The 121,896-nt window shown below is 45.7% G+C and overlaps 2 protein-coding genes across 2 annotated transcripts; both read left to right on the forward strand.

Annotated features, from left to right (window-relative positions):
- The first annotated feature begins 58,807 nt into the window (after positions 1-58,807).
- LOC146198662 (endothelin-converting enzyme 1-like) lies at positions 58,808-82,469 on the forward strand. The gene is made up of 3 exons (XM_084591948.1): positions 58,808-59,054; positions 75,409-77,206; positions 82,217-82,469. Exons 1-3 carry the CDS (start codon positions 58,808-58,810, stop codon positions 82,467-82,469), a joined length of 2,298 nt encoding a protein of 765 aa, XP_084448074.1.
- Positions 82,470-93,603: 11,134 nt separating this feature from the next.
- LOC146198663 (endothelin-converting enzyme 1-like) lies at positions 93,604-103,934 on the forward strand. Its single transcript, XM_084591949.1, has 3 exons — positions 93,604-93,619; positions 99,666-101,463; positions 103,682-103,934. Exons 1-3 carry the CDS (start codon positions 93,604-93,606, stop codon positions 103,932-103,934), a joined length of 2,067 nt encoding a protein of 688 aa, XP_084448075.1.
- Positions 103,935-121,896: the final 17,962 nt, after the last annotated feature.

Here is a 121,896-nt window from a genome sequence, read left to right on the forward strand (position 1 = left end):
TAGGAACACTGCCCATAACCCCATTGCCCGAAAACATTCGCGAAATGGTGTCCTCAATTTCAAATAAAAATCGACAACGTTCACTGCTTGCTCCGCAATGTGGCCCACTCAGAAATAGCAGAATCGCCTGTCCGGGCTGGTGACGCTTCGTGTCTTCACACTACCGTGCTTCACACTTTGTTGGAGAGTGTTAACTTTAAACACCAGCGTCGTTTTTTTCAAAGATGCGGTAGCAGACTTGTGGGCAGTGGCCATCTGAACCGTTTCTTGATTAAAGAAATAAAGGAAGAGGAAACGTTACTACATTTATGCTAGATCCATCTGAATTTTGCCATTCAGACAAGAAGCTTCAAAATTGTAGTCCTCTCTCTCTCTCTCTCTCTCTCTCTCTCTCTCTCTCTCTCTCTCTCTCTCTATTTTCGTGCCACTCCTGCTTCGTGTCAGGTTTTAACGCCACATGCATAGGAGTGTGAGGGTGAGATGGAATAGAACATTTCGGGATCTTGGCTCCCGAGTCAGACTGGCTGCTCTTAGGCCATTCAGGCATGTTCGTAAGGCTGGCTACAGCGGAACTTTATATCTGCGCCGGCGAATCGCGCACATAATGGGGTAGCTTGGTAGCTTATGACTGTATTCTAATAAGCTTGTATGAGATAACAGAAACAACAATTAAACGGATATGATTAAGCGAGAGACAAAATAACTGCACACGAACGAGGGTCCCAAAGGGGAGCCGCAGATATTTTATAAGATATTTTTTCCTAGCTGCAATGTGCAATAGTTTTCTGAACCAATATAGTTATCCATGAATGTTTTTTATAACACGCTGCTTATAAGTAACAATTGCATTGTACTCTCTTGAACTGCACCCAGGGATTTGAAGTTTTGGGGCCCAAGTCGGCCAGAAGAGATAGATGCATTGGAGTGATGACGCTATCAAAGTGGCCCGCCATCGATAATAAGACTTCGGTTGTCGTCCGCTCACCGGCCACGGAAGAGCGGTCCAGCGAACTGTTTCTGGCTTGCTCGGAGTTGATGGTCGACGGCAAGAAGAAAGTGAGTTTTATGCTGTGCAATTTGTTCTCGTCGCTGACTTCAACAGTGCCTTCTTGTTGAGCGAAAGAGGGTTCTAGAACATTTTCCCTCCTGTGAAGAGAATGAACGTTATAGCTCATACCGGTGACAGTTGTGCTTGCAATAGTTGAGCTTGCGATTACTGTGGCTAGCCAAAATCACGTGTAAGGAAATGGGCGAAGGAGCGTTGCAAGTAAAATGTGTCCAGTAGTGTGGTGTTTTTGTGAAATGCAATAAAACTTTCAGAGACTGTCTCTGAGGTGCCCACCGAGAAGTGAGGTAGCTTTACGCCCTTTCAGTCTCGCGAATTTTAGTTTAGGTTCGCCTTCATGTCACACCTTAGTCGCACATGGGGTCCACATATTTAAAGTACAATCAGTAGGGGTTACGCTGTTACACTAAGTATGGCGAGCGATAGCATTGTTGGTATTGGTATTGCTAATACCACGTGTTCAGCTGATGTCATCACGAGCCTACCACGTGAGCTTTGACGTGGTAGGCTCGTGATGACATCATTTTTCTAGGCGGAGTTCATAAGTCATGTTGAACTGGTCGGTTAGCCATGCGTCATGCACAAACTTCCCAAGCATAAAACTCTATCTAGGCGAGACTGGTCGCTACAGGCTAAGTCCCAGTTTTAACTTTGCTCAGCAAGAACAGCCGGACATAACCAAGCGGCCCCTGAGTATAGTGCCCTGTACCCTGAGTTTGTACCTGCAGAAGCAGAGCGATCGTTACAATGTGCTCCGTTAAGGGCGCTGCACTGTAGGAACCGTCTCCATACCCATTGACCTTTTTTGTGATTGCGTGCTCATTACTTGGGCATTGTTAATCGCAACTTCATGTATTACTAATGTGCATAAGAGTGTGCAGGTGCTCAGCGATTTCTTGGGAAATTGTGCAGTTCAATCAAGCGTCTTTTAAAATAATGCTTGCTATTCTACATTTCGATCAAAAGACATCGGCAGGCTTAACTCGTCCAGCTTTGATTGCGATATACGCTACCATATTCGGAAGAAATTTAAGCTGTACCTGAAGGGTATGAAGCAATAGTGCTAATGAGCCCTATCAGCGTTCTTAGGTCCTCTCTACACATCGCTACGCTGCCGCATGGGCTGTTTGTTTCTTTTTCTTTTTAAGATAGCTTTATTTCCTCAGTTGAAAAGCAAAAACAGACCATACATCGGCGTAGTCAGTGTCACGTCACACTTGGAAAGGAGAAAACCAGAATGTCTCTGAGGTGCCCATCGAGCAGTGACATAGGTTTGCGCCTTTTCAGTCTCGCGAATGCTCTTTTGGGTTCGCCTTCGAGTTGACGGCGTGCTTGAGGTGTCCGTCGAGAAAAGAGGTAATTTTTAGCCTTATACGTTTTCCCCACTAAACCAGCATCGAGTAAAGGAAGGCGGTTGCTTGTTGAAGCGCGCGTTGCTCAATCAGCAGGAACCATGCGGTGACACACGACACTTTGTTTAGGGTAGTTAGGTTCGCCTTCGGTTCACCGTCGTGTTTCTCAACAGTTCGGCTCCTTAGCTAGGCGACGCGCCGGCAACAGGTGCTAAAAGCATTTCATGCTTTCCATGCTCAATATGCTTTTTCCAACGCTGCCATTCTTGTAGATTGCATCCATCAAACTGACCTCGCTTACTAAGAAGGAGATCGAAGATAAGACCGCAATTGGAACAAGGCCGAATGTGCAGGTTAGCATAGACATCAAAGACTAGCCTGCCACTTCATAGCTCTTGGCTAGCTTCCTTGTTTTCGCTTGTTATTGCCCTAAGACGGGAGGCGTAGCTGTACTAATTTCGTTATTTTTGGTTTACTAAACATAAGACAAACAAGATTTCCCTTTAACCGAGTTTAAGGAACTTGTCTCGATGGTCTGTGGGTAATGTGTCTCTATGGTCCAAGTGACGATGCCCGTCACATCTTAATTTCCTTTGCTGTTCAAATCATTTTTCTGTTATTATATGTCATAGTGCCATTTGAGTCATGCTGCAACCTTAAATTATAATTTATTTGAAGCTTCAAACACTTTCACTACTATGTGACGTCACGACCCTCTCGTCCAATGGAAATACTCGTAGCTTTAACAGCCTTCTTCTGCACAAAATCCGGCTTTCTCATCGTTGGCGTCGGTGTTTTCTTTGCGAGCGTTGGTAGCGAAAATCCCGGCATGCCTCAGGCAGCTGATATTTGGCAGAGGGCATGGCCAAGCAATGATTGGTCGGCAGACTGTGTGACGTCACGAGACCGCATGCCATGGCCGAATTTTCAATTGGCAATTTGGGCCACACGTTTGGCTTGTGGATTGAATACACCTGGACCTTTGGACATGGAGTCACACACTGCCACTAGGCCACGTAGGCACGTTCGTGCGGGTTGGTTTAAGCAGATGTTTGTCGATGTGACATAGTCTTTTACATTATATTGTAGCTTACATCTGTATGCTAATATGTACTAGACCGTAAACCCACAAATTCGAAGAGTACTGATTAAGCTAATAGCAAATTGCACCTAGGCGAGCGAGGATCTGCAAACGGAAGCCATTACCGCTTCCGCGTCGTACCCATAAAGGAGGAGTTTAAGTGCCGCCAAAAATTTCTCTAGTTTAACTCCTAAGTGCCACCGACTAGAAATCTAGTCTGGCAGTTCCAACGACATTTATAAACGCGAATAGCACCTGTTCTTAGCGGTAAGTTTAGGGATGGAGGCTGCGGTGTCCTCTTTGTTACGTGTGACCTAGCTGTGGTCCGCAAGAATAGCTGCGTGGCACATTGTAGCATTATGTTACTGCGGAAACGGAGTTTAAATGGCTGACCCCTTGTAAAAACTTTTTGTTGTTTGTTTTTTAATCATTCCTACAAACCATGCTTGTGGGCACGATACGGTCACCACCAATGTAACTGCATCGAAAGCAGCTGCGGACATTCAGGGAAAGACATGAATATAGGTATCACAATTACGGTTCGCGATGCCAAAATTAAATAGTTCGCAGCCTTCTGAAAGAGATATATCCTTTAACGAAACATTTATGTCTAGCATCGCGAGTGATAGTAGCAATACGAACATATACTACTTGATGGCCATTTGCAATGAGAGCGGTGCTTGAGCAGTCACAATACCAAAGTGACGGGGCTGAAGGTTGTTGATCCTACATTTTCGCTTATCCTGGGCATTTGCTTTTTCTCCCTATAACTTCAGCTTAAGCTGATTCGGCCAGGCGAATTAGACGGACTTCGGCTGATTCTTCGCTACTTGAACATCACGTAAGTATTTATCGCGCGCGCGCGCGTGTGTGCGTGTGTGCGTGCGTGTGTGCGTGTGTGTGTGTGTGTGTGCGTCTGTGTGTGCGTGTGTGCGTGCGTCTGTGTGTGCGTGTGTGCGTGCGTGCGTGTTTGTATGTGTGTGCGTGTGTGTGTGCGTGTATGTGTGTGCGTGCGTGCGTGTGTGTGTCTGTGTGTGTGTGCGTGCATGTGTGTGCTTGCGCGCGCGCGCGCGCTTGAGCAAATAATGTATAAATATGGCTAAAACTGAACATTAGGTAGAATTTACAGATCATTAGTCACGAAAACCATCGCTCACAGTTGACAGGGACGGAAGAAGGGATCCTTTTTCCAGCGGTTTATTTTCCATAAAATACACAGTTTCTCCAGCACTGACTCTTCCATGTTGTTTTGTAATATATATGGTGCCGACGTTAACCGACACTTAACTGCATTTTGATACTTCCATTTTCTCGTTGCAAATGGGGCCTTGATATATTAATAGAAATAAATCGTAAGGGCTACCTTAAGTAAAATACCAAAAAGCTCTTTAACATGCTTGAACCTTGCAGTTGAGACGGACGTTTTTACGTTTCTTTTTTTTCTTTTTCAGCGAGCGCCTACAGCTACTTAAAGAGGCTTTGTTATTTGCAGGAATTTGAGAGCTGCCATCGCACCATTTCCATTCACGTCTGACAAGAAATTTCCCAATGAAGGCACGCTGACAGGGCTCCTGGTATACGGGGTAAGTGCCAAGGTATTTACTCCAGTATGCTCAGAGAATGAAATTTCTCTCCCCTCAGAAAGCAGACATGAACTTCATACACACGGTGATCACCGAGCCCCGAGCTTTTGCCGCCGACTTTGTGTTTCCAATACGGTATGAAAAGTTCGCTTATATGTTCCCGTCGCCGAGGGTCTACACAAGCAGATTCGCTGCCCTGAGGATATTTTCTGTACCGGTGAGTCTATATCTTCGTCTATATCTTGCACTCTGAGATTCATTCACGCGGCAAACATGCACAAAAGAAGCGTATCTCACAGACACGTCCTGCATTTTATTCCTGAGAGACACGAAGCTCATTTCAACTTTGACCCGTCGTTCATCGCTGCAGTGATGATGACCACGTTCATAATTGCCCTACCGCGATTCTACTGCTGAGCCCAAGGACGCGGGATCGCATCTCGGCCACGGCGGCCGCTTTTCGATGGAGGCGAAAAACAAGGAATTCGTGGGCCCTCCACTACGGCATCTCTGATTGCCTTAATCGCTTTGGGACTTTAAGCTCTCTAAACCCCAAACCAAACCATGTTTATAACTGTAATTTGTGACGTACACCACGCTGCTTGTAGGGGCGCATGTGTATGCTCTCGCAGCAGATGGCGTAAATTTAACGGCTCTGATATTACTGCAAGAAAGAATAGGAATACTTGGTGCTTCGCAAGAAAGAAAAATAGCGTAAATGATAATTACCGTTGTCGTAGCAATAGTAATCGGTCCCACTAAATATCGGTCACTTAACATCTGCTCCCATTGCAGCCAGCACGTCCCGCTCGCCCACCTCATACTTCTGTCACGCGAAAACTTCTGATCCTCATAGAACTCGATCTGCGTTGAGGGTTTCTAGATGGATTGAAGCATCCGAAGCTGCATGGCCGTTTTCAATGACCATTCAGAAGTTTCATTCGTGTTGCGTTAGGTGACTTCGAAGGTGTCGATGCTCGCCCTCAAATGTGCTAATTAGGAAAGAACAAAATTTCTCCTCGCAGTTTGGCTGCATCTTATTCGGCACTTCGTTGGGGAACCGAGAAATTTCGGAGACCATCATGAACTGCGAACCATCACATACTAACTGCGCTTAGTATAAAGCAAAACGAAGCATAACAGGGTGTAAAATGCAAGAACGGTATAGCGGAGATAAGCGGTGCTACGCACCTACTTCGTACCTAATTAACTACTCAAATCGGACATATTTTTTTTTTTTAATCTGGGACTCTGCTCGGGCTGCACTTCCGGAGGCAGAAGCATTTGATTGGTTGGCCAATGTAGCTACGTGCAGCTGCATGCGACAGACTTGAACGGGCCAAGTTATACGTCCTATTCGAAGTTTGGCAATAAGCTTCACTTCTCAGCTCCTTTTGCTAAGCTCTCTCGAAAATAACAAGTGAAAGCTTTTTATGTTTAGCGTTATTAGTCATCAACATCTTTTCGCAAGCAAGACCTAGAAGAGAAAAATACGACGATTGACAAGTGCTTATAAATTTTCGTATGTCACTTCTATATCCTTGTCCAAGCATTAGCGCTAACTTCTTCTATACTATGGAGAATCAACTAGTCCAAACACACGCCCTTTTGAACTGTGCCCAGGTGTAACAGCTTAAGGTAGCCATGTTTTTTAAGAGGCAGAATATATTGCTCATAGAAAACGAGTGAGGACTATTTATATCGGTGTAGCCTGCTATATTATTTGATTCTCCAAAGTTAATTTATCAGAAAAGGCAAATTAGCCAACTTTCTGGATGTTTTCTTCGGGAATAGAGTCATTTCAAAAGTTTTGGCTGGAAGGATTGCTCATTCATCCAAGAGCGGCAGCTTTTATTCTTTTAGTCAAAATGTTTTCATTATATTTGATTAAGCGCACTAAATACCACGAAGAATCAAATCGTATTGATTATCTAATAAGTTGAAAAAATTTTCTGTGATTTGGTTGGTTGGTTTGTGGGGTTTAACGTCCCAAAGCAACTCAGGCTATGAGAGACGCCGTAGTGGAGGACTCCGGAAATTTCGACCACCTGGGGTTCTTTAACGTGCACTGACATCGCACAGCACACGGACGCCTTGGTCAAACCTGGAGTTACGCGAGAGTAATCTGCATGGCTACGCTTAGGTTCGGCTTGTAAGTAAAGATATGGCTTTTGCACATAGTAGCTTGCTGTATGATTTCAGTTTTATTTATGCCATAGGGGAATCACTTCGCGTATGAACATGCCTTGCCTCTCGTCGTTGATCATTCTCATTCGGGTGTAGAAAACTTCTAGTGGTATGGCATCGTCTCTACGTCGAACTCCGGGGCACACCGCTGTCACAAAGTTCGAGCGAACCTTCTGTCCTAGCAACTCGCTGTTGTCGGTCGCCTCTACCAACTACCGGGATACCTGTCGTCTTCTTCTCTCTCCTTTTCTTTTCCTTATCATTTTTCTTCTTCTTTTTCATAGTCTTCTTTTCTTCTCCGTTCTTCTTCTTCTTCTTCTTCTTCACTGTATGGACAGGCATGGACAGGCACAGCGAAATGGCGAGACTGTGGCTAATGTAGCTCTCGTTACAAAAATGAACGTTATCGTGTTAGCGCCGAGCATGGGCAGAGGATGCGCCAGATTCATAATTGTGAGCTGCATTTTTTTTTTTTTTTTTTTTGCAGGTCTGGGCTCTTCTTGGTGCATCTCTTCTACTTCTCAGGGCTCTTCTCTGCATGTTGACTTACGTACACAAATGGAAGTCGTATTCAAGCTTCGTCGTACTGGCGTTGTTCTTGGGACAGGACATAGGTGCGTTGCCCGGAACTTCTGGCATTTTGTTGTGGTTGTTGACCAAATAATTTATGGCACATACCCACAGAGGGGGATCGGCCAAGAATTGGGGACATATCTATCTTTTTGAGCTAGGAGACTACGTACGTGATGGCGAATTCACTGCGAACGAAACTTTTTTTGTCAAGTCACGTCTATTTACCTGTCTGACGCAGATGAGATTTGTGCTCGGCATTACTTTGACGAGTACTCTGGACCGAAAATGGCGATGGGCTCCGAGCACACCCTGCAGGCATGCACAGATGTTATATGGTTCATCTCGTCTCGGACTTCCGGTGTTACGGGGTTAGAATTTGAGGTGTTTCAGCTTGGAATCGTACATAAATTTACTTTATGTAATTTCAAACAGCACGATTTATAGCACCCATTGGCGTAGAGGTTAAACATAGGCTGCGTCTGTGCACTGTTCGTTTTAAAATCGGGCGGCTCAGAAGTGAAGAAATATTCTCATTACACAGATTTCAAAATCAACCAGGGCAGTGAGCATTATGATGTGCCTTTGTTTTATGCATACATGAACTCAAAAAAAAAAAAAAAATTGCGTCAATTTAATCGCCAAAGGCAACCATGAAGATACTACACCGGAGCCTCCGACTCTTGGCACAACACTTCGCAATCGAAAAAATTAATAAAGACAACAGAACTGTGTCAAAATACGACAAAGTATACAGCAGTTCTGTTGCAACGTCAAAATTATCTGTTGTTGTAGCAGCCTATTGTAGTTCTCAACTATTGTTTTGTTTTGTTTTCGGTAGGAATATATGTTGTCACTACAACTTTGTGGTCCAAATCCGCACAGAAATTCTATTGTTTGTGACTGCAGAAACATTTCTGTAATTTTTCTCTACTTGGTTCCCTGTAATGCACTACATGGTTCGATGCCTCCTCACGGCGCTTTACTCCCGTGCCTCACCGTGGTGCCAACCTGAAATGCCTTCTCTGTGACTACATGTTTTCAAGGCAGCCGCGAATGCCTGATGCTCGCGCAGAAAGTGGCGTTAACCAGTCGAGGCTAGTAGAGAGCTATGTCCAAAAATGCACGAAAAGCTCTAGAGCAGGAGCGTTTTCGAAAGAGCAAGGGATCATAGCAGCGCCATGACCAACATTGAGAGCAATGCAGTATGGGCCCCAGAAAATTCGCCGCTCTTGAAGGGGCACTCAGATGCCATAGTGATAACGACGGCGCCTTGCAGATCCGTCGCTAAGCCGGCAACAGAATACAAGCATCCGCTTATTTCTGGCGACTACCTACTTTCTGTGCTTCATGGTGAGCTATTCGTTCACGGGCGGGTACATCTCCTACCTGAACCTGCGAGGCCACGGACCAGTCCCAGACACCACGGACAAGCTTTTCGACATGTTGAGGAGTGGCCGCATCGAACCTTGCCTGGGGAAGAACACCTTCATTAATGTCTCACTCGCGGTAAGTGCGGGGTGCCTCCATAAGTTTCCTTACATACCACGGTAAATAAATCTAAACGGCTTAAATCCAAGAGCAATAGTGAAGAGATAGATGTAGATCATTGGATAAAATTCCTGGGGAGAGAGAGAGAAACAATTTTGTTCGCCACTTGATGGTTGGGGGTAAAGGCGGGTCAGCCGAGAGTGACCCCCATGTGGGTCTTCTTGCCTTGTTTTGTTAGAAACTGGTTCCAACCCACGACAGAAGGAGTTGGCAGTAATCTTTTTTGGGGCAGGTTATCCTCGCATCATGGACATGACGAATACTCTGTGGTTGCAGTTAGGACAGACGGGGTTGTATTCCCCACCACTGATTAGAAAGAGTCGAGAATGACTGAGAACCGAGTTGGTTTGCAGTCCGCGATGCATGGTGGTTTGCGCTCGGTCGAGGTAGGTGAGAGGAGGCGAGTACGTCTTGTCTCCTTGTATAGGTTGGTGATTTCTGCATAGGATTGGGGTGCCTCGGCGAGAGCATCCTGGTTCGAAGGGCCCGCCCCTCGATTGGTTGGGCCTCGGGCTAAACGGTCAACTCCTTCGTTCCCAGGGTTCCCCGCGTGGACAGGTACCCACACTAAGCTTACAGTGTAGTCTAGAGTGCCGCCGCGAAGGATGTGTGCGATGGGGATGCAGATTAAATTTTTCGAGAAATTTTGGAAGGCTAGTTTAGAGCCACTGAGAACGGTGTGTGTACAAGCTAGTTTTGCGGGAATCTGGGGGAAACACGACTAAAACTTTACGTCCTAACGTCATCGCAGGAACTTGGAGCGCTGGGTACATCGTACTGATTTTTTGAGTCCTTCGAAATAGTTGGTCTAAGTGCAGGAAGCCCTTTATCAGTCAGATTACGCAGCGAAGTGAAAACATTAGTTTGGTTTATGGGTTTTAACGTTCCAAATCGACTCAGGCTATGAGTGACACCGTAGTGGAAGGCTCCGGAAATTCCGGCCACCTGGGGTTATTAACGTGCACTGGCATCGCATGGCGCACGGGTGCCTTACTTTTCACCTCCATCGAAAAGCGGCCTCACTGCAGAGATTCAATCCTGAATTCATAATTTAAGCAATCGAGCGCGATGGGGTCGAAGCGAAACAGTTGACCATGCTAACTTCCATGTTCGTTCAACATTTCTCGTGATTCATTAGGTGTCTGAGAGTGTCGTGGTGTAGCTATCGTCAGCGCTTCAGGGACTACCAAGAAGGTGCAAAGTCTGGGTGTATTTTTATGCGTTCTCCAGAACCCTTCTTCACATATGGTCAAGCGCCTTCATGATACGGTGGCGGACTGGAGTCCATTTATCCTAACATCGATGCATGAGTGCGCGCGGCGCACCGTGGAACGCCGGGCTGTCCTGTTCAGCAGCTTCCAGAACCTGGAGCGATACGTCTACTCGCACAAGGGTCATGTCCAGATCTCGTCCGAGTACATCCAAGACTACACGCCCATGGGCTACGTGCTTCCGAGGGCCTCGCCATACAAGGAAGTCATGCACAGCGTGTAAGTATTTTCAAAATACTTTAAATATCATCATCTCGTGTTTTCTTAGATATAGCGGACTTCATCCTCGACCAAGCGAAATCGTTTCGGCACAATGTATTCTGCCATGCAGTAGCCCAGGCACTGTATACATTGGCCGAACAAACTAATCAAAAAGAAAATAAAGGGGTGCGTTTGAAGCCGTACTTAATCGGTATCACCTTAGTATTTTGGTATTTTTTCTCTATTTTAAGCTCTCTTCGACAGTGGCGATAGCTCGGGATGAAAATTATTTGAAGGAGGCCTAAAATATTGAGCCTAACACAAATATTCCACGCTCATAAATAATTCGAAACATATTTGCAATATGTTTCGCAATGCAAATTTTGCATTGCGAAATTCAAAATATGCAAAATTTTAGTGACTATAACTGGTGTAACGGAATTGTCCGTCTGCAGTGTCGGTTTGTAGTTCATTCTGTACTGAAAAAATGTTAGTTACTCCCTTCGCACTAGATAAAGAAAGCACAAACCTCTCATCTGAAAGCCCTTGAAGGAAAACAGGTTTTGGGTTGTTAGGCTTGGATTAAAAACGCACTTTGAACGCCTTATGTGGTTGCAGTCTTCTTTTTTTTTTTTTTTCGGTGCAATGAAATCGCCAGGGTCAGTACGCTTAAGGTAATGCTCAAAATATTAGGTGGTTTATTCATATGCAGTTATGAAAAAATGGCCGACAATAATTCGCGTAGCAAGCATTTGTACACTATACAGCCTTGGTCGAGAGCGTCTCCGCCTAGAAAGCACTATGTTGTTTGTTGTGGTGGACATGTACGACCCCCATGAGTGTTAAGTGCAACGCTGGGGTGCAGGCCGAGAGATCTGATTACCTTTGAGGGATACGCAAATTCAAGTGTGCCTTGCTGCTTGCAAGTCTGCATGAGAGCGAACGCTATGACCTAAACATTTTGTGAAATAGTGTTCAGCTCCTGAGCTTTGAATGGGCGCAAAATAATTGTGAAATGTGTGACTAAGGTTCGTACTCTTTCAGTCTGTTGCGGATGTTCGAGGCCGGACTGTTCGACCAGTTCGAACGTTTAGAACGTTACCGGAGCCTCCCAGGGCCCCAGAGCTCTCCGGACGACACCCACGAGACGACACTGCGCCTCAGCAAGAGCTTGCTGCCTTTCTTCTGCCTGGCAGCCGGTCTGGTCGCCGGATTTGCCGCATTTTCTTTAGAGCTGCTCACTCACAAGCTGAAGAGCACCACGCGCAAGAAGAAGCCGAGACGCTTCCCCAGGCGCCATGATGTGCCGTCATGGGCCTCTCCACGCAAGCGGGCTTTAAAGCGAAATCTCATGTTCAAACAACAGCTGTGAAGGAATGGATGCAAGACGTTGTTTCTTAATTACAGCGCTGTACAACTCAAGAACGAAGCTGCAGGTACCCCTCATAAAAGACCCTCCAATGGTTACACAGAGTTTCCTCTTGTAAAGGTTACTCCGGTACAAGACGGGGTTATTCTCCCTGCATCTGCTAGCCCCCTGTATTTTCAGGCTTGCAGGTCCAGTGATGTTAAGCTCTAAAGCCTTGTTGCGTATTCCCTGCGGCAGAATCAGAAGGCGTGCCCAATTGCCCTGCGCTGAATATTGTTTCTACCATCAGCACGTGGTACTTAAAGGCTCATTGCGTGTTGCCAATTACCGTGAGTACACGAGAACGCGTTCGTGCACTGTATCGGCCCACCGTAATGACGAGTGGTTTCTCTGATTGGTAGATGCCATATTCTTATTCACCTGCTCTCACAGCTTGCACCAAAAAATTGACGGCTTTCAATACGCCCTGAAATACCTTTTAAACAGGTATTGCATGGACACGATGTGAAAAAAAGAAAAATAATAAATAAACCCCGTTACATGACTGCTGGGCAGCAACACTTTTATAATGCAAAGCCTTTATAAGGAGACAAGTCAGAGCAAGGCTTCAGCGACCAATGAGCGTAAGCCGTAGAAAATCCGGAGTTAAAAACAGCATGGGCCCTCCTTATACCCATGAATGCTTCGTTGCTGTTGTTGTTGTTGGTTTCTAAACTGATGGAACATGGCCACACAGGGGGATCAGCGATGAATTAATGTAGAGAGATTTTCAGAGATGTATATTTACACCAGCAAAAATAAAATTATTCCTAGGGAAGAGAGACGGAAACTAAAAGATGAAACACATATAAAAAAGAGAAATCATAACGTACACAGGAGGTTCCCCGTGGCATGCAGCTGCTTCGCCGATGCACGCGCTTAGCTTTGAAAACTTCGCGATAACGCGGCTTCCGGGTGTACCGCGAAAAAAAAATGGAAAAGCCTAAGGTCTTTGCCATGTACTTCTTTCTTGGACGTATACCACAAGCTTAAGAGGGAGCATAAGGTCGATATATTGTGCCTCCCTGAAGCGCGAGACTAAATTTTTGCTCAACTAAGTGTTTGCTGAAGATTGAACAGTGTGCTCGCATGGTCAAATAGTTGCAAGAACGTCAAATAGTTGCAAGCACGCACGATGCAGCTTTCAGCTGCATCGTGCGTGCTAAGCAGCACCTTACCGTTGCAGTTTTAAACGGGTTGTGTACGACAGTCGAAATGTATACTCGCCGTCCTTATTCGCACATTTATTTCTCTCCTGGTTATTTCCAATGCTCCCATCAATAGAATGTCATATCGTTTCACTATGTGACGATATGACATTTCATATCAGAGCACCGTATCGTGCTTCTGAGCGTACTTGCTTCACATGTATTTACGTGCCGCCATAATAAACGCCCTCACCTCTAGTCAGTGCCCGCGTGTCCTCTCCTGTCCTGTTTATTTGACCTGAGTTCCTTCGCAATATTGTCCTCTGTAAGCCAGCAGCCTGCCACCGAAGACGAAGTCACTGGATCTCGCTCGAGCTTCGCTCTCTGTTCAAATATCATCCACTCAGAAATCCTACAAAATACCGCCAACTGATAAACAGCTAGACAAAGAACAAGAAATAACACTGATAATAATTCAGAGAGACATGTAGTCAAGCCAAAAAGACTTCACGCAATCTACCAATACCAGTATGGGCCACAATGCGCACACAGTGACATGGAGGTGGACCTATACTGCATGGTATGGGCCTGTCACTTTAACACCACTGCAGTAGAAAGGATAAAAGGCCCAACGATTGAGCGGTGGGAGGAAATGCCCAGCTGCGACCCGGATGGTCAGCACCAGCTGACTTTAAGGGCAAGAGCGGCTGTAAAATCCAGCGGACACCCTATTGGGCGGCCGACCGCCAAGTTTTATTTCATTGATGTTTTCATCATCATCATCATCAACGCCGATTGAGTTTCCGCCCTTCTCCGGGTTTCAATAGACCTGTGTCGACGCCCTGTACCGCCAAGGCTTTCCTGAGGTCGCGATAGCTGGTGGAGGTGCTGGGTGCGTACGACCCATGCACCGACCGCCCCCGAACAACCGTGAGCGTAGGTCTCGCTTTGCCGGCTCAGCGGACATCACGCCAGTTTACTGCGTCAATCGCCGACTCCTCGGCCTCGATCCTGAGTTAAGTCGTCTACCGGACAACGCTTGTAGCCTACCAGACACGCCAGTCATGCAGGCAGTCCCAGTAGCTACTCCTGTAGTACTGTGCTGTAGACTTTCCTCAGGTCTCGATAATTGTTGACTTAGTCACGCAGTCTTTTGTCCTTTAAGTTTTATATTTGCCTCACGAGACAGTTACTCCTGGTCATGGTACGCAGTGCTGGTAGCGCGCCCAGTGGTGCGCAGTAGCACTGTGGTCGCCCTTTGTTTCAGATGCTGTTTCATGACGTTTGCTGTGTTTCTTTCATGGGATGCCTGAAGGTATACGACAATTAGCCGCTCCGAAAGTTGCACATGCCGGAGTTTTCCACGAAGAGGCGACTCGTGCGTTTTCCGATTGAAAAATCAAGCCAATTTGCCAGCGTGATTCTGCGGTTGTCGCTTCGTATCAACGTGCAGTATTTCACTGAAATGCTCTGCAAAACATTATTTCAAAAATTAGCTGTTCTTTTTTTTTTTAAAGACCACCCGAAAAGGGTTTCAAGAACCCTTCACGGTGAGTCAGAGCATAAAATTTACGGCGGCGCATAGGAGCCCTCAGGACATTACATTTTCTTTTTTGCCACGACCTCCCACATAACCTCGATGGCTGCACATGAGGAAATAGAAGAGGTACACATATTATGTAGCGTCCTTTGTTTGCTCAAAATTAGCCTGAAACATCTAGTAAATGTAAAGCTCGGATAAAATTTATGTTTCCAGCGTTTCTTCGTCAATGCCTACATTGTAAAAAGCTGAACTGCGGTAGATATATTAAGAAAATGATTTCTCCATTATTAAAATTGGAACGTATCTTAACTTCTGAATGTTCATTAAATGCAAAACTAAGCGAACACCTTCCAGCAAAATGCATTGTTCAAAACGGTTTCCCCGCCTGTCTTCGCAGCAATACAGGCCCGAAAGAATTTTACGTCCCTAAGTATGTTTGGGTTGTAGTTACATCATCTCTGAGAGAGAACTGTAAATTTAAAATACGATTAGTGAAATCTTGTGTGGAAACGATTTCCTCTAACAAGCTAAAAAAAAAAAAAAATTAGCCATGCCGTATTTAGAACGTCGGTCATTAAAGGGACAAAAATAAAAGGTAAGCACAGCATGTGTAAAACCACTACAATAGGCATAATCCTCACCAATGTTGTCCAAGGGATCGGGAAATTCGCAGAATTCAGGGAATTCGCTTTTAGTTCATGAAAGTGGATATTGGTGGCAGATACCAAAAATAAATAATCCTGTGTGCGGATTCATAGCTGTCAACCCTCCTGCTAGAGTAATAACGCTTTCCTCGGAGTGTTTTGCAGCGACGTCCCCCAACCTCAGGTGACGTAAAATTATCCAATGACCCTGGATTATTGTAGATGTGCCGAAGTGATACAAAGGGACGCTACAAAGGATGATATCGAGAAATGCTATGTGAGAAAGTCCGAAACCAATAAATATCAGAAACAGGAAAAGAAGTTAGCACTTGCTAGCCCCACGCATCTGCTGGTCACCATTGGCTTACATATTAACACGACATAATTTGAGTCCCCGTCGTGCGGAAAATTCGAAATCTGTGTTGTTGCTGTGAGGTTTATGAGCGAAAGATCACGGCCGTGCCTCCGGAAGATGGTAGATGGCGTGTGAGATTGATGGGCACTGATGTCGTGTCGTGTGGCATCACAGGGACATAAAATATGGCCGATTTTGCAGGTGCTGCCAACTCCGGTAGCTCCTTTGAGGTGGAAGGATGCGATGGGAGTCGAAACCTCAGGGATACCTACAATCCCTAGTCAAACACGCTACATCTCGGCCGCGCGGACACATCCGTAGCTAATTTATCTGTTGGATGAACTCTCACACGATGTGGTAGCTTACGTACGCCTGTACACTACGAGTATGTGTGAGAAAATAGAGGCACAAATTAAGGGATTAATGACTATGCGAGTATTAAAGTACATGTGTGCGAACGAGGATCCGCAATGGGAGCCGGCAAACGGGATCCATTAAGGCTGTCACGTCATACCTTTAAAAGTGGAGCTTAAGTATCCCCCCAATTTTTAACGTTGATGCTCCTTACTAATGTACGTATGTTTGTACGTAATCGAGACGGCGCGTGGATCCAGCCCCACTCGATCGCAGGAAACACATTGTCCTCTGAAACTGATCAGCAAGTAACGCACAATGCACGATGAATCCGCTTCGACAACGTATCGATGTGAGCACGTGTAAGACATGCTCGCATTCCCATCACGCTGTGCACTGAAAAACGGGTCTATTATTTGCGCACCGTACACAAGCCAGCCAGCCCACCATATTCAGTCCACTCCAGCCATCGCATATATGTTTCGGCACCGTGGCACAGTCGCAGGATACTATCGTCGTCTATTGATCACACGAAAAAAAAAACAAAAAAAAAACGCCACTCATGGTTCCACTCGTTCTACTTTCACCGCAACCGTCGGCGCGTCCTATATGCATCTGTGAGCGAATGTGCTATAGATTGCACGTTTTTGCAGTTGTAGCCCTTTGAGTGGCGCATACATTGCTTGCTGACGCAGATTTACTGCCTGAGAGTCAGTCAGTCACTAGGTGCTCTTGGAAACTTATGTTGGGCGATCTGTGCATGACTCTCACATCTTGCAAGCCACCAATAAGACCCAAGGTCACGTGATCAAGGCGGAGCCTGCAGTCGGCCCGGCTGATGAACTCGGCCTTGAGTGGAACACTCTTGAAGCCTGCCCCCTCTGTAGAAGCTCCTCCTCCACGCTTCTGACGTTACTGCCCAGACACTCATTTTTTTTTTTTAAATATGTGATAGAATTTTATGATGGGATGCCTAAGAAATCGCTTGTTCTTGCGATAGGCACTGAGTGAATACGCTCTTGCCGGCAAGGGATGGTTCGGCGGCTCGAAAGAATACCAATGCTGGCAATACCGACACTGACGGTTTCGCAAATTCTGGTACTGATTTCTGCCAAAGAGCAAGCGATGACTTTGGCTGGTACGTCTTGCGTGCATTTTGCCTTTCTTAAATTGCGTCGGCCTCTCATACGCTCTCTAGTTGTCGGCGGGCTTTGAGCAAATAGTTCTTTAATAACGCAATGCTCTAAATGTGTTCGAGGTCAGCAGCTGATGTGTACCTTCACCTTCAATAATATTCTTCATGATTAACTTAACGACAACCACATATTATGCCTCATGGCAACTCTCAGATTACAAAGAAAGTTTCTTTGCAGTTAATGTGAAGGTTGGAACCAGCTGCAGTGTCAGTGTAACAGTTACTAAAGGAAAAAATGTAACGCCTTGCATTTATGGCGTGAATATAGCGCTTTGAAGCACTATCAAGACCCAAGGGGCAGGAGAAAAAGTACATGTGACGAGCACGACACTGAAGGATCCTTGTCCTTGATCGCGTAGAGCTACGAAGCCTAAGTCATTGTAGTATTTTTCAGTTGACCTTTTGGACGAAAAATAAATACGTTAAGTATCACATCTAAATAAGACTAGGTGTCGTTATATATAGGGTTAGAGCACATCGAAATCTCATTGAGCAACCGTATGCAAATATATGTAATCAGAGAGAAGGAAATATTTGATTGCACGACCCAGGTCATAGTCGCTGTCTGATGAGGGTGAGCAGATGCATAAGCTCGGGGTGCTATGCTTGTTAGCTTTTACCAAAAACGTGGCTTAAATAAGAGGGCAGTTGCGCGGGCAGGAGCGTGCGCGCTAGGCACGCGCCACTGCCCTCTTCTTCCTCCTTCGTCCGTAACAATATGTTGAATGATGAGTGACCACAGTGATGGGCGTAGTTCAGTAGTAGTAACGGGTACAGCTCCCAGGAACATCCAGGTATTTGGGTCGAAGGCAGAGTGGCACGTGGACAGGTCCAGTATAAAGGTGCATTGTGCGCGCACACGCTAAATACAGGACAGCAGCGCCGGCCAGGGCGCGCGACTATGCCACGTTGTAGAGCCCGTAATGAGTTGGTTTGCTCTTGCCTAAGGCGAGTAGATTCGTTGCGAGTCAGGCGTACGGATAGGGTAGAAAGGAGAAGGGAGTTGCTTTAGTCAAGTATCTACGGTGTTTTCGGCAGAGCTCACTCATCCATCACGTTGTAATATTTAAGAGTCCAACTGCAATGGTGCTTGTCCTTCGAGGGAGCCTGCTATACTTAATAGCATTAAGAACATGGCAGGTGCTATGTAGTTCCTGGAGGCGGCCGTTTGAAGTGGGGAGGCAGGCTTCCAGTGTTGGCTCAGGAAGTGTACAAAACAGGTCTTTATTAGAGTGCGATTAAACAGTGCAGTCATCTCCAAAAGACTGTATTATGCCCTTTCTGTTGTAAATGCTTAACTGATAATGTTCGCTGTTAGCTCTGCGGGCACCTAATCTTTGACGAATAAATAAATACAATATCTGAATGTTATCAAACATGACGTAAACATATAGGTGGGTATGCTATCTGTTCACAGGATTTGTCGCAGCGTCGACAGTAGAGTTATTCAGCCCATCATGCGTGGACCTTCTTGTGGAAGACACAAAGGGTAATACAAATTAATATTTACAGCTCCAGCCCTGGAGTGTATCTCTAAATCTTAAAAATGTAGATTGTATTTTGCATTGAAGGGCGCAGTTTTCTCCGAATAACATTCGCCCACTTGTACTCAAAAATAACCTTCCGTGCTATCGCTTTGTGCCGGCGTATATGAGAAGTGTTACATCAAAAGAAGCATATTTAGTTTTCTGGTTCGATAACATAAACTACGGTGCACAACTTTATTTTTTTTTTATTTTTAATGTTTTGTTTATATTGTGATGCTAAACATGTCGGGCGCTTTAAATATTTTTTTATGTGCTCACTTTTGTCATCGCTAGGCGTCAAGGCATACTGTAGTATTGTCGAAATATTCTACGCTTTTGACCCTACACATCTTCCGTTTTTGAAACAATTGATTAACCAATACAGAGATCCATGATACTCAGCATCCATGACACTTAGGAGATAATGACACTCAGAATTTCTGCGCAGTAAAACATTTTGCCTTTTTCAGAAACATTGCTACTTAGTTTTCTTCCCCACTTGTACCATTCGTGTTCGTTATACTGCAGCCAGCATCGCTTATGAAACTGCAACAAAACTGCAAGAATTGAACGTCACTGTGAGAAACATCAACGCTGGTTCCGGCATATCAGTCAAGCGTCTCTTTGGTCGCATCGTACGAGGCATGCCAACCAACTCGATGGTCCACGTCATCAGCCTGCTCTCTGAAAGAACATTTAAAAGCAGCATAATGAAGCAGGTGAGCTACCTTTCAAACCTGTCTAATAAATCTAAAGCTTGTCTAGTTGCTTAATTTGCGTCTGTTTGCAATCGTGGTGCACTTTCATGCAAGGTCAAGTCCAATCAAATGTTGTTAAAATACTTTAAACGAGCTTAGCTCAACCGGCCAAAGATTCCCCACTCCCCTTCTAAGCCTTATCCAGCTCTTGCGACATGTTCATGCACGCAAAACTTGCGGTGCAGAATATATTTGAGTAATGAACGCCAGCTAAGCTTTCTTCTGGTCTCCCCGCCATTCGTCCCATGTGACGGAGGGCCGCAGGTCCTTCATCCGCTGGCTGAGATAACAAGTTCTATTGTCTTTCTCTTCTGGGAGCGCATATTTGCAAGGAAGTTAGCATCGGCACTTGTGGTTTACCTCATCATCGTGTTTCTTCCATTTCGACAGGTGAGAGCGGTTTGGACTCATCTGGTGCACAGTCGCTGGGTGGTTCTCGACGACGGTAAATGGAGAGCTAACTATACGCTGAAACAAAGGCCGTGCATTTTCTACCTTGCAAGAAGACAAAAGCAGGTAAATGAGGCTCGACGTTAGGAAGAAAAAAAGATCCTTTGTTGGGCGTTTTCAGTGCTTAAAATACCACTAAACTTTACAGATACTGTTCCATATTTAAACGTACAGTCTTTCTGGATCGAAAGAATTTTCTTCTCAGCCTCAAAATGAAGCCGCCAGGACATCCAAAAGTCCATAGGCATTTAATATGCTGCAGGAAACAGTTTCTCGTCACAGCAAGAAACTATCTCATGGCATTTCATGGCCTTTTAATCTTTAACGGTGCCATGACGGCTTCATTTTGCGACTGAGACGAAACGTCTTTGGCTTTAGGACTTTTTACCAAAACTGTAATTCTGTTGAGATGGCAAAGCAGGATTAAAGTACAAACAACTGGCGTAGCATGATACCAGGCAGGGTAACATAAAAAAATTAGCGGCTTGTTTAACTTTAGTTCACACAGGAGGGAAGCGAAAGCTTCATGTATACATGGCTATGCTCATTGCCAAGCTTGGATTAAACACAGTGTGCGTTTCTTCCCTTCATGGATCACTGCCTTGTCGTGGCGGAGGGGCTTGCGAAACTCGATGAAGTCATGAGCTCTGCTGTGTAGGGCCACCCAAGATAGGTCACGGCAGAGAGTTCTGACAAAATGTGATTCACTGGAGAAGGTAATGGCAACCCACTCCAGTATTTCCTGCCAAGAAAACCCTATGGCCAGTCACGATACCATTAATGATATGGCGCCGGAAGATGAGCCCCCCAGGTTGGAAGGCGTCCCACATGTTACTGGGGATGAACAAAGGGCGATTCCTAGTAGCTCCAGGACGAATGAAGCGGCTGGGCTAAAGCCAAAAGGACGCTCAGTTGTGGATGTGTCGGGAAGCGACCGGAAAGTCCGATGTTGCAAGATGTATCACATAGCAACATGGAATGTAAGATCTATGACGCAAGGTAAACTGGATATCGTCAAGCGAGAAATGGACAGATTGAACATTGATATCTTGGGTATCAGCGAGCTCAAGTGGACCGGAATGGGAGAATTTAACTCCGGCGACCATTATGTCTTTTATTGTGGGCACGAATCCAAGAGAAGGAATGGGGTCGCTCTCGTAGTAAACAGAAGAATGGGCAAAGCAGTGCTAGGGTACAACCCCAAAAACGACCGAATGATTTCACTTCGAATCCAAGGTCACCCTTTCAACATAACAGTTATCCAAGTCTATGCACCGACCACTACTGCTGAAGAAACTGACGTTGATAGATTTTATGCGAACCTACAATGCCTTTTAGACCGCACCCCATCATCAGACGTCGTTTTTCTCATAGGAGACTGGAATGCTAAGGTCGGGAGTGAAGAAATATCCGGAATTATAGGCAAGTTCGGTCTTGGCGAGCCAAATGAAGCTGGGCAGAGGCTAGTGCAGTTTTGTCAAGAAAACAACCTGACCATAGCGAATACTCGTTTTCAACAGCACAAGAGGCGCCTGTACACATGGACTTTACCGGACGGTCTGTACAGGTATCAGACCGATTATATTCTTTGCCGGCAGAGATGAAGAAGCGCTATACAAGCAGTAAAAACAAGGCCTGGGGCCGATTGTGGCACCGATCATCTGCTCCTTGTTGCCAAAATTAAGCTTCGATTGAGGAAAACGCAGAAAACTAGAAGGCCTTTCAGGTATGATCTGGATCAAATTCCATTAGAATATGCTGTGGAAGTGAGGAATCGATTTCAAGAATTAGATCTAGAAGACAGAGAGCCTGGGGAGATGTGGACTGATGTTCGTGATATCATACAAGAAGTTGCTATTAAGGTAGTTCCAAAGCAAAAGAAATGCAAGGAAGCAAACTGGTTATCTGAAGAGGCTTTGAAAAAAGGTGGGGAAAGGAGGATGGCAAAAGTTATGGGGGAAAGAGAAAGATACAAGGTTCTCAATGCGGATTTTCAGAAGATAGCAAGGAAAGATAAGAATGCCTTCCTGAACATACAGTGCCAAGCAGTTAAGGACAACAGCCAGTTAAGGAACACAAGAGCTCTGTATAAGACACTCAACGGTATCAAAGGAAGCTTCTGTGCTAAGCTGGGCATGATAAAGGACAAACGAGGCAAGGACCTAACTGAAGCCACAGAGATAAAGAAGAGGTGGCAGGAATACACAGAAGAACTTTACAAGAAGGACCCGAATGTGCAAGCCCAACATAAGGCGGTTGTGATTACTGATCTCGAGCCGGGCATCCTGAAGAGTGAAGTTGAATGGGCCTTAGCCAGCCTTGCTAAGAACAAAGCTAGCGAAATTGATGGCATTCCAGCTCAGTTGCTTCAAAACCTTAACCATGACGCTGTTAACATTCTGCATACATTATGTCAGAAGATTTGGACAACCCTGCAGTGGCCACAGTATTGGAGGGGGTCAGTTTACATCCCCATTCCAAAGAAAAGCAGTGCAAAAGATTGTTCCAACTACCGCACGATCGCGGTTATTTCGCATGCTAGCAAGGTGATGTTGAAAATCCTCCAAGGAAGGCTGCAGCAACATGTGGAACGAGAGCTTACGGACGTGCAAGCTGGGTTTCGCAAGGGCAGAGGAACTAGAGACCAAATTGCCAACCTTCGCTGGATCATGGAAAAAGCAAGAGAGTTCCAGAAACCCATCTACTTCTGCTTTATTGATTATGCGAAAGCGTTTGACTGCGTAGATCACAGCAGATTGTGGCAAGCTCTCCAAGAGATGGGAGTTCCAATACACCTCATCTGTCTCCTCAGGAACCTGTATGAAGGACAAGAGGCCACAGTCAGAACTGGGCATGGTCTTACTGATTGGTTTCCGATTGAGAAAGGAGTGAGGCAAGGCAGCATACTGTCGCCCTGCCTATTTAACCTATATGCAGAGTGCATCATGAGGAAGGCCGGTCTGGACGAGTCTTCAACTGGAGTGAAGATTGTTGGAAAACGTATCAACAACCTTTGATATGCGGATGATACCACTTTAATGGTAGAAAGTGAAGTGGAACTCAAGAGACTTCTGATGCGCGTACAAGGAGAGAGTGAGAAGTTTGGGCTTAAACTGAACATTAAAAAAAACAAAGATCATGGCGTCTTGCCCTATCAAGTCCTGGAGCATCAATGGACATGAAGTGGAAGCTGTGACAAATTTTCTCTTCTTGGGCTCCAAGATTACCTCGGAAGGAGACTGCAGCTATGAAATTAGGAGACGCCTGCTTCTGGGAAAGAGAGCAATGGCTAGCCTTGACCGCCTAGTAAAGAGCAGAGACATTAGTCTGCCAACCAAGATCCGTATAACTCGTGCTATGGTCTTTCCGGTTGTGATGTATGGATGCGAGAGTTGGACTGTGAAAAAGGCTGACCGCCGAAGAATTGACGCGTTTGAATTGTGGTGCTGGCGAAGACTCTTGAGAGTTCCTTGGACTGCCAGAAGATCAAATCAGTCGATATTGTCGACCATAAACCCTGACTGCCCATTGGAGGGTCAAATTCTAAAGTTAAAGCTCAGCTACTTTGGTCATCTGATGAGAAGAGAGGAGTCGCTGGAGAAAGATTTGATGTTGGGAAAGGTTGAGGGTCGCCGGAGAAGGGGCAGGCAGCGAACGCGATGGTTAGATGGCATCCTTGAGGCACTGCAGATGAAGTTATGTGATGTTAGGAAGATAGTGAGAGACCGGAAAGCGTGGCGTGACATGGTCCATAGGGTCACGAAGAGTCGGACACGACTGAACGACTGAACTGAACTGCGTTTCTTAAAACGCAAATCCCGATTTTCACGCCGCTTTTTCAGGGCCCCATTCCGACGTGCCTGCTTCGCGTTCTGACGCGCTACTGTAGCAGGGCGTTCGTCCTCCTCTATCTCTCGCAGTGTTGTAACCTAGGCAGGAGCCCGGAGGCCCCTATTTATACACGTATCGCCCCACTAGCGCCCTCGACATCCACGTCACACTGACGTCACAGTACATGACCTTGACCTCGATAATGGTCATGGACCACTGGTGGCCTACGTAACTATGCATCAAATGTCACACTAACGTCACCTCACGTGACCTTAGTCTTGACCTTGACTGTATCGCCCCCTCTAACGCCCTCTACTTCCCCGTCACTTCACGTAACCCTGACCTTGACAGTAGTCACGGGCCACTTGGTGGCCTACGTGACTATGCCACAAAGTCACATGGCGACCACCAGACTTAACACAGATTTTTGACCTCTAAATCTCCCTCAAGGTGAAAACCATGCATACCCGAGGGCACAAACTACCTGGTGTAGTGAAGTTCTCGCTTCAAAAGGAACTTAGCTATAAATCAGTGGTAGCATCTATATTACAATTGTGTTTTTCATCCCAGACTCTCACACTAGGATTGCATAGTAGTGTAGTTCCGACAAATTATTCTTTTTGGCTTTATTCCTTTCTCGAAGCTGCTGGGATAGTTGAAGGAACCCAGTGGCAAAAAACTCGAAACCAGAATAGGGAAATCAAAGATAATACACAGGGATTTCAAATAACTGGCTCGGTATACACCTAAATGATGGTACGTTTGTGTGTTCGCCTGCGCTCTACAGAGGGTTACGGCGAGAAGCTCTACAGAAGGTTATGCATGGTGAGCGCGGGAGAATGCGCAACTGAAAGCGGGTTACTGTGGAAGAAAAACGTTATGGCGAGGGTGGAATTATAAGCAACCGCAGCGAGGTTGCACTAGAACTTGGAGAGTAGCTAAGGCAGGAGGCGTCATGTATATGCACTATACAGCAAACAGCAGTATACGTTAAAGCCAGATTATATCAACGCAGATGTCACGCACACGAGCGCGCCTAAACACATGTCCAGTTATCTGTCACTTGAAAGCAAGTTCAATTCAGACATCACCGCAGTAGTGGGCAAGTTTGGATTAATTCACGGGGTCTGACGTTTCGAGAAAAAGGGCAGAACATGTATGAGCAAGATTCGTTGCTGGCACACCTTAACACTAAATAATTGCGTTACACACTCCTAATCGTCTTGTGACCTTTTTTTTTTTTTTTTTTTTTTTTTTGCCATATCCGTGAGCCTATCTCCGGTAGGAGCTTTAGGGAAGCACTAAGATGTAAAACACCCACATGCAGTCTTACCTATATATAGTTAACCCGGCCCCTCTTTAACATGGTCGACTCAAATAATTACGGGCAATTTCTAGACCAAACGTATTGGAGCGGGGGAGAAGTGGGGCGCACAGGGTCTATTGGGACCCATGTATTTTTTTCCGCGTTAATATGGAAATCGATGGCAGCTACGTTACAAATGCCCCGCCAACATCTTTCATTTTTTGCACTTCAAGCGCAGTTCAGTAGAGTTACATAATTAAATATATTAAGTGGCTTAAGTGCTGACACTCCTCTTTTGCAGTTTCATGTTTTATATTGCAAAGTTTCTGGGATAAAAAGCACCTTACCAATTTCCGCACCGCATGAACGGCTGTGGACAAACTTCGTTTGGAGTTAGTACAAACTGTAAAGTTAAATTTAATTGCTTTCAGCCGGCTGAAAGTTCATGTCATGTGCTACGCGAACAGCTATTATAAAAGTTAACTCATTTATCTGTCATAGGCAATTAAGTTATCATAACTTTGTTTCAAATATCAGAGGCATCGGTGTGAAGGGCACGCAAGCAGTTCGCAGAAAAAAAAATAGAGAGAGATGCATCACTCCGAGCTGGTTTCAATTAAGGCGCAAGACTGAAAAGGCGCAATTTTATGATTGTCTACTTTCGACTAGATCGACTGCATCGAACTAAAACGGCAAATGCAAAATGCAAATTCAGAGATTTTGATCGCTTTGCTCGCAAGTCAAGATTTCTTTTTTTTTTTCTTTTTCTTTTTTTACCAAGATGAAAAATAGATTCTTGTTAAGCCTGCAGACAAAGGTGTCCGAGACTATGGGCTTGTAAATCCAAAACGCGCCTAATTTCGACTACACTGATCGCCCCTATATGCAGAAATGCAGGTCTTAATCATTGCGAGTTCTAATTCTTGAAATATACTTTCCGTCACAATTCGGTATTACGGACGCGTAACTAGATCTACGGACATTTAACTTTTCTCGCCCTTTTCTTTACACAGTATATGAACACACCTTATACACATTGTATATTTATCGCAAGCATTGCGAACTTTTCCTTCGTGATTCAGATCGCAAAACATTCCAGCAAAAGTTATAATATCGTAGTGTGGCTGATAGGAAAATGAGTTTACAGCTTTAGGTGATAGTTATCTGACAATATTATGCAGCATTGCTGAGTCAGTATAGTACCTTTGAATGTTTCTGAGGTGTGCTGCTGACGAACAATCAATTATGCACTGTGCCCAGGAGTTTGTTATTTTGGGACCGAAGTCGGCCACAAGAGCAAGGTGCACTGGAGTGATGACCTTAGCAAAGTGGCCCGTCACGAATAATGCGACTTCCGTCGTCGTCCGTCAACCGGCCAAGGAAGAGCGGTCGGATGAACTTTCTCTGGTGTGCGAGGAGAAGAAGGTCGCCGGCAAGCAGAAAGTGCGTTTTAAGATCGGCTGTTTGTCCATTTTGCCGCTTTCCGAGACAGTCTTCTTGTTTTATTAAAAAGGGCCCAGTGATTATTTCTCTCCTGTGGGACGGAGGAGGAAATTCGTTAGTTGCCCCGTGACAGCGGTCACAACAATGCATTTAATATGATAGGAGAAGCTGAGGGTGCGGTCGGAAAGTACACCGAGGTCATCACTTTCTTCAGCCCTGGCTAAAAGCATAGAATTCGCAGAATAAGGTTAGGGAAGGCTGCGCGTTTTACGAGTAAAATGAGACAACATTAGTTCTGGAAGAATTGAAAGTAAGCCCACTCTTCGAGCACCAATTAGAGAAAGCATATGTTCGATTGTAACAACAAAAAGTTTTGAATATATTACCTTCAAGATTTTTATGTTTTCAGCATGAGGGAAAAAAAAAAGGAGTTCTTGACCACAGAGAAAACCTCGTTAATGAAAAACACAGAAGAGAAGCGGGCCTAATACACTACACGACGCTCACTGCAACACGAAAGTATTTCCAATATTCCTCCAAATGGCCCAGCCTTATGGCAACGCTACCACCTTAAACCTGGAAACCCTAAAGGTCGTGTACGTGCCCACCTGACTCGCTGGGACCGCTTGCTTTACTCGCCCTTTGAGATGCATTACAGCATTTCGGTGATTAATGCTTGAATACCTATCGGAATCGCGGCATCGCTACATGCCCAGAAATGTTTGACAAGTACTTGAGAAGTGTTTTTATGAGTAATTTTGGCACGTGTTATATATTTCTGCTATAATTCATATATCTGCAGATTCTCCCTCTGCAGACCTGTAGTGTCCTTGTACTTATTTTCTAAAACGCACCTTATTAGCTTTTTAATGCACTCTTAATTATTTGTAACGAATGTATACAGGACCAACATCAGAAAGAAATTTTGGTATACGTCGCAACCTTCGACAATTTCTATCAATATGTCCATAAAAGAATTTTACATTCTACAGTTGCCTCACCGATATTAAAAAAAAAAAGAAAAAGCCGTTGGCACGAGAAGGATAAGCTTTAAAGACTAGTATTTTCTACCCGCCGTAAGCTACGACCACTTCCACTCACACGTACACAACATCCACCATAACACGACGTTATAATAACCCGCAACTGCCTGATAATACACGATGTGCGAAACTGCGTGGTGGTCTGGCAACACCGCGGCCGTAACTTCCGGTCACCATGTTGGTTCGGTCGAGCGGTCGCGTCGTCAGCATGCTGTCAGCTGTTCGTGGTTTTTTTTAAACCGGGGCAACTGTCATGAACATTTCAAAAAGGATTTTAAGAGCCACGTTTCAAACGCAACACTCTTTGTATTGGTCATCTTTCGCCGATTGCATGTCCTTTCTGGTCCTTTGATGAACGCCAGCATGAGTTTCAATGGCGTTGATGACGGCAGAAATCACCCCAGTGTGGGCGTAAAAAAAGTATGATTATGTCCCATTGTCGCTTTAATGCGCGCGCTTAGACAATGATTCAATTTCCGCGCATTATCATCCACTGTTTATTCTCAAGTGGACCACCGACATTCTCGTAGGGTAGTGAGCGGTTATTTTATAAGTGCACGCATGTGCTGGCCAGAGCAACTTTTGTGGCACTTAATGATTTCGTGTGCAGAAATCTTACAGTAGCCCCGTGCCCTGCACTACGATCGATCACGAGCCTCAGTCAGCTACGTAATGCTAATATCCATTGAAGTAGAATGTTCGATACACATCGGCTTTTCAGATTCACAGTTACAGAGACCTGCGAGTTTGTTGTGTTGGTTTGGCCTGTTAGCCTAATTCTATGGCCAGGGGGGATATTATTTACAATATTGTAAGCAACTTCGCAGTTGTTTTTTTTTCTCATTAATTCTTAGCAGCAACTTACCCTACTACTATGAAAAACACGCTTGACAAGTCAGCATACGGCCCTTGCTGGTTGGGGTAAGCCGAATGTACGGTGTTTCTCGTAGCCTGCAGTCGCTTTGGGACGTTAAGCCCTACAAACCAAACCAAACCAAACCAAACCAAACGGGCAGGTTTTAAGTCCGTGCGATTTGCTAGATTCCTACATTTGATTTGTTGACTACCATAATTGTTACAAAGCGGGAACGGCTTTGTTACGGAGCAAGCCGTCGCCGCTTGTCGCAGCAATAATGAAATTTCACAGCTTGAAGCCCTCTCTACATAACGGTTTAAAACGCATTTATTGAGTCCGTCACGATAAAACAACTATTTTTAATGAACTCAATCTAAGTGAATATCAATTGCAGAAGCCTTGAAAAAATGAAACGTCGCGCATCAGTTTCTTTGCAGTGAACATCTAGCGAACTAAGACTGAATCGGTAAGTAGTTATGACTGAGTGCACTTAATAGCTCACGGCATGACCGGTCGTGGTTTGTGGTTGGAGTGCATTGAGAGCGTATGAGCCCAATTTGCCAGAAACTTAAAACTTTTCTTTGCGGCCGGACTGCAAGCTTGAGCAGCTCCAGCGTACGCAGTCTAAAGAAAAAAAAAATACTAAAACGTTTCAGTGCATTGACATGCGATCGGGCAAATTTATCTGCCTTAAAGTTGATTTAAAAAACAACCAATTTGGCTCCCCTTTTGTTTACAGATAAGAAATAAGATAGTCTGTATCGCATTTTTAACGCGAACAATCTGTAGAGGTTTGTGGAAAATCAGCGCAGGATGTAAACGCTGTGTATTAAAACGTGTTTACACGTGATAGCTCGCAATGAATTTGATGAATATTTGCGCTGAGGAAACAATAATAAACGCATAGTTTATACGTCTCTGATTCTCACACGCATCGTATAGAATTCTCCCCAGAGTGCATAGCGCAGCGCAACGTTGCATCCGGACTTCAAAAAGCCTGCCTGAGCAGGACAGCAATTTCGTTTTGATGACCGAACCATAGAGGGGGGGGGGGGGGGGGGGGGGAGGGGGGGGTCGTTCAAAGCGCGATAAAAGATAGCGGTCTGCATTTCGAATATCTTCTATTAGAATGTCTCCCGGAAACATGGACTTGTAGCCGTGCTAGAAGCTGAAAACAATCGCAATTCACGGCAGCTAATCGATGTTGCTGCTTAATTTTCATTCATTCTGACTATTTTCTTTTGTGATTCTTTCTTCAGCTTGATTTCATACGACCAGACGAATTAGAGGGACTCTTGATGGTTCGACGGTACTTGAACATCACGTAAGTTTGTTGCGTCAAGTTAGAATGTGTTTATATTTAAATTCGAGTGCTAGGAATGGATAGTACCATCTCCTGCCCAAAACAGTTGCCAATATAGCATTTCACAGGAGCACAAACGGTGTCTTCATGCGGCTTCCAATTTTTCTTGCAGAGATGTTTCACAGTTAATTCGATATCATATACCTGCAGTGCTCGTATAAATTACGCATGCAATAGAAATTAAATTGTACATAACGTACCTTTCGCTTTCACTTTTTAAAATATTTTTTCATCTCACATAAGATTATCATGCAGTCAATGGATATATAGTAAGAAGCGCTTTTGTCAATATGTTGAAAGTTTCTATTATTATGCTTTCTTTTACCAAGCAGCCCCTAGGCCCCTCTTCGCGTTATTTTGACTGGCTGTGCCCGACTCTTCCGTTCCCTTTTTTTTTTTTTTTTCTAGTCGTTTGAAAACGGTCATAGCCCGTTTCCATTCACACCCAACACGAAATTTCCCGAAGATGGCACGTACACCGGGTTGCTCATACGTGGGGTAAGTGCCTCCGCTCTTTATCAATAATCGCACTGAGCTGAAATGCACGCTTAATTTAATCTTTAGCTCGTAATACTTCACTACATTTATAGCATTCCTTAAGGGGGCAAGCTTTCTACCAGAAAACTCTTTGCAGGCTCTCAGTCTCCCGAACCTTTGGGCCAAATCTTACAGGAGTATAGCGTAGCGCTTCGCCTTTCGCCATTTCTCCCCATTATGGCAAAATTTACAGGAAACCATGCAGGTGTGGCGCCACACAGAAACAGCCACTTTTTGACACTTGATCGCGATTGTTCTGCTGTTTTGTGACGTCACTCACTGCTCATGTGAAGTACCTTTCATGAGTCTACTTAGTTTCGGCTTGACTTCCCATGTCTTGCTGTTTTCACGTTGCACTGCTCACTCGTTAAAAAAAAAAAAAACAGCAATAATACACTGCTGCGAATCATATTTTATTATTATAGCACTGTTCTTAATAAATCGCTGTAACCGGACAAATAAGCTAAATAAATAACTGGCGATAAGCTTACAGTCTCCAACAGCCACCAAGAGTTCCTTTTCTACCTCCATTAGTGTTTGGTAAGTACGCGAATTCGGGTATGGTTTTTTTTTTTCTTTATTACTGCTTTTTCCTTACGGCGCGACGTGATGTATCTTGTTTGATGTGAAATGAACTACACTCGTGGTGGACTTAGTTTACTCCAATGCAGCCGTTGTGGCGGTAGTATGCTTGGATGGCGGAACGTGGATGCGAGCTTAACCCGCATAAAGGTATATGGTCTTCCCTTGACATTTTCAACGAGTCATTTTCTTTCTTCAGAAAGCGGACGTTAACTTCATTCAAACGGTGATCAACGAGCCCCGAGCTTTTGCCGCTGACTTTGTGCTTCCAACACGGTACGAAAATTCGCCTACATGTTCCCGTCTCCAAGAGTCTACACGAGCAGATTCGCCGCCCTCAGGATATTTTCTCTACCGGTGAGTCTTCTTTAGTTCGCCACTTCAGCGCCCCCGGAGACTACTGAATGTGATGTGGAGCAAGCTCCCAGCATCGCCCGCTTGCCGCTTGAAAGAAAAGGACGTGCGTCATTCTAATGCGTTTCAAGTCCTTTAGTGTTTTTAGTTAATCGCTTTATGGTAGAGCGTACAGGGCAATTCAGGTGCTAAATCAACTTTTTAGGCAACAAAGCATATCATCAAATGAATTACATGTAGTAGATTGACACGTTCAGAATGACCGGCCGCCCCATAAAAAGTACAGTGACGAAAATTCCCAAGCCGTCATTCAGAGCATGTGTAGCCGCAGTTATGGAAGCCAATAGACAAAGGTAAGATGTCATCATATCACTGGCCATCCCCGCCAAAAATGTAACAACTATGCTGCAGACTAAGCGGTGTTTTCTTGGACGCCAAGATGCATTACAAATCAAATACGCGCCAATCGATTCAGGTTTAGGCCACCAGTTACTGCGCTGTTCAACTGCATGCTCCTTTGAACTTTTATGTAGTAGGGTAATGTCACGACACCGGATCTCGGACGACACAGATCAGTTTAAAAATGGTTAACCTGCGAAGGTGACTTTCGGTCAACAGTGCGACTAATTACACAATTTAACGATGACTTAATGAAAGAAAACCTCGCCCTTAAAAATCTTTGCAGCGCATTTTGCAGTGTAGGACTGTTTCGGTTTCACCATTCTACGCTAAACAACCATAAGTTATGAAACTTCGCTACTTAACCGTGCGGCGCTTAGGCGAACGGTCATGTGGGCGCTACCTGAAGATGCACTCCTAGTGTTGAGACTGGTGCACTGTGCTACAAAGTCTTGAGCAGGGTGGTGGCAGTTTGCGAGTGGCATTGCCGGGAACTGTTTGGTCGGTGGGCTGCATGACGTCACGAGACCACATGACATGACCGAGTTTGAAAGAGCTGCCAACTCGCACGGCTATTTTGAGACGGTAGGATGAAATGGGAATCGAACTCTCCACGACCCTTGGACACGCTATTCCATAGCGACGTAGAGCCGGCTGTTTCAACGGCCTCATTTAATCGGGTCTTTATACTCGGTGGTGCCCCACATGAGTGACATAGTATGTTAGCGTGCATGTCGGATTCTCACGCAATATGTTGCTTTCGGACTGTGTCATTTTCATCAATAAGTATGTGAGAGAAAAAAGAGGCACAAATTCTCAAATTAAAGTGTTAGTGAAAAACGTCTAGAACGCACTTTGGACCACTAAAGTGCGATGAAGCGAAAACTATTATAGCGCGGTGGATCGTAGCCCTCCACTACGGCACCTCCATGTCCCTCTCTTCTTTCACTCCCACCTTTCTCCCTTCATTTGCGGCGTGGTACATGTGTACCCGGGTTCGAACCCGACCTCGACGGCTGCGTTTCGATGGAGGCGAAACGAGGAGGCGTCGTGTGCTGTGCGATGTCAGCGCACGTTAAAGATCCCCAGGTGGTCGAAATTACTCCGTAGCCCTCCACTACGGCTCCTCTTTCTCTCTATCCAGTTTCACTCCCACCTTCCTCCCTTCCCTTACGGCGCGGTTGCGGTGTCCACAGAAATCAAGTGAGACAGTTACCGCGCCTTTCCCTTCCTATAAATAAATCAGTTCGCGGAGAATTGTGACAGATACTGCGCCTTTTCTATCCCGTAAATCAATTTGAAATGCCGCAGATACCTGCTGTACTAACGCCTCCTAAACATCTGGGTCTGATTCTGTTTGCTATGTGGTGCGGCGTTCGAGGAAGCGCCAAAGGAAAGGCGCCGCACGGACGCCTAGATCGGACGCCCGGCGAGGTCAGCTTCGTCTATGCATGAATAGCCTGGTGACGTCATGACCAATCGTGACGGTACATGGCGCGCCCCTTGTCGAACACAACCAGCATTCCATTGAACGCATCAAAGTTCACCGGTGTTCTATAATACGTTTACAGGAAATTAAAGGCGCAGTATCTGTCACTCGCGGAATCCCGCTATACTCACGGTAGACAAGGGGAATTAATTTCACGATCCGGCGCGTGGTGCAGCTGGTAAAGCACTCGGCTCGGAAACCAAGAGATGTAGGCTCGATCCCCGGTGGAGACAAGGTTTATTTATTCATTTTAAACTGTCTCTCTCGACAGCCTCTGCCGACAGCTCCTGCGGACAATGATGAGGCATTAAAGGCTTTCGCCCTAATGAGTGAGTCGCAAAGTATGTTCGTAAACGTGGATCCGCAAGGGGAGCCACTGACTGAGCTATTAGCGCTATGACGTCCTACCCTTAAAGCGCCCATGAAAAGCTATTTAATATAATTATAAAACGAGAACTAGCAATAGGTATCCCATCAATCCTCTCTGCAACACGAGAATGTTTAGGCTAGCAAGTTCATTAGCACCGAACATATGGGCGATCGAAAATGATTCTATACCTCCCCCCCCCCCCCCTCCCCCCCCCCCCCCTCAACTCAACCCTCACCGGCGCACAAGAAAAAAAAAGGGAAAACAAGCGAGACGGCGCCCCACCACGCCCCGTCCCTCTCGCCTCCCTTACAAGCGTCCAATCAATGGGCGCACCAAGCAGCCTGACATCAGTGGGGAGGGTCACGCGCTGCGATGTGTCACCAAATCGGCTTCGAGCAGTAGCCAGGACCCCATTTCAAAGGTTATTTGCAAATTATAAGGCCTCAGAGAACACTGCCTAATAAAACTGCTTCGTGCCTTTGTAATCAGCAGGATAGCTTATCCACCCCCTTTCTCAATCTCAATCCTGGTGAAGTGGAGAAGTTAGAGAAAATGACCATAACGTCATTCAAAAGGACTTTAGGCATCCCCGCCAACTCATCGACAAAGAAGTTTCTAGCTATGGGAAGAGATTGCTAAAGCAGTAAGGGAGGCCTAGATTTGGCGGCTCAGCTCCACTGTAGTGGGCCGAAAAATACTGCAAGAACTACAGCTTCAGTCAGGTGAGCCACCCTATGTCGCTGAACTCCTGGAGCTTGAGACGCGGAAACTATTCAAAATTGCACCGATCCCTAAGAATATGCACCCGATTCATGACAAGGAACGAAGACAGCATAGAGCAAAATTTATTCAAAGCAAACTAATAACAACTCTCCTGAGGAATCAGCCTATTGCGATGCTGCCTGCGGGCTAGAAGGGGCTGCGGTCATAGCAGTGGTAGATGGGAACGATTCCCAGAAAGTAATTGAATCCATTAATAGGCGTAACGCTTCAATAGCTGAAGAGGCTGCGATAGCGCTAGCATGTACAGGCACTTAAGTCAGAACTATCCTTTCAGATAATATGGCGGCTTTTAGGAACTTCGGCAAAGGCCTAATTTCCAAGCAGGTGGCCAGTCTATTGAAAAAGCACCCGCTAAACCGGGAGGTTTCAGTCATCTGGGTTCCAGCTCACGAGGGTCTACTAGGCAATGAGACTGCCCATCGCCTCGCTCGAGATATATACATCCGAGTGGCCCTAGAGACCCCGCTACCCGGATACAAAGACCCCCTCATCACCTACAAGGAGCTCTCTGAGACTCCCAGACTAAACAGAAGGATCTATCTACCACCAGGTAGGTCCCTAATACCCTCAGAATGCAAGGCCTGGCAAAAAAAAATTCAGGCCAATCGTTTCTTTCCTCATGTTACTCTAAATAATGAGTTGACAGGGGACCCAGAGGCTTGCATTCTCTGCAACGTACCTCTGAGTCAAAATCACCTAATCTGGCAATTTCCCGATTCTCCGGGAGCTAAAGAAACTGATCCCCTTGATCAAATTACCTGGAAGTCCTACATCCGCAACCCAAATGTGGATGAACAAAAGACCGTCCTATACGCCTGGCGGAGGAGGCTTACACCAAGACCTTCTCTGCGGCCACGGCGCAGGAGAGCCGGCAAGGAGAGGAGACCCTCCCCCTGGCTGAGCCCTTGCGCCGAGGTCCATGTCGGTGTAAATAAAGTCTTCTCACTCACTCACTCCGCGTAAAGATTTTTAATAATACTCGAATACTCACTAAGACCACCTCCATGAATGGCTTGCATTAGAATTTTACTCCAAGTAGCGTTTCAGCGGCCCTTTATGGGCAGAACTTAAGTGTATGGCCGTGACGGTGATTTTATGGCCGTTACGGTACGCTCGTCGAAGAAAACGGTGCCGATGGAAACATTGAGAAACTCTATGTAAGAAGCGCGGCCGAATGCGCGCTTTCACTTGCGGCCCAAGCGGCTCTACCCCGTCGACCCGTGTGCCAGCGTATAATATCTTTATAGAAATATTTACAGTGGGTGACTCTGAGAGGGTTCAGTCCTGCTTAAGATATTCATTTCGTTCCGCCTACCCCAGTTCGTTTACACCGCTCTCCTTTAAATCCGCCATAGTTTGTTAGCAATATGACTTATGATACCATTAGTAGAGTAGTACTCGTGTTTTGTATTTACTATGGTTTGGTGAAGTACGTGCAGGTGCTGCTATGTTTCTTTCAAATCATTTACTTATCAGAAAAAGCACCGCTTACAAAATTAGTTAATTTCTTGAAGAGCCTAATTCGCGTGACGTCTTCTTAAAGCTCCTGTGCATACTAGACGTTGGAAATGTTTGAGCAGCGCGAATTACTCACTGAGCCAATAAAAATTTGTTTGTTGCATCAGTTCACAGAATGGCAAAAGAGGGACATACCCTCTATGATTTCAACCTGCGTTCTTGCTGCAGGTCTGGATTCTTCTTGGGTCATCTTTAATACTTCTGACGGCTGTTCTCTTCATGATGAATTGCGTCCACAAGTGGAAGTCCAATCCGGGCTTTGTCGTCTTTGCATTGTTCCTGCGACAGGATATAGGTTCGTTGCACGGTAGTACTTGTACTCTGCGCACAGAACCATTTTTAGAAAAAAAAAAAAAACTAGCCACCGTCACGGTGAATTCACTAATAATGGTCCCTCGGAGCATTGCTACCTTCCGCAAGTGATACGAGACAAGAAACTATCTCTGACCTATATACTCTAAACGAAAAGTAGCGTTCGTACTACTAAGTACGAATTCTCGAAATGTTTACTGATTTACTGATCCTGATGGCCTATGGTAACCTCCCGCTCCGGGAGAATCAAGTGCACTGTGTGATAACTGGTATTAACATAATTTTTTTTTGTTTGCATTAACATGCTGCAACCGGCAGAATGGTGCCATCATTGCGGCGAAAGTGTAGCTCGAAGTCAGTTACACAGCAATCATTTTTTCAGGGTTCTTGAGAAAGGTGCTGAAAAGGAAAGAAATAGTCACTGCAACCAGATTTTAACGCTAATTGAAGTAGCAAATTTTATGAGGATGATGATAATTTTTTATGGCGCTACGGCTTTCTTCAAAAAGAGTCATGGCGCGAGGCATTTCTTTGTACTCATGAAAGGGTGAAAGCGTTATTTTGCCAAGTACTTCTTTCAGATCTCCAAAAAAAAGCAATGCTAGCGAAAGTATGACACACTTCTATAACCGATGGGCACCGGGTGACATTGGGAATCGAACCCCAAATAATCGCTGTGCAGGGATGATGCTCAAACAGCTAGGCCACCGTTGTTGTATTGAAAGCAAGGAATCGGGTTTTATGTGTATTTTTGTTCAAACATGCAAATTAACTAATAGCTACTGGCTAACCACATGCGGAAAACTGTGGCTGTATTATAATGGTGCCGCGAGAGCTTAACACAGCTTACTCTACACGCTTTAACTGCTTTACTCACCGTAGCCAGTTTTCGCTACAGTCGCAAGTATAACCATACGGGGAAGCCCAGGCGAAGCCGAGGATATAATCTTCTCTGTCAATTGAGACCACAAGAACTCCGCGCCCGGCATCGCGCACCGTGCAGGCCTGGTTCCCAGCTTGTCGCACTTGACGCGACATCGGGTCATCACACAACGAATGACGACGTTTTGCAGATCGGTCGCTTACTCGAACACGACAGGCAAGTACCCGCTCCTTTCTGGCGACCATCTACTTCCTATGCTTCATGGTGAGCTACTTGTTCACGGGCGGGTACATCTCCTACCTCAACCTGGGTGGTTACGAACCGGTGCCAGACACGACGGACAAGCTTTTCAAGATGCTGAGGAGCGGCCAAATACAGCCGTGCGTTGAGAGAAACTCCTTCATCAATGTCTCCCTCCTGGTAAGTGCCTGGTGTACTCACAGCTGTCCCCAATCAACCGGAAAGAGCGAGGAATTAACAGACTTAGGTAATTGAAGAAAATGAAGAAGGCTATTGAAGTCTGACGCAGTGATGCTTGCAATGCGTTGATTCGCGCCGAGCTCGAGCACCAATCTCCAAGTCCTTAAAGACATATAATAGTTGTTTTTTTTTTTTTTTAAGTTTAGCTTGTCCTGGGCTGCTGCAAACTCCAGCTCATATCGAATCTATATTGTGACCTTGTGCAATGGGGTCTGGATGGCCTACTCAGCACTATAGAATATAGTGTGTTGTTTTTTTGCCGCAAGTCTCATCCGTGGTGTCGGATTTCTGCCGGTACTAATTCGTACTCGAGCATATGGCCCTATAGCTTCGAAAATCAAGAAAGCTTCTCTTCAAACTACCGAAAACATTTCTGCTTTCAATTTTAGCTTTAGCCGTCCCGCGTGCAGCTCTATGTCGGCGTGTCCAGCATTTTCTTTTTTGAGTACTTTCAGAGATTCGCACGTTCATTTCATACTTATATTGCGCACATTATTGCAGAAGTCTTACTACACGTGTTCTTGGATTTCGCCGAGGTGGCTGCGAAGCCTCCTTTAGACAGCTGCTCGAAAAGAACTTGGAGGTCACTTAACTTTCGCATTAAGAGCGGAACGCGATAGCGCCTTCTCCTTCTTTGTCTCTTTTCTCTTTAGTTCAAAAGCAGTGCTTCAAAAGATCTACTCGGCTCACCATTCCCTACGTTGTCAAATTGGCAGGTGCTACCAACTCGGCCCTCGCCATTAAGATGGAATGGTGACATCAGAGTACAGTCTTCCAGACCATCGCACTCTGCGTTCGACACGTTGCAAGTGGGCCATGCAGGCACTTTCCTGTATACGGCGTGGTTAAAGCGGTGCTTTATTGCATGTCCCTCCAGGCATCTTGGGTAGCATACGTCACGGTCCTCCTCACCAACGTGTCTCTGACAGGCAGTGTCAAGAAAGCAACGACAATGTCATTTGCATCTACCACCTACCAAATGATTAAACTTTGGAAACTAATTAGCATGTTTATACATATAAAGTTGCCACGGTAGAATTGCAGTTGTCGCTTCTTAATGCACTAAAAAGGAAAACCCGCGCGTTTTTGTGTGTGTGTGTGTGCTTTTTCCAGAATCCTCCATCGAAAATGGTCAAGCAGCTTCATGACACAGTCGCCGATTGGAGTCCCTTCATCCTTAGGTCGGTGGGTCAGTGTGCACGGCGCACCATTCAGCGCCGCGCCGTCACGTTCAGCAGCTGTCAGAACCTGGAGGTACACGTCTACTCTCACAAGGGCCGTGTCCAGATTTCCTCGGAGTACATCGAAGACTACATGCCAATCGGCTATGTGCTCCCAAGGGCGTCGCCGTACAAGGAGGTCCTGTACAGGATGCAAGTATAAAAATTAGACGGAAAACGTCCTCTTCACGCGGTCGTTTTTCTCGCGGACGTCCCTGCAGCAACAGAAAATCTTATTGCGCTATGTAGTCTGCCATAGGCCAGGCAACACAGTCTACACTGTTTGAATAAATAGAAGCCACGTGAAGAGCTCTGAGACTATATCCCAGACTATAGACCAGGTTGAGACTATATCAACTCTACTTATCCTATGGCGATTTCGGCTGGGGGGACGAGAGCAGAGGTGCCGAGCAGTACAGAGCAGTACAGGAGCACACCGAGCGAGGGTGTCTCTGTCCTCCCACGGGAACGCTCTCTGCGTGTCGAGAGCAGAGCACCACGACCATGTGACCCCACTTCTCTCCACAGCATCCTCCACCTGCCCACAGTGGCGGCAGTTGAAACCCAAGGAGAGGCCAACGCTCCGTGTAGAACCGCTTGTTTTGTATGCCTTTGTTCTCACAGCGCGGCGATCTGCCTCCTTTGGCCCTTTCGACGCCAGCAGCGACACTCAAACATGCATACAGCACCTGAGAAATGCTTTCCGCTCGCCAAACTCCGACCCTTTGCAGCCGCCATTTTGAGCATCGCCAACTTAAGAGAAAAAAAAAAAAAAAGATGGCGAGGATATGACGCTTTATGCCATGTGACTTCCTCTACTCTCGCTTTAGACGAGGGAGCAGCCGGGAGTGCACTCGGGTGCTCTCAGCGGAGGAAAGCCCTCCTCCTCTACCATTGGAAGCCAGTGATTCTACTCCTGCTTTCCCACTGGAGGGCGCCCACTTGTCTGAGAGCACTTTCGAAGTGCTCTCGAGTGTGCCTGCTCTCCCTCTGGATATCACCATTAGTGCTGCAGGTTCTTCGCAAATCACTATCGATTACAAGACATCATCTGCTGAAAATTCCCCGTACTGATGAGTCTAACTTAATTATTGTACGTGAAGATGCGATTGCCCAACTTGGCTGGAGTGCAAAGCTACACCCTGTTTACAATGCTGAGTTCGCGCCATCCGATTTTCTTTTCTGCACTTTGCGTATCGAGATTTAGGAGCAGCGAGAGTGTGATTCCTTCTGTGGCGACATGGCTGCACTAGAGCAAAAGAGGCTGCAGCAGCTGAGAAAGAATGCACGCATCTGCTGAGCGGTAGCACAAAAGAGTAAAAAGTTGACGGAGGTTATATTGTCACGGCTTGTTGAGGGAAACCGAGACGGCCTCCAGGAAGGACAAGAAGTATTTTTTGTCCTTTTACCGCTTCCTGCATGGTATATTTGCCCACCTGCAGCCTCTGAAGACTTCCCACAGTTTAGTTGAATGCACTAAATTGTTCAGAAGATGGGAAAAGATTGTATAAACAACCTAAAGTTCTTTCCTTTTTTTGCTCATCACAGCTGTACCACCGAAAAGACTAAAACGGCCTACAGGCATGAAGTCAGCACCTTAGGCATGGGAAAAATCGCCATGAAGTATGGCAAGCTTATTAGATGACCTTTTCTACTCGGGTGGGAATTTTGAATGAAACTACAGTAAAATGGCGAAATGGTGAACAAAAAGTGACCGACCTCGACAGATCTGCACTTCATCTTATTTACTTTACTGAAGCGAAACAGCACTTCATTTGCAGTTGTCTTGCAGCCCATTAGACAGAAAAGTTAGGTCAGGCAGCCTTGTCTAATATATACTAAATATTTGGTCTTCAATTATATTTACGTCTTCCTGTTCTCAAGCCCGAGTGCGCTTGGAACATCAAAGCTACTTGGGAATCACCAAAACTTAGGGTTTTTTTTTTTTTTTTTTTCATGGTGTTCCAATAGATGAGGGTGCTGAGCGGAAGGTTGAATCAAGGCTGTGCTCTGTGCTGTATACAGCATATGCTAATGCTGAAGGTGGGAACAGGAGCTAGCGTTGCGCATTGGAGAACTTGTATGCGAGCTGAGTGCGTTGTATACTTGTTTGTACGTCGGGCACTGCTGTCGGTGAAGCTTGGAGCACCTGATACACATTTCACGCGCACAAGTCCTCCCTTTCTTGTTCGCTTTGTTCCTTTCTTGCCGTATTATTTTCCCCATTACTGCTCTGGAGCTTTATTGCAAATGGCTTTATTCTGTAACCTAGGGTTTTTTAATTTTAACTCTCTTAAACCGTCAACGCAGCAGAAAGTATAAATAGCAGGCACACACTACAATATTTCAATCTAATATTGTTATGGCAGGAGTGTAATTGTATTCTTTGCAAATATGGTAAAATTTTGAATATAGAGTGGAGGAGTTCAAAAAATAAATTAAGTGCATCACTCTGAATATTCCTTGCATATTGTGGTCAAATTCTATTATTGAAAAAAATGCATGGATGTAGGATAAGTGTTCTGCTCGCCTGTTTTACTACTCAGCAGCGAATCGTATTGGCCAGACACTTTAGAGGAAGGCTGTATTGCCAGGCAACTGAAAGCGGGCGGGAAATAAGTGCGGACTCCCAGTTTGAAAAACTACACAAATATTTTTGTTCTTACGACAGAGTTTCTGTGCGGTTTTTTGACAGAAAACCTGTTGTGACGACATAACTTTCTGTACTAACATCAAAATTTTCTGCACTTACAATAGAAGAGTACTACAGAACTACAGATCACAGTAAACTACTACAGAAAACGACTACAGAAAACGGCTACAGAAGAGAAAAGGGTACTACACAACTAGAGAAAAATCTGACCTAAGTTACGACAGAACTACAGAATATTTTGTCGTACTTTTGACACATTTCTGTAGCTTTTCTCTACTGAGATGTGCGGCTATCGTGGTACCTTGCCCTATTTGCAGCTTCTTACGGATGTTCGAGGCCGGACTGTTCGACCAGTTCGTGCGTTTCGAGCGTTATCGGAGCCTGCCCGGACCCCGTAGTTCTCCGGACGACAACCACGAGATGACGCTTCGACTCAGCAAGAGCTTGCTGCCCTTCTTCTGCCTGGCAGCTGGTCTGGCCGCCGGGCTTGCCGCATTTTCTTGCGAGATTATTAGCCAGAGCAGGAAGAAGAACGAAAGGAAGAAGAGAGCCAGACGCTTCATTAGGCTCCGCGGCGTGTCACCGTGGTCAACTGGGCCTGGGCGGGCTTTAACGAGAAATGTAATGGTTAAAGCCCGGTTGTAAGTTACACTGTGAAACTTTGTTTAATTACTTATATATTGATGTCCTTGCACGAAACGCAATAGGGTAAGCATAGAGAAGAATTGAGACATATGTATATTAGGTTTCACGTCCAGAAAAGAAAGTGCCCGCTGAGCTGTCTCATTGGTTCAAGCGCAGGCTGGCGTCCCTTACGAGCAAAGTTATTACGTCGTGTCACACTGCCTGAGCATCGCCTCAGTCTTCTCAAACTTAATGTTTTTGGAGTAACTGCTATGAGAAGCAGGAGATCCGACCTTGATATATCAGTGGGGGAATACTGTTTCCGTGAAGGGTGGTAATAGAGCGAGAGATACGTGCGGACAAAGAATTTCATTTCGGCAAATTGAATATGCAAGTCAGAGCGCAACACTGAACGTAGTTTAAGAGTACTCTTTTCACTATGATGCACCATCATGCTGAAAACGATCTCTCTCTCTATAGAATTTCACATCATGAGAGAAATATTCTCCAAGATTCCCTCGCCCATAATGCAGGGATAAAACAGGAAATCTGGGGTAGTATATATTAAACTACTTCCATTTTTCTTTTTCCTTTTCATGCATGCGAGCAAGTTACGGCGATGTCAGTTCGAGGATATCCAGCGCCCACATGTCAGAATTATAGTGACCCGACTATAGAAGAAATTATTAAAAAAAATATTCGCCAAGAACAAATTTTTGTCCCAGTTAATCCTCCCAGTTGAGGGGGAACCAAAAGAAAGGAATGGTACAGCGATGAAAATACTCATAAACCCTTTCTCTCTTTCACGATATGCGCACTGTGTTGAACTAAACGTTTCTTTTCTTCGCGGAAGGTAGCCTTGTGCTACCTATGTAATAAAAACATACCTAAAGAATATAAACAGTGTTTTGTTTGTTTGCTCTTTATTTGTGCAATACTTTTTGTGCGCTTTGTTGTTGAACAATACAATTGCAAGCAATATATATGTTTGACCATGACTCATGCTTTCATGGTTAATGTGTTACGTGATATATATTCATGTTTAATCATTTTATATTTATCTTATATTACAACTTCAATGAGAGCGCCCGTAATGGAGCACTGAAGTAACTGCAAGCGAAGCCCGAACCGTAGGCATTTCTTGCTTGAGTTTCAGACCCCGGGGGCCAAGTTTTGAAAATGGCCCACGTAGATTTGAAGTCACCGCTGAGTTGGACCTACTCAAATTAGGTTCGACACCGATTTTGGTATAATTTGGACGAAGTCAAAGGCTTGCAAGGGGGCCAAATTTCTGAAGTGCCTCACCTAAGTTTGGGCGTCCCCACTAACTGGCTATACTTGAATTAGGTTAGACATCGATTTTAGTAAAATTCTGACCAGGTCTAATTGGGGATCGACGGGACCAAATTTTGAGGACGCCCATCCCAATTTGGAAGCAACCACATAGTTTGCCATTCTCGAATTAGGTTCGATATCAATTTTGGTCCAGTTCTAATCACACTGAAAGAGCGAGGGCTCTAAGCAGGAAAAAGAATAAGCAGGCGAAGGTTTCGTTGGAAGCTTGTCACATAAAAAGGCAGCCCTGTGTGTAGGCCATGCATCGGCCAATGTGTATATACGGCAGAGTTTAGACTGTTCACAGATGACAGTGCGATGCGATATGTGGCAGCAAAGATAAGGCACAGAAAGTATGAAAACAGGTGTGTGTGTGTGTGTGTGTGTGTGTGTGTGTGTGTGTGTGTGTGTGTGTGTGTGTGTGTGTGTGTGTGTGTGTGTGTGTGTGTGTGTGTGTGTGTGTGTGTGTGTGTGTGTGTGCGCGCGCGCGCGCGCGTGTGTGTGTGTGTTCGTGTGTGCGTTCGTGTGTGCGTGTGTGCGTGTGCGTGTGTGTGTGTGTGTGTGTGTGTGTGTGTGTGTGTGTGTGTGTGTGTGTGTGTGTGTGTGTGTGTGTGTGTGTGTGTGTGTGTGTGTGTGTGTGTGTGTGTGTGTGTGTGTGTGTGTGTGTGTGTGTGTGTGTGTGTGTGTGTGTGTGTGTGTGTGTGTGTGTGTGTGTGTGTGTGTGTGTGTGTGTGTGTGTGTGTGTGTGTGTGTGTGTGTGTGTGTGTGTGTGTGTGTGTGTGTGTGTGTGTGTGTGTGTGTGTGTGTGTGTGTGTGTGTGTGTGTGTGTGTGTGTGTGTGTGTGTGTGTGTGTGTGTGTGTGTGTGAGAGAGAGAGAAAGAGAGAGTCGCCAGGTCTTTTTCCATGTTAAAAATTCCTCTGGACTCTTAGAAAAGCAAGTTCGATGAGACGCTCCTAGAGCTAGAGCCTCCAGTCGAGTCCGTGCATTCCGGTACACTTCATCGCAAGCATCAAGGACCTGAAGTGCTGTAGATGGCAGTGGATATGCACTTCTGCAGGGTACATTTTGATTTCCACATGAGTAGATCTGAGCCTTTCATTGATTTTCGCTTTTTTGGAGTGCGATGGGGGACAGTCATTAGTAATTAATTTTTGCATTGCTGCCTTAAGAAGATATTCGAGCTGTCGAGTGTACACATATGTTAGCACCTAGCCTCCGCCTCCACCTTCTTGTGACAGGACTCGCGAGAAAAGGCCTTCCCCTAAGGTCCACCGTGTTCTGCGGCCATCCCGAACCAGAAAATATAACGCACCACCAACTGGCAGTTGTCCGCGAGTTGTCCGGGCCGCGTCAGGTCACCGTATTACGGATAACGCCTAATCATGACTCTAACTGGTTCCACCGAAAATACGAGGTGTAAACTCCTCGAATACTACGCAACCGGTTCTCGAGTAGCTGGGATCATATGATCACAACAAGATGACATCAGCAATCGAATTTAAATACTGAAAGGCCTCGCATTCGAGGCAACGAAAAAAAAAAATGGACGGACTACGAACGAAGCTTTAGAGAATTCGCGGAGCCCTTAGGCAGGGGATCTAAATGTTATGAGATGAGTAAGCGAGGCTGGCAAAAAAGAAACTGGAACACCGAGCTTTATGAGTTATTATTTAAATATGGTCACCGAATCGGTAACACTTCGTATAAATAAATGTGGTGTTTTAGAGAATTTTGCTAAACTGGATACCAAATGCCTTAGCCATATTTACTCACTCATCAGGCACAAGTTGGAAAAATGACTCGAAAGAGAGAGCTTATTTAATTTTGAAGCTTTGGGACAGATTTCGCGGTTCACAAAAGCAGCCAAGATAACTATTTATTCTAAAGAGGAAATGCATTATATACTTGAACAATATTTTGCTGGATAGATAGCTTCTCAAAAATATACTCGAGAAAACTTGCCAATAAAACACAAAAACAATAGTTAGATATGTGGGGTTTCATGGTGCATAATCGACTGTGGCTATCATGCACCATACACAAGGTTAATGGGTGCTCGAGAAATATACTCTGGAAAAGTTTCGAATAAAACATTGAAAGAAAAATAATAAATGCACATAAAATATGCAAACAAGAGAACGTTAACCTGGAAGAAATATGCGTAAAAATTTATCAAGAAATCCCAAAAAAGTACAGGCATATCCTTGCAAATGATAAATTCTGCTTATAACTACTGCATTGTGAGATTAGGAAAAATAATGGGCACTCTGCTTTACACGCTAGCAGGCGATAAGGTCATGACCGATTCTGGCAATGTTAGAGAACAGGAAGAGGAATCAGTTGAAACAACACTACAAATATTTTTCGACACTTAGGGTCGCGACGACGACCAAAGGGAAACAACAGAACGGGGTCACTCATAGTCGTAGTCATTTCGTGGCCTTTAACCTTGTACGTTATTTACACCCCAACAACGGTTAGAGCATTTCTGCAATAGTGTATTTACAATTGCTCTATCCTAATAATTATCTAAGATTTCTATTTAGGTTTTTTGATTGCTAATTAGAACCCGTTTCTGTACCGCTAGCCACAAGCGAAACAACAAATAATCAAGACAGATCAAGACCCACCTTACCTTTGTTGCAAGGGACTTTGCGGACGTTCTACCACTGTCACCAGGGTTGTGCAATGGGGTTGGTCGCGTAGCGCTCGTCATCCGTTTCGTAATCGAGAAGTTCCAGCTCCCTTGGACGGACTCCATTCAGCCGGATGCCTAATTCCTCCCGCCAACAACACCTTGACAAGCTTCAATGTTGCGCCGCAAGGCAGCGTCGCACTGGAAGGAAGCAACAGCGAGCGTCGTGTTCAGGCACGATTCAGAGTCTAACATACATTTGCAAATCTGTGCTATTTGTAGGTGGTCCTCGACGACAGGTCGAGGACTGTCTGATGTCTATGATGGTCTTTGAACATTAGAAAGCTGAAGCTTTGTAGGAAGAAGCATCTCGTGGTTAGGAGAGCGAGGCGCTCAATTTAGCTTTCAAGGTGGCCTTGTATTAGTTTCCTGACCGTATTATGAACACCTAGGACGACGACCTTCTCAACAGAAGTGCCCGAGTACTTGCCGTATTGATTCTACGAATTAGAATGACGACGTAATTTAGTCCATTTTAAACCAGCCAAAAGACGAGACACAGGAAAGAAGAGAACCGTTACCAACTCGCCCAATCGTCAACCTTTTTAATCAAGTCTCTGGGCTTCAGAGGTTATCTAAGATTAAGCATGTTGTACAGCGAATAGCTAGCATCGGAACCAGTCGAATGGTGTGAAGCCAGTTGAATCCCTAATGTATGTTGCACACTCTGATAATCATCTGGATTAGTTATGCTGTGGCATGATTAAAACGTTGTAACGTTGTAGTAGAGCTACAGTCTTGCTGCATGGAGGGACCGAGCATGCGTAAGCCTGGTACTCGAGGGATAATATGAGTGTTATCTAGTTGTAGTTGTATATACGGGACCAGGCGAGGGTGTCCTCGTCTTTTTTAGTGCAATAGTAGGATCTCTGACTTGGATGAAGATCAATCGTGTGTACCCCTGCTTGCACATTGCTGGGTGTTTTAGGTTGCAGTTCGAAGGGCATCTTGTAAGGCGCCCTCAGACCCTGGTAGGAATGCAAAACTATCGAAAGTGTTATCGATGCTAACAATAGTTCAATATATGTTACTACTACTACTACTACTGATAACTCTGTCGACGCCATTATCAATAATGTATCCGATAGTAGTACCGAGAGCCGTGTAGGCGTCTCTCATAGCCTGGGTCGCTTTGGGACGTTAAACTCCGTAAACGAAACCTTATTGAAATAGCTCTTAATAGTATAAAATCAACCGCATGAACTCACTGCAGGAAAGTGTGGTATGGTGCTGTGGTAACTGGGCAGGACACTCCGTTCTTGCAGTCTACTCGTCATCGAGCTCTGAAAGGGTACCAAATGTACCCGTACAATAAATTGTTACTGTAACGAGCGTTTTATTATTTGCGCTGGCAGCATGTACCAGAGACGCCTCCCTTTGTGCGCCTGATTCTGAGCCGAAACTGTGTGGAATACTTCATCATGTGTGCTTGCCGATGTTCGTGCCCTTCGCAATTTGGCATCGGCATCCAAAAGACTAAAAGGGAGATTATGTGCCAAGCAAGCTTGTATAAAACGTTCAATATCAGCATGCAGAAATTGTAGATTAATCTAGCGAATAATCCTTGACACCTTGGAAGTCGTAATGTCAGCATTCCCCAGAAATTCCTCTCATTCCTTCTGTGATAGTTTAATTCGTGTCAAGTGCTGACGTGTTGCACTCCTGCAGTGATCCTCAAACATAAGTAATTGGTGTTCTCAATGCAGAAAAAAAAAAAGCCTTTACAGCTGTGCGGAACTGCACGCCTACAAATTTGCATTAGATTTGTTGGCTTAAAATAACAAACGTAACAAATAAATTTTTGGTAAGCTGCAAATAGTTACTTTTGAGCAGGAATGTTTTCGTGGGCATATCCTGGAACTTTATTGCGGAATCAAATAATTTATTTCATTTGTCAAACACAAGTGCTCTAGAAATGTACGACGTGAGTATTCCTGATAAGCAAGTTATCGTAAATGTTTTGCCAATATCATTAGCAATATGACAACTATTCACAGTACTATCAATAGTATTATGGGTAGTAATACTACCGATGGTGCTACAGATAGTAATACTATGAATTGTCGTTAAGAAGCACAAATGAAAAAAGCCAGCACATAGCGAGGTCAAGGAGGGCATAGGGGATTTATTAGCTTATTTTAAACTTTTCCTGCTGACGTGAATTAGTGATGTAGTATTTTCTAGGCAAAATATAATTAAATACAAAGTAGAAGAAAAAACAACAGGCCGTTGGGTTCTGATCCCTCCAGCGACGTGCTGTTTTTTTTTTTTTTATATATACATTGTGTTTAATTATGTCTCGCATAGTAAATATTACACCACTAAATCACGTGAACGAAAAAAATCTAAAAATACAAATAAGTCCATTACTTTTTCCTTAGCCTTGCTGAATGTTGGCTTCATTATTAGGAGAACACCGTAAGCGCAACTCGGGGTGTTGTCATCACTCATACCAGTAAAGTTTTTAGCGGTCGCGGATAGCTAAAGTTATTCTTGAGAAGACTAGGGTGACTTCACCGCTACATTAGGTATCAGATGTAATATAAGCGGGCCATGGCATTCGTATTGATGGCTGTTACAACCAAAGCTTAATTAATCTGATTCGGCCCCTTTCCAAGAGGCGATGTGTTCTGACCAGAGAAGATAACATTGGGAAGAGCGCCTACAGAGAGCGTAATCAGGATGGCGAAAACTTTTTCAAGCTTTGTCACCAATTATCTCTGGAAAATGGTGAGGCAGCTGGACCAAATAGTTTTTATATCCTAAGAGCACGAACACCTCGATCTGTCCGAGCATTTGCAGCCTATTAATTGTTTCGTATAAACTCGGAAGTGTATTTCGCGAGTGCTTGTTATGATAGCTCTGGGTACAAAATAGATCCACATGACAATGATTGCAGTTATTACTTGGACAGTCTACATTACCAAGCGAAATATATTTTCGCGGACCATTTATTGTCGATTACTGGCTACGGCAGATTGAACGCCGAAGTGAGGAAGCCACTACAAGTACAGTCGGTGACTGTCGCAAAGCGCTGTCTTCGTTAGCACTTTCCAGTTAACGTTTTGTACTACGCAGTTATTGTTTCTTGGTTAGTAAACTGAGCAAACATATCCATTTTCCCATGAGTTTCAACAACGACAGCCATGTTGCCAAATGATAGGGATTTTTAATGACCACGGCTTTCCGGTTGCATGTTGGCATTCTAACGTATCTTTGCGAAAATACAAAGTACTGCTGGGGTTCAGTGACTAAAAGACTTAAAGTAACAAACACAGCAAAAAGAAATCTGCACTTGTATATTCCCGTGCCACATTATAAGGGTAGATATGTGAGCCTACATCCTCCTTACTGATGTCCTTCTCTCTCTGTACGTGATGGAAGACACGACACTCTGCTAAACTCAATCACACCAAGGCTTTCAGCTTGTAGGGAAGTTCTCAGCACGTAGTGCATGCACAAAGCGCCAGGAAAGCATTTCATGAGACGCATCGATGTATCTTCGCTCAGGTTAGACTCGCACACTCATCACATTGTATCGCCGAAAGGAGCCCGATTGTTTGTGCACCGTGTGCATGTAAACAGGCCAAATTCATTTCAACCGCTCACGTTTTCCGGGTTCTCGACACAAGCGCAAGATGCATTACACCGTGATCGCTATCAATTGATCACTGCAAAGAACGCATTTTAAGCTATCCAGGCAGGCGTTGCATTCACATAGGAAGCGTATACATCTTGTGTGCACTTGTGTGAGCGCTAGTCTGTTCTGGCAATGAGGTACCCGGTTGAGTGGATCGGGCACTTTATTCTCATGCGAGCCTTTGGCTGAATACGGTAAGTCATAGAGCAGACTTGGAGACTAATGCTATCCAATGGGTACAAGGCTCTCATGTCGATGTGTGCACCGTCAAGAAGATGCTGAGGTGGAGCTACTAGTCAGCCTGGCAACCGTCAAGTCCACCCCTCCTCCCCTTCATGCAAGCTCCTCCTTAACTTTCCTGACGTTGCTCCCTTCACACCAGTCAAAGCCATATGTAGACACTGCATCACAAGTGCTTTAAATACCACAAGCACTTTCGTTATGCACAAAAAAGAGGACACTCTGCCGAGCAAAATGAAATAGTTAGGCGGCTTGAAGGAACGGCAATGTTAGGAGCAGCGAAGCTGACGGCTTCCTTGTATTAATTTCGGCCAAGGATCAAGCATTGACACTGTCGGGTATGCCTTGCATGCACTTTACCTTTCTGAACATTAGCTGGAATATCGAACTTCGATTCAGCAACTGCAGGCTTTGAGCAATGTGTTCTTGTATTGCAATGTGGTAGTAGTATAAGAATTTTATTTGGGCGAAGGTCACGGAAAGAGTATAGGTTCTTTACAATATGTAAATATACTGACGGAAACTGCAGTGTCAGTACCATGATTAATAAAAATACAAGGTGTAAATAACAATGGGGGATACTGCGCTACTTGCTAGAAAGGGAACAGGTGAAGGGCAACTCACGAATGAAGCGCTTCATTCATGTATTGGCCTTCACCTATCCCCTGTCTAGCAAGTATCTCAGCATTCTCCATTATGATCAACTAACTGGCCCCCATGTTAGCATTGTTGGTGTAAATCAAAATATAACATTTATAACTCACATTTACCGCGTATACCGTGCTGTGCTGAGCCAAGAGTACTAATAAAGTCTATTTACTTTATAAAGTACACCTCAAGGGTCCCAGATATGGGGCACCGAGATGAAACAGAAGTATTTTCCCTCAGTAGCCTAAAGTAAGGAGATGCAAATTTAAATTAGGCCACCTGCATTATTCATCATCAGCCGGGCCATACCCCTTGCAGTACCCCTTGCAGAATGAAGGCCTCTCCGCATTCCTTCAAATAACCCGTTCGTGTCCTAGCTGTATCTACTTTACCTTTGAAAACTTCTTTAACCTCATTTGTCCACGCAATTTTCAGCCACCCCCTGCTACGCTTTCCTCCCCTTAGGACCCAATTTGTAAGCAGTAGCGTCCTGTCTTCTCCCTACATTTCCTTCCCATGTCCACATATTCTAGTGAATTTCGACTAGAATGTCAATAACTCGGGTTACTTCTGTGGCCCACTCTGCACGATCCCTTTCTCGTAACGTACACGTACTGTTTCTGTTCCATGGCTATCTGCATTCTCCTGAACTTCAGTAGTGCCTTTTCATTAGCCTTCACGTTTAAGCCGCATAGGTGAGTACCGGTAATAAGCAGCTGTCCGGTGTTTTCCTCTTGTGCGATACCGTTAAGATGCCAGTCATAATCTGCGAATACTTTGCAAATACACTCCATCCCAATTTTATTCTTCTAGTTCTTCCCCTTTTATGGCACTTACTACCTATCCTAAGTAGACATATTCGTCTACAACTTCCAGTGCATTATTAATAAACATATAATTTTTTTAATGACAGGAGGTACACGGTGGTTAGCGGTAGTGCTGTTGCAAACAGTGCTTAAAGCGAATGGATACCCCGTAAGCAACGTTCCTCGCATTTATCGAAGACTGCAACTGCAGTGATGGAGATCCCGAGCAAGTGTTGTTCCTAAGCCTTAGCACTCTTAGTTCAGAGCGCTATGAGCAGTGTTATTCATTTCCGGCCGACGTTAAGACTATTTTTTGAGCATACGACCCATAGAAAACGCATATTGGATTACTAAAACTCTCAAGAATCCGCGCACACGCAAATAAAAAGAATCCGCAAATAAACACTCTGACCTAGACATGACGCCGTTTCATCAGAAACCTTGCTCAGTCTCATTAAGATGGACACCTGGGCATTCAGAGATTGCTGGAAATGAGCTGTGTAATCAGCTCTCCCGTGAAACTCTTAACGGACTCCAGCAATCCGCTCGTCCAGCACATCGTTATGTGACGAAGGCCTTTTGATTGGGAAAACATATCGGAGTGTCACCTAGAGTTCAACCAGCTGCCCGCCATTCTCCCTGCCCCACACCCCCGCCTCTGTTCCCCAGGCTCATATATCATTCGATTCGTAAAATTTAAACCAACACACTCATTACACCAGCAAAATCATGAACCTGTACCGCTCCTTCTCTGATCCATCGTTCCCCAACTTACTCATGCGCACTGCCTCGTCTACTGCCCTTTCGCCGTGTAATCTCCTTTCTACTCCAGTCCTATACGGGTATACATGGCTGGCTTCTCGCAATGAGGATCAACTTGGCTTGATGTGGCAGGCGAAGTTAATTTTGAGAAATTGATTTCTGCTCAGCAAGGTGTTTTACTCCTACTACTCGAATTGCCAGCCGCAGGACACAGCTTCAAAGCGAGAGATGGGCGCCGGAGACCAGCGATGGTGATGGCGATGCTGCAGCGTTTTCTGTTCTTTGTCTTCTTTACATACTAATTAATCGTCATGGAAGCGTTCAGCTGCTGATAACACCGATAGCTTGATCCTCTTCGTCATCGTCTTATTAAACTCCTAGAAATGGGTAATGGTCGTGTTTTTCATGCTAATATATTATGTCCAATATGTATATCCGATACCGATGTCATCTTAAGAATCAGCGCAGTTATCCCAAACGACTTCAGAATGGGCCAGCTGCGCATCTTCGTTGCGTTGAACAAATCCACATGTGTCCGGTAATGCAGTTACTTGAAGACGTCCTCAATCGTTCCTGTGTCCACAAAATTTGCCTTACGAAAGCAATTCTCCGTGAATTCCATACGCGCGACCTTATTCGAAGAGATAGAACGGAGATACAAACTTTGACGTCGGCACCTGGTCGTTCACTTTTAGTGTGCGCTGGTGGCGCGTCGTGGACACCTTCACCAACTAAGCTCATGTCATGTGGTTGGTCCGGCTCATCGCGTTGGGTGGCAGAAAAGCGATGTAATAATCAGCTAGAGAAAAAAGCACGTGCTGCTCTGCATGGTTATCCAGCATAAATAGTACTTTCTTTCTTCTTTTTTTTTTTTTTTCATACCACTCTGCGGACAAGTTGTCCCTATGTATGACATCTCTAAATTTACTTTAGTGCAACACTCCTCGAATAACAAATTGAGCAGCTCGACGCTGTCGGACGTGGATATCGAGCATTAGCTCCTATAAAAATGCTGTCACTATACCTGTTGGTTTGCATGCTGTCGTAAACTGATTTAGCAGTTCGGTCACGACAGTAAATACACCGTACACGACTGTATGTTGTATTTACCAAGCAGCGGCGCAGATGGAACTTCGTGAAGACGACGATGTTCAATGCACAGCACGAGCATGTATTGCAGTTGAATTTGATGAAGACCACTATTTTACTGCACAGCACGAGAATGTGTTGCAGGTTTAAACGAGGAGTGGTCGGTTGCGGCGATAGCATAGTGCTCTCGTTCCGAGGCACGACGATGAAGAAGACCACGATGTTTGCTGCACTGCGCTAGATGAAACACCATGCGGCGCACAAATACGTGGTGTCATATGTGGAACGCATGCGGTACTAGGTGCTCGAATAAGACTTCATTTGGGAAGCCTGGCGCTTTTGCACTCACATCATCCACCAACTTCCCCTCTAGGCCTCAGGTCATCCTTGCGAACAAAGGTTTGAGTGAATGAATGAATGAATGAATGAATGAATGAATGAATGAATGAATGAATGAATGAATGAATGAATGAATGAATGAATGAATGAATGAATGAAATCCCAAATAACCGCAGTAAAGCTAACTATGCCGGGGCGAAGGCCACCAACGCCTGGAGCGCTAAAAATCCGCGAGGCTTAAATACAGAAGCTGCGTCGATGCTTATTTGAAGTTTCGCTCCTTCAGTCACTGGAAAGGCCTTCAAAGATTACCGCGTGACGGGTGTGTTATACTCATTTCCCTTTAAGGTTTCTATTTATTTTAAGACACACTGGTTTTGCTAACAGTTTTGTTTGGGGTTCTTTCTCAGTTTCCTGAACTTTTATGTCAGATATCGCAAGCGCGAGTCATTTCACTACCGTGTAACTGCGTTTTAAATTTCCTCAGTTCGTGACCACAATTACGTTCCACTGCAAACTACGCGCTTGTAACTCCACGTATTACCCACTGCGCGTTGATGAAACTTCTGCGCTTATTTCGTCGTTATTTTTAACGACGTCACTCAGTGTTGATGCTACACACGTTCAACCCAGCTGTACATTTCAAGCCCTGCTTCCTGTATCTTGCTGTTTGGCACTTTTTTTGCAATATTTTGAAAAAAAAATTCGTCCCAATTAAGAATGATTTTATTATTATTATTATTATTATTATTATTATTATTATTATTATTATTATTATTATTATTATTATTATTATTATTATTATTATTATTATTATTATTATTATTATTATTATTATTATTATTATTATTATTATTATTATTATTAACTTAACAATCCACTACCACTGGACTATTTCATTAAGCAGATACGTTAAGGATTCACGACAAACTTGCGTTTCCAAAATATTACCTATATGCAGAGATGCTCTCAGTTACATTCCATGACTTCGTAATAGGCACGTATTGTCATTCTAATTTTTTTCTTTAATGTACTTGAAACTTTCAGCACAGCTTGAATATAGTACTATTTAAGATTAACATACACACGCGTAGTAAATCAACATATATTATGCATACAGCTACACACACGTTGTCATGTTTACTGTCAATGGAACCGTTGTGACGGTTGAATGTCTCCATGACGAAAAAGTGTCGTAAATCAAGGCCGATAAACGATCAATTTCCAGTTTTTAACAAGACATTGTCTTCTCTTTCATCAGAGAGTGGACGTCAGCATCATACACACGGTGGTCACCGAGACCCAAGCTTTTGCAGTTGACTTCATGTTTCTAACACGATACAAAAAGTTCGCCTACATGTTCCCGTCTCCAAGGCCATACACGAGCCGATTCGATGCTCTTCGTATATATATTTTTGCCGGCAGGCTATATTACTCTGCTTCGCTACTTTCATAATTTCAAGGAATCCTGATGATTCTCATAACCTATATATCCAATACGGCGGGAATAGTGAATACTGTTCCTAGAGAGAGCTTATGTAGAGTCGCTCTCGTTTAAAAATTCACCTTCTCCTTGCGTTGGTTTCTTAGTGGCAACCTTGTGCACATCAAAGAGCCTTTCTTCTATGGGATGTCTAATAAATTAACGAGAGTTAAGGAAAAAATTCGCCGTCTTGCTAGACAACGACCGGCGTGAAAGCGGTGCGCTAGTCGGCTTATGCGCGCTTCGTAGATAATATAAAATTTATGACATGGAGGTTAAATTTTGTATACTGGTCAGTAAAAAATATTAGCGCAAGAGATAGACAACTTGAAGGGCGGAGTAACATCAAGGGGCTCTGTAGTTCACATACACCCTGACATTGCGAGGCTTTTCCAAGTTTGTAGCAATGGTAAGAAAGTTGAAAGAAACAGTTGTCTGGCACTGCCGCTGCACGTGGTAGACGCCTTGGAGACCGTCAATACCTCGTGCACGTCTTCTAGCCAACGACAAAGCGGCGCTGAGCGAAGACGTGGTCTGCATGCCATCGTTGACCAGTTTGTCCTACCGAAATTTTTATCTCCGCCTTGTGATTCGTTCAGCGAAATATTTACGATGGTTAACATTCCGCAAGGAGCCAATTCTCAATCGCGTATACTTAGGAAGCACTGTCGCCTAATCCGGATGTTTTGAGAAGTGCAGGAATGTTAGGCTATCATAGCGTGTTCGCTGTTACGTGCTATGATGTGTATCATCTTCGGAATGGGCAAACACGGCCTCACTTATTAGAGACTGCGTGGTATTATAGCTACGGACTGAAAAGTAATTGCGTTATAAAGTTTTGTTACCTTAAACATGCCCCTCTTAAGCGTTTAAAGTCGCCACAAAACGGAAACTGCGCTGCCGTCACGGCACGCGGTAGCCCATGACGCTGATCTTGGAGGCAGCATTTAACGATTGCGTAGTGCAAACCATCAGATTGAGATGGCGCCACAATGACCCAACGGTGTTGACGCGGTTCGTGGTGCTTTCCTTCCTCCATGCTCCCGTCATTACGCGGGCCTGGGGACAGTAAGTTATATCCTAACTAATGCCTAAAATATTTGCTTCCGGCAGGAAGTATATATATATATATATATATATATATATATATATATATATATATATATATATATATATATATATATATATATATATATATATATATATATATATATATATATATATATATATATGCCCAACACCATGTAGAGTTGACTGCTACACATCTGACCACTCTGTCATCTGCTCTCTAAAAGCGGTGACATATTTATAGATTTAGGAATGTTGTCAATCTGTAGGGAGTGTTGCAGGAAGGGCGCGCGCACTTTCAATATACAACAATGCAAATAAACAAAATACAGTAGTGCAAAAACATAAGGCCAATACCAGTTGAGTTAACAGCCCCGGTATCAACTGTTCACATTTAGCATGAGAGTTATTCGTAAGTCTAAGAAGACAGCGTAATTTATTACACACAAGAAGGAGCGTCGCCGTGAACTGTATAAAGGATTACTGGATGGTTCCAAATCAAGTTTAATTTTATTGTAAAACCTCCAGGCGATCGTAAAAAAATATTAAATATGAAGAGCTAGCTATACATATTAGCAAGCACTCGCAGTTCGTCATTACTTCATAAAATATAAGTGTGTAAGACTTTATTTTGAACTGATATTTTAAATTACTCTAGATGCCTATGTCATCATCACAATCACCGTCAGTTTGGCTATACCCACTGCAAGGCGAAGGTCTCTCCCATATTCCTCCAATTAGCCCGGTCCTATGCTAGCTGCATCCACTTGACCCCTGCGAACTTCTTAATCTCATCCGCCAACCTAACTTTCTGCCGCTCCCTGCTACGCTCTCCTTCCCTTGGAATCCAGTTTGTTACCCTCAGCGACCATCGGTTATCCTCTCTTCGCACTACATGTCCTGCCCATGCCCATTTCTTTTTCTTGATTTTCACTAGAATGTCATCAATTTGAGCTATTTCTCTGACCCACTCTGCACGCTTCCTATCTCTTAATGTTATCCCTACCATTTTTCGTTCCATAGCCCTCTGCGTTGTCCTCAACGTAATTAGAACCCTCTTGCTAGCCTTCACGTTTCGGCCCCACAGGTGAGTACAGGTAAGATGCAACTGTTGTATACTTTCCTCTTGAGCGATACCGGTAAGCTGGTAGTCATAATCTGCGAGTGCTTGCCAAATGTGCTCCATCCCAATCTTATTCTTCTTGTTATTTCCTTTTCATGGTCCGGATCTGCGGTTACTGCCTGTCGTAAGTAGACATATTCGCCTACTACTTCCAGTGCTTCGCTACCTACGTAAACCGCTGTTCCTTCCCGAGGCTGTTGAACATTACCTCGGTCTTCTGCATATTGATTTTCCAGCCTACCTTTCTACTTTTCCTGTCTATGTCATCAATCATTCTTTGCAGTTCATCCCCTGAGTTACATAGCAAGTGAATGTCATCAGCAAATCGCAGATTACTGAGGTATTCTCCATCTACCTTTATCCCTAACTGTTCCCATTCCAATTCTTGTAATACTTCATTAAGCAAGCTGTGAATCGTACTGCGGAGATCATGCCTCCTTGCCTAACACCTTTCTTTATAAGAATTTTGTTACTTTCTTTATGCAGAACTATGGTTGCTGTGCAGCCAGTGTATAACCTTCCAGCACTTTCAGGTATGGCTCGTCTACACCCTAATTTCTCAATGCCTGCATAACCGCCGAGGTTTCTACTGAGTCAAATGCTTTTTCGTAATAAATGAATGTTGTATAAGGGCTGGTTATATTCTCAGCATTTTTCTATCACCTGATTGATGGTATGCATATGAACGATAGTAGAGTACCCTTTCCGAAAACCTGCTTGATAGAAGTCCTTAGCGTCCCCTTTCTTATGAATTAAGATAAGGCTTGCGTTCATCCATGGTTCCGGTACCGTCGATGACACCAGACACTGCCTATACAGGGTGGCCAATTTTTCGAGCACGATATCCCCCCCCCCCCCCCCTGTCCTTCTGTTAGGTATATGCCTATCTCCTATAGCTTTAATTTCTGATTCTAAGTGCACCTTGCGCTATACCTTTGTCTGCCGTGTGATGAAATGTTTCTTAAATTGACTGAATTATAACGTAGTGCTGAGCCTGTCATGACATGATCCGGTCGCTATAGAAACGAAAACGCGAGAAAACGAGGCGAACTATAAAAGAAGAAAACCCAAGCAATGCATTCGTGCGCGGACTGTCTTCTTGCGTAGCTTTACTTTTTGTTCGAGTGGTCCCCCCCCCCCCCCCTTTTCCAGAGAATCAAAAATTAATTTCGGTTGCATAAGCCGGGCTCAAGGGTGTGTTCCAGCTGAATTTGTCAGTTGTAGGAATGACAAGGGTGGAATTCGGGGCTAGGAAGCCCTTGGAAGTGTTAAAGAATCCTTCGTCGAATATGGTCAAGCGGCTTCATGACATGGTGGCGGACTCGCATCCATTCTTTCAAACTTCAGTAGACGAGTGTGCGTGGTATACCGTGGAGCTCCGGGCCGTCTTGTTCAGCAGCATCCAGAACCTGGAGCGATATGTCTACTCGCACAAGGGCCACGTCCAGATCTCGTCCGAGTATATCCAAGAATACACGCCCATGGCCTACGTGCTTCCGAGGGCGTCGCCGTACAGGGAAGTCATGCACAATATACGCAACATATGCTCTAGGTTTCGTTCAACTGTCTAGCAAGCTTAGTACGTGTATATTGCATTCATTTCCTTATGAGCCATGTGCCTAGTTACTCTGCCGTATCGGAGCCAAAGCATTCATTTGGGCAAGTTTAGGCGATATGAACGGCTGTTTGGTTAGGCACTGCACACGCCACAACGCTTCTTCTGATATGTCCTTCTATATCACTCATTCATTTAAATGGAGTTTGCATTCGTAATAGAATATGAATTCTAGCAGTTATCTAACGATGTTTTCTCGTACTTACGCAACATTTTACCAGGAAAAGAAATTCAGCGAATCAACTGCTCGCGTTTGCCAGTAAACCTCGCACCACTAGTCGGTTGTCGTTTAAAATTAGTGCATGTAAGAGTAGTCATTCTAAGATTAAAGTATATTCCTGCAGCTTAAATCACATTTTCTGTAGATTATTTTCGTTTAAGAAGATTATCAATTCATATTGTGATTATTACATGATTGGGCACATGATTATCACGAAATAGATAATACAAGCCATACAACATTTACGGGTATTCATTGACGCACTGTGAGCAGTGAATTGTGTGTAATTGCCACGCAGTCAGCCATTTGTATGTACGCCAGAAGAACAGGGCGAACGTACGTACGTATCAAGTGTGGTAGTGTAGTGACATTCGCAGCTATGGCTTAATTTTTATTATTTATTTTTATTTCGATATACTGCACGCCATTAATTTGGCCCAAGCAGGAGGAGCATACAAATATGCATACACAAAAAATACACATACAACGCGAGAAGACACACATGGAAACAACTCACTTCACAAAAAGAATAATATGACATAAATATGGGGATGCGAAATTGTATGACAAGTAGCTCGTTTAGTAAGAAAACAAAATGCACTAGACATGCAATATGTGGCCCTCTAGTTTTTCCACAAAATTATTGCCGTTAAAAATGTTACGTGGCGAAGAATTCCATTCTGTGAATGCACTGTCATAGTCGTACACAGAGCAATCAATGGAAGCTGGAGAGCTAGCTGCGCGAAGGACCTTGGCTTTATTAAAATTGCAAAAGTACGCACGAACGACTGCGGCCGAACAAAACAACTATCAGAGATGCGACGCCACGGGCTGGCACGGCTAGACCTGGCGGGTGTCATGGAAGATGAGAAATCTAGGTCAACAATGGGTCGCGTTGGAATCTTCCGGATCTGCCTTAGCAGCCAGCTGTTGCCACTGTTTGCGCACGACTGTTCTTCATGCCCTCGCACGCCGCATTCCGGGTAAAAAAGCAGCTCGGCAAAGTGACAACATTCTTCAACGTTTCCTGCCATGCACATGCAGTGCGCCGCCAACGCCTCCCCGTGGTGTTTTTCGGCAGCCCAAGCCTTCAAATTAAGGCTCGACAAACTCTGAGGGTGATTGACCATTGCGGTAACAAAGGTAATTACCAGTGTTTTTAACTGATTCATGAACAGTTGCCTTTGTGCCGTAGAATGCTTCTCCCAGCTTGGTCCTTTCTGCTCAAATTTAGCACAAAAGTATCAGTTCTCAGTATTTTTTTTTCGGTAGGTCAGTATTTTTTATAGTAAATTTATTGGGGGTACAGGCCTCATTCTGTCAGAAGTCTGATGTTCGCACCGTCTGTGTCGGCGGCCAACCAAAACAGGCCGCTGTTCCAGCGATGCACAGCCGTTTTGCGGAGTGTTTGAGGAGCTTTATCAACATATTTGTCAATAATATTAAGCGAAGCTTAGTGTGGCCAAAACTACACTGAATTTGAAGCGTTTGTTTGTGTACCGCAAAAAAAGAAAAACTTATTTCGAGCTCGCAACGCAACGAGATGACGCCACCGCGGTGCCATCGCAGTGACAGTAGTTTGTATTGCTTCGTTGCCGCTACAGACAGCGCAAGCATCCGACTTATTCTGATCGAATGAGGCAGGTACCCCAACCACTCTTGTATTAAAAAATTAAAACCCAAGGATTCAACGGTTTATCTGAGAGAAGCATTGTACGGCATGCATGTAACTGCTCAACGTACGGGTTCCTCTGCTTGACCCACGACCCAGTCGCTTATAATGTAGTTGTGTCCTTCGAGTTATCTGTCGGCTTTGAGTTGTTTTGTTGTGACGAAGGTCGTTCGGAGCGCAAGGAACTCATTATTGTCGCACATATATATTTATGCGCGGCCAGAGGTTGACGCTTACAGTGCGGTCGCGCACATCGACTGGCAAACTCTTCGGTGCCACAGTTTTTTTTTTTTTTTATGTATGGGTCTCTGTCCGCCTCGAGAAACTTTCCAGATAGTTTGAACTGTTACTCATGATGCCGATTTAATTTTCATTGCATCAGTGCTGGCTTGAGGTAGAGTGACGGAGAAAACAGATGCACACGAGTAGCTGACCCGCCGATCGCACTAGTCGGAAGAGGACGCAAATATGGCGTTGGCTGCGCACTGACGTCGGCTTTGACGTCACGTGGATACTCCCTATTCTATATGTGATTTGTGTGTCGAAGGCACTTGAAGAGAAAAGGAGTGTTGCCGCTCATGAGAAAGAAAAAAAGATAATTTGTTTCCTGCCCAAATGGCAGCACTTCTTACTGACACGATGAAACCGGTAGAAGTTGAGTACAGTAACACAGCGCGCACGAAGTAATCTTTACGATATCACGCAGTCTATTAAATGAAATTGGCAAGCTGCCTTGACCACAATCAAGCAATATGTGCGGCAAGAGTACCTGCCACAAGTTGCTCTTCTGAGCTCTCTAATGAAGGCTTAAACAACCCTCAAAAGCTTTGAGCTTCCACACTCTTGCCTGGTCCCTCTTCGCAAGCAGTGCAAACTGACGCCATTTCCCAGAATAATTATTTTTGTTGTCATTTAGAAGATGCCGAAGTCGCAGTCGCAACCTAAGCATGACACTGACCTCTGTAGTTTGTTGGACTAGCTGTGAGGATCCCCTCGGCACGTCAAGGCAGTATCAAACTGCGATATCGCACTGGCGCTTCACGAAGGATAATATGGTACAGGTTCTAAACATCCATTTCAACAACTCATCTCCTTTGGTCAGGTGGGAATGCAGCACGGGCGTGGGGTTCTAGATCAGCCTTGTATGAAATGCTGTCATTGCGAGGCTAATTTATTTATTTTGTAAAGATAAAGATGTGCGTGCGAAGGAGAAGAAGCTTCCGTGCGCTGTCTCCAGTGACATCACTATCGGTGAGTGCTCTGGACCTGCTTGTACGCCTTGATGTTGGACGTTGTCTGGCGTTGCAGATACAGGAAGAGTGCGAATACGTAGCTCCAAGACCGACGTTTATAGCCTGCGACTCCACCAAAATGTAGGATGGGGTTTGTTAGAGGTATTAGGACTCGATCTAGAAGTACGGCAGGAACAGTCCAAGTAAAAGCAGGTCCAGCGCACACACCGATAGCGATGTCACTGGGGACAGCGCACGGAAACTTCTTCACCTTCGCACGTGCATCTTCACCTCTACAATTTATTTATTTATTTATTTATTTATTTATTTATTTATTTATTTATTTATTTATTTATTTATTGATTGATTGATTGATTGATTGATTGATTGATTGATTGATTGATTGATTGATTGATTGATTGATTGATTGATTGATTGATTGATTGATTGATTGATTGATTGATTGATCGATCGATCGATTGATCGATTGATTTGAAATACCCTCAGGGCCAAATATACGTTACCGCATTACGTATGCGACTGTAATGCTCATGTCCTTATATTACTGTATCATATCGAACGTGCAATACTGGTGTTCTCGCTTTAGGATCTGACCTGATACGAGGCATAAGTTGTGACAGCGATGTATAGTTTATTCTTTGGTGCGAGTTATGTGGTAATAGACAACTTTGCCTAATGATGCATTGTTCTCCGCACCATGGACTAAAGTTAAGCCACTCCCTCAGACAGTGAAGTCGGAGCACTTGCCTGCAATGAGGCACATCAGCGCATTTGAACGAGGATGGCGCTAGTGAACCATCTCAAGGTTCGGTTACAATGCTCCATATATACTCATGAAAGAACAAAATCGGATAACTGCCGCCATAGCACAGTTGGCAAACATTGTGGTCGGCACATGGAGGTAAGAGTTTCAGATCCTACTGGCATCTGGCTGCTTTTTCCCTATTCCCTAATCATTCATATTTCTTGTATAAAATGGTTACAACACTTATTTCCCATTGGCAAACCCTACTGGTAAGACCAATTGTTTCATAAGGTGCGTGAGTTTGTTAACTGCTTGCTTCCTTTACACTAGAAACGTTCCGAAAGTACGTTTTGTCATTTATTTTCACACGGAAACTTTATTGCAAAAAATACATTGTGGCATTATGAAATGCAGATCTTGCACTATTTTTGACATATTCGCCACCAGAATTCAGATGTTTGTCATAGCGTGCAATGAGTTTGAAGAACCCACTCTGGTAGAAATCGATTCCCTGCTATGCAAGGAAGTGTCCTGCTCCACCTCAGCACTGCTTTGGAGCTGCCGTTCAGAGCGTACGGCATTCAATGCAGGAAACAGGTGAAAGTCCGATGGGGCAAGATCTGTAGGCCGGATGGTCCAGCCTTTCCCATCAGAAGGGACGAACCTGATCTTGTGTGTGACTTGTTGTGTGTGGCTTTTGTGTATCATCGTAGGGCACCGACAGAATTGAACATGACTGCTGATGTGTACATACATAAAGAGTTGTCAAGTGAAAAACAAAAAAAAATGCAATCAATGTAACTGGTAAAGAAATACAAAAAATAAGTTCATGTGTTGAGAAAAAAAGGCCTGGATAGTAATGACCTCCGAGAAAGGGCTCTGCAAACTTTATAAAAGAAAACCGGCTAGAGCAATAACAACCCCCATGCCTCCATAACCTTCTGGTTTTAGCGAGCCCGTTACTATACTGTGACGTTCCACTTTATGCACAACTTATATTTCCACTCATAGCTCCACTTACATTCCGGATAGTTGCCAGCTGACATAGAAAGGAGTTGTAAATATGCTATAATTGCTCGCGCAGGCTCATATGCTTGTCAGTGTGGCATAATGTTCAGTTGGTAATTAAATAACAATGCGTGGATCTCTGGCGAATTAATTATTCAATGAATTAGGGCACTTGCTTTAGAGCGCAGCACTTGGACGCCCGTTCCTGCACTCCTGCGTTTCGCGTCGTCGTCGGCGTTGTCCCTCGTAGCCAGCTCCGCAGCTGGCGCAGCGTGCGCGCACAAGCCAGTTTGATTTGACTAGCCCTTCCCGCTTCGAAAAAGAAGAAAGCGTTCAGAACGCGCGCCCTTGGTACCTCGCGACTTTCAGCCCGCATCAAGGAGCAGCCACAGCAGCAGGTCAAGCCGTCCTTCAGGTTCCCGCGTCCCCGTCAGCAGAAATGATAACCACGCGAGGTAAGACGCCTTCGTTTTATCGTTCGTACGTTTACGTCTTCGCAATCTCGCGATTTGGCCCTGGTTCCTTTGCTCCCACCTTCGTTGTACTGGAAGCTAGCGCCGGCACCACTCCGCCGCAGTGGATCAGTAGTTACGAAGCTCAACCACTAAGCCTGAGCACGCGACGTTGATCCCGCCTACGGCAGCTGCGTTTCATTGTAGGCGAAAGGCAGAGCGCCCTGTTTAACGAGCTATTTGGGGCAGGTTGTTGAACCCGTGGAGGGCGGAATTTCAGATCCCTCCCCTACGGCGTCCCTCGTAGCATATGGCGTTTCCGGAAGATAAACCCCATATGTTATACCTTACGAACATGAGCTCCTCATTCGGTCATGGGCATTTGGTGCTCTCTTCGTTTAGATGCCCGCTTATGCCGCTGGATGTTATACAGCAGTTGAGTGGCTCTGCTCCTCCATAGGGACCGGGCGCCCGTTGTATGGCGCCACCGTCGCCTCGGTGGAACAGCGCCGCCCGCGGCGTAGTGCCGAAACAGCGGAATGGCGAGGCAGCTGAGCAGCGCCGTCGTTTCCGTTCTGCGAGGCGTTTTTGAGCCTGTCCCTACCCGTCGTTTTGCGGTGTGGCTTTGAGAGCTTTGAGCTGCTTTGAGTAATCGCAAGTATTTTTTGACCGGAAAATTTTGAAAAAGAAAAGGGCCGATCTCGGCAGGGTGTGCGTGTTTTTTTGTTTTTTTTTGAAACCGCCCTACGCATGGTATTTCTGTTATATACTCGAAAATGTCGCGCGCGTGATTTCACCATGCGCTAGGAACACCTTTGTTAAGCACTTGTTAAGGCGACTTCGAAGACGAGAATTGCGCCTGCACTGCACGCCTATCTTATATTAGGTCTAGGCGAAATCTGCCTCAAGATCAAATACCGCCGAGCCGTGGCGCCGTAGTAGTGGTAGTTTTAATGGTCAGTGTTCATGTAAAATAAAAAAGATGCTGCACCTGTCCTTTTTGGTAATAGCTAGGCTCAAACGATTCAGAGTAGAATAATAGCAAATGACATTCCAATTTCAACCTTGCAACGAGAGCTGTAAAAGGAGAAAAATAAACAAGCAAGACAAAAGTAGGATCCTATTTATGGTTGGAATAGCAAACACACATATTCTTCCAGGACTTCCTGCACAATTACGCTACAATAGCTCACTGAACCCGGCCTTGAGACTATCAAACTTAATCATAATATAAGCCAAATGAGTAATACCACCTCAGCATCATTTTTACATATACATCAATGCTCTTATTGAACACGTCGGAGCTGCTACATATAATTGACGTAGAAAATATTATACTATACATGCCTTTCTCCCGACATGCTGCGGAGGTTGTGAAAAGAAAAAAAAATAAATTTCCTGCTAGCGTTCTCTCAGCGCAGGAAGTTCAATGCGATTGACCGCACCTGCCTTGAACATCTGAAGGCAATAGTCCAATACTGTCAAACTGTTAAATACAATCGAAAACAAAACACAGTGTGATGTGTGGTAAGATAAGCCACCGACAACTAAGAGAGCGTTCTATTGTTAAATGAATCCCTCTGATGGCTCGTTCGCTGCGGTGGTCTACTTTCTCGGCGTACCACGAACATGCTGGGCCAATACCTAGCCGACCACGATACCTGATGAGTGTGAGGGGACACGACCATGTAAGTAGGTTTCTATTTGTACGTAAAGGAATCCGGATAACTGAAAGCCATTCCTTTTACAACTTTGTCACTGCAGCTTGCCGGACTGCTGCTAATTCTGTTTACATTGGCCATACCTAGAAGCAATTTCTGAGCGAGGTAAAACGGTCTTGTCATACTACGCCACAATCAGGAAATCTCACGTTCACTAAAACGCCGATGAGAAACACATGTATTTAGCCTGGCCAGGAAATGGACACTGCTGAGAAAATACGCAAAGCCGTGTCAGGTGCAAAGTGAATGCGAAAAAAAAAAAAAACTGCTACACGGCCTTCGAAATTAAAAAAAAAAATGCTACGTTTATGCTCGTTTCCACAAATTAAATTGTATTTTTTTTCTTGTTCGACTTTTATATGAAGCCGATAGCAGATTTTATGACCATGCGGTATTGATTGAGCTGTGAAATGAGTGATTTTATTAGGCGAAATGGACATGCCACAAACAAATGTTAACAAATTCTAAGAGTATCAACGCAGAGCTCTCAGCGCATTTTCTTTGGTCGACAAACGAAAGAAAAAAATTACTAGAAAAATGACAAGGTCATGGTAATAGGAATTGTTCATGTCTCCTATCTTCTCTTTCTGTTAAGAGAAAAAAGTAAATTATCTTTGACTATGTCAGCGAAAGTATCTGCACAGACATTGTCTCTGCCCATCACTGAAGATCTTAACGCAGCCCGAACGACGATGGCGGAGCTGACTTTTCATTTTCCGTGCTGGGGTTTTCTTGTACACAGGCGGGGAAAAGCTAGCGCTGTAACTTACGCTGTTGGGTTACTTCGATTTCCAATTGTCAATAAAGTGACTACAGATGAAGGAGTGCGGCTTCGACTCCAAGACTCTCGTGCCGTCACTCCTGGGGAACAGAAGGCACAGAGCATCCGGTAGCAAGCGGAATTTTAAAAATTCGGCACTTTTCATGACCGCACAGTAACCAAATACGTAGATTCGTGCCTTTGCCTTTCAAGGAACCATGCTAAGGTCACCCGCCACTCATGCTTGTATGGAAACCCGTAGAAATTAATCTACTTAAAAACGTCCGACGAGTTTGCGTAGCTGCCAGTGGAGCCAACAACGCACCACGTTTCGCCAGCCTTGTTTGGCCAGACTTCATTTCACTGGACATATTCACACAACTAGCCCAACTTTCTGTTCTCTTAAGGATATATATATTCACGCACAACGTCATCTAAACCTCAGGATTTCCAATTTCCACACAAACCAACTACAAACAGTACGCTCCAATGCGCTGGCAATGCGCCGGCCGGGGCCGGCGCATTCCGGCGAATGAGCGATGCGCCGAGAGGCGGCGCCACCCGTTCAGCTGTCCGGTCCCTATAGTTCACTGCGAGTAGCAGCATTCATATACTGCTTCACTTGCTACTCTGCATTGCCTACAGTTGGGGCTTAGGCGTCAATGGACATGGAGACCAAAGCATTAAGTTCAGGGTGAATCACACTTAGCGGCAACACGGCGCTGCGTGGCTGCGTGCGTGGGGAGCATCATTGCGCCCAAGCCGGTAACAAATTCACGCAAAATGGGAGACAACACGAAGCACCACTTCAAAGTTCCGGTACTCATTCGCCACTCTGCATTGATTCGTTACCGGGTAATGTGCAATCGCGCAAAGCCGTGTTCACGCTAAGTGTGACTGACCTTGTACTAGTGTGTAGATGGAGTCATGGGAATGGAGCTGGCGTTTTGTTTTAACAAAGATTGGTTTTATTGGGGTTGATGCAGTGCAGTTTGTAAAGGTATACGATGCAAAATGTTTCTCTAATTAGCCTATATCCGCTTTGCAGCTCTTCACCTTGTGCAACTCTGAAGGAGGTTGCTGTTGTTGTGCACGGAGCATAGATCTTTGAATATCAAACAGTTCCATCTGCGTCACCTCTATCACCCCCCCCCCCCACCCCTTCCTCCAATCCTACCACCACCACATTTTTGTTACGCAAGAACAGCGCTACGTTCTTAAATCGCCTCGTCTCAAGTCAGTCAGGCATGCCTTGTTTTCGCACTTAGGAGTCAGTGATTGTTATTAGCATACTTTTATTTATACTAGAAATTAGGGGCACTCTTAAGCTCCGTCGTTAAGGATATGGGGCGATAGCGTTTCACAGACACAGACGACGTTTTGGAGGTGGTGAAGGGTGGCTATTCCTACGGTAGGTCAACGCCACTTGTGGCGGGGGCTAGCCAGCCGTCATATTTTTATCTGTTGTAGGCCGTCATTGCACCCGCCATCGCTTCGGTGGTGGATGACGGCTGTTGTGGCGCGCGTCTTTCTCTCCCTATTTTTCTTTCCTTGTCTACTTTCTCTCTTCTGTCCGCAGGAGGCAGCGGAGGTGGCTCAGCTACAGAACCAGTAGCAGGCCCGTGCATTTTCTTTTCCTTCTTCCTACAGCCACAACAATAACACAGACGACGTTTCGCGCTTTTCCAATTTTATAATTTTACGCTTACTTTTCTTTTTTTCTATTTATTTTTATCCACCAATACTTAGCATCGGAAAGCTCTGGCTTTCCATTCTGAGCAATTTGACACCTTGAGTGCTTTTTCATTTCTTAAATAATTTCGATTATTTGATGAATGACACACTCTTAATTTTCTAAATAAGTATCATCAAGCATTTTCCTTTCACTATGAGCACTATGAGACCGTTGAACCGTATTTTTTCCACATTTTATATTTTTCAATTATTTCAGATATGTAATTGATCAAATACACACTTTGTATTTTCAAAATTAGCGTTATCAAGCACTGGCTTTTATTTTGAGTATTTTTAGGACTTTTTTCTATCATTTCAAATAGGAAATGTATAATTACACACACTAAATTTTCTTAATTATATTATCAAACATTGACTTTTCATTCTGAGCATTGTAGCACCTTCGAAACCCCCTTATTAATTTTTGTTCCTTTAATTCAATTAATTACAATGATTTCCTTATTTATTCCACGCATGTCAAACACCAAACAATCAATCATTAGAACCACAAATTACCATTATGCAATTTTTAACACAGCGCCCGATTATTTCTGTCATGCGTTGCCGACTACTACTACGATGATGCGACGACGCCCGCTGTTTTTCGGTCGAGCGAGCTGTATAAGCTATGGCTTAAAGGTTACAATAATGGGCTTCTCAGCATAACTGCTAATTATCCTGCTGCTTTTCTTTTGAAGGAAAAAACTTCACTCCAACATTTATCTGCCAGGGTCAACCTGTCCGGCCGCTTGACCTTCAACGAGCTAGAGGTCACACTGTGGATTTCTTAACCATGGAACTACCTGTGGTGTACCACCACTTGATATTTGACCATGACTTTTGTAACAAATTGTAAATTAGTTTATAGGAAAAATAAGGCACAGTATATTTCAAGCACTCTCTTGTAGGCGCCTTAACCGCGTTAAGGGGCTTCAAGATGGGAGTAAAAGCGGAACGACAGAGTTGCGGTAGTGGATATTGGAGGGCTCCGGAGTAATAAGACCTGGGGATCTTAACCTGCACTGACATCCCGCAGCGGGCCGGGGAGGGGGGGTGCGGCCGGCTGGGAACCTAGGGGTCTTCGCTTTTTGCGATGGAGATGACGGAGGCTCCTTGGCCACCGGTGTTTTGGTATCTCGCGTGCATGCCGCCATTGCACTCGCCGCAACTCGCTTCGGTGGCGTCTCTTTTTTTCTTCCTTTATTTCTTTCAAATTCCCTCTGTCCGCACGGGGCAGGCGTGGTGGCTGACCCGTGTATTTTCTTTTCTTCCTTCCTACAGTCGCAACATCGCAAAGCATACGGACGTCTCTCCGTTTAGTCTCCAATGAAACCGCCGGCGGTAGGGTTCGCAGCCGGATACTCCGATTCAGCAGTCCGAACTCCTTAACCACTGAGTAGACATGGCAGTAATCGAATTACAGTAATGAATTTACTGTAATTTAATTACTTTTGTTCGGTAATTTGTAATGTGATGAATTACTTTCTCGGTTTGGTAATTTAGTAATGTAATTAATTACTTTTCGGTAGTAATTTCGAAAAAAATAATTAATTCCTTTCGAAATTACTCTTACTAGGGAGCGCCACTACTCCTTCAGTAGACAACACAGTAGAGTGCCGTGAAAGCAGGAACAACGTGCGGCAAGCCGAACCCAGCGTAGCGGACCAGCAAAAGAAGACAGAATAGAGCAGAACAGTCCGTTTTAGACCTTGTGTGTAGCAGGGTCACTTAGTGCGGCTATTCCATGGCAACCATTCTCCAAGCAGCAGGATGCAAGGCTTCAAAGGAATGCCAAAGGAAGTGATGGTGCAAGAAGGTTGGTTGAAAACTAGTCGGGAGCCGCCGGGGTGGTGCGGTGGTAAGACGCCCGACTACTGTCCGGAGTTCCCGGGTTCCAACCCGACCTCGGCGGCTGCGTTTCGATGGAGGCGAAACGAAGTGGCGTCCGTGTGCTGTGCGATTTCAGCGCACGTTAAGATCCCCAGGTGGTCGAAATTACTCCGTAGCCCTCCACTACGGCTCCTCTTTCTCTCTTTCCACTTTCACTCCCACCTTGGTTGATTGGTTGTACAACTTTTAATTCCATCGGAAGCGGGGAGTCGTGAGCCCGCGGATTAGAGGCTGGCAGGTAGCCCTTGGCTTCTTGCGGCCTCTTCCGCCAGATGGACGGTGCGGTGCTGGATCGCAGGGTCCGCGCTTCGCAGCAGGGTATCCCAGGCTTCTCTACTTGTAATATTTTGCCCTATCCCTGGAGATTGTGGGCACTCCCACATTATGTGGTCGAGGGTCCCTCTCGCCCCACAGTGTTTGCAGAGATCATTGTCCCTAAAGTCTGGTAGCTCGTGAAACGCTCAGACCGGGTTCATGAACGTATTAGTTTGTTGCCGCCTCCACGCGACAGCTTCTCTATTATTTAGTCTAACATCTGGCGGGGGTACCAGTCTACGTCCCAATTTATAATGGTCGATGATTTCCCCGTAATTTTGCAGACGCTCGTCGTATGCCCAGTGTTCGGGGGGCTCGACGGCTACCCGGAAGTAGAGAGCTCGGGCTAGCTCCTGAGCCGCCTCATTACCAGGGACGGCAGCGTGAGCGGGTGTCCAAATTAACTGAATTTTCCTATTTATTGTTCTTTGAGTGAGGATTTTGGCCGCCTCCGGCGATATCCTCCCCTTCCCAAAATTTTGAATGGCAGTTTTGCTGTCGCTAATTATGAACTTGGCTCATCCCTTCCCTTACGGCGCGGTTCAGGTGTCCACAGAGTCAGTGTGACAGATACTGCGCCTTTCCCTTTCTATGAACCAATTAAAAATTAAATAAAAAGCGCGGCGCAGTGGCACTCCCTTTGCGTCGGCTAGGGCACAGTGGTGCGTGGTTACACTCGTCACCACGGGGAGATGGAGGATTGGGTTTGGGTGAGATAGGCGGAAGGGTCCATGCCGTGAGACATCATGGCTTGAGCATTACTTAGCAGTGAGCACAAGGTGTCGACGTCGATTCTTTGGACTGCGGAAGCAATAAATAACCTAGCTTCTCCGGGCCCTCCAAACGGCGGAGACAGCTCCGGGCCAGCAATACGCTGGGTTCGCCAGTCATTTCACGATCGTTCGACCATAATTCTGCTTTTGTTGTTTTTCTTTTTTGCTGTTCTCGGGTTCTTGTAATGGCAAGTGCTGCAGAAAAGAGGGAAGGAGTAGCTCTCTCAAACGGAATTTGGCGGGAAGACGAAACAATGTCTGTGCTTCGTTTCTGGAAAACGAATTGTTTTGTTTAATAGCTTTACCTAGATTTTGCATGGATGGAAACCAGAAATTAATTAAAAAATAGAATTGTTCAGTAGAAGTAATTTTAACGTGATTTCATTACAAGAAGAGGGCTTTGTCAGGCTGGTTGGTTCCTGTTGAACGGAAGGAAGAAACCGCTCAAACGGACGGGACGTGTAGAAAGGCGAGACAGACACATGAGCTCTCTAACAAACAGATGGTTTGTTGCGACACAAGGAGCAATATATAGCAATTCTCGCCATTCTGCACGTCCTGTCCGTTTGAGCTGTTTTTTATTTCATTACTTTTATGAGCAGTAATGAGTTATGTAATTTAGTTACTTTTCGACGATTTTCAGCAAAGTAATCAGTAAGGTAATTTATTTCCTTTCAAAAGTAATTCTGCCATGTATGCCACTGAGCCACCGCGGCTGTGCACGCTTTGATTGCAGATACAGCTTCACGCCATCGTCTCGGAAATTTAATAGCTGCAAAATCATGTCTACCCATGTCTAAACCTAAGCCTAACCAACGCAAAAATAAGCAAAATCCCTTTCCGCTTCGCCTAACTAGGTTTAGCAGGGTTCAACCTCAGCAATTTTGTTTTTTATTGTCTAAAGCTCCCCAATTTTGTGGACTCTGAGAAGCGAAAATTGTTTAGGCTTTAGTTTGCGTTGTCTTTTTAGGCATCGCTCCCTGGATGGCGGGTAGGCCGGTAAGCCGGTAAAGTTTAGATGATCTGGCGCTGCATTCACATCACGTGGAGAAATACTAATAGTTGCCATTTTACAGAGCCGCGCCGCGCTGGATTATTGACGCTTGTCTAGAGTCGTAGTACCCGGATTCTAACCCGACCGCCGGCGTCTGCGTTTCGATGGAGCGAAACAAACCGGCGTCCTTGTGCTGTGCGATGTCAGTGCATGTTAAAGATCTCCAGGCAGTCGAAATTACTCCCGAGCCTTCCACTACGGCATCCCTTTCTTTCTTTCCACTTTCGCTACCGCCTGCCTCTCTTCCCTAATGGTGTTCAGATGTCCACGAAAAAGGACGGCGGCTGCGTTTCGATGGAGGCGAAACGAAGAGGCGTCTGTGTGCTGTGCGATGACAGCGCACGTTAAAGATCCCCAGGCGGTCGAAATTACTCCCGAGCCCTCCACTACGGCATCCCTTTCTTTCTTTCCACTTTCGCTACCGCCTTCCTCTCTTCCCTAATGGTGTTCAGATGTCGACGGCGGCTGCGTTTCGATGGAGGCGAAACGAAGAAGCGTCCGTATGCTGTGCGATGTCAGCGCACGTTAAAGATCCCCAGGCGGTCGAAATTAATCCCGAGCCCTCCACTACGGCAGCCCTTTCTTTCTTTCCACTTTCGCTACCGCCTTCCTCTCTTCCCTAATGGTGTTCAGATGTCCACGAAAAAGGATGGTGGTGGTGGTGGTAAGAACATTTATTTACACAAGGGCCAGGAGGTATGTTTGGATCGGCCCATAAGGGACCGATCCTTACAAGCACTAGGTGGAGGTCCCTAGTTGGGGACCCCATTGGCGGTTGCCGCCGCTCGGGCGCGTCCGACTAAGGCTTGTTGGGCTTGTAAGTCGTGGCAGCCGAGCAGGACCGCCTCCCAGTTCTTCCAGGTTGGGTTGGGGATGGGGGGAATAGCCGGGTTGGAGGGGCAGGCCCACACCATGTGATAGATGTCAGAAGACACCGCTCCACAGTGTGTGCAGCTGCCACTAAAGGAGGGGTCAAAATGTTTTAGGGCTGCCGGGCACAGCAATGTATTGGTGAAAAGGCGGAGAAGAAGCCGCTCATCCGCCTTTTTGAGACCTTTGCATGGGCTGGGATAAAGGCGATGACAATTATGATAGCACGTCGTGATATCTTTGAAGGTGTAGGCCGGATTAAAATCGGGTTCCTGATCGGGTAGGGAGGAGAAAACAGCCCGGTGAGAGAGCGCGCGGGCGGCTGCGTCTGCTGCCTCGTTTCCTGCCAAACCCTGATGAGCAGGGGCCCATATAAGGTAGCGGTGTGCGGGGTCCGTATCCCGTATGCAGTTTAAGTAAATTTTATAGGCTAGTAAGGGAGTCCAGCCTTGTCTGGCGTTCCGACAGGCTCCTCGCGAGTCGGTAATTATGTATTTTGAGTCGGAATGAGATGCCGCGATGTCAGCGCACGTTAAAGATCCCCAGGTGGTCGAAATTACTCCGAAGCCCTCTACTACGGCTCCTCTTTCTCTCCTTCCACTTTCACTCCCACCTTCCTCCCTTCCCTTACGGCGTGGTTGAGGTGTCCACAGAAAACGAGTGAGACAGTTACCGCGCCTTTCCCTTCCTATAAATCAATCAATCACGAAAAAGGAGGAGGATGTAACAGAGTTCGGACTGGTTCGGACCCTTCAGTGCCCAGGGTCATCGTACGGCCCTCACATTACACGCACGTGTTGTTAGAGGTGGGAGTCGGGTTCGCTGGACGGATCCTCGGCCGCATCGACGTCCGCTCCACCCAGAAAGAAGTGCCGCTGAGCGAAGGAGTTGGGAGTAGAAGGACGAAAACTTTCTTTATTTACATTGTTAGGAGGAGTAGAGAACTACGGAGAACTGACGATGCCCGAGAACAGACAGTTTTTAAAGGGTTCGTGTTCCCCAGGTTCCCTAGGTGAAGGGCGGGCTCGTAATTGAGAGTGTCCTTATTTTAATTCCACTCACATTGACACACTTTCACGTGATCTCGCAGAAACGCCCTCTCGAAAGTTTAGACTTGATGGGGAAGGGGAAGCCGCTGTGGCGGTGTAGAAGGCAGCACACGAGGAGCTCGCTGTCTGCCGGCGTCTCATAGTCAGGGACACACCTGCGTAGATCGGCGTCTGGCCCCGCCTCATGGTCTGGGCACACACGTCTTCGTCGCAAGGGCCGGCGCGCGTCGTCGGCCAGACGAAGGAGATGACCGCGTGGCCGCCTTGAGGGTATCGACTAATGCAGGAGACACCGGGCATTTTTGTTCCCAATGGCCCATAGTTGACCGTTGTTACTGACCGGCGAACAACCACGCGTTCCTTTCCGGCTTTCTTTTGTGATGGCCACTCTAAGTGGCGTCTCACCGTCGCCGTTCCTGACTGTTCACCTCTTTCGGTCGGGACTTCTTGCCTTGTTGGACTAAAGCGGCAGTTCCTGCGCCAACTCCTTGCCGCCATCCTTAACAGCGTCCAGGCCACGTAGCGCCATGGCAGTCAAGAAATATGAGATACAGCGCTTTTTCTTTAAAAAAAATAATAATTTACATTTATTTACTCGGACTTTTTGCATTCCGTGTTCCAGTCTTCATCCGACAAGCTGTGCGCAATTTGCTACTGTTTTTTCGTGTCATCGACTGTGCACTCCGGTATTGAGAGGCACGCAAAGTGTTACACTTAAAATACATTTAATACCGCCTTTCTTTTTTTTTTTTACTCCAGGTGCAGATACCAGCGTGGAGAGGCGCCCAGAGCTCCAACCTCTCTTTGAATTGTCATCCATAGCGCTGACGGTGCTGGCCACCTTAGTGGGCATAATTGGCACGATTTTCGTGCCCTCCTACATCTACAGCCACTACGTCGCTTGCTACGATACCCGTTGTCTTAACCTCAACCAAGATCTGCTGCTCACCATGGAGGCTGAGGCGGATCCTTGCGAAGACCTTTTTCACTTCGTATGTGCAAACTTTGAGAACGCCTACCCGACTTCGGAAAGTTACATGGATGCCTTCGCAAAGCGCGTCAAGCGTTCGTTCCGTACTATGATCAATACTATTAAGCGGAACAGAACGTCCAGCGTTGAGCACCACCCTCTCGTCGCGTATCGCGCCTGCATGGACGAGTACAAAAGCAACAAGGAATATCTAGCCTCACTCCTGAGGAACGATGACGAAGTAGGGGATTTGTGGAGGAAAGTGCCCGATAAAGCAGATATAGGCTCTAGGCTAAAGTTCCTGCTAATGTTGTCGCTGGATCGGGGATCCCCCGTTTTCATAGGCACCGGCGTATCACGAAGCATGTTCACCGAATACCGCAACACCCTCAATCTCAAGGTTGTAATGCCCAAAGTGCCTTTAAACAGGAGAATAGTACAGGACATCATCCAGTACGTCTCGCGGGCCCCTTCATGGGAAGATGCGATGCAGGTGTCCGAGAGCATCGTCAGCATATTGCGCGGAGCGAGAAACGCGCTGAAGGACATCAGCCTAGACGACAATTTTCCGCAGCTCGTGAAAGTGGTGAACATCGGCGAAATCCTCAACGGCATATCAACCAAGATGTTCCTGGAGGCGTTAAAGGAAGCGTCCATATCTGGCTTCGATAAACAGGGCCAAGTCTTCACCACCGATGGCCTGGCCCTGAAGTACTTGACGACGTACCTAAATACCGTAAAACCGGAAGAATTCAGTTACACAGTCCGTTTTGTCTTGGCCGAAAGCCTCCTTATAACGTCCACCAACGCCATCACCGATATTTACGACGTATCTCCGGCCGTAGCGTTTCGGTACCGTATGGTGCACTGCTCCGAGTTATCCCTGATGCTGCTACCCACCCTCTCTGAGTTCGGCTTTTTCCGATCCTTTCTACTTGAGAAAAAAGAAGTCGTTCCGCCAGACTTTGTTCCTTCTCTCATAGAGAGATTTCCCCACGTGCTTCCTTACTCAAACATGGCGCATAAGACGAAAAGGACGCTGCACCATGCACTCTCGACAACTGCCGTCATCCCGGGCCGAAATCCGGGCTACGACGGCATCGAAAACATCCGCAGAGACTTCGAAGAACTTAGGTTCGAGGCCAGCGACTTCACGGGCTGGGTGATGAACGCCTGGAGGGTGCGCTCCCTGCTCGAACTGAAAGCGATTACGACGGACAAAATGCGGCCCGCCAACAGCCACAGCTTGGATCTCAACGCTCGCGTCGAGTACGACGCTTCCGAAGACGTCCTCCGCGTGCTTCCGAGCCTGCTTCTTTCGCCTTTCAACATCAGTTCCCAACCCTCGGCCTTCAACTTTGGGCACATCGGGGCGTCCGTCGCCGAGGCGCTAGCGCGGGCAGTACTTCCAGAGAGCCTGTCTGGCGTTACATCGAAAATGCCCTACCCTCGAGACGACCTCAACACTTACATGAAATCTTTGGATTGCATGAGCCGAGATCGTGTGCCGACAAACAAGACCCAATCCGGCGTCAAGGAAACGCTAAGCCTACTCATAAATCTCATCGGCGCCAGGGTTGCGTACAAGTAGGTCTCACTTGATTTTCCAGACTAGATTTAAGCTTAATCTCAGCAATATGTATATATATATATATATATATATATATATATATATATATATATATATATATATATATATATATACCCACCATCAGCTCCTTGTTTTTCCTTCCGCTTTGCATTTGTATACTGCTCCCTAAAACCATCATAAGGCTAATTCTGGTCAAGACCAATTACAAAATACTTAAAACATCATAGTAATAATATCCCCATACGTTTACTTTGGACGCTCACAGACTGCTCATTTCTTTAATTGAATGTTTTAATTGAATTTGATTGAATGAACTATTTACCCCGCCGTGGTGCAGTGGTGGTTAGGATGCTCAACTACTGTACCCAAGGATGCGGGATCGAATCCCAGCCGGGCAGCCGCTTTTCGATGGAGGCGAAAAGCAAGGCGCCTGCGTGCTGTGCGATGTCAGTGCTCGTTTCAAAAACGCCAGGTGGTCAAAATTTTGTGCAGCCCTCCACTACGGCGTCTTTCATAGCCTGAGTCGCTTTCGGACGTTAAACCATATCAATCAACCAACCATTCCCTATTTGCTGGTATTAATCGCTTTTAGCAAGACTGTGGAACCATTACCAATTGCGTAGTGTGTTAGGTTCAATTCTCATTGAATCGTGGAAATAATTAACTATGTTAGAGGCGCAGTGCTTCTGGACGCTAAACAGTCTGTTTTCACTTCCTGGAGGAGCACGTCTGTTCTGATCGCCACTGCGGCATCACTCGCTCCGCTGCTGCTATCCGCCGTCCGCGTGATATGAGAGTCGCTCCCTCCTATAGTTTGGTCCAACTGAGTAGTGACAGGCCTTCATATATCAACCATCAAGCTTTATGCGAAGACCATGTAATCATCCTCTCTCCTATCCGCCATCTGAGAGGTTTACAAATGCAGACTAACATACCGCACGCTTGCCTTCGGTCCGACTGTGTATTGACGCATGTACTGAAACATTCAGGGAGAGGTCTTAGCACTTTCTACTCTCGTATTTAGCCCCAAAAGTAAGGTAGGAGCCTCTGAAGTTACTCTTTTTACAGGTCTTAATGAGTGTATACAAAAATGCGTGACGTGAAGCGTTTGCTCAGTAAGTTTGTAACGAGTGAATATCCTTCAGTGTAAATAGAGCTTCTGAAATTTGAAGCATCTCACTTTTGAACAAAATGTGCGAGGCATTCTGGACCACTAAAGTGGGATGAGACGAAAGTCTATTCGAAACGACGCTTTCTCCTTCTTTACTGCATCTGCTTCTGTATGCTTTGTGATGCGGTGTTCGAGGAAACGCCAACTGAAAGGCGCAGCACAGGCGCCTGGATCGGACGCCCGGCACGAGTTCAGCATCGTACATACGACAGCCACCTGGGGATGTCATCGGCCATGGCCGAACGTTACTTCTTGATAGTTCCGGTTGCTATACGCGAAAGAATGAGATGTCGTCATGACGTCATGTCTGTACATGGCCGATATGACGTCACATTTATTCCCACGGAATCTCAGGAATAAATAGGACAGTTCAGTTCAGTTCAGTCGTTCAGTCGTGTCCGACTCTTCGTGACCCTATGGACCATGTGACTCCACGCTTTCCGGTCTGTCACTATCTTTTTAACATCACATAGCTTCATCTGCAGTGCCTCGAGGATGCCATCTAACCACCCCGCTGGGGTGGCGCAGTGGTTACGGCGCTCGACTACTGTTCCCAAGGACGCGGGATCGAATCCCGGCCTCGGCGGCAGCTTTTCGTTGGAGGCGAAAAGCAAGGCGCCCGTGTGCTGTGCGATGTCAGTGCACGTTAAAGAATCCCAGCTGGTCGAAATTTCCGTAGTCCTCCACTACGGCGTCTCTCACAGCCTGAGTTGCTTTGGGACGTTAAACCCCACAAACCAACCAACCATCGCGTTCGCTGCCTACCCCTTCTCCGGCGACCCTCAACTTTTCCCAACATCAAATCTTTCTCCAGCGACTCCTCTCTTCTCATCAGATGACCAAAGTAGCTGAGCTTTAACTTTAGAATTTGACCCTTCTAGGACACTTCTCGTGTACTGACACTCATGATCCTATTTAAGGCTTTCGTTAAAAGTGACATTATAGCAAGATGTCATGGTGGTATTCATGAAAGCATGTTACATTATCCGCGAACGGATCGGAAAAAAAAAACAAGCACAACACAAAACGCAGCACGCGCCATACAAGCACGCTGTGCTAAGGCAGCACTTTGCAGCAAGCGATGACCAGGATGTGCACTAAGTGTTTAAGGGGCAGTTTACGTCGATAACTTCATAACTTCCCTTTCGGATGATGTTTGCTTTAGAGCGTCTGTGATACTCCCCACAGCTCACGTTAAGATATCCTTCGCTTTGTGGAATGACAATTCCCATTGAACGAAATGTCTCTGACGTAAATTCACTCGTAGCCCACGCCAGAATTAGATTGTGACCGTTAAGGAAGTAAATTGCAAAGTTGGTTAATCAGCGAGACTCTGAGATAAGCTTAAGTTCCGAGTGTCGCGAAACGAACGCGCTACATTTTTACATCATGTAGGCCCATGACGGCAGCAGCGATAAAAATTATACAGAGGTTTAACCCCTGTAAACCTATATAAGCAAAGCGAAAGCTTGAATGTTAAGCCTGGTAAACCTTGGCTAGGCATGTTATTGCTTGATGGTAATTCGTTTAGCCCGGCATCGTCACTTCGACGTTTGGTGTGCCGAGCTTCACGTTCTTGCAAGATCTAAGCGGCACATGTCGCTCGACCCGCCTCACTTCGTCTATGTACGGCAGCCTATAGGCGAGCTACGTCCTCTGGATGATCAAATTCGACCTTTCGTCTTCTCAACCTCTTAGACGCAGACAATTCACGAGACGTCTTACCGGGATCATTCATGATGACGCCTGCCGTTAAATTGTCGAGATCTGTTGCGATGCGTTGGCACCGGCTAAGAGGCAGCGGAGGCTATCAGACAGAGCGAGCGCCACGGCTCCATTGTAGCTGCGATTGAAACACATCATGGTTGTCACGTGACTAGGCAGAGGCAAACGCGCGGTTACCTCAGTTTCGGCGGCTGAGTGACGTCATACTGTCACGTGGTTTCTTTTCGGTTCAAGGAGAAACACGTGCACAGGGCGAAGAAAATTTGCCGCGATAGGTTTTCTGACACAACTGGTGTCCGACAGTAATGCATATGAAAGGGGTGCCGTTCTGTTTGGTACTGCGCAAGATGCACGAAGGGAGAGTGGATAAGGTGTCATTGCGTAAGCTCCAAAGGCGATAGTGAGTGGTGTGACATGGCAGACCGCTATGGGTCAGGAAAGACAGTTGGGCTGGTTAGCGAGCTTTTATATAAATCACTGCGACATTGCAACTAGCGTGGAAAAAGACAAGGGACAGTGACAATAAGGTACCGACAGGACACCAAGCTAGTCTTCAACTGACGTTTATTCCACATGTAAAATAATTTGACACTTGACCTTAGCGCATGCTGAGAAGTCTTCCTGCCCCCCCCCCCTCCCCTTCACCCATAAATACACACATTTTTTTTAACAAAGACGCAGGCTATCAAAAAACAGAACCAAAAATTAAACACACTTTACGTATCTGTTTTTCGATAAATGATCTTTGTTCGTGAGGGATATTGACGGGGTGCTCACGCAGTTGTCCCCTGCCTTGTCAATGCAGAAAGCCTCAAATATTTCCCTATCAACCTCCCTGTAGGGACACTTCAGCACTCAAGTGTGGCGAAAAAGTGGAACGGAGGTTTTCTTCTTTGCTGCCTTCTTTTTTTTTTCTATTTTGGATTCGCGGCAATCTGCCGCAAAATGCATAACATAACGTAACGACTGCTCATTGGAGGGTCAAATTCTAAAGTTAAAGCTCAGCTACTTTGGTCATCTGATGAGAAGAGAGGAGTCGCTGGAGAAAGATTTGATGTTGGGAAAGGTTGAGGGTCACCGGAGAAGGGGTATGCAGCGAACGCGATGGTTAAATGGCATCCTCGAGGCGCTGCAGATGAAGTTATGTGATGTTAGGAAAGTGAGAGACCGGAAAGCGTGGCGTGATATGGTCCATAGGGTCACGAAGAATCGGACACGACTGAGCGACTGAACTGAACTGAACCGCCGCAAAATGGCTGCCGGCCATCAGAGCTGCGACTATAGTCTGGTGTTTACGCAGTCTTTCATTTAAGCACTGGCCTGTTTGTCCAATATTGCACTTGCCACAAGTCGCCGGGATTAAATAGACCACCCCCATCGTGCAGTTGACAAACGGCGTGGTGTGTTTGGTTCCGCAGGTTTATGCCTGGTGAGCATTGTTCACCATGCGGCACATCCTTGACAGCTTTTGTGGGGCTGAAATAGCGACCCGAGGGCCACACTTTCCCGCAGCCTTTACGATTGGATGAGACAGGTAGTGCCTGTAACGCACAGGCACCGGACGTCCCCGCGGGCTGTCATTACTGCAGCCAGCTATCTTGCGTCCCTGTCGGAGATCTTTTTGATAAGTATCTCAGAGACGGACGCGAGTATTCTGTCACGGAAGCCAGAGGTCCGCGGGCGGAGTTTGGTTAATCTACTGCAAATTCGCGTTAAGGAAATCGAGTGTGTATCGAATTTAGTCCCGTTCCACATTACATCCGAGCTGGTATTCTGCAGGGGTATAGAGCGAGTCAAGATATTGAAACCAATGAAAATACTCCTGAGTAGCACATCATAAGAGAAATGAAGATGCAACAATTTTCGTTCCTCTTTAAGTAATTATATGCATTGAACACGTGCTAGAGAAACCACTTTTTTTTTTTTTTTCAATATAGTGTTCTCTGTAAATGACGCCTGTACTATGGATGTATTCCAGATTCTCCCAGTGTAGAGGCGCGACTGTCATGCTTGTGCTTTGTTTTCAGCCATATCAATCTATTTATCAATCAATCAATCAATGAATCAACCAATGTATGTCTGTCTACTCATCCTTCTCTTCCACTCGCAGGACCTGGGAGGAATGGAAGAAGGAAGGCGAGAGCAGGAGTGCGATACCCACCGTGCCGCATGTGAGTTCGGACGAGCAGGCGTTTTTCGTCGGCTTCTGCCTCCGCCACTGCGGCGTCGACGACGACGCCAGTGGCAACATTTCGCGGCGCGACCGATGCAACGTGCCGGTGCGGCACATGCCAGAATTTGCCGCGGCTTTCGGCTGCAGCGCCAAGGGCACCTCCGTGGTGGCACCCGAACAGTGCACGTGACACCGTGGCTGCCCAGCCGGACTTTTCTCTCTAACCACCACCCTTCTGATCTTGCTTCGTTTGCTTTCTCATTTCTGTCCACTGTACTTTCTGTAGGCCTTTAGGTTTTCTTCCGTTGCGTTATGCACTTCACCTTTGCGGAAGTATTTTTGTTGCATTTTAAATAAGTGCAGGATGCAGCCGATTATCCTGGCAGACTGCAGGCTGAATTTTTTTAAATTATCCTGATTCATCCTAAGGACAATTCTGATTACTCTGGTAACGATGTTAATTTGTATTTACGTTTTATTATGCCGTTTTAAGCGTAAAACTTCATTCACCTTTCTTAAAACATACCATGGAGTGTGAAGTCATTGCTTGCACATCGTGGACTGAAGTGGTACTATGATTCACCACAAACTGCATGCACCCACGGCTGACGGTGATCGTGAATTGACGTGGATAGCCAATGTCTAAGGCCCTGTATTGCCCGTGTGCTTGGACGAGTGCGATTCCGCGCCAGTGAACAATACTGTTTCATTACTCTGGGTCCCTCGCCGCCTGCCGCCATTCATTGATCCGAACTTCTTGATCAATAGAATTGACAGAGTTCTATGCGAAAGAGACCGTCGACATCGATGGGAGTCGCGAGTATCCTATGCAGAAGACCTTGCGCACTTGTATGAACTGCACAACTGCCTTCTATGACCCTTACCGTCGTCGTCATCATCATCATCAACGTTTGCACGTTCATGTCCAAAATTAGAACAAAGAACGCAGCGTTTGTGACTTTTGCGTTCATGTTTACTACAGGTCTGGAGTCTTCTTGGGGCGTCTCTACTACTTCTGACAGCTGTTTTCTGCATGTCGACTTAGTCCACAAGTGGACGTGCAATCCAGTCTTTATTGTACTGGCGTTGTTCTTGAGCCAGGACACGGGTGGATCACCCGGTAGTACACGTTATTTGCTTCGATATTCATCGTTGATCCAGAATGATTACCTCTCTGAGCCTGCTGGAATGAAAAAAATTGCTCCACTGACTCTTCGCTGTCTCGCACACCTGAGATCGGAGGTTCGGAAGCTCTATGGCGTGTACTCCATTCGCCGCGAGATCGACTTAGAGGGGGCGCCCCCGTCGCTCCGGTAGTGTGGATCGGCAGCCGGCGGCGCTCACAGGAACGCACGCGGCGTAGGTCTGCTTCCGAGTTTACGGCGGGTTTGTTGGCGATGAAAACGTGTCTTCTGCAGTATTTCTGCAACGTTGCAGAAAAAAATCCAAGGATTTCGCCAATGCAGCAGAAGAAGCGCGGATTTTAGGAAAACAAGGCACGCAACCACAAGTTTTCTAGATTTACTTTGCACGTTTCTTGCGCTGTACCATGCTCACCCGTCTAATACTTCCCATTCGGAAATAACTACAGAAAATTTTCTGATGTTACGACAGAATTTCTGTGCGGGTTTTGACGGGAAACCTGTTGTGACAACAGAACATTCTGTAGTAACATCAGAAATTTTTGTAGTTACAACAGCAAAGTGCTACAGAACTACAGACAGCAGAAATATATTACAGAAAACATAAATGACTACAGAAAAGTACTACAGAACTACAGAAATATCTGATGGTTACGACAGAACTAAAGGATATTTTGTCGTATTTTTGACACAGTTCTGTAGTTTGTTTCGACTGGGTTGGGCCGCCTAATGACAGCTTTGTTTTTCTTATCGACTTTTAAACAGTGTGCGCGTGTCTCATGCGAATGAGACAGGCGAATTTAGTGTCAAGCCCACGCAGATACAAGGTTCGTGCTCTGACCTGCAGTACTTTAGAATGAATCGAGAAAGCCTGGTTTATTATATCGTGCTTGAGTCGAGGACTAAGCAGGTAAATGTAGCACTGACAGCGTACTGCATGCCGAGTTGCTTTAGGCTGAGTGCACATCAACTCTGGCTAGACAACCACGCACAAGTATTCCCCAAAAATGAGATCACGCCGACACTGTATAGGAGACCTTGCCGTACAGGAAAGCTGATTGTTCATATGTACAGCGCTGAGTGGATTGAATTTTCCGAGCTCACAAAGACGCGGACGCTTTTTGCGGTCACTGTCATAGAATGTGATAGCGTATTACTGCATGCGCCACAAACTAAGTGATTTCCTGAGTAAAATATAAGAGATTTCTGATCTGTGTGATGTTGATATATAATGGTAAATTAGTAGCGTAATTATTTTGTTTTGCAATGCCAAAAATTTCACCATGTGAGAGAACTTTTATACACTTTACAAAATTGACGATAATCAGCAATTTTCAGTAACGTTAAAGTGAAAGCTACGAATCACTCGCTTCGAAGACATCGTCATAAACTGCGCATGGGCACTGTCATGTTCTGGCAAGCAATTTTAAATACTGAAGATTTCTTTATCACTAATTATTGAGCAGTGACTAAATCTTATACAAAGTAAAATATTAGGGTTAATTCCAAAACAGGTGCCGGATATAAAACTATTTCGAAAGAAATTGAGGTCATCTTATCATGCGACTATAAAGATCTATTAAGGTATTAAAGATAATTAAGGTATTAAAGATGTATTAAAGATAATTAAGCCCGCATGAAACTGTTTATTCCCCTTGTCAGAAACGACGAGTTTGCTCGGAAGACAGCACTTGGACGAAAATGAATTATAATGATTATAATTGGCTACCACTAAAGTACATTCATCTAGGTGTATTTTAAAATATTTAGTGTAACAATTAGGTGCAGGGAAGATGTTTCCCAAACATTCGAGCATTTCTCTGAAGCAAAATGTGCTCACTACCACTTTACGGATGCGCAGAAACCTTCAACGGCAAAAAAAAAAAAAAAAGAGAGAGCATATCGGCACGGGGTTTAACGCATGAAAGCGCATCGGCTATGACGGATGATTGCAGAGGCTGGTTTTGGTGTCGCTCTTTTTTTTTATTTTCATTATTACCACCACATCCACCACGTGAGATTGTTTAATGTGCAGTCAAATCCCACAGCAGAGGAGCGCTTTTCAAAACGGTCCTGATTGAATCCCCCATTCTCGAAATCAGCCGTCGAGCGCCCTTACCATTGAGATACTGTGACAGAGGCTCAAAAGCAAAAAACAAAAAAGAAGTACTCACACAACTCTATCATGCATACAGAAGGCATAGCAGGCATAAAGTGGCTTGTTCAAACTGCATTCTGCTATGAAGCAGTCTGCGGTGGCATATGTTTCAGTATCTGCGGTATTCCAAACAGAAACGGGAATATGCGATTTCTGAGCGTTTGCATTAACTTTTATTGACGGCAGCGACCTGTTTTGCTTTGATACGGCACTAACGACAGTACCACTTCGTTTGAGACACCGCGTGTCAAAGGATCTCAAGCGCCGAAGACCGCGATGGATGATGTCCTTATCCAGCATGACATACTTGATACGGACAAGTATTTTTTTTTTTTTTATGGAGCGTGGGGTAATAGTCTTCATATTTCTTTTGCAAGAGACATAGCGCACAGGAATCATGAAACAAACAAAACACTCCTGTACACGCCGCATGCGCGCGCGTAAATCGCTGCGGGCTGGCACGCGACGCGAAAACGCATCCACACTGAGTAGGTTTCGCCGCTGAGCCGCGAGGTGGCGACTCTGCTCGATCTCGAGGCCAATAGTCTGTGTAGAGAGAAAACGGGGGCTGTACTCCGATGCACGCCCTCCCGACATTTTTTCTTTTCTCGTTCTTGAAGCAGCCATTATGATTTGCGCCACTTGGTGACCTGCCGGTCTTAGGCGGTCCATATTCACGCATCAAAGAGTACGTACCTTTCTTATATTTACATCAATTTATTCCGACCACCCACCACCAGGATGGCAGCTACTGACATGAAACTGCAACCCGACAGCATTTTTCCCAGTTCATATGCCAAGAGGAGAAGATCAGAGGCATTTGGTCTCAGAATGGCAACGAATTATTTCGTTATTTATAAGTCAATGTTTTTTTAACTGAATTAAACGATAATCTGAGAATGGAGGCGAATGCTGTAGCGTAAATATGCCGTAAATATGCAGTAAATATGCAGTAAATATGCAGTAAATATGCAGTGAATATGCAATAAAGAGCAGTCGTGCAATGATGGCGTTGCAAAAAGTAGCAGTCCAACACTGTACAAGAAGGCGGTATTTGACGACAAAATGCACGGCAATCGTTCTTTTTTGTTGTTGTTCCTTTTTTTTTTTTTTTTTGGGGGGGGGGTGGGGGCTAAATTTCGCTCAGAGCTGCCATTTGGCGAAAAGTTCCGTTTTATCGCCATTTTGGATAGTGTACTTCCCGGATTCAGGAAAAACAATTGTAAACTTTGCATCGTATGCGACTATTCCGGGCCAGAAGAAGATGATTTGGCAACACGAGCTATTCCGGATCGCCCTTTCCCGCCCCGAAAGCTTCTGGATCACCTGTCATAGCTCACCTCTCGCGTTCACCTCCTTTTGTCATTCTGCCACCTAGAGTTTGCGTTCATGGCGAAAACAGCGCTCATACAGAACGAAAGCAACGAACACAATACAGACGCTGACTAGCAACTCGCATTTTATTTCAAAACAACAAAAATATATCAATAATGCATCCCCGCAAAGAAAAAAAAAGCCACACGAGCAGAATCATGTTGCTGCACTAATAGGTAAAATGAAGTGAAGGGCACGTGCACTGCTGGGGAGAAATGAAGATTATAACAAGAGGTGAGCCGGAAAAATAGGGTGAAACGGTGATAATGAATATAGGGTGAGCGGGTGATAACAAGCAAAAAAAAAAAGAGTAAAAGTGTGTTTAACTTGCAGCTCGGTGCGTGTCAAGAATTAAATCAAACGGGATGGAAGTAGGTGATCGAGGCTATCATTATTAGTAGAGACAATCAAAAATAATACCTCTGATGACCTCACTTATAGATGCTTTGTAGTCGAGTTTACCCGTCGGCTTTGTCCACGCCTGCGGTACGATGAAACATACCACAACGGCACAGTGCTTGCAGTCGCCAAAACTTTCTCTATCGGGAACTGCACCTGCCTTCCTGTAACCTCCGGGTACCTGTCGAAAGCTGTGCGCGACGAACAGATTTGTTTGGCATGCATGATACCTTTTTTTTTTAAATCGAAACACTGAGGAGTAAGTCATGCTGCAAAAGAAGGAAACAAACAAAGATAGGCGATCAATCTTTTCTAGTCTTTATTCTTCATTTTGAATGCTTGGGCATGAGCTGTGGACGCAATACGTAAATGAAAAGCTGCGTCGTTTAGTCACACGAAGCTCAACGTCGTACTCGCGCTTGTTCCGTCACGAGCGTCGCGCACTTCGCGGTGAGGCCCTTCGTCAACGTCTTTCGCTCTCTAAACATGAGCATTCTCAAACAGGCGGCGTTCTTTCGCCAGTATCGGTGGTCGCCATGGCAGGTTGCCTATAGTAGGGGTAAGCAGTGTATTTGATTAGGCAAATTGGCTATACTGTTTTATTGATGATGTACACAATATTCATTGACGTTTTGCACCTCAATCCAGCAAATTAATTGTCAGCCAATGGAGCATTTTCTAATGATTTAAAATTAAAGAATTATTAAATACTGCAAAATAGGTCACGGAAACGTCTTAATAGTCCTTTCTTTATTTCACTCGGGTAGGGGCAGCCGTCTTTTTGAAAAGCTTGAACCTTTAGTTGAAGAAAAAAATTGTACATGCCTCATGCTTGGTATTAAGGTAAGCGCCTCATGCGATCGCCAACGGATGCCAGTTGAGAAAGGGAATATCAGCCACTGAGCTTTCCAGTAAGCGCCATGAAGTTGCAAACCAGGGCGAAAAAAGGGGAGCCATCGTTTCTTACACACTCAATCTGTTCCCTTGTCGATGCGCCCCATCAGGGCCATCACATCTGCAAATTTCTTCGTCTTGCGCCACTGCACCTGATTATCGTTTCCGATCATGCTTTCTTTCCCTTCTTGTCTACTGTCGACCACATGTTATCTAAAGTGCGGTAATAGCTCTAGCGAGCAAAGAAACAGGAGGAAAGGTTTGCATTAAAGTGTAGTCTCTCGCGGAGCGTTTTCCAGCTACGAACGAGCGATGAAAAAACTTATTTCGAGTTCGCAACGCAACGAGGTGACGCCACCGAGGTTCCATCGCTGTGACAGTGGTTTGTTTTGCTTCGTTGCTGGTACAGACGACGCAAGCATCCGATTTCTGATCGAATGAGGCCTCAAACAATTCTTGTTTCGAAAAATCCAAATCCAAGGATTCAGCGGTTTATCTGAGAGAAGCAATGTACGGCATGCATGCAATTGCGCTACGTACGGGTTGTTCTGCTTCACCCACGACCCAGCCGCTTATAATGTTAAGGCGAAAGCCTTTATTGCCTCATCGCTGTCGTCAGCAAAAGTGTCATGGTTTTGCGGCGGCTCTCATTGGTCGAGACGGCATGACGTCATGGAGGTCTCGACCAATCACAGAGCACCACCACAGTAAGCGCAAATACGTGCCTTATATGGCCATATTCCAATCAATGATCAACTACTGTACAATAAGTAATTATTGATATACTAAAACAAGTAATTACTAATTGATGACTACTTAATTATTAATTACTAATTAGCGACTGCTGCGTAACTTCTTAATTATTTATTACTGATTAATGACGCGGTCTTAGATGGCCATATACCAATCATTTCATTTAATTTATTTTCCTTAAAGGCCCGGCTGGTGAGGGGCATTACATAAGGGGTGGGTACATTATTCGTAGGCGGCAAGTGTAATCAATGACCAATTACCAATTAATGAATAATTTATTATTTACTAATTAATGCCCCGTAGCAGAATGCAGCGCTCAGGCTTTCGCCTTTCATCACTTTAGTCGCCAAAGTGTCCTAGAAAAACAGCGCGCACGAGGTAATCTTTACGATATCACGCAGTCTATAAATGAAGATTGGCATGCGGCCTTGTCCACGATAAAGCAATATGTGCGGCAAGAGTACCGCTGCCACAGGTTGCTCTTCTGAGCTCTCTAATGAGAGGCTTAAACAACCTTCAAAAGCTGCGAGCTTCCGCACTCCTGTCTGGTCCTCCTTCAAGCAGTGTAAGAGCTGCCATGGTTGCTACACATTTCAAGTGGACTCTGGGCAAGCTGGACACACTTAACAAAGCTTTTGCTGTAGATGTATGAGTCCATCATCCAATTGCTCTTTTCACAGCCTCTTGCGCATGCTCGATGTCGGTTTGTTCAACCAGTTCGAGTGCTTCGATTGTTACCAGAGCCTGCCCGTGCCCCAGAGTTTTCCTGACGTCAACCCCGAGGCGACATTACGCCTCAGCAAGACCTTGCTGCCCTTCTGCTTGGCAGCTGGCCTGTCCGGCGGGCTCACCGCACTTTCTTGCGAGCTGCCCACACAAATGCTATTTAGCGGAAGGGGCAAAAAGAAGGCGAGACGCTTCACCAGGAGCCACCATGGACCGCCAAGGTCACGTGATGACCTTTACTGAGTGTCGTAAGGTTCTTGCCCCAATTGTAACAGAAACTAGGAAATATATGTTTCTTTTTAGTGGATACATGTTTGTGCACCTTACAAGTGAAGGGTAAAATTGTATTAGGGTCACGGTTAGCATACTGGACTCGCTGGTCACCCATGAAAATGCGTTTTCTTTGTTTTGTGCAAGTGGAAACTGGCGCCGTTTCGCAGAATAAATATTTTTGTTGTCATTTACAGAGATACCTCAGTCGCAGTCGCAACCTAAGCATGGCACTGACCCTTGCTGATGTATTTTGTTGGACAAGCTGTGAGGATCCCCTCGGCATGTCGTCAGTACTAACTGCGATATCATACTGGCGCTTACAGCCGTCACGAAGGATGATATACACCAGACTCTAAACATTCATTTTAACAACTCACCTCCTTTGAACAGGTGGGAATGCAGCATGGGCGTGGAGTTCTAGATCAGCCTTGCATGAAATGCTGTCGGTGGGAGGCTTATTTAATTATTTTGTAAAGATGAAGATGTACGTGCGAAGGTGAAGAAGAAGCTTCCGTGCGCTGTCTCCCGGTGACATTCCCCCCATTCCCCGCCGTGGGTATGTGCCATTTTGTCTCAGGTCATCATAATCATCATCATCATAATCATCATCATCGCTATCGGTGCGTGCTCTGGACCTGCTTGTACGTCTTGATGTTGGACGTTGCCCTGCATTGCAGATGCAGGAAGAGTGCGGCTAAGGAGCATCAGGAGTCCAGGACCGACGTTTATAACCTGCGACTCCACCAAAATGTAGGATGGGGGATTTGTTAGAGGTATTGAGACTCGATTTAGAAACACTGCAGGAACAGTCCGCTTGCAAGCAATTCCAGCGCACACATCGATAGCGATGTCACTCTAGACAGCGTACGGCAGCTTCTTCTTCACCTTCGCGCGTACAGAGTCATCCACTTCTAGCTATAACACGGGCACTGCTTTCAAAGCGACATTGCGTACGACAAATGCACATATCGAAGCAAAGCAATAAAAGCATAAAGGGACCCGGAGGTACTGCATAGCATGGAGTGCCACTTAGCTTTACTGACCGATCGGGTTGGACGCAATGACGCTTTGAAAGCATGCAGTGACCGTGTTATAGATAGAAGTGGACGATCCTTCATCTTCATTTTCCTCTCTACAATTTATTTATTTATTTGTTTATTTATTTGAAATACCCTCAGGGACAAATATACGTTAACACATTATATATGAGACTGTAATGTTCATGCCCTTATATTACTGTATCATATTGAACGTGCAGTATAGTGTTCTCGCTTTGGCATTTAACCTCATACGAGGCGTAAAGTGTGACAGCGGGTTATGGCTTATTCTTTGGTGCGAATTATGTGGTAACAGGCAACTTTGCCGAATGATGCATTGTTGTCCGCACCATGGACTAAAGTTATGCCATTTCGTCAGACAGTGAAGTCGTAGCACTTGCCTGCAATGAGGCACATCAGCGCATTTGAACGAGGATGGCGCTAGTGAACCCTCTCAAGGTTCGGTTACAATGCTCCATATATACTCATGAATGCACGAAATTAGATAACTGCCGCCATAGCACAGTTTACAAAGCATTGTGGTCGGCACATAGAGGTAAGAGGCTCGGATCCCACTGGCATGCGGTTGCTTTTCTCCTATTCCCTAATCAGTCATATTTCTATTATAAAATGGTTACAGCACCTACATATTGCAGCACCTATTACAGCATCATTGACAAACCCTACTGATAAGACCAATTGCTTTATGAGGTGCGTGATTTTGTTAACTGCTTGCTTTCTTTACATGAGGGACGTTCCGAAAGGACGTTTCGTCATTCATGTTCACACGGAAACTTTATTGCAAAAACAATACACCATGGCATCATGAAATGCATACATTGCACTATTTTGTAGCGAGAGCTACTTTAAACACAATCTCGTTCTTTCGCCGTGCCCGTCCGTGCCTGTCCAGTGCCTGTCCATGCCTGCCCAAAGAGCCAAGAAATAATAATAAGAAGAAGTTATGGTAGGCGGTAGCTGGCAGCTGACATGCCAAATATGTCAACATGCCAAATTTGTATGTGCCAAATATCAAGGAAGAAGAAGAAGAAGCTGACATGGCCGAGCACTAACTGAACGTAAGGCTTCCTGACATTACGTTTGGCAGAAGCCGCCAACTTAGGCCTCTGCTTTCATATGAGAAGGTGATATCACAATCAGCTCGCCAATACCTTTGCATTCATACTGTCCCTAGGCCACGCAAGCACGTTCACACTGCTCGGTTAAAGCGGGGTTTTATATGTTGACTGGTAGCTTACGCTATCGCGTCATCGCGAAGGTGGAAGTGAAAACAGAGAGAAAGAGGTGCCGTAGTGGTGGGCTTCGGACCACCGCGCGATACAGGCTTTCTCCATATCGCACTTTAGTGGTCAAAAGTGCCCCCTATAGGATAAATAAAGCCAAAACCATGGAGCAAACTACTATGTGCAAAAGTCATGCCTTTACTTTCAAGCCGAACATAAGGGTAGCCATGGAGATAGCTCTCGCGTAACTCCAGGTTTAACCACAAGCTAAACCACAGCTAATTTTTTCGACATATTTGCCACCGACATTCAGACCATTGTCATAGCGTGCAATGAGATTGAAAAAAATCACTCTGGTAGAAGTCGATGCCTTGGGAGGCAAGGAAGTGTCGCACAGCCTGCTCCACCTCAGCACTGCTTTGCAGCTGCCGTCCAGAGAGTACGGCATTCAATGCAGGAAACAGGTGAAAGTCCGATAAGGCAAGATCTGTAGGCCGGATGGTCCAGCCTTTCCCATCAGAAGGGACGAACCTGATCTTGTGTGAGCCTTGCTGTGTATGGCTTTGGTGTATCATCGCAGGGCACCGACAGGAATAGACCGTGACTACTGATGTGTACATACATAAAGAGTTGTCAATTGAAAAACCAAAAATGCAATCAATGTAACCGGTAAAGAAATACAAAAAAAAATAAGTTCATGTGTTGAGAAAAAAGGCCTGGATAGTAATGACCTCCGAGAAGTGTCCTGCAAAGTTTATAAAAGAAATCCGGCTAGAGCAATACCAACCACCATGCCGCCATAACATTCTGGTTTTAACGAACCCGTTGCTATACCGTGACGTTCCACTTTATGCACAACTTATATTTCCACTCATAGTGTCACTTATATTCCTTAAAGTTACCAGTTGACATATAACGGGGTTGTAAATCTGCTATAAAAGGACGTGAAGGCTCATACGCTTGTCAGTGTGACATAATGTTCAATTGGTAACGAAATAACAGTGCGCGGATCACTGGTGAAATAATTAATAACGAAATTAGGGCACTTGTCTCCGCAAGTTTTTCTTATAAAATTCACATGAAAACATGAAAGCGCTGCTTCTGTTCAGCTCTTTCATATCGCTAACATAAATCAATATTAGCAGCGAAGTCTTAGCCAAAACGCACAAGCCAGTTTGGTTTGACCAGCCCTTCCCGCTTCGAGAAAGAAGAAAGCGTTCAGAACGCGCGCTATTGGTATCTCGCGACATTCTGCCCACGTCAAGGAGCAGCCACAGCAGCAGGTCAAGCCGTCCTTGAGGTTCTCGCGTCCCCGTCAGCAGCAATGCTGACCACGCAAGGTAAGCCGCCTTCGTTTTTTCGTTCGTACGTTTAGGTCTGCGCAATCTCGCGATTTGGGCCTGGTTACTTTGCTCCCATCTTCGTTGTACTGGAAGTGAGCGCCGGCACCACTCCGCCGTGGTGGATCAATAGCTACGAAGCTCAACTACTAAGCCTGAGCACGCGACGTTGATCCCGCTTACGGCAGCTGCGTTTCGTTGTACGCGAAAGGCAGAGCGCCCCGTTTAATGCGCTATTCGGGGCAGTTGTTGGACCCTTGGAGGCCGAAACTAATTTCAGATCCATTCACTACGGCGTCCCTCGTAGCATATGGCGTTTCGGGAAGATAAACCCCATATCTTATACCTTACGAACATGAGCTCCTCATTCGGTCATGGGCATTGGGTGATCTCTTCGTTTAGATGCCCGCTTATACCGCTGGATGTTACAGCAGTTAAGTGGCTCTGCTCCTCCATAGTTGACCGCGAGTAGCAGCACTCATACTGCTGCACTTGATACTCTGTATTGCCTACAGTTGGGCTTAGGCGTCAATGGACATGGAGACCAAAGCAATAAGTTCAGGGTCAATCACACTTAGCGGCAACACGGCGCTGCGTGGCTGCGTGCGTGGGGAGCATCATTGCGCCCAAGCCGGTAACAAATTCACGCAAAATGGGAGACAACACGAAGCACCACTTCGAGGTTTTGGTACTCATTCGCCACTTTGCATTGATTCGTTACCGGGTAATGTGCAATCGCGCAAAGCCGTGTTCACGCTAAGTGTGACTGACCTTATACTTAACAAGGGTAAATGGGGCACGACTCAGTTCACAGGTCGAGCCAACGTTTCGACAAGTGGACTTGTCTTCGTCTTGTCGAAACGTGGGCTCGACCTGTGAACTGAGGCGCACCCCATTTACCCTTGTTCAGTGCTCCTTCGTACCGTGTAAACCATCTTCTTTCTCTCGTTCTACCTGGGCCTTGTACTTGTGTGTTTTAGACTTGAGGTACGCTTATGAGTGTGCATGGGAGTGGTTGGAGTCATGAGAAGGGAGCTGGCGCTTTGTTTTAACAAAGGTTGGTTTCATTCGAAGATTGACGCGGTGCAGTTTATAAAGGCACCTGATGCAGGATGTCTCTGTTTAGCCTAAATTCACTTTGCATACTCAAACTGCGCGTGAAGCACCATTCGAATGTCTTTCCAGCCAATCAGGAGAACAATTCGCTTTCTGTATAATATTTTTATCTTTATTGTCGTGGTAAAATTGTGTCTGTAAGAATTCTGCAGTTGCTCAAGTCATCCTCTAGCTATTTTAGAATTCAGGCGAGTGGCAGAAACTTGAGATGTATTTTTGATACTCTACAAAACGTGACTGCTTTCGCCCAAGTCTTTGTTGTTTGTGATCAGGCATGCAACGTCTCACTTCGTTCATCACATTTTTTCCCTCTCCATTTTGAAGAAGTTTACCGTAATGCATAATCTGTACAGCTCTTCACCCGGTGACTCTCAAGAAGGTTGCTGTTGTGCACGGAGCATATATATCTGATTATTTGTGTAAACAGTTCCACATTCATGACCTTTATCGCCCACCTCCCTCCCGAAACCCTGCCACCACCCCATTTTTGTTACACAAGAACAGCGCTACCTTCTTAAATCGCCTCGTCTCAAGTCAGTCAGGAATGCCTTGTTTTTGTACTTAAAAATCAGTGATTGTTTTTAGCATACCTTTATTTATTCTAAAAATTAGGTTCACTCTTCAGCTCTGCCGTTAAGGGTATGGGGCTATAGCATCTCACAGACATAGAAGACGTTTCTCGCTTTTCCAATTTTGTAATTTTACGCTTACTTTTCTATTTTATTTTTATACACCAATAGATAGCATCGGAAAGCTTTGGCTTTCCATTCTGAGTAATTTAACACCCTTGAGTGCTTTTTTCATTTCTTAAATAATTTCGGTTATTATTTGATGAATGACACATTCTTAAGGTTCTAAATAAGTATCATCAAGCATTTTCCTTTCACTATGAGCGCTATGAGCCCCGTCTTTTTGCCCATTTTATACTTTTCAATTATTTCAAATATATAATTGATCAAATACACACTTTGTATTTTCATAATTAGCGTTATCAAGCACTGGCTTTTATTTTGAGTAATTTTAAGACCTTTTTTCAATCATTTCAAACAGTAAATGTATAATTACACACACTAAATTTTCTTAATTAGCATTATCAGACATTGACTTTTCATTCATGGAATTGTAGCACCTTCGAAACCCCCTCCTTAACTTTTGTTTCTTTAATTCAATTCATTACAATGATTTGCTTATTTATTCATCGCATGTCAAAGACCAAACAATCAATCATTAGAACCACAAATTACCATGATGCAATTTTTAACGCAGCCCCCGATTATTTCCGACACGCGTTGCCGACTACTACTATCCACTGTTTTTCGGTTGAGCGAGCTGTATAAGGTATTGCTTAAAGGTTGCAATAATGGGCCTCTTTCTTTTCAAGTGAAAGCTTCGCTGCACCATTTATTAGCCAAGGTTAACCTGTCCGGCCGCTGGACATTCAACGAGCCAGAGGTCACAGTGTGGATTTCTTAACCATGGAACTACCTGTGGTGTACCACCACTTGATCTTTGACCTTTAATTTTGTAATAAATTGTAAATTAGTTTACAGAAAAGGTAAGGCACAGTATTTTTCAGGCACTCTCTTGTGGGCTTCTTAACCGTGTTAAGGGAAGGGAAGATAAGAGTAAAAGCGGAAAGACAAAGATTTTATTTTTGTTTTTGTGGGGTATAACGTCGCAAAACGACTCGGGCTATGAGAGACGCCGTAGTGGAGGACTCCGGAAATGCTGTCGAAAAGCGGCCGCCGAGGCCGGGATTCGATCCCGCTTCCTTGGGAACAGTAGTCGAGCGCCGTAACCACTGCGCCACCCCGGCGGGGTGGAAAGACAAAGAGGTGCGGTATTGGATATTGGAGGGCTCCGGAGTAAAAATTAAAGAGCACTGCAGAATCTGCATTGGAGTAACGCGAAAGCACGGGTGCAGCTGTTGGTTGCTTCTGGTTGTTTCTGGTTGTTTCTGATTGCTTCTAATTCACTTCTTGTTTACCCATTTTAGTCTTTGGCGTATTCAAATTGCGCACCAATCTCTTCATATGCCCTTTTTCGGCTCTACTTCCATTAGCGTGCCGTCATATATTCTACGTCACATTACTTCACCTCTTGTTTATTCATTTTAATCTGATACTTTCAAATTGCGCGCTAATCCCTTCCTATGCCCTTTTCCGGCTCTACTTCTGGTCGCGTGATTTCACACCATCTACGTCACTTCTAGGGGCCTTCGCCTTTCGCGACGAAGGTAACGGAGGCTCCTTGACCACCGGTGTTTTGGTATCTCTTGTGCATGCCGTCATTGCCCTCGCCGCCACTCCCTTCGGTAGCGTACGACGGTGTTGCGACGTGCATGTTTTAACGCGGTAGCGTTAAGGAGCTCGTGTCGCAGAAAAGCCGGTGTCGTCGGCGTCGGCGGCGTTGGCCGTGAGCGATAAAACCCGGCATGCACTTCATAAATAAAAAGCAACTTCCAAGATGGGCTGGGTGGGAATCGAACCAGGGTCTCCGGAGAGCGAGACGGAGATGCTACCACTCAGCCACGAGTTCGATGCTTGAAAGCGGTACAAAAGCGCTTTTAGTGAATGCGGTGTTGCCTTAGAAACGTGCCGTAGAACGTTATACTGCGGTGTATATCGGTAATTATGAGCATGTTACTTACAGAAGTCGCAGTTACACGAGTAGCGCAGTAGGTTTCCGCTAGATTTCTTCTGCGCTCTGCGCACATGCAGAGCCATCTTGCGGCAAACACAGAAGAACCCCTCCTCGCAATGTGCGGTGCTGCCCCGACACTTGGCGCGCCACTCGCCCCTGACGTTTAGCCGTGCACCCTCACGGGTTGTAGAATCAAGCGTCTTTCCTTTCTTTAGATCACTATCTTCGCTCACCCGCTTCTCCCTTTCGGGCCGCGCGGGTAGCGGTGCGAGGATGCCCCAATACCCTTGCGTTTAATAAGTTTTCTCGCTCTCTCCCCTTCCAACATCCAGCGTGCGTCACTCGAACAGTGGTGTTTAGGCGACGCGGCTCCTCTTTCCGCTCACAGCGCGATTGCTAGGTGCAGCGTCTGATGCCGGACGCCTCTGACGTGATCGCTGCGCCGTAGCGATTCTGCTGGGAAAGCGTCCCCTGCGATGTGTGCCGAGCTACTACCGAGGAATCATGCTTCTGCGTGGTGCTCCCAAGTGAGATAGAGGACGATCCCATCAAGGCGTCAGCCCCATGATCGCGTCCGCCTTCATGGCGCGTCGCTGCCCGGCTTTCTCCCTCCGAGACACCGAGTGCACTTAGAAGTGTTGAGTGTGAAAACTATGTCTTTGTGTGACTCAAGAGCATACCGAGCGAATGAGTGGGCGGTGCGAACGAGGTGCAATAACGCTATCGCGTTCCACTCTTGAAGGCGAAGCTTAAGCGTCCTCCAAATTTTAGTGCTGCAGGGCCGTATTCCTAGTTTGCGTCGTTATTGAAAGTGTCGCTATCTCGCTGACATCGAGTCGTCCGATTGGTGGAAACTCCGGTCGTGGCAGTGACATCCGGTTCCAGTGTGTCCACCAATCAGATGATTTGAGGTCGGGAAGATATAGACAAAAATTTTCCTAGGTCGCTGCAGATAAGCACTGGAGAAATGCGTAAGCCTGAGCGTTGCTGTCTTGTACGAGAGATGTGTAAGCGGAATTCCGCAAGTGACATAATGCGCCTTTTCTTTCCTGTAAACCAATTATAGAACGCCGGTGAACTTTGATGCATTCAAAAGAACACGTTTTGTGTTCGACAAAAGACGCGCGAAGTACCGTGTACCAGCAACGTTCAGGCTTTCACATTTCTCCACTGCAGATTCTGCAGTTCTCTTAGAATTTCCTTTCTTCACTTATCTCTTTCAATTCCCCTCTGTCCGCACGGGGCAGGTGTGGTGGCTGACCCGTGCATTTTCTTTTCTGCCTCTGCATTTCGTCTCCATCAAAACGAAGCCGTCAGCGGTATTGTTCGCAGCGGGTTACTACGATTCAGTAGTCCGAACCCCTTAAGCACTGAGCCACCGCGGCGATGCACGCTTTCACTCCATCATCTCGGAAATTTGATCGCTGCCAAATCATGTCTACCATTGTCTAAAGCTCCCCAATTCCATGAACTCTGAGAAGCAAAAATTGTTTAGGCTTTGGTTTGCGTTGGCATCTTAGGCATCACTCCCTTAACGGCGGGTAAGCCGGTAAGCCAAAATCGGTACGGTGACTAAAGTGATACTTGCCACTCGCTGATTTTGACATTAAAATAAAGTTTCGGTGTTCTGGCGCTGCATTCACCTCACGTGGAGAAATACTAATAGTGGCCACTTTACTCAGCCGCGCCGCGGTGGCTTAGTGATTAAGACACTTGTCTACAGAGTTGCAATACCTGGGTTCAAACCTGACCGCCGGCGGCTGCGTTTCGATGGAGCGTAACGAAAAGCCGTCCGTGTGTTTTCCGATGTCAGTGCATGTTAAAGATCCCCAGGCGGTCGAAATTACTCCCGAGCCATCCACTACGGCATCTTTTTCTTTGTTTCCGCTTCCGCTATCTTCCCTTACGGTGTTCAGATGTCCGCGAAAAAGGAGGAGGAGGAAATAAAACTTAATTTCGCAACCGAGTTCGGACTGTTTCGCACCCTTCAGTGCCCAGTTCACCGCATGGCCCCCACATTACACGCATGTGCCCAGGCCACGTAGGACGATGGCACTAGAGAAATATGAGATACTGCGCTTTTCCATTCAAATGAAAAAAAATAATTTCAATTACATACATTTTACTCAGAATTTCCGCATTCCGTGTCTTCCAGTCATTATCCCACAAGTATCGCGCATTTTGCTACAACATTTTCGCGTCATCAACTGTGCGTTCCGGTATTGACAGGGCCGCAAAGTATTACTCTTATAATACATTTGATGCCGCCTTTTTCTTTTTACTCCAGGTGCAGATCCCAAAGTGGAGAGGTGCCCAGAGCTCCAACCTCTCTTTGCATTGTCTTCATTAGCGCTGACAGTGCTGGCCACCTTAGTGGCCATAATTGGCACGATTTTCGTGCCCTCCTACATCTGCAGCCACTATGTCGCCTGCTACGATACCCGTTGCCTTAGCCTCAACCAAGATCTGCTGCTCACCATGGAGGCTGAGGCAAATCCTTGCGAAGACCTTTTTCACTTCGTATGTGCAAACTTTGAGAACGCCTACCCGACTTCGGAAAGTTACATGGATGCCTTCGCAAAGCGCGTCAAGCGTTCGTTCCGTACTATGATCAATACTATTAGGCGGAACAGAACGTCCAGCGTTGAGCACCATCCTCTCGTCGCGTATCGCGCCTGCATGGACGAGTACAAAAGCAATAAGGAATATCTAGCCTCACTCCTGAGGAACGATGACGAAGTAGGGGATTTGTGGAGGAAAGTGCCCGATAAAGCAGACATAGGCTTTAGGCTAAAGTTCCTGCTAATGTTGTCGCTGGAGCGGGGATCCCCCGTTTTCATAGGCACCGGCGTATCACGAAGCATGTTCACCGAACACCGCAATGCCCTCAATCTCAAGGTTGTAATGCCCAAAGTGCCCTTAAACAGGAGAACAGTGCAGGACATCATCCAGTACGTCTCGCGGGCACCTTCATGGGAAGATGCGATGCAGGGGTCTGAGAGCATCGTCAGCACATTGCGCGGCGCGAGAAAGGCGCTGAAGGACATCAGCCTGGACGACAGTTTTCCGCAGCTCGTGAAAGTGGTGAACATCGGCGAAATCCTCAACGGCATATCAACCAAGATGTTCCTGGAGGCGTTAAAGGAAGCGTCCATATCTGGCTTCGATAAAGAGGGCCACGTCTTCACTACCGATGGCCTGGCCCTGAAGTACTTGACAACGTACCTATATACCGTAAAACCGGAAGAATTCATTTACACAGTCCGTTTTGTCTTGGCCGAAAGCCTCCTTATAACGTCCACCAACGCCATCACCGATATTTACGACGTATCTCCGGCCGTAGCGTTTCGGTACCGTATGGTGCGCTGCTCTGAGTTATCCCTTATGCTGCTACCCACCCTCTCTGAGTTCGGCTTTTTCCGATCCTTTCTACTTGAGAAAAAAGAAGTCGTTCCGCCAGACTTCGTTCCTTCTCTCATAGGGAGATTTCCCCACGTGCGTCCTTACTTAAACATGACGCGTAAGACGAAAAGGACGCTGCACCATGCACTCTCGACAACTGCCGTCATCCCGGGCCGAAATCCGGGCTACGATGGCATCGAAAACATCCGCGGAGACTTCGAAGACCTTAAGTTCGAGGCCAGCGACTTCACGGGCTGGGTGACGAACGCCTGGAGGGTGCGTTCGCTGCTCGAACTGAAAGCGATTACGACGGAGAAAATGCGGCCCGCCAACAGCCGCAGCTTGGATATCAACGCACGCGTCGAGTACGACGCTTCCGAAGACGTCCTCCGTGTGCTTCCTGGCCTGCTTCTTTCGCCTTTCAACATCACTTCCCAACCCTCTGCCTTCAACTTTGGGCACATCGGCGCGTCCGTCGCCGAGGCGCTAGCGCGGGCAGTCCTTCCAGAGAGCCTGTCTGGCGTTACATCGAAAATGCCCTACCCTCGAGACGACCTCAACACTTACATGAAATCTTTGGATTGCATGAGCCGAGATCGTGTGCCGACAAGCAAGACCAAATCCAGCGTCAAGGAAACGCTAAGCCTACTCATAAATCTCATCGGCGCCAGGGTTGCGTACAAGTAGGTTCCATTTGATTTTCCAGACTAGATTTAAGGTTAATCTCAGCAATACATATATGGCGCATAACACTAAGAACAGTGCAGTAAAAGATTTTTGTATATATATATATATATATATATATATATATGTGAAGGGAAGAAGCAAACTGTCGGCGAGGCCTAGGAAAGCGTTGGGGATGTTACTTTGTCTTTTTTTTTCATGTTTACTTGGATAATCACAGACATTAGCAATGTAATCTTGTTTAGGAGAAAGATAATTAAACACAAAGTAGAAGAAAAAACAACGTGCCGATGGTGGGAACCGATATATATATATATATGGCCACCATCAGCGCGCTGTTTTCCTTCCGCTTTGAATTTAATTTATACACTTGCTCCCTAAAATCATCACAAGGCTAATTCTGGTCAAGATCAAAACTATACAAAATACCTAAAACATCATAGTAATAATATCCCCATACGTTTACTTTGGACTGTCGCACACTGTTCGTTTCTTTGAGTTTGATTGAATGAACTATTTATTTCCACGATGTGTGTGTGTGTGTGTGTGTGTGTGTGTGTGTGTGTGTGTGTGTGTGTGTGTGTGTGTGTGTGTGTGTGTGTGTGTGTGTGTGTGTGTGTGTGTGTGTGTGTGTGTGTGTGTGTGTGTGTGTGTGTGTGTGTGTGTGTGTGTGTGTGTGTGTGTGTGTGTGTGTGTGTGTGTGTGTGTGTGTGTGTGTGTGTGTGTGTGTGTGTGTGTGTGTGTGTGTGTGTGTGTGTGTGTGTGTGTGTGTGTGTGTGCGTGAAGAAAAGAAGCCAACAGTCGACGAGGACAAGGAAAGCATTGGGGATTGTACTTTGTCTTTACTTCGGTAATCACATAAATGAGTAGTGTTATCTGTTTAGGGGAAATATAAACACAAAGTAGAAGGAAAAACAACGTGTCGATGGTGGGGACCGAACCCACGACCTCCGAATATCGCGTCCGGTGCTCTTCCAACTAAGCTACATCGGCCGCTGTCCCACCTGCTACTTTCTTGGGTATTAATGTTGTCTGTATACGAACCTTGAGAGTGTTCACCAGCGCCACCCTCAACCATAGCGGTGGACGAGGAACGTCCTGTGTTACCGCCAGCGTCACGTAGAACCTGATCAAGAGCGAGGGCGAAAGCTGTGCTGGACCCCTCTTACGCTACCCATGGCTTCAAGACTGCCAGAACCGAGACCCCCGTAGGCTCAAGCAGATAGATGAAGGGGAAAATGAGGGTACTCGTTGTAATACAGGAAGAAAAGAAGCCAACAGTCGACGAGGACAAGCAAAGCATTGGGGATTGTACTTTGTCTCCTTTTTTAATTTTTACTTCGGTAATCACATAAATAAGTAGTGTTATCTGTTTAGGGGAAGATAAACAAGAAAGTAGAAGGAAAAACGAGATGCCGATGGTGGAGACCGAACCCACGACCTCCGCATATCGCGTCCGCTGCTCTTCCAACTGAGCTACATCGGCCGCTGTCCCTGTCTGTCTGTCTGTCTGTCTGTCTGTCTGTCTGTCTGTCTGTCTGTCTGTCTGTCTGTCTGTCTGTCTGTCTGTCTGTCTGTCTGTCTGTCTGTCTGTCTGTCTGTCTGTCTGTCTGTCTGTCTGTCTGTCTGTCTGTCTGTCTGTCTGTCTGTCTGTCTGTCTGTCTGTGTCTGTCTGTCTGTCTGTGTCTGTCTGTGTCTGTCTGTCTGTCTGTCTGTCTGTGTCTGTCTGTGTCTGTCTGTGTCTGTCTGTCTGTCTGTCTGTCTGTCTGTCTGTCTGTCTGTCTGTCTGTCTGTCTGTCTGTCTGTCTGTCTGTCTGTCTGTCTGTCTGTCTGTCTGTCTGTCTGTCTGTCTGTCTGTCTGTCTGTCTGTCTGTCTGTCTGTCTGTCTGTCTGTCTGTCTGTCTGTCTGTATGTATGTATGTCTGTCTGTCTGTCTGTCTGTCTGTCTGTCTGTCTGTCTGTCTGTCTGTCTGTCTGTCTGTCTGTCTGTCTGTCTGTCTGTCTGTCTGTCTGTCTGTCTGTCTGTCTGTCTGTCTGTCTGTCTGTCTGTCTGTCTGTCTGTCTGTCTGTCTGTCTGTCTGTCTGTCTGTCTGTCTGTCTGTCTGTCTGTCCTGTCCTGTCCTGTCCTGTCCTGTCCTGTCCTGTCCTGTCCTGTCCTGTCTGTTGCTCGGTCGGTCGGTCCGTCCGTCTTAATCTAACTACTGCATCCAATCGCAGGACCTGGGAGGAATGGAAGAAAGAAGGCGAGAGCAGGAGTGCGATACCCACCGTGCCGCATGTGAGTTCGGACGAGCAGGCGTTTTTCGTCGGCTTCTGCCTCCGCCACTGCGGCGTCGACGACGACGCCAGTGGCAACATTTCGCGGCGCGACCGATGCAACGTGCCGGTGCGGCACATGCCAGAATTTGCCGCGGCTTTCGGCTGCAGCGCCAAGGGCACCTCCTTGGTGGCACCCGAACAGTGCACGTGACACCGTGGCTGCCCAGCCGGACTTTTCTCTCTAACCACCACCCTTCTGATCTTGCTTCGTTTGCTTTCTCATTTCTGTCCACTGTACTTTCTGTAGGCATTTAGGTTTTCTTCCGTTGCGTTATGCACTTCACCGTTGCGGAAGTATTTTTGTTACATTTTACACAAGTGCAGGATGCAGCCGATTATCCTGGCAGACTGCAGGCTGAATTTTTTTCAATTATCCTGATTCATCCTAAGGACAATTCTGATTACTCTGGTAACGATGTTAATTTTATTTACGTTTTATTATGCCGTTTTAAGCGTAAAACTTCATTCAGTTTTCTTAAAACAACATGGAGTGTGAAGTCATTGCTTGCACATCGTGGACTGAAGTGGTACTATGATTCACCACAAATTGCACGCAGCCACGGCTGCTGCGTTTCAGGACCAACTTGCAAGCAGTATGCGGCGTATTATTTAACGGTAGAACAATACCGCTGCAGTCCGTGTCTGCAAAAGACTGCCACTGCTGCACCAACCACCACCGACAGGACTTGTGTTCTAGTGTTACGCGCTCGTCTATGCACGTGCGGAGGGGGGGGGGGGGGGGGGGGAAGGGGGAGTTGATCGTGAATTGACGTGGATAGCCAGTGCCTAAGTGCCTGTATTACCCGTGTGCTTTGTCGAGTGCAATTCCGCGCCAGTGAACAATACTGTTTCATTCCTCTATCCTTCGCTGCTTGCCGCCATTCATCGATCCGAACTTCTTGATAAAGAGAATTGACAGAGTTGTGTGCGAGAGAGACCGTCGACATCGATGGCAATCACGAGTAACAGATATGCAGAAGGCCTTGCGCACTTGTATAAACTGCCCAACTGCGTTCTATGACCCTTATCGTCGCCGTCTTGGTAGTTGCCAACTGCGTTTCATAAGACGCACTAATGAAACTTTACCATAAAGCCCGCATTATCGTTACAGCCCTTGGAGAAGCAGTCTGCAAATGTGTGACATAAAGCAAAAGAAAATAGGTTTAATTTAAGAAATCTTGCCATTCCGACCTCTTACTGGTAGACATAGCGGTTGATTAGACTGTCAATTTGTATTCATTGCTGTCGTGTATATAGTCAACGAGTACCCCTGAGGCAATGACATTTCGTGATTAATTAGTGAGGTATCTTATCGTGCGAGTGGCAATACAATGAAGTCAATAGAATATACATTTCCTACAAAATAGTATGGTTACTTCGCAAACTCGCGAGTTGTATGAAAATCCATGTTTGAGTTTTATTCGGTACTTTTATTGCGACTAATGCGTAGCGGTCATGACCCCCTCATGACTGCAGCTCCGTTCCATGATTGCCAGACGGTGGGTGTGTCGTCTTACATGCTGTGCCACTAAGTTAACTATACGAGAGCACTGCTAGTGTTTGGAACAAAGTGGAAACTCGTCACGTAAGTTGCTTATTGCGGCAAATAGTTTCATTAATAGCCGCGTTCCTCACTCTCGATTAAGCTCCAAAAATCCTCATCATTTTCTGTGGGGACCATTAATACTTCGAAAATTGGCTGTGACAATGCTAGATGAACATTATAGTTTCTATGGATATGAGAAGGAAATGGAATAGCTGCATTTGATATTCACGGCGTATAGGATTAGCTTTCTTCAAACATGGCGTTCGAGAACGCACGTGTACTAAACTGAAGCTACCTGGATATCCGAAGCCTCGTTGTCTGTAGCGTAGGGGCTACTAGGCGTAGCGCAGAAAAACTAAAAATGCGCATATTCCTCCAGTACTATTTCCTATGGCAAAAACAGCTGAATAGTGAAGTCAGCTGAAAGAGAATAAAAGCTGTCGTACGAGTTATGGATAAGGAAGATGCCTGTACACGGTGAACCACACTTAGCTTGAACCCGCGGTTGTCTGCGCACGGGTGGATCGTCATTACGTCCAAGCCGGTAGCAAACCGGTAGCAAGGCTGTAGCACCACTTTGGTCCCTTTATACATGCTTCATTCTACTTTGATTAGTGAACAGGCTAGATCAGTGGCGCTGCGCAGGTGTGTGGCCACGGGGAGCCGTGTTCCCATTATGTGGGGCCGAGATGAAAAACAGTAGCCCAAGTGCGCGTATAACGCCAACAATGAAGACAAAGAATATTGGAGTGTGTGAAAAAGATCATAGCACGTAACGTGTGCAGACCGTGTAATACAGTGAGCGGACACCGAATGGCTCATCACGGTTAATGGGGCAGGTTTCTAGAGAAGGAAAGCGCAGCAGTCGGCGGCACAGAGTCAGGTGGGAGGATGGGCTTAGGAAGTCTGCGAGTATAGGATGTCCGCAGACGTGGTTAATTGCAGAAATATGGGAAATATCGTCGTCATACAGAGGCCGAAGCTGGGCTGATGACAGGCAGATGCAAAGCAATCAGTCTGTATACGATTTATCCCCCCACTGTTTTGTATACAAGTCATCGCTGCTATTGTTGTTGTCATTTTTGAGCCCACTTCATGGCAATAGCCCTATGAATTTAACCACGCATAAATTACTACACCACTTTAGCCGAAACAACTAATTATTCAGGGCTGTCAGTAGAAGCCCAAGACAAAGTGAACGAAATGATTATTTATTTATTTTTTATTTTGTCATGCTCGAAACATTTAAGGACGATACATCCGTGAGTGGTTGCGCCGGCCTGATGTTTTGTTGTCCCGGTGCTTACAGACACCACGAGTCAACACAAAACTGCGACCAAAATCCGGGCGCCCTTTTTCTCCGCTCATTTGTGTTGCGCATTACACTTGCTCACCGGCAAGTGCACATTGCTGTTCGGCATGGTCTGGCGGCACAGTGCGACGCGCAACCCGCGTGCGCGCCTTCTGCGCGTTGTTTTTTGCTTCAATCCCGCCTCCCCCTTCCTGCATACGCTCCTCTTTGACTCACCATTACGCCTTCTTTCTCTACAAGCTTTCTTCCTTCTCACCCCTGTCGTTGCTCCCTCCTGCGTGTCTGCTCTTATTCCAGCTTACCGAAATCCCGGGATGCGCAATCCCTAATGCGAGGTCATCCTCAAAAGAGCACCGCGCCGCCAAAAACCCTAACCCCCTTGCTCCTTCCCCCTGCCCCCATTCTCCCTGTCCTCTTCCGCCGCCTTTCGTCAGTGCTCGAAATCCCGGCAACTCTAGTCGGAGGGAAAAGTAAAAGGGAAACGCAGAAGGTCGTCATCCCTCTTCTCCTCTATGCTTCCCTTTCGTGGCTGCCAGAGATCCATTAGGAGTCAGAAGTAAGCTCTAAAGCGCTTATTTGCATCATCGCGATTCTGCGTCGGAGATGCGACGCTGGCTGTTGCCGCCAGGCAACCGCGCATCGTGTGGCTCTGGCTCGGGAAAGAGGCATTTTGTTGTGAACGGCTGCTGAACTCAGAAATGGCTAAATGTCGCTTAGTGGCTTTCTTTAAAACACGTGTTTTAACAGTGCCACTTTGTTTTATTTGTGTCCTTTCTTTTAGTGGTGAAGGTATCCATTTATTAGTTATTACGTTTCACTGTGGTGACAGTGCGAATTAATAACTTTTCCTTTTCCCGCATAGTTTGTTGTACCACACTTATGGCATCCTTCCAATGTAGAGGATTGGCATACGAAGAGCAAATTAACAAATAAAGGAAGCTGTGTGTTAAAAAACAACTAAATAAGGTTTGAGGGATTGGCAATCACGAGGAACTAGCAAGCAGCGACTAGCGAAGGACTGTACGTCGAGTAAAATGACATTCAAGGCACCTTTTTCTTGATGCATCACTGCAGTCCATCATGCGTGTGTGCAGAAAGTGCATTTTTCATTCCAACTTTATTCACTCACAAAAAGTTCCTTCGATGATACGCTTACGCAGCATCGTTGAGGGTGCCCCTGTTGTATGCAAGTCAGTGAACAGATTCGCTTTTGAGGAGACTTCGTTTTTAACATCAGATTTTTTTTTCTTTCACTGGCCTATCTGTGTACTACTAGTATTGGGGCAAAGAAAACATTTCCAGAGCCGCGCTTGTAGGGCTTGTCCGTTTTTTGTTCAGTTCATCTTATTGCCCTTATTTTCTCCGTAACTTATAATTCTTAGCTGCATCTAGCTTTGATTGACCTCTTTCTTATTTCTATTCTTTAATATCTTAGAATGATTAAATACTCGCCTGTCAGGATGATTTGGCGAAAATTTTAGCGCAAGTCAAAGGAATCGAAAAGAGACAGGGGAGAGGAGAGCTGTCAGGTCACAGAACATAACGTCTGGATCCTTTTAAGAAAATATTAAAAGGACTTAAGAATACACAGCTCGGAGACACGAGATTGGCATTTCACAGACCGTAACGTTAGGTAGTGGATCCTTTCAGGAAAATTTTAGCTCATTAAAGGGAATCGTAGAGAGAGGCGACACGAAAGCTGCTATCCACAGAGCGTAGCGTCGGGCTAGTGGGACCTTCACGGAAAATATTAGTGCGAGCGAAATGAATTAAAGCTAAACAAGCGAAAAGAGAGAACTTCCAGTCAAGCCGTTTTCTGTTATGTCAGGCGTACGTGTGTCTCACTTATGTAAAGTAACATGAATCAAAGTACTGTTATAACATTCCTATATACCACGACCACTGCTTTACTACATCTACAGCCGCTAAGGCTAGAAGTACAATTCTTACACCACCATCTAATTTCTTCTCACTTGTGACAAGCAGTAGCATGTGCGATGTACAATCACTGAAGTCGACAAGATCATGTATAGTTGATGCGAGACCAGTACCTAGGTTATCTCACGTAGAAAAAAAAATTGATTCCCGGAGCAGAACTGTGCCATGAGCTCTGTTTAAAGGTTATGAGTGCTGGATTGTCTTTCATTCGTAATGAATGGACATTATTAAGGCAAAGCCTTTAGTGGATCATGCTCGCGGCCACGACCATGTCCGTCCGTCCGCCCGTTACGCTCTTGTTAACGTCGTCAGTGGTGTAGTATGTCGTACCTAAAAATAAATGACGCCATCAGCGGGCTCACACCTTAACTAGTACTAGTAATAGGTACGGATTATGATTAACTAGTCACTAACAAGTAGACTAACCACTGACTAACTAGTGAGAGGGTGCCATTAGAATCAGCCTGCCATAATATTTGAATTCACGTTACCCCTATGCCACGGGCAGGAGCTGTCAACTCGGTTCGCTCCTTTCATATGGGAGGGTGATATCAGAATCAGCCCACCAGAAACCTTTGCATTCACGTTAACCCCAGGGCAGGCAGGCACGTCCATACGGCTTGGTTAAAGCGGGACTTTATATGTGGGCTGGTAGCGTATACTCTCTCGCGTCATACCCTTAAAGGCTGACCTTAAGTGTCCCCAATAATTTAGTGCCCTACACTGAGAGGGCGTGATAGGGAAATAATGTAGCAGGCGAAAGAAGCTCTCGCTTCCATCCAGGTTTAATAAGAGCTAAATCACAGCTAATTTTTTATCTTCATTTTTCTCTTCGGCTGAATTTGTTTCTAGCGCTGAAAGAAAAAAGACACGAAATTTCTTTAGCGTACAGGGATATAGCAAAGTTATGAACACAACGCATGAACTATATCCTCCTTCACAAAACGTTTTATTCTGGTTGTACTGCCATATTTCAAGGCCGACTCAACATTCCCTCATAAATGTCTGTTGGAACTGCTGACCTGAACTTGGGTGCCTGTCCCCTCTATTTGCTCCGTCATTTGCCCCGCGCAGCCGCTTCTCAAAGGAAAAATGGTCACCAGTGTTGGGTTGAGCAATTTCACCGCCTTTCCTGATTATTTTCAAGGTTAATACGCGCTGAGCTTGTTGTTCGCACTAATATTTCACTCAGAAAATTATCCACCTTATCTTAACGAAGCTCTCTCAGCGTCTAGGTTTCGCTATTGGCTCCGAATGAAATTCTGGAAAACAATAGTCAACAGTCTCGATTTTTTACTGAAAGAAACGTGCGCTTCACGGGTCAAAATGCTAGAAAGGTGGAAAGCATGATGTGAATTCATTCCTATGAGGCCAGAAAGACAGACTGCCGTTGCAGCTTTGTTGGGTGGTAGCACATTATAGCAGCAGTCTCTTTGGCAGGGTGTGTGGCCACAACTAGTGCACTTTTTTTTGTGTGTGTAACAGTAGTTTGGCAATAATCTTACAGACATTGCCTTGACAGTGCTCAATTGCATTGTATTTTCGTCCAATAACTGCGGCGTAAGCATAGGACGCAGAAAGAAATCACGTAATCAGAGAATGCATGCTCTCGATTGGCGGCAAACCGATTGCTTTTTACATAACTGAAGCCAAGCCCTTGCTCATATATAGCTTGGAAAAAGACGGCCAGAATTAGTAAGTGTTGAGATTGCCTACCAGACTGACTATATTTTGAAGTTTCGCCTCAAATATATGGGCATGCCTCTGGCAGGTGGTAGTGGCCAGGTGGCAAGGCCGGGAAATGATTGGTCGGCAGGTGCTGTGACGTCACGAGATCACACTACATGCCCGAGTTGGCAAGCGCTGATAACTCCGATTTCTCCTTTTAGGATGAGATTGGGGTCGAACTTTCAGGGATCCTTAGATTCCGAGTAAGATACGCTCCTCCTAGGCCACGGAGACACGTTTGGACTGCTTTCTTAAAGGGGGGTTTCTATCTATGTCAAGTGGCCTTGCTCAGAATAAGATAGCCTAGGAATGCACGCTGATGGATCTTTGAGAGGTTTCAGGGAAACATTCAGGGTGTTCAGCGAGTAGCAAATTGAATGTACCGAACTAAGATCCTCAAGGGAAGCCGCAGACGGCAGTCATTAAAGATTTCGCGTCATACCCTTAAAGCTGGAACTTATTACTTCCCGACTCTTTTTCATCTGCGATAAATGCCGTACACTGATAAAGCAAAACAGGGGAGACAGAGAGTGAATTCAAACATCCCAGAAGCTTAATGAAGCGCGATTTAATGCCACAGTTGGAGATCTAAATCTTCATGCCATGAAAACCAACATAAATATATTTTTGGAACGCAAGTATAGTTCCCCGGAACGTTTGGCGTGCTTGCACCATATCTAAGAAAGCTCTTTCCTGGATGTCTCGAAAAACGAATTGTTTACAGTGAGCTCAGCGTGTTGTATGTTCTATGGTAAACTCCAAAGCCGAATACACCACATTTTCGTATTCTGCAGCAAGCGCTTTCGACTTTGCTTCACGCATTCACAAGCGAATGTCAACAAACAACGACCGACTTCGTACCGATCCACAATAGACAACATCCACTCAGCGCCGCTCGAAGTTACTGCACAAACGCCGCGACGCTACTCATTTCGTACTTCTCCATACGAGAGATGCTAAGCACATCGGAAGAAGAGGACGGTCCCGTCTATGCGGCCCGCATTCAGCACAGGCATCCCCGTGTTGGCCGACGGAAGCAGTTCGCTCTGCGCTCGGCATAAATCATTCGGCGAAGAGGCCTCCATCTGTTCCGGCCACGGCGGTGTTTACAGCGCGAGCACGCACGTTTACGTATGTGGCACGCTATGTACTATCGCGAAGCGGCTGCATGCGCGCCCTCGGTGGTGGCATGCGGCCGTCAGCACAGTACACAGAACGCGCCATACTCCAAACCCTTCCACACATACCCTTCTTCTTGACGGGTAAGCATGCGGATCTCGGCGTTTTAATTAAGAGCGCTCGACTCGTAACGACTTGGAGCTCTACGACGCGGTGAGACGCCCGCGCCTGCACGTGCTTTGCAAATCAGCGTGTTTGTTTACCAGCTGTGCGAGCATACTGCACTCTTTGGCCGTATGGAGTAAACTGCTCGGCAAGGCCAGCCTGCCGACGTTAGCAACGGAAGCGGCGCTCCGCCGTCGTATTGGGCGCTGCTAATTGCCGCCGGCCAGAGTTTAATAAAGTGGTTCTCGGCCCGGTCTACAGGTACATGCCTCGCTGGCAAACGGACGGGCGAGAGAGAGAGCGCCTTTCTGTGATTCCTAAGGCGTCTTTGGCACCGCTGACTCGGTCGCAGCGTGCTTGTTTTTATGCGTGCGCTTCGAAGCGAAGGGGTGCGTTAGAAGAACCGATGTGAATTGCCAACAAGATGATTAGGCGAGAAGGCTCATTCTCCGTCAGCGTTAACGCTACTACAGTCAAACCTTCTCGCTTTCCCGCTCCGTTTTTACCCACGTTTGTTGGTGATGATGCATGTATTACAACACGTGAATTTAATATCTAGCGACGTGGCGTATCCGGTTGATTTTTTTTTTTTTAGTTGCTTCGGAACACGTCATGTTAAGTAAATAAAACAGCGTGCACAACGAAAATTTACATAGTTTCTGTTATACTTACTCCCAATATTAGCCTATAAATTGGACTTTGAAGTAAACTGGCTCAAATACATATTGTGGCTGTCGAAACCGTGCGCAATGAACATGCGCGAAATTCGTCTTGCTTTTCATGGTTATCGATGTCGCTTTTATTTTGGCTCATGGTAGATAATACAAAAAATCACCATGAAAATTTGTCTTCTTGTATTTCATGGCCATTGATGTCGCTTTTATTTTGGCTGATCATGATACGAAAAATCGTCATACGACGTTTTCTGTGCAGTTGTTTCCCGTCCTTCGTTATAGTACAGTGCCTAGAATATACTATAGTTATAGCTTTAGTTTTCGCACTTTTTGCACCAACCAGAGCTATAATTGTTCCTTTTGCATTGACGGATGGTTTGCCGCTTTATATCTGCAATCATTTAGCACCCAAATAACTTTGGTATTTGCATCTAAGATATCTTGAGCCGTTTATTATGCTTCCAAGACCAGCTTTTTTGGGTATCACATTTAACTGTCAGGCATCTATTGCATATTGTAAGACACTATACTATTAATCTATTCATGTCAATATTCTAAGCTTCTGACGTCTATCAAAATCTTCTGTTTAAGTTTTAATTTTTTTTAGGTCTTAACTACTCGATACGAGCCCTGCAGGAGGCGAATGGCACGCCTTTTTGAAAATAAATGTAGAAAACTATACAAGCGTCCTGAAGGATGATATGGGACGTTATCACACAACTGCATGTATAAACAGCACATAGAAGCCCAAATACATTTCAGGCTCATAATTTCAAGATATACAAAGCTATATATTCGCATGTGTTAAGGTTACACATGCCCATACTTGCAGTAGCAGTAGACTAGACAGCTCCAGGAGTCTTGTTTCGTCTGAGCATATATTTCCCGTCCAGCGGAATTTTAGTATGTGGAATTTTGTCATTTTCATCTCGTTCGAAGTGTTACCTCCTAGGCCATGACTCTCAAATGGGAACTAGTTCAAGTAAAAGGACGACGAAGGCTGCGAGAAATCATAGCTGTTGCAGATAGAAAGTTTTCATGGAGACTTATAGACTTTTATATTTCAGTTGTGCCGATAAACGGAATACTATTTTATGCGGGAACTCGGAACATTCCGGCAAGTAAAAAAAAAAAAATGTTAGTGAACCAAGAATCAAAAGTTGTACTATGGGTTCAGGCAGCCTATAATCATCATCACATTCATCAAAATGAGCTTGATTATGCCCCTTACAGAGCAAAGGCCACTCCAAGATATTTCCATGTATAACCCGATTCCAGCTTCGGCCGCGTACTAAGCAAACTAACTAATCTCTTCTAACCACTTGACTTTTTGCTGCCACCTCCTATGGGCTAGCTATGTACTGAAATCCCCTCCCTTATCCTTAAAGACTGCCGGTTATTTTGCCTTGACATTGGATGCCCTGTCCATGCCAGTTTCTTTTCCTCGATTTCGCACTGAGTGTGATTAATTGGTGCTCGTTACTTGGCCTACTCCACTCTTATCCTGTGTTTTATTGTTACATTATACACCGCTCGCTGCACTGTCCCCAATTCAGGTTGAACCCTTCTCGTTAGCCTACATGTTTCTGACCCATAGGCGAGCACAGGCAAGATGCAGATATATACGCTTTCAGCGCGCCATAACTAACCCGGAAGATAGTAACCCGAGCAAGATCTTGTATTGCTTACTTTTGAAGCGGCTGCAATACAACAGCTGCATTCCGCGCAACACTAACGGGAGCCTCGGACTTTCGCTGGAGCGGCTAGCGAGGACGCTGACGAGCGGCTGACCCACTACCAATTGAGATATATATATATATATTTTAATGGCAACAGGAGATTCGTGAGCCGCTACAACCAATGGGATACCGCCGCTCAGCTAGCCAACGTGGTTTTCTTCCTGACAAATACCACATTAGTCTGGTGCGAAAACCATGAGGACTCTCTGACTATCTGGGACCATTTTGTCATCGGATTGCGTCTGAGCTTTGGCGACCTCCTTAAGCGGAAAAAACGCGCTGAACACCTGCTCGCAAAACAGGGCTCAGCTACCGGGAGAAACTTGCACAACTTATATAGAGGAAATCTTGAAGCTCTATAAAGCAATAAATGCCCAGATGACCGAGGAAGATAAAGTAGGTCATCTGCTGAAAGTCATCGCTGATGATATTTACAATTTCTTGACAGCAAAAGACCCGGATGATTTGATTCACCACGTTCGCACTTTCGAGACATTGAAGAATTCGCATAATGCCAAAATTTGGGCGGCTAGCCAGCGTTTCAACTGTGGCTAGCGTTGAAGATAGCTTCACCGACCTGTCCTCGACGATCCGGCAAATAGTTCGCGAGGAACTCCAGCGGTTCGAGCCGTCTGCGCGGTGTCCGCCAACCGTGCCTGCTGACATTACCGTTCCTCGAGAGGCTCCCGCCATGCTTCCCTTGATGCCTAGGATAAATTCCGTCAATGCATCACACACTGACGCCTACAGCATGAGGGCAACAGTTGATAGCTCTAATCATCCGTCTTGCTACGACTCACGCCCGGCTCACTACTCGCTGCATACGAGCCGCGCACCGTCCGCAACCACCACCTGCCCGCTCTTTCAGGCGTCCAGCCTCAAGGCCTGCAGGTGCTTTTTATTATCAAATGGCCCCTGTCCCTTGAAGTCTGCAAGGGAGCAGGGTTTTCACCGCACAGCCGTGGTCTACCACCGTTGTGGCATTGAGGGACACATCGCTCGTTACTGCCGCAGTCGCCCACTGACCCGCTAAGGTCGCCTCGTCCACCAAGCTCAGCCACGTAGCCCTCCTCTTAGCAATGGGCCTCATCTTCATACGATTTTCACCAGACCGATGGACGACGCAATCACTCTACTGTTTCCGACCGCGGCTTCTCGCCACCGCCTGCCTGTTCTGCGCGTCGCTTTTTGTCACCACGGCCATGGCGGCGGTCTGTATCGCCTGTGCCGGAAAACTAGTCAGCGCGGCCGCAGGAGGTGATGCCGCTAGACGGTGCGCTTCCTGCAGAAATTCCTCCAACTCTTATATTATTAAAGAACACTATTTCTGTGCTTGTCGATAGTGTGGCGACAATGGTTTTGGTGGAAACAGGGGCGTCAATGTCTATATTGAATTTATGATTTAAGAAGCACTTAGTCGAAAAGTTATGTTTATATGGGACAGAAATGTGAACTTTCGTGGTGCGGGTGGTGAGTTGTTGTGTCCTTTAGAGATGTCGTGTGCTGCGGTGTGCCATGGCAGAACGATATTCACCGCAGAGTTTGCAGTGCTTTCGCGATGCACGCATGACATGAATCTCGGCATTGATTTTTTTTTTTTTTTTTTTGCGAATGTGTGGTGCAACAGCTCCGGAGAACTCTGCATTAACTGTACCCTTCCGTCTAGGTTCTTAGAGGGCTCTCCAGAGCAGAAGGATGTGTTTTGCGTATCCGAGGATACCACGGTACCAACCCTTTCTATAGTGTGCGTCCAAGTTTTGTGCCCCAGTCGTGCTTCAGACACCTTCGATGCTACGGTGGCACCGCTGCATTAGAACTGTGCCAAGAAACTCATTCTCGCTCCTCATTGCGTGCTGTCGGTGGTCAAGGTCGGCTCACGACTGTAAGCCATCAATTGTTCTTCGAAACCTGTGGTTTTTCCCGTGAATATGAAGATTCTCACATGCAGCCAAAATGATGCTGCTCCGACGGTGGTTTTGATAAACGACGCGCCTAACGGAGTTACTGCTGCTCCAACCCCTGACTCACAACTGCACCGAATGATCATCAGTAAATCTCTAACCAATGAACAACGTGAGGCATTGGAGAATTTACTGCTCAAGAACTCGTCCATCTTTGACTTTTCGGATACAAGTGGTTCAGGGGGCATTCCCCTGACACGTACCCGCCATCGCATTGACATAGGCTACTCCCACCCAGTTCGACAGAAGCCGTATAGAGTATCGCCAACAGAACGGCAGGTCATCAACGAACAGGTTCGGGATATGCTGGGCAAAGATATCATTCAAGTCATGCAGTCCTGGGCTTCTCCTGCCATTCTGGTCAAGAAGGATGATACATGGCGCTTTTACGTGGACTATCGCCGCCAGAATCATGTAACTAAGAAAGAAGTTTATCCTGTTCCCCAGATGAATGACGCCATAGATTGCCTGTACTCTGCCTCATACATTTCATCCGTCAATCTGCGATCGGGATATTGGCAAATACCTATGCACCGTCAGGACAAGGAGAAGACCGCTTTTATCACGCCCGACGGCCTGTTCGAATTTAATGTAATGCCGTTTGGGCTGTGCAATGCTCAGATTTCTGGGTGCAATCCTACGTGGCTTAAAATAGCATATATGTATGTGTTGTATGTAGATTTGTAGATATATGTATATAGATTTGGGAAATAAGCAATCTCTAATAATTTTGTCACATTTCTTTTCGACAGGAATTTGCTATGGAAATGGCCGAATTCTCGCATAAGAAGCTTTACAGCATAAAATACTGCGTCAGCTTCCGTCAGTGGAACTGGTTAGAACCCTATTCAAAGGTGTTCCGTGCATGAACATGCACGGAACATTATTCTGCTGTGACAGAAAGCTTTCCCAAGGTATTTTGCCATTTCCTTTCATTTTCTTCCAAAATTTTAATTTCCGGAAACAGCGCAAGCGTCTGAAGTTATTGCGCATGATGTTGCGCTGTGAAAACCAGTTCCATTTTTTTTTTATTTTTTAAACACCTACATAACACGCGCATAAATGAGAAATCAAATATATCTTTAATTACACGCCAACTTGACTCCGAAGATCATGCACAGCCTTGAAATTTTTACCTGCGCACGTGAACTCATGATATTGTGCTCCAAATTATCGCAGTAAACTATAAATTATCTCTCCCCAATATGTAATAAAAAATGCAAACACTTGACATCATTACATCTATTTTCTTTTCTTGCGAAAATAGGACGACAAAGGGTAGGACAGGCTCAAAGTGTCAACGAAAGGAACACGATGCCTGCCTGTGCCTGAGAAAGAGAGGTCAGTCAGAGGTATGCGCAGTGAGAAAACGAACATAGCCAGCCTTACATAAAATGCCGAGCAATCAGAATGTAATGGAGCCCGCACTTGACAGGATATAATACAAAAACAAATGTAGTAAACAGGACTCTGTATCGCTTTAAAGATGTAATAATAGTAAACTATTCAGTAGGATGTCAAACATCCGTTCCGTTATGGGGATGTGCTGGGCAGACGCGTAGATCACTTGCGCTATTCCTTGATCGCAAAGTAAAAGGGGACTCGCGCCCAAAGCCACTGCTTGAAGAGGAATCGGATTTACGGATCAATTTGTATTTAACGCAGCTCATAGAAGAAGAGTGAAGGATGAGCTTCAAGCACGACTCTTACTGGTTCAATGGCGCTTAGTCTCTAGCACACATCGAACGTTTTCGAGCCCCGTGGACATGCTTACGTTGTTACTGGAAGTATTACTAAGATACAGCTCGTCGTGTGCGCCCAGTACGCCCATTCCTTGTAAAGAAGGAAAGAAAGAAAGAAAGAAAGAAAGAAAGAAAGAAAGAAAGAAAGAAAGAAAGAAAGAAAGAAAGAAAGAAAGAAAGAAAGAAAGAAAGAAAGAAAGAAAGAAAGAAAGAAAGAAAGAAAGAAAGAAAGAAAGAAAGAAAGAAAGAAAGAAAGAAAGAGCTTGTGAAAATTCAAAATGCACAGCTTGAGTGTAGAAACGGAGCGGGGACTACATCATACTAGGCGCCTTTTATGGAGCCGTTTACGAAGCGCGTGATCGTTATTGGTCAATCCACTGGCTCCGTGGGATGCCTCTCTTTGTAGTACCGATAAGGTCCCCAGCAATGACTTTTATGGTCCATAAAGCACCTCCGAGAATTACTTGTCCCTGCTTTCTTTATTTTCACTTATACTTTGATTTTATTTTTTAGAATCATAGCTTTCAAGAAAAATGAAGCCGTTTTTCTTTGTCCTGGTGACTACGGCTGTAGATACCATCGGTAAACATTCCGAGGGTTCACAGTACAAGGTAAGGCTATCGTTAGTGCTTTTTTTTTTTTCGAAGTTTTCTGGAAATATGGTGACCGCAGAATTGATTATCAAAGAAAAATTGGGGCTGTTTTGCCCGATTAGGAATGAATCCAAGCTACTCAATCTCTTTGGCTACCTATACCGCCCGTCCGGAGTCCCCCTAAATTTCATTCTTTGAGAGCGAGATGAATGCAGATATTTTTGCTCGCGAAATTGCAAGAGGTCAACCCCATTTCTTCATTTATCGAGATATCTCTGCACGAAGTATTTTCATCACAATAGCAAACGATGCCCACCTGCGGTGTAACTGGGCTTCTCGAAAAAAAAAAAAAAGCTTACTGGTAATCGATTATGTTTTATTTAGAAAACTCTAAGCGCTAAATAAAACGCCTCTAGATTTATTAGAAACCCCGTGCCTTCCTCTAACAAGCAGTTAAAACCTGAAGTTGCGTTCGGGCTTATTTTCGTTTTAATATATTAAATTGAGCAGGCAGTCACAATACATAGTCTTGCACTTAGCATTATAGAATCTGTGTAATCATATAAATTTTCCCGATCAAACAAGGCGCTGTACTCCTGAATAGGTACATCGTAGGAAAGAGGACCCAGTGGGAGAAAGGGACGAGCGCAGTAGATTTTGGAAAACCAGTGTCGCGTGTCATTGCCGGAGATTTCCAGCGCCCTTACCACGTATGACACGTCTGCAACCTTTCTCCACTGCTGTCATCCCTAGCTAATGCCATGAATGTAGCAAATGGCTTCCAGGTGCGTTTTCGTTCCATCTCCAAACATGTCCTATCTATGGCTCTCTTCCACAGCCTCCTGTTCTAATCCACTTCACTCCAGCCGCGTTCGTCGAGAAGGTAGTGAAAGAGGCTTTCCCTCCCTAAGCACGTGTCCCGCAGAAAAGCAGTCAGCCCAGGGGGCACGCGCCTCCGACCGCTCGTAAAGTTCGGGAGGGAAGGTGGCCGTGATGTCCGAGGCCTCGGCGAGGCGGCCGTTACAGTGCGGCAGTACAAAACGATGACGTTCGAAGCTTGTGCGTGCGTGTTGCATGCGAAGGTTGGCAGAGAGTTCAGGCCCCGCCCCCGCCTGGCCTGGAGCCGTCCAATCAGCAACCGAGGTCGGCCCAGAGGTCGACCGGGGCGAAGCCCTCGGACAGGGGAACTTCGACCCGGGTCACGTTTTGAGCGCCAGGGCCGGCGTCGCTCGATGAGCCGACGGCGGCCGAGCCTTCCTTTTCTTCCTTCTTTCTCCCACCCTTTCCCGCGGCGCGCTGCTTGCGCCAGAGAATAATTTATAAACGGGTTTTCGGGGCGTCGGCGCGTGGCCTTTTCTACGCTTGCCGTTGTTTCGCCATTCGCCGTGCTCCCGTGTGTAACCGGCGTACTTTGGCTGTTCCGCCACTGAGGAAGGTAGGGAGAGAACAGAAGGAAAATAAGAGAATTGAGCTCCCCACAGGAGAAAGCTTAGTGGGGAGCTGAAGCAGCGTTTTATGCGAGCGTGGGGAGAATAGGGAGCCTGTGTGCCACTGGACGCCGACTTTTTGGCTCTGGAACACGGAGAGAAATTCTATTCTCTATTCTGAACGGAGAGCCGTGTTGGTGATTCGAAGTTAGTTTTCCTTTGTGGAAACTTGGTACCTTAACGTTGTCATTTTGTTTTCTAGAAGCGTTGAACAAAGTATTATCAAATGGTAACACCACTGTTCTTCCGTACCATTAGAGTCAGTATACTGTCAAATGTACCCTGAGAAGTTTATTACTTTTTAGCATTGGTCAACAAAACTGTTTTCTTTCAGAAGGGAAAAATCACTGGAATACACGATTGAAAACAAACGCCCTTCAAGGTTAGTGTTCGTCTTTCCGTAAATGCCATTTTTTTTTTGTGAAAGGATGCAGAGTAGAGTTATAACAGAGCCACAAATGAGCTGTATGACGCCCTTCGCCTACATGGCGAGAAAATTTCGCTGCTAAGAAGTCAGAAAAACAGCTTATTGCCATGGGAACTGCCGTTTCTTCATGATCGACTCATGCTCGGAAAGCACATCACTGGAGATTGTAGATGCTTGAATATACGAGGCGAAAAGCATGAGTCGCATCGATCCATTGTTTCTACTTTTTAAGTGATTGCAACACAGCGGCACGGTGAGTTTATTTGAATTTGAAGCTTCACCTCTGTCCAAGAAGAAGCCGCATGCTTAGAAATAGAGAGAAACAAAGGCAGCAAGTACCTAAATTGCAAAGACATAGAAATGAAGGCGAAACGAAGAGATGAGAGCAGAGATCATGACCATGCACTGCTTTCAGACCCCCACGCCACAAGGTGACTCCAGAAACGACCTCTGAATCCAGAGGCTCCTCTTTTATGTGATCCATACCCGCAAAGTACGCACCCTAACGGGAGAGAAAGGTTCGTGGAGAACCGGGAAAGGGGAGGAGGCAAAGGTGCATTTGGGAAATGAGAGGAGCAGGATGTCCTGAAATGAAATCCCGCTGCTCGCTGCTGCTGTGCTGCTGCCGGTGAGCGAGAGAAAAGACTGCAGGAAGAGAGGGAGAAGGATTGGTGGGTGGCGGAATAGGAGGATGAGGGAACAGTACACGGTGGACTGTGGCCTCCGTCGATGCCAGGCTTTTTGCTCTTCCGGCAGGCGGCGGCGTAGGAGTGCGCACGGCCGCCTACGTGACGCGCACAGTCCACGGGGTATCGGGTTTCGGGGCGGAGTTGAAATCGTGACGGCCGGCGGTGGCGCTCGTAAACGGAATTTGCAGCAGCCGGCGCACAATTGGGTCGAATTAGCCTGGTCGCTTCCTCCTTCTACCCCCTATTCCATAGCATCCTCGCCGAATCTCTCTTTCAATGTTCGCCTCGCATTTCGAGTAGCGTTCCGCTTTCTTTCTCCCGTTTTTACTTGTTCATTGTTGAGGAAAGTGAAGTACTGCTATTGACGTATTGTTTCGGTTTGCCAATAACATTTCTCTTTGGTTGGAGCGCGTACATAAGCGTCTATCTTCCATATCGTCCGTCTTGGAATATATATATATATATATATATATATATATATATATATATATATATATATATATATATATATATATATATATATATATATATATATATATATATATATATATATATACTACCCAGAGGGCTATGGAACGAAAAATGGTAGGGGTAACATTAAGAGATAGAAAGCGTGCAGAGTGGGTCAGAGAAGCAACTCAAGTTACCGACATTCGAGTGGAAATTAAGAAGAAGAAATTGACATGGGCAGGACATGTAGTGCGAAGAGAGGATAACCGATGGTCGCTGAGGGTAACAAACTGGATTCCAAGGTAAGGAAAGCGTAGCAGGGGGCGGCAGAAAGTTAGGTGGGCGGATGAGATTAAGAAGTTCGCGGGGTCAAGTGGATGCAGCTAGCACAGAACCGGGTTAAGTGGAGAAATATGGGAGAGGCCTTCGCCCTGCAGTGGGTATAATCAGGCTGATGATGATGATGATGATGATGATGATGATGATGATGATGATGATGATGATGATGATGATGATGATGATGATGATGGTGATGATGATGAT

This window comes from Amblyomma maculatum, chromosome 2, assembly GCF_055883805.1.
Source record: "Amblyomma maculatum isolate TAMU_Amacu chromosome 2, ASM5588380v1, whole genome shotgun sequence".
NCBI classification, from domain to species: Eukaryota; Metazoa; Arthropoda; class Arachnida; order Ixodida; family Ixodidae; genus Amblyomma; species Amblyomma maculatum.

Bases quoted from the DNA above. Each gene is read 5' to 3' on its own strand.
- LOC146198663 (XM_084591949.1), top strand. The intron at 101,464-103,681 runs GTAGGTTCCATT...ATCCAATCGCAG, and splicing joins GGCGCCAGGGTTGCGTACAA to GACCTGGGAGGAATGGAAGA.
- LOC146198662 (XM_084591948.1), top strand. From the start codon at position 58,808: ATGGTCAAGCGGCTTCATGACATGGTGGCGGACTCGCATCCATTCTTT. The intron at 59,055-75,408 runs GCAACATATGCT...TTTTTACTCCAG, and splicing joins GGAAGTCATGCACAATATAC to GTGCAGATACCAGCGTGGAG. The intron at 77,207-82,216 runs GTAGGTCTCACT...TTCCACTCGCAG, and splicing joins GGCGCCAGGGTTGCGTACAA to GACCTGGGAGGAATGGAAGA.